This window comes from Symphalangus syndactylus, chromosome 1 (genome assembly GCF_028878055.3).
Source record: "Symphalangus syndactylus isolate Jambi chromosome 1, NHGRI_mSymSyn1-v2.1_pri, whole genome shotgun sequence".
NCBI classification, from domain to species: Eukaryota; Metazoa; Chordata; class Mammalia; order Primates; family Hylobatidae; genus Symphalangus; species Symphalangus syndactylus.
Window position 1 is genome coordinate 96,215,234 of NC_072423.2, and position 132,602 is coordinate 96,347,835.

Consider the following 132,602-nt stretch of genomic DNA (forward strand, 5'->3'; position numbering starts at 1 on the left):
ACAGGTAAAGATGCAATGCCGGAAAGGCATCCCGTCTGCCCTGCGTGCCCGGTGCTGGCCCCTGTTGTGTGGGGCCCATGTGTGCCAGAAGAACAGCCCTGGCACCTATCAGGTGAGGGAGTGGGCAGGGGCCCCAATTCCCCTACCCAGAAACCCTCACCACACCGAACCCTCACACCCACCTTCCCGGCTATCCACAGGAGCTGGCAGAGGCCCCTGGAGACCCACAGTGGATGGAGACCATTGGCAGGGACCTGCACCGCCAGTTCCCTCTGCATGAGATGTTTGTGTCACCTCAGGGCCATGGGTACGAGGCCGGTGATGCCCAGGGACCCCCAGCCCCACAAGCCCCAGGTGCTCCAGCCCACTTTCCCCAGCCCAGCTCTACAGTCTTGCATCTCAGGGGACCCAGCAAGGCCCAGGGAGGCTGAGGCCGGGGCAGAGGCCCCCAGAGGGTGGAGAAGGGGGTGCCTGCAGGACTGGCCCCTTATGGGGTCTTCCGGCACAGGCAGCAGGGGCTCCTGCAGGTGCTCAAGGCCTACACCCTGTATCGACCGGAGCAGGGCTACTGCCAGGCCCAGGGGCCCGTGGCTGCTGTGCTGCTCATGCACCTGCCCCCGGAGGTGAGTGACCTTGACCCTGCTCCAGGAACCCTAGTGACCTAGGCCCAGGGAACCCCATCCCCAGGAACTGTGGCCTCAGAAACCTGCGATCCTTGATTCCTGGACCCTGTCCTAGTGACCCAGGTCCTCATGACTGCCAGCCTCAGTGACCTTCAAGCCTAATGACCTTGACTCCAGGAACCTGGGACCCTTGACCCCAGCCTTGACCCCAGTCATCTAGGAATCTGGATGTTATCACCTTGACCCCATGACTCCTGATTCTGAACTTGGGGACTGTGACCCCAACCCCAAAGACCCCAGAAACCCAGGACTTGAACTTTGGGACACTCCCAACCCTTGGCCAGTGAACCCCAACCCTGTGACCTTCAAATCTAACACCATGAGCCCTGTGATTTCCAACACTCTAAACCCCTCAGCACACCCTGTCTTTGGCAGAGGAGGGGGTTTTTGGGAAGGGCTTCCAGGAACTGAGCAGGTTGGGAGTGGCCCTGAGTCCAGGCTCCTGTGGTGCCCAGGCCCTCCCCTTCACTCCGTTCCCCTGTCCTGCCTTCCCCTCTGCGGTCCCTTCCTTGGTGAGCACTTACAGACCTGTGCCCTGCCCCTTCCCCAGGAGGCCTTCTGGTGCCTGGTGCAGATCTGTGAGGTCTATCTCCCTGGGTACTACGGGCCCCACATGGTGAGAGGCTGACATGGGGGCTGGAGGAAGGAGGGGCAGGGGCCCGGTGAGTGGGTGGGGGTCTGGGGACTGAGGAAGGTTGAGCCTGGGCTCTGGGGGTGACGGTGCTGGCCTGCTGATGGACGTGGCCACAGGAGGCTGTGCGGCTGGACGCTGAGGTGTTCATGGCCCTGCTGCGGCGGCTGCTTCCGCACGTGCACAAGCACCTGCAGCAGGTGGGCGTCGGGCCCCTGCTGTACCTGCCCGAGTGGTTCCTGTGTCTCTTCGCCCGCTCCCTGCCCTTTCCCACAGTGCTGCGTGTCTGGGATGCCTTCCTCAGTGAGGGTGAGTGGGGCAGCCAGTGGCTGGGGCAGGAGCCTTGGGGCGTGGGTGGGGAGGCAGCTCACCAGCTCCAGGGTTCCCTTTTTGAGCCTCAAATCACAGGACTGGGTGTACCGAAGGTGGTGGCCTGGTGCCTGGCACTACATCACCCATCACCCATCACCCAGGCACCGCCTGGTGCAGAGCTGGGCCAGGGAGGCTTCCAGAGGAGGCAGATGGGGCAGGAGCTGGGTGATCACAGCACACAGAGGCCTGAGCTTCTCAGGGACAGTAGGAGGCGTTCCTCCCCAGAGCCCGCAGGCACCTGCTGGGTGCTCACTGGCTCCAGACGTGGATCTGCAGCTGGGAATCAAGTGATGGAGACCTTCATTCTGATGGGGGTGGGGATGGGTGGCGACAGTAACCAAATTCACAAGATATTTATAGATTGTCAGAAGTGTCACGAAGAAAATAAAACTAGGGATGTGACAGGGAGTGTCAGGGGAGTGCAGGGGCGATGGCTGCATTTAAGCTCATTCTGGCTGCTCTGTGCAGGAAGAGGACCCACAGGGGTGCCTGTGGAGGTCTGGGGCCAGAGAGGCCACTGTCCCCAGGGGCCAGGCTACAGTCTACGAAAGAGGGAGGGCTTGGAGCCATGAAGCCAGAGAGGTGGAGGCTGGGGGCCAGGCCAAGAACAGGAGGGGAGTCGGAGCAGAAGCAAGCTGCACTCCCTGTGTCTTTGGGACTCTGCCTTGATACTGCCATTGGTAACCCACCTGCATTCTGTTCTATATGTGAGGTCTGGAGGTTGCACCTTAAAACGTGGTAGAAATCAGTCAGCATATGCATACTCTGCATACTGAACACCTGTCGTGTGCTCAGCCGGCTTCCTGCCCTCCACACAGCGGAGGACCACTGGCTGGCTTAGAGTTCTGGCCACCGGTGTCCAAGTCACTATCCATGCGGTCACCTCCCAGCCAGCCTCAGACCGCGACAGCAGGGCTGGGCAGAGCTGGGCAGGGCCTGACCTGCCCACCTGAGGGCAAACACTACACAGGCTCCCTTTATCAGAAGGACAATAGTATGAGTAGTGATTGTTCCTTGACAGTCACTGTCATCACTCAACCTCGCTGGTCCCCTGGTGGCTCTTCTCAGATCAGAGGCTGCCAGGAAGGGATTTTGAGGCTCCAGGACTAGCCCAAGCTCACACTGTGGGGAGTGTACACCGAGTGCTATGCTCCTGGCTTAGGGAAGAGCAGTTCTGCCTAGGATCTTTCTAGGATCAGAGGGTCACAGATCCAAGTTGGAAAGGCCCTTAAAGGGCTCCACCTGACCTTTCCTCATGGAGATGAGCAAGCTGAGGCCCAGGGAGGGCTTGGTGTGAAGGCATCAGTAGCCCTGGGCTCCTGGCAGGAAGCTGGTGGCTTGGAGGGGACTGGAGCCTTGGGGTGTGGGCGGGGAGCTAGCTCACCAGCTTCGGGGTTCCCTTTTGGAGCCTCGAGTCATGTGACCAGGTGTGCTGAAGGTGATTGCCCTGTGCCTGGTGGCACATCACCTGTCACCCGGATGCCGCCTGGGGCAGGAGCTGGGTGATCATAGCACGTGAAGGCCTGACTGGCTCAGGGAGAGTAGGAGGTGCTCCTCCCCGGAGCCCACAGGCACCTGCTGGGTGCTTGCTGGCTCCAGATGTGGATGGCATCTGAGCATCAAGTGATCAAGACCTTCATTCTGGCAGGGGTGGGGATGGGAGGCGACAGTAACCAAATTCACAAGATATTAACTCTTCTCCAAAGCATCTGTGGCTCTTGAGGCTAACTTGGCCAGTGCAGTGGCCTGTGTTACCCGAAATGCAACTCCACCCTGTCACTGTTCCTGAACCAGGGAGGGCAGAGCGGCAGGAGAGTGGCAGGCATATGACTGAGGGCAGGTTTGGGTGCAGAACTGTGAAGGGGCAGGGCCAGCCTCCCAGTGAACGAGCCCCCGGCTTGCAGGTGCCAAAGTACTGTTCCGTGTGGGGCTGACACTGGTGCGCCTGGCGCTGGGCACTGCAGAGCAGCGAGGGGCCTGCCCTGGCCTCCTGGAGACACTGGGAGCCCTTCGAGCCATCCCTGCCGCGCAGCTGCAGGAGGAGGCCTTCATGTCACAGGTGGGTGCCCCCGCCTCTCCTCGGACTTGCCCAGCCCCTGCTGCATGGGGGAAACTGAGTCCCAGAGCAGGAAGCCAAAGTGAGAATGGGGACTTAGTTCCTGTCCCCTGAGCTTCAGAGAACACAAAAACCTGAGGTCTCCAGTGGCTTTCTGTGGCTCCCCAGTGAGGCTGTCAGCCCCTCAGTCCTCAGCCACTTCCTGGGCTGGGGACCTCACAGTTTCCTGTCCCTGCCTTGAGGCCGGGCAAACACAGCACCAACTGCTCCCCACAGGTGCACAGCGTGGTGCTGTCGGAGCGGGACCTGCAGCGGGAGATCAAGGCCCAGCTGGCCCAGCTGCCCGATTCCGTGCCGGGGCCCCCGCCCCGGCCACAGGTCCGCCTCGCTGGGGCCCAAGCCATCTTCGAGGCCCAGCAGCTGGCAGGGGCGCGACGAGGCGCCAAGCCTGAGGTGCCTCGGATCGTGGTGCAGCCCCCGGAGGAGCCCAGACCACCACGGCGGAAACCCCAGACCCGCGGCAAGACTTTCCATGGGCTCCTGACTCGGGCCCGGGGCCCCCCCATCGAGGGGCCCCCCAGGCCCCAACGAGGCTCCACCTCCTTCCTGGACACCCGCTTCTGAGAGGACCATGGACTCAGTGTCCCCCAGGCAAAATCGCCTGATGGCTGATGCCAGCCCGGCAAATGGGCACCGCACTTTACTCTGGGGACTCGGGGACTTGGCTTCCTTCCCGGCAAAGACCAGGCGGTGCGGGAGGAGGAGGTCCTCCGTGGCGCATACTGGGTCAGGCACTAGCATGGAGGAGGGTCACAGAGTGGGGCACGTGAGGACCCATGGAACCGTCCTGGTGCCCAGGCCCTCACAAGTACCAAAGCCAGCATCAAAGGAGTCAGGGAAGGGGTTGGCTGGGTCAAGAGACCCCAGAGGGCACCAGGAATAAAATCTTTTTGAACAGATGCCTTGGATGGCGCTGGATCAAATGCCCTCCTCCCAAACCCAGACAGGCAGCCCCTTCCCCTCCTCCCTCACCTGCCCTTCCTAGCCCCGCCCTCTCCTGGTCCTGCCCTGGGAACACACCCAGGCTGCCCGCTGGCCGCTAGGGAAGGTGTTTACAGTAATAAGAGCCAATTGAAAGTCGCCCTGCCCAGCCTCTGGGGACAGGAGTGGCTTCTGCACCTGCAGGAGGAGGGCGCCCCAGTGGAGGGTGAGTCCAGGGGCTCTACCCCCTCTTCTGTCCTCCTTCCCCTCCCTCCAGGGTGGTTCAGTACTCGCTGGGATGGGGGACTCTAACTCAAGTCCTCCCCGCACCCATGGTCCTGGTCACATCTGTCGAAAGGACCCAGGCAAGAACAAAGGCCTAGTGTGCCGCGGACAAAGGAGAAAGGTCCCGCCGGCCCTCACCCCTCCCTGAGCCCTGCATCTGCCCCCTCAGGACTGCCACCATGGAAACCCCCTCCCACACTTACTAATAGCCCCCTTGGGTGCCCAGGACCTGAGCCATCGCCAGGGCAACAGGGCTGGTTCCGACACAGGCGTGTGTCCCGCAGTGCCCATTCCCAGGTGCCCTCCCTTCAATGGGGAACACGGCAGGACTCCATATGGATGGGAGGCATCTGCAGGCCCAGGTTCCAGAGGTGGCCATTGGGTGGGGTGTCAGTGGAGTCACCCGTCAGACTCTGGGTTTGGAATGTTCTTGCGACACGGCCACAGGCTGCGTCTATGTGGCAAGCGCCAGGTCCTGGGTCCTGGGCAGACCTGTCCTTCTCCCAAGGAGCCTATCCCCTGGAAGAGGGACTCATGGTGGCCCAGACCCTTATCTGTCGTTTCTCTGGGGGAAACTGAGGCTCAGGAGGAGCAGGAACTTGCAGAAAGCCTTACTATCCATGGCAGACCCAAGGTTTACCCCTGCCCCGACCACTGGCAGCTCCCCCCTGGACAGCCCCCTGGGAGTGCTTTCTCCTGCTCCTTCCCCACTCTACCCCCAATCCTGTACCAGCCCCTCAGTGTGTGGATGAGGCAATAGCCGGACTCCTGTGAGTTAGAGAGCACTCCAGAGCCTCCTCTGCCCACTCCTCCTCAACCCGCTGGGGTACTTGCAACTTAATCATAGCCTCCTTACCTGTAGTTTACAAAACCCTTTCCCAGACCCCCCAGCCCCCAGGCCCTCTCTCTGCAGGTGGCCCCTGATATCCCTGTTAGAGACACAGAGGCTCAGTGACGACAAGGACCTCACCCAGGCCCACAGTGAAAGGCAGAGCCGGCTGGAATGCAGAGGCAAGGCTCTGTGCTGTGTAGACTATGCCTTAGCCTTAGACGAGGAGTGTCTTGGTGGAATCTCAGGCACTGTAGCAGACAGGGTGGCCGGGGTCAGGGGGCAGTTGTCCCTGAAATCCACTTGGGAGCTCCCCGCCCTCCACAGTTCAGCTCTTTGCCTGGGAGAATAGAGCAAGGTGCAGCAGCCTCAGCCCTGGGCCAAGGGTCTGTCATGAGCCTGTGGGGGTGCGGTGGCCGTGGTTCACCCTGGACACAGACCCTAGGAGTAGGTGGTCTCCAGCAGGGTCCCTCCAGCTGGGGCTCAGTCATTGCCTTTCCTACTCAGGAGACTGTTTCCTGGGCAGCTCTTCTGTAGGTCTCCTTATCAGTCATCTGCATGGGAGCCCTAACTCACAGGTTGCACAGAAGAGGACCAGTGCCCTCCCGATGTGAACCCTCGCACACATGCGTTCTCACAGGCTCTCCTCCACAGGGCTGCACCGGCCCCCACAGCACCTTTTTGCCAGCTAGGGAAAGATGTCTCTCCTCCAGGCAACATGCAGCCTCACCAGAGTGCACGGTGTAGCAGAGGGGGCGTGATCTCTCTCCCAGGTGCCTTTGTGCAGTGAGCAACCTACACAAACATGCTCAGTGAACCTAGAAAGTCTCTACAGATCTGCCTGGAAAGAGGCTCAGAGAAGGGAAGTGATGCATCTGAGAGGACTCAGTGTGTGGACACTGAAGCTGGGAGGGCCCCTGGGATGTCTGTCAGCCTGCCTCAGAATGCGGCATGCAGAGTGGACATGAGTGGGGGCATGCAAAGGAGTGGAGGGGGGCAAATGGGTGCCTGCCATGGATCGCGGGGGGGGACCCAAGGTCTCCATCTTGCACTGCCACCCACTTGAGGTTCCCTGAATTCCCACACTGTTCCAGGCTCCCAGAAAGGTCAGACTTGGACTCCCCTGCATGGGAAAGGCCCTTTCTCCTTCTCTGAGCCTCAGTATTCTCCTGCGGATACTGGGATTATAATAGCCCCCACCCAGCCTCAAGAGGGCTCTGCCAGCTCATGATGATGATGATGATGGTTCAGTCCAGCTGGGCAGCAGCCAGAGCACTGCCTCTCCTTACCCCAGCCCTACCTGACTTGGCTCCGCCTCAGGTGATGGCCAGCCTTTCCTGGCAGGGGCAGAGCAGAACCACCCCGCCCACCTGCCTGCCCCAAGTTCCAGGATCCTGAGCTTGGGCTGCAGCTGCCCAACTCTGATTTTCCTCCCTGTATCCACAAGACAAAAGCCAGAGCAGCCAGGGACCAGACAGGGTGGCCGAGGAGTGGGTACACCCGCAGCTCTCTGTGCATGCATGCACGAATTCTGGCAGATCCCGGCTCTGCCTCTCACCAGCTGTGTGACCTTGGGCAAGTCACATGACCTCTCTGAGTCTCATAATTGCTGCCTTGCATGTGAAGTGTTAAGCCTGGGCTGAGTGTGCACTGTATTCCCATTTGAAGATGAGAAAACTGAGTCCCCAGGACTGCAAAGCTTGTTGAATGTTGTTAAATGTCAAAGCTCATGCTGTTTGGATCACACCCAGGCCCCAGAGTGGGACCCCATGGGCTCTCAGGCCACCCAGGCTGCAAGCGATTGGGTCTCCTGGGGTGGCTGTGGGACCTGGGCCCCTCCCTTTGTGATCTGAAGCTCACTCTCCCCAGCCTAGAATGGGACTGGTTCCTCATTCCTGGAGCCTGGGCCAGCTGCAGGGAGGGCTGCACGTGGGCCTGGAAGTTGTGTGGGGAACGTGGGCTGGACTGGGCACCCTGGAGAAGCCATTTCCCCTCTCTGCCGACCCTCTCCAGTGGTAGACAGGGATGGGTCTGCACAGACTGCCCTGTATATAGTTGCAGAAAGGGTCCAACAGCTGTCATCTCTGTCCTTGACATGTGTGGGCCCCTCAGTACTCTCCCCCAGGCCAGGAGACTCTCAAGGACAGCCAGGGCTCAATATGTGTCCAGTTCTGAGACAGGCAGGGAGAGGGGCTGACTGGGGACTGTAAGAGCGAGGAGTTAGAGCCATAGGCTGCCCTGCCTAGGAGAGGGAAACCAGCCCCATTCTAGGCTGGGGAGAGTGAGCTTCAGATCACAAAGGGGAGGGGCCCAGGTTCCACAGCCAGAGCTAGGATTGAAACCCACTGGTGGGACACACTCTAGGAGAGGGTATGAATCTCTGGTTGTGCTTCTGTGGGTGAATTGTGGCTGCGACCCAGGTCTCCCGGGGTATGCTTCTGTGGTTGGGTGGGTGCACTTGGGTGTGAGTATGTGTGTCTTGGGGAGATTGTAGCTTCAACTCTGGGTGTGAAGTTGACCTGGGTGGGTGTTGAGGAGCAGAGCAGATTTCTTTTCTTTTCCTTTTTTTTTTTTTTAAAGAGGGGGGCCAGGTGCAGTGGCTCACACCTGTAATCCCAGCACTTTGGGAGATCAAGGTGAGCAGATCATGAGGTCAGGAGATTGAGACCATCCTGGCCAACATGATGAAACCCCGTCTCCACTAAAATACAAAAATTAGCTGGGTGGGCTGGGCGCGGTGGCTCACGCCTGTAATCCTAATACTTTGGGAGGCTGAGGCGGGCAGATCACCTGAGGTCGGGAGTTTGAGACCAGCCTGACCAACATGGAGAAACCCTGTCTCTACTAAAAATACAAAATTAGCCAGGCATGGTGGCACATGCCTATAATCCCAGCTACTCCAGCCTGGGCAACAAGAGCGAAACTCCCTCTCAAAAACAAAACAAAACAAAAGTAGCTGGGCATGGTGGCTTGCACCTGTAGTCCCAGCTACTTGGGAGGCTGAGGTAGAAGAATCACTGGACCCAGGGAGGTGGAGGTTGCAGTGAGCCAAGATTGTGCCACTGCACTCCAGCCTGGTGACAGAATGAGACGCTGTCTTAAAAAAAAAAAAAAAAAAAAAGGGATAGGGTCAAAAAAAAAAAGAGAGAGAGAGATAGGGTCTTAGCTGGGCACAGTGGCTTACACCTGTATTCTCAGGACATCGGGAGGCCGAGGCAGGAGGAGCACCTGAGGTCAGGAGTTCAAGACAAGCCTGGCCAACACGGCGAAACCCCGTCTCTACTAAACACACAAAAGTTAGCCAGGCGTGGTGGTGTGTGCCTGTAATCCCAGCTACTCAGGAGGCTGAGGCAGGAGAATCACTCGAGCCTGGGAGGTAGAGGTGGCAGTGAGCTGAGATCACACCACTGCACTCCAGCCTGGGCAACACAGTGAAACTCTGTCTCAAAAAAAAAAAAAAGAGAGCGAGAGAGAGAGAGGCTCTCACTGTATTGCCCGGGCTGGAGTGTAGTGGCACAACCAGGACTCACTGCAGTCTCGATCCCTGGGGCTCAGGTGATCTTCCCACCTCAGCCTCCCAAGTAGCTGGGATTACAGGCCCACACCACCTCAACCAGCCAGTTTTAAAATTCTTTTTTTGTAGAGACAGGGTCTTGCTATGTTGCCCAGGCTGGTCGCAAACTCCTGGGTTCAAGCAATCCTCCTGCCTCAGGCTCCCAAAGTGCTGGGATTATAGGCAGCCACCGCACCAGGAGAGGCTGGATCTTATAGACATCCTGGCCCCTGTGTGCAAGTCCACTGGGTCCAGAAGTGAGGAGGGGGCTGCACAGATGTGTGGAGACCCTGGCCCAGGAGGGCCTCTCTGGGAGAACGTGCAATAGGGCAGAGCGCTGGCAGCTGGCACAGAAAGCTGCAGGGCTGCGACCTCCGGCCTCCATCCAAAGGTAGGGCTCAGGGCCGTGTGCCCCAGGCTGCTCTCCCGGGCACCCCACCCCTAAGGGCGGGCCCTAGTACCAGTCTCTGCCCGCTCCGGCTCTCTCCACCCCTCCTTTCCATCTCTTCTACATGGTGGGCCTCCCTCTTTCTTCATGGCAGCCCTACGTCTGTGACCCTCGACGACAGTCCCTGTCCATCCGTACCTGGCCCTCTGTCAGGGCTTCCTCTGTGTCTCTGAAGATCCCCGTTTCTCCCTGCCTGCTCCATGCCCTCCTCCTGCTGGGTCCGTGTCCCGCCCCACGCCCCCAGGTCTGGGACGTTTTCGTGGCTGACGGGCGTGGGGGGGGGGGGGGGCGCGTCCCCGGCGGGTCCCTATCAGTCCCTGTCGGTCCGTCCGCCCCGCGCCGCCCCCGCTGGGCACTGGGCATGCCCCAGGCGTTTCTATATAAAGCGGCGCCGCTTGGGCCGGGCGCTGTGCCACTGCCACCGCCGCCGCCGCTGCATCCCGCCCGTTCTGAGTCCGCCCGCCACGCCCGCCGAGCCGCTGCCGCCGCCAGGTACCCCGGCTCCGGCCCCGCCCTGGGGAGAGCCAGGGAGGGGGGATGCGGGGGCAGGAGTCGCGGGGACGAGGGCCCCGGGCGCCCGCGCCCCGCGGCGGGACCCTCGACGCTACGCCCCCCACCCCCGGGACCCGGCGCCCCCCACTACCCCGCGCTGGAGGGGCAGAGCCGAGCTGGGACCCCAGGGCAGGAAGGACCTGTGAGCCGCGCTGGAGCAGGAGCCACTCGGTCTGGGCAGCAGAAATCCCTCCCCATCTTCCGGGTGGGGGTGGGGCGGCCTTGGCCTCTCTCTGCAGGGACAGGTGTCGGCCACCTCTCCACTCCCAAAGTCTAGGGGCTGGAAGGCCAGGCAGGGACTTGGCTGCCCTGACTCCTTCGTCTCTCTGTCCCTCTGTCTCTGCCATCAGTCTCTCAGCCACTCCACCCACGAGATGGTGAGTCTCCTGTGGTCCCTCCCCGACAAGGCCCAAGTCCCTGGGCAGAGAGTGGGCCCAGAGGACAGCAGACAGCACCCAGGACCTAAGCCTGGGAGTTGCCCCCTGCAGACAGCTCAGACCCACAACCAGCTCCCCCACCCCCACCCTGCTGCGGCTGCGTCCTGGGAGCAGGGCACTTAGTGCCCTATGACATTCATTCATTCCATGGCCCCTCAGGGAGCTCACCTTCTAGGAGACGGCACAGAGGCTCTGGCCCTGGCAAACTGGGATTCGAGCCCAGGAGTGAGGCCCAGTCCTTTGCCGTCTGGGCCACAGCACACCATCTCCCAACAACCAAGAGATTCTCTTCGTCCCAGCCTCATCAGCCCCCAGGGGATGGGATAGGGCAGACACCAGGCAACAAGGCCCAAAGAGCCCTCACGACTTGCTCAAGGTGGCTGAGCCTGTCCCCTGGAGGACAGACTCAGCTGCCAGGCCTGTCCAGGCCTGGGGACTGCAACGAACAAGAATTCCATTCACACGAAGCCTCCCAGCAGCCCCATATGGGGGGGGGTGCCAGCCTCAGAGAGGGGAGGGACGTTAGGTTTCATCCAAAGAAAGCATTTCCATGACTCAAAATATCTGCAGAGGGGATACTGTCTAGTCTCCTCATGTCTAGCCCAGGGCTGGGCACACAGTAGGGCTTCAAGACCTATGCGGGGATGACAGTGGAATCACATTTAGGTGTCAGCACACTCCATGCCGGGTCATAAGAGAGAAATAAGCCACCCCAGAGTGATGGCTGGGTTCGTTCATTCATCTACTCTTCAGTCAACAAACACTTACTGAAAAGTGGCTGTGTGCCAGGCACGCTTTAGGTGCTGGGGTTGCCTCTATGAACAAAACAAGCAGAAAACTCTGCTGCTGTGAAGCAAGCTAAGGCGGAGCCCAGCATGGTGGGAGCGGGAGGGGCTGGCCAGCAGGACACTGCTTCCTGCCATCCCCCCAGGGGCACCACACAGAACAGTTTACAAAGCACTCCCACGGTTGCGTTCCCATTAACAAGCCTTCACCCCCAACACAAGCCTTTCCTCTCCTAGTCCCCGGGATGGTGTCAGCCCTGAACATAGCCCAGGCTGGGAGAGTGGGGGGCTTACACCCTTGGGTGACTTAAATGTGCCCACTGGCCCACCCTGCCCAAGACCCACCACTTCTGCCCTCTCAGCTCTCCCTGGATCCATCGGGTCCCGAGTGGGATTGCCCACTGGGCTCCAAGGACCTGGAGGAAGAGGGCCCCTGGGGAGGGGGCTCTGGCCTGCCGCCCACAGGCTGCTTCCCTGGCTCCTGGCGCCAGGACGTGGGCCTGGACTGCAAGGGATCCCCCGAGGGGGCCGAGGCCCGGGCTTGGAGTGTCTACTACTACAGCCTCCTGCAGAGCTGTCTGCAGCAAGCTGGCCTTCCGGAGACCCAGGACCGCAGCCAGGTGCCCCGCACAGGTGCCCAAGGGCTCCCTGGAGGGGGGCACCTCTGGGGGCAGGGAGGGGCCCTCAGCCCAGTCTGCTTTCCCATCCCTGTCAAGGTCAGCCCCTTCCCCTAGGCTCTGGTTCCATCTGAAGGCAGGGAAGGCACAGCCAGTTGGCCTAGGGTAGGCAGACATTGTTTGCAAGGGCATCTGGCACCAGTGAGGTCAAGGATTGGGCTCCCTGCCCTCACCCCCTCCCCAAAAAGACCCAGCCCTGGGATTGGGAAACCACGTTGTGTGGCACTGAAGCTTCTAGAGAAAGGTCTTGGGAGCTGTGGTGGAGGCAGCTCAGCAGCTGAGACCCCCCAGACTCCTCCCCTTCTGCCCCTCCACACCTGTTGTATATACCAGATTTTCTGTGGACAGAGGGTTCACAGACAGAATACCTGAGAATCACAGACTTGGTCCCATTGTACAAACTGGGAAACTGAGGCTTGGAGGAACACTGACTCCTCCAAGGTTACACAGAAAGTCAGAGCTCGGGCTAGAACGCAGGTCTCTAGTCACCCAGCCTATGGCACCTCTGGAACAGCTGCAGAAAGGGGAAACCAGCTTCACAGGGCAGGACTGGCGGGCACCTCCACTCCCTGCCTGTCCCCTGTCTCGTCCAATTCCTGGGAAAACTCTGGGGGCCCAGGGTGGGGCCATGGGTGTGGAGGTGGTGGAAGGTGGGCAGAGAGACAGCAAGGGCGCCCCTGGTGAGCTGGGCCATGTTCTCTTTCCCGAGGCTGTCCTGGGGCGGAGGTGACCTTGTGCGTTCTGGGCTCCCCCAGCACCTTTCTGCCTGTGCTGCTGGAGGGTGGGGTCCAGAGCCCGGGTGAGTGTGTGCTCAAGTTTCCCCATCCCCTTCTATAGAAAGGGCAGTCCTGCCCTGGCCCAGCCACATCCCAAAATACCCGCCAACCCTGGCAACTGCCTGCATTCCACCAGAGCAGCTGCCATGCCGAGTGGGGATGGGTTCTGGGATCAGCTGCTTCCACTCCGCTATCCAGGGGCCCGGGCATGGGGCATCAAGCCTTCCCTGGCCAGCCACTTGCCTTCTCTGACCACAGGAAACATGCTCCTTTGCCTGTCCCCTGCTTGGCTGATGAAGGTGCCAGCACCCGGGCAGCCGGGTGAGGCAGCCCTGCTAGTCTCCAAGGCTGTGAGCTTCCACCCTGGGGGCCTGACATTCCTGGATGACTTTGTCCCCCCGCGTCGTGCCACCTACTTTCTGGCAGGCCTGGGCCTGGGGCCCGGCCGGGGCCGAGAGGCAGCAGAACTCGCCCGTGACCTGACCTGCCCCACAGGAGCTTCGGCTGAGCTGGCCCGGCTGCTGGAGGACCGGCTGCTGACAAGGCAGTTGCTGGCCCAGCAGGGTGGTGTGGCTGTGCCAGAGACCCTGGCTTTCACCTACAAGCCACCAGGGCTGCTGCGGGGAGGGGATGCCAGCCCAGGGCTACGGCTGGTAGAGCTGAGTGGCAAAGAGGGCCAGGAGACGCTGGTGAAAGAGGAAGTGGAAGCTTTTCTGCGCTCCGAGGCCCTGGGCGATATCCTGCAGGTAACAGACTCTCGCCCACCCCGAGGTCTGTACAGATGCCAGCAGGATGGGACCCAGGCAGTTACCAAGTCTGGCTGGGAAGGTGTCTCTACCTCTTAGCCCTGCCGCTGCCCTGCCCCATCTCTAGGGCAATCCCCTGCCCTTTTGCCTGTTTACTCACCGGCTCCTGTGGTGGAAGCGCCCCACCCTGCAGTACCTGGGGTGGTGTCCAGGAGGCCCCTTTCCCCTCCTTGCTGCAGGTGGCTGTGAAGCTCAGTGGCTGGCGCTGGCGGGGGCGGCAGGCATTGCGTCTGCACCCGCGGGTAGAGCTGGGTGCAGTGGTGGACACAGTGCTGGCGCTGCTGGAGAAGCTGGAGGAGGAGGAGAGTGTCCTGGTGGAGGCTGTGTACCCACCTGTCCAGCTGCCCTGCTCAGGTGAGAGCCACCTGGGCTGGCCAGGGATGGGAGTTTGGTGTGGCCTTCTGGCCACTCTGTGCTGGCCTTAGACCTCCCCGTCTTCCCCCAGATGGTCCTTCACCCGGCCCTGGCCTGGCTGTGCGAATCTGTGCTGTGGTGTGTCGGACACAGGGCGACAGGCCACTGCTGAGCAAGGTGAGCGTGGCCCAGGCCCAGGTTGTGACCCTGCCCGCCACACCCCAGCCCAGTCCCAGTAGTGGTTTGCCAAGGGCCCCTGAGCCATCTCTGGGCAGAGAGGACAAAATCCTTAGGGGGGTCGTAGTTGCCTCTGGGGAAACTACTGGGTCTGACCCGTCTTCCCTCTCCTGCAACCCTTCCAGAATCCCTCCCACACCAAGAGCCCCTGCCCCTGTGCTCAGCCCCACGCTGGGTAGTACCAGGGCCCAGGGGGCTGAATTGTCTTCCCAGAGAGCTCTTGCCCACGTAGAGGCTGACCCAGGGCTTCCTGATAACCCTCTAGTGCCTGGACCCCTTCAGGAGGGGCCTCTAAGCTGGGGAGTTCAGGAAGGTTTACGGACCCTCCTGAGTACCCAGCTCTAGGCTACACTGAGAGGGAGAGATTCGACCCTGCCCTCAGGGAGCTCCAGTGGGGTAGGGAGAGGTGCACCCCAGGGAGATGCTAGGGTGGGGCACACCAGGGTGGCCCAGGCCCCCAGGGCTGCAGGAGCCATCCTGGAGGGGGACCCCAGTTGGGCCTGGAAGCCTGGATAGAATCCCTGGAGAGGTCTGGGGACCAGATGGGGAGTGGCAGGAATAGCTCGTGTGCAATTTAAGACACGTTGGACGACGCGGCTTCTTGAATGTCCAGTGAGGGGTCTGGTCTGAATCTTGGCACAAGGCGGTGGGGGTGTGCGTGGGGGGCAGGAGTGTGTGGGCCTCCCACTGAGCCGCCCCCTGCCCAGGTGGTGTGCGGCGTGGGCCGCGGGGACCGCCCTCTACGGCACCACAACTCCCTGCCGAGGACGCTGGAGGTGGCACTGGCCCAGTGCGGCCTGGGCGAGGAGGCGCAGATGGCGGCCGTGCGGCAGCGCGTCAAGGCAGCGGCCGAGGCCGCGCTGGCCGCCGTGCTGGCTCTGGAGGCCGGCCTGAGTGCCGAGCAGCGCGGCGGGCGCCGGGCGCACACGGACTTCCTGGGTGAGTGAGGGCGGCCAGGGCCGGGACCGGGAGCCGAGGGCCAGGGGCTGGAGGGCGGGGGCTGCCGGCGCTGAGCTCGCGCCCCCCGCCCGGCGCAGGCGTGGATTTCGCGCTGACGGCGGCCGGCGGCGTGCTGACCCCAGTGGCCCTGGAGCTGAACTGCGGCCTGTGCCTGGAGGCGTGCGGCGCGCTCGAGGGGCTGTGGGCCGCGCCGCGGCTAGGGCCGGCGGCCGACGAGGCGGCGGCCGCGCCGCTGGTGGAGACCATGCTTCGGCGGTCGGCGCGCTGCCTCATGGAGGGAAAGCAGCTGCTGGTGGTCGGTGCTGGCGGCGTCAGCAAGAAGTTCGTGTGGGAGGCGGCGCGCGACTACGGGCTCCAGGTGGGCGGGGCGCGGGGGCGGGGCTGGGCCCCAGGTCCTGGCCCGAGTGGTGGAGTCGGGATCCCGGGGCGGGGCCTGGAGCAAAAGGGCGTCCTTGGGGCGGGACCACCCGCGCTAGGGGCGGTGCTTGGGCGGGGCATCCTGGCCAGGTACACGGAAGCCCAGGTGTAGGGGCTGAGTCCGCCGCCCTGCGAGGGTGAGGGGACTCCGCTAGTTCTGTCCCTGCCTGGAGTGAGAGGCCCTGGGGAGGGCAGGGAGTCCTCCACAGAAAGGAGGAGAGGAGCCCGGGTAGATGGGCTGGGCGAGGGACAGCGTTAGCGCCAGAGTGGGGGCCTTGAATGCCAGGCTAAGGAGCCTGGCTCTGTCTTGGGGAAAGGGCGGGCCCTTTGGGGTTGAATTCCTGACACTTGGCACCCAGGACCCGCATACAGATCCTGAATCAAGTTCATAGCAGGGCATCACTTTACAGAATCTGGAGCGAGCCAGGCAGGTAGAATTGTTTTTTTTTTTTTTGAGACAGGGTCTCAATCTGTTGACCAGACTGGAATGCGGTGGTGCGATCACAGCTCACTGCAGCCTCGACTTCCTGGGCTGAAGTGATCCTCCCACTTCAGCCTCCCTAGTAGCTGAGACTACAGGCACGTGCCACCATGCCCAGCTAATTTTTTTTTTTTTTTTTTTTTGAGACGGAGTCTTGCTCTGTCACCCAGGCTGGGTGCAGTGGCGTGATCTCGGCTCACTGCAACCTCCCGGGTTCACGCCATTCTCCTGCCTCAGCCTCCCGAGTAGCTGGGACTACAGGCGCCTGCCACCATGCCTGGCTAACTTTTTGTATTTCTAGTAGAGATGGGGTTTCATCATGTTAGCCAGGATGGTCTCGATTTCCTGACCTCGTGATCCAACCGCCTCGGCCTCCCAAAGTGCTGGGATTACAGGCGTGAGCCACCGCGCCCGGCCTTTTTTTTTTTTTTTTTAATACGGAGTCTCGCTCTGTCTCCCAGGCTGGAGTGGAATGGCGCAATCTCGGCCCATTGCAACCTCCACCTCCTGGGTTCAAGTGAATCTCGTGCCTCAGCCTCTGGAGTAACTAGGATTACAGGTGCGCGCCAACATGCCCGGCTAATTTTTGTATTTTTAGTAGAGACAGGGTTTCACCATGTTGGCCAGGCTGGTCTCGAACTCCTGACCTCAAGTGATCTGCCCGCTTTGGCCTCCCAAAGAACTGGGATTACAAGTGTGAGCCACCACGCCCCGCCTGCCCGGCTAATTTTTAAAATTTTTAGTAGAGACGGGATCTCACTCTGTTGCCCAGGATGGTCTTGAACTCCTGAGCTCAAGCAATCCTCCTGCTTCGGCCTCCCAAAGTGCTGGGATTACAGGCGTGAGCCACCTTGCACAGCCGAGTAGACATTCTTTTCTTTTTTTTTTTTTTTTGAGATGGAGTTTTCACTCTTGTCGCCCAGGCTGGAGTGCAATGGCATGATCTCGGCTCACCACAACCTCCGCCTCCTGGGTTCAAGCGATTCTCCTGCCTCAGCCTCCCGAGTAACTGGGATTACAGGCATGTGCCTCCATGCCTGGCTAATTTTTTTTGTATTTTTAGTAGAGATGGGGTTTCTCGATGTTGGTCAGGCTGGTCTCGAACTCCTGACCTCAGGTGATCCACCCGCCTCGGCCTCCCAAAGTGCTAGGATTACAGGCGTGAGCCACCGCGCCCGGCTTCGAGTAGACATTCTTATCCCCATTGAACAGATAAGAAAACTGAGGCCGTCTCAAACTGGCCCTAATCTAGCACACTGGCCTCCTCTCCCCTCTCCCACCATGCAGCACCCCCTGGGGACACCACCTCCGTGTCCCCTGCCTTGCTCAGTGTTTTCTCCACTTGGAATGTCACTCCACTGCTAAGGCTGTGTTACTTTGCAGAGAGCCACCCTCCCTCTCTCTTCAGAGGCTGCCCTGCCCTGGGTTCCCCCAGCAGGCAGTAAGCTTTAGGGGCACGGGGCCCTACTGGATTCCTCCGTGGGCACTTCCCAGTGTCAGAGCACATGGGGTGAATGATGACCAAACCACTTGTCCCAAGCCCCAGCCCTGGTAGTTTCTGTGCAGTCCCTGGCCAGTGAGGCTGCCGGTGGGAAAGAGTCTGCCGTGCTCTCTCACACCCTCTTATCTGTGCTGCAGCCCCTCCCACCCAGATCATGCCTTTTCCTCCTGCAGCCACCTGGCTGACTCTTATTCTTCAGCTCCCAGCTTAGGCATTGCCTCCTCTAGGATGCCTTCCCTCCCCTCCAGCCTGTATTAGGTGTCCCACTTCTGCCCCTTCCATTTATTCAGTCAATCCTCAACACATATTTATTGAGCACATAGTGTTTGTGCACTCGTATCCCCCGAAGGCCTGGGCCATCCTAGGCCCCATCCTATCCCTCTAGCGCCCAGTACTAGCTGACCTGGATATGCCCCGCCCTGTGGCTTCTGCAGCTGCACCTCGTGGAGTCAGACCCCAACCACTTTGCATCACAGTTGGTACAGACCTTCATCCACTTTGACATGACCGAGCACCGGAGGGATGAGGAGAACGCACGGCTGCTGGCAGAGTTGGTACGGGCTCGCGGCCTCAAGCTAGATGGCTGCTTCTCCTACTGGGATGACTGCCTGGTGCTCACAGCCCTGCTCTGCCAGGAGCTAGGTCTGCCCTGCAGCTCCCCAGCTGCCATGCGCCTGGCTAAGCAGAAGAGCCTCACCCAGCTGCACCTGTTGCGCCACCATGGCCCACCCTGGCCTGCACCCTCCCTCCATGCTGTGCCCTGCTGCCCACTGGCGAGCGAGGCTGATGTAGAGAGGGCCGTGCACCAGGTACCCCTTCCAGGTGTCATGAAGCTGGAGTTCGGGGCAGGTGCGGTGGGCGTGCGGCTGGTAGAGGATGCGCCACAGTGCCATGAGCACTTTTCCCGGATTACCCGAGACTTGCAGGGCGAGGCTGACCACCCAGGCATTGGGCTGGGCTGGGGCAATGCCATGCTGCTGATGGAGTTTGTGGAGGGCACCGAGCACGATGTAGACCTGGTGTTGTTTGGTGGGCGGCTGCTGGCTGCCTTTGTCTCCGACAATGGCCCTACGAGGCTGCCTGGCTTCACTGAGACGGCAGCCTGCATGCCTACCGGGCTGGCACCAGAGCAGGAGGCACAGATGGTTCAGGCAGCCTTTCGCTGTTGCCTGGGCTGTGGGCTGCTCGATGGAGTCTTCAACGTGGAGCTCAAGCTGACCGGGGCTGGGCCTCGGCTTATCGAGATCAACCCCCGCATGGGTGGCTTCTACCTGCGTGATTGGATCCTGGAGCTCTATGGCGTGGACCTGCTGCTGGCTGCTGTTATGGTGGCCTGCGGCCTGCGGCCTGCCCTGCCCACCCACCCACGTGCTCGTGGCCATCTGGTGGGCGTCATGTGCCTTGTGTCCCAGCACCTACAGGCCCTGAGTTCCACCGCCAGCCGTGAGACCCTGCAGGCCCTGCACGACCGTGGCCTGCTACGCCTCAATCTGCTGGAGGAGGCCCTGGTGCCTGGCGAGTACGAGGAGCCCTACTGCAGTGTGGCCTGTGCCGGGCCCAGCCCCACCGAGGCCCGCCTCCGCCTGCTGGGCCTCTGCCAGGGCCTGGGCATCGATGGGCCCAGCTACCCTGTTGCTCACTTCCTGTCTCACTTCAAATAGCACTGGGGCCAGGGGGCAGGGAAGCAGTGCTGGGAGGAGGCACTGTGGTGCCCTCTGCTCCCTGGAGCTCTTCTTGCTTCTCTCCCCATCGCCATGCCCCAGCCCCAGCCTGCCCGCTGCAATGCCTAGGTCTGTTCCAGAGCAGCAGGGCAATTTAGACACCAAGGCATCCTGGACTCAAGGGCCTCTTGCCCTCCCAAAGGCCCCAGTCCAGCCCACAGCTTCCCCAGCATTCTAGCCTTGGAGAAGTGACAATGGCCACACACACACACACACACACACACACACACACCTCTGTCACCAGCTCCCCAGGTGGGAGTGGGCCCAAACCCAGCCCCTCCTGTCCACCTCTCCAGGTCTCACTCTCTTCCTGCCACCTACAAGAGGAGAGGACCTGGCTGGGCCCCAAGTCTTGGACAAATCCTGGGAAAACCTGAGACTAGAACCCTTGTCTTCCTCTTACCCAAATTCTAGGATAGCTCTAGAGCCTGCTGGAAACTTGGCGGCATCCAACCTGCCTCATTTGGCCTGAGCGGTAGAGGCAGGTGGCCTATGGACAGAAGTAATCCTCTTTCCGCTCACCCCAGGCAGACACAACTGCCTATATTCCCCCGATGAGAAGAAACAGGCTGAGAGAGGAAAAATGACTGTTCCAGGGTTACACCACAGTGGAGGGTGGGTCACAGGACATGATGCAGGGTCCAGGTTTCTGTTTTGATCAAGTCTTACATGCCCATTCAGCTTCTAGGCCCCCCTCGCCTCCCTGCCCTCATTCACAAGTGGCCCTGAGACATGTGAACGCCTCCCTCCTATGCATCAGAAACCTTCTCCACCGAGCTTTGGCGCTTTGTCCTCTGGCACACCTAACTAGCATTGGCAGAGGAGAGTCTACACTCTTCCTCATTCAGGGAAAATGCTTTAAGAAATCCTGCCTCTGTGCAGCATAGGAGCTGGAGGCAGCTCCCCAAGCATCCCTCCCCAAATAAAGGCTTATGTACTAGTGAAGTGTCTAGATAGGTTCTCTTGACTGACAACTCCTCCCAGGATCAGCTAGATAGGGGATGGGGAAGGGGGATCAAGAGATGGGTAGGGGATACTTGTAGCATCTGGAGCTAAGGGAAAACCATCCCACTGGCCTGGTGTTTGGGTTGCCCTGGGTTGCTAGGGGCCTGCCCTACACCCACATCAAGACCCGAACCTGAGGATCTCCTTTGGTGGAATTACAACCAGAGGGCCACATCCAACCAGATAACCCTCTGCATGCCTGGAGACCCTGAATTCTGTCCACCTCAGTTCATACCCAACCTCCCCTATGCAAATGGAAGGCACACCTAGACAACCTCCAACAATCAGAACTCACATCCAAGGCCTGGTCTGGCTCAAATTCACACCCACACACCCACACATCCCCATCCAATAAGAATCCATACCCAATCTTTTTTTCTTTTTTTTTTTTTGAGACAGAGTTTCACTCTTGTTGCCCAGGCTGGAGTGCAATGGCACAGTCACGGCTCACTGAAACCTCTCCCAGGTTCAAGTGATTCTCCTGCCTCAGCCTCTCAAGTAGCTGGGATTACAGGTACCCACCACCACACCCGGCTAATTTTTTTTTTTTTTTTTTTTTTTTTGAGACGGAGTCTCGCTCTTTCACCCAGGCTGGAGTGCAGTGGCGCGATCTCGGCTCACTGCAGGCTCCGCCCCCCGGGGTTCACGCCATTCTCCTGCCTCAGCCTCCCTTGTAGCTGGGACTACAGGCGCCTGCCACCTCGCCCGGCTAATTTTTTGTATTTTTAGTAGAGACGGGGTTTCACCGTGTTAGCCAGGATGGTCTCGATCTCCTGACCTCGTGATCCGCCCGCCTCGGCCTCCCAGAGTGCTAGGATTACAGGCGTGAGCCACCGCGCCCGGCTAATTTTTGTATTTTTAGTAGAGACGGGGTTTCACCATGTTGGCCAGATTGGTCTCCAACTCCTGACCTCAAGTGATCCACCCGGCTCGACCTCCCAAAGTGCTGGGATTGCAGGTGTGAGCCACTGCGCCCCACCAAATCCATACCCAATCTAAAGTTGCAGACCACATGTCACAGACCAGATTTGCTGTGTTGAGTGTGTTCATTCTTTCTTTCTTTTTTTTTTTTGGAGACAGAGTCTCACTCTGTTGCCCAGGCTGTAGTGCAACGGCATGATCTTGACTCACTGCAACCTCTGCCTCCCAGGTTCAAGCGATTCTCCTGCCGCAGCCTCCCAAGTAGCTGGGACTATAGGCATGCACCACCACGCCCGGCTAATTTTTGTATTTTTAGTAGAGACAGGTTTTCACCATGTTGGTCAAGCTGGTCTTGAACTCCTGACCTCAAGTGATCCACCTGGCTCAACCTCTCAAAGTGCTGGGATTGCAGGCATGAGCGACCCTGCCTGGCCTAAGTTCATTCTGTCAACAGCGTTTTTGGTTTTTGCTGGGGTGCAGCGGCTCATGCCTATAATCACAGCATTTCGGAAGGCCAAGGCAGGAGGATCACTTGAGTCCAGGAGTTCAAGACCAGCCTCCTGGGCAACAAAACAAGACCTCCTCTCTAAAAAAAAAAAAAAAAAAGAAACAAAAGAAAAAAGATTATGTGATTATGTCATTCCAGTTACTTGGGATTTGAGGTGGGAGAATCACTGGAACCCAGGAAGTCAAGGCTGCAATGAGCTATGATCTTGCCGCTGTGCTCCAGCCTGGGTGACAGAGGAAGATCCTGTCTGAAAAACTAAACAAAGGAAAAAAAAATAAAGTTTTTGTTTTGTTTTGTTTGTTTGTTTGTTTTTAAGACGGAGTTTCGCTCTTGTTGCCCAGGCTGGAGTACAATGGCATGATCTTGGCTCACTGCAACCTCTGCTTCCCAGGTTCAAGTGATTCACCTGCCTCAGCCTTCCCGAGTAGCTGGGATTACAGGCATGCGCCACCATGCACAGCTAATTTTGTGTTTTTAGTAGAGACGGGGTTTCTCCATGTTGGTCAGGCTGGTCCCAAACTCTCAACCTCAGGTGATCCGCCCGGCTCAGCCTCCCAAAATGGTGGGATTACAGGCATGAGACACCGCGCCCAGCCAAGTTTTCGGGTTTTATTTGTTTGTTTTGAGACTTGGTCTCACTCTGTCGCCCAGGCTGGAGTGCAGTGGTGCGATCTTGGCTCACTGCAACCTCTGCCGCTCAGGTTCAAGCGATTCTTCTGCCTCAACCTCCCGAGTATCTAGGAGTACAGGTGCGCGCCACCACACCCGTCTAATTTTTGTATTTATAGTAGAGGCAGAGTTTCATCATGTTGGCCAGGCTGGTCTCCAACTTCTGGCCTCAAGTGATCCACCCACCTCGGCCTCCCAAAGTGTTGAGATTACAGGTGTGAGCTACCGCCTCCGGCCTGTTTGTTTTTTTGAGACAGGATCTCACTCTGTCACCCAGCCTGGAGTGCAGTGGCACCATCATAGCTCACTGTAACCTTGAACTCTTGGCCTCAAGTGAACCTCCCAACTTGGCTTCCCAAAGTGCTACGATTACAGGCATGAGGCATCGTGTCCGGCCTCAACAACGTTTTTTGAAGTGTCTATTCCGTACCAGGTGCCTAAATGTGCTTAAATTAACAAGGGAGTAAACGCCAACAAAATCCCATATTTACAGGTATATCACTGACCCCCAAGCCCTATTTAAGGCGGGAACCTGGCAACATAACCTGGAAGTGAGCTGGCCACTCAGTAAATGCTCCGATCTGCAGGGTCCTCGAGCCAGAGGCACTTTGAGGAGACCCTGATGCAGCCGCCTCCCTTTCTGGAGTGAACGGAAAGCAACGCGACCTGCCTTTCATCACGCAGCCGGCCTGGCAGTACCCGGCTCCAACAGGGCTGGGGATTGCATTTACATTCACACCTGCATACACTTCCGACCCCGCTCCATCCAAACTCAAAACTCTCCGTAGAACCGAAACGGGCTCCCAGAGAGCCTTGCTGGGAAGACCGAGGGTCCTGCGGAAAGGATTCTGCAGACTGAAGGCTAGGCGCCTCGCCACTCTAGGACTACAATTCCCGAGAGGCCTTGCGACGGACGCCATCTTTGTTCCCCACCAGGCTAAGCGATTTTCCAGAGGGGGAGTAAGACCCCTTGCGTCATCGGCGCGCGCAGCTGCCGTCGCGGAGAGATGATGTTTAGGTCTGGGACTGTCAGGCAGTGAGCGGCCAGGTACCCGCCGAGGGGCCCGCGGGGCCGGCGCCGCCATGGCGGCCGTGTTTGATTTGGATTTGGAGACGGAGGAAGGCAGCGAGGGCGAGGGCGAGCCAGAGCTCAGCCCCGCGGTGAGTGCCCTGCCCTGGCGCGACTGGATCCTGGAGCCGATCCTGTCACCTAGCCGAGGCCAGAGCGGCGGCTCCGCACGCCCAGAGCGGGCTCCGACCCTTTGCAGACCCAGATCCTTCTCAGATCCCGGTCTCTATTAAGCTCTGATCCCACCCTCACCCCGACCTCTCTTCCAGAACCCCAGCCTTTTCTCCCGATTCTCCCTTTCCTGCCTTCGGCTTCTTCCCAATTCTTGCCCATCCCCTACTAGCTGCCATCCCTGACACCCTTCTCTCCTGGGCCAAGCAGTCCAACCTGAACGGGAGCGGGGAGGTATCCTGGCACCTTCCTTGGCTCTTACCCCTCGGTTTCTCACAGGACGTGTGTCCCCTTGCTGAGTTGAGGGCAGCTGGCCTAGAGTGAGTGAGGGTCGTGTTGAGGGAGAGGGGAATGGAGTGGGGAAGGGGAACTGGGGAGCACTGGAGCCTTGTCCTCATTAATTCCTTGTGTCCGTAGGCCTGTGGGACACTACGAAGAGGTGGAGCTGACTGAGACCAACGTGAACCTTGGCCCAGAGCGCATCGGGCCCCACTGCTTTGAGCTGCTTCGTGTGCTGGGCAAGGGGGGCTATGGCAAGGTAGGGGCGGGCGCACCCTCCTCCTGGCCTCACAGCCTCCATCTGGAGGCAGCAAAGGGTTCTCAAAACAAATTAGACTTGTGAATCAGCAGGGCCTCTAATGGGATTCAGAGCCAGAAACATAAAGGAGGGAAGGCCAAATCTTCTCCAATCGGACTTGAAATCTTCACTGCCCCACCCTTGGCAGGGCCTAGGCCTCCTGGTCCCAAAGCCAGAGCTTTAGGGTGGGGCTTCTTGAAGATAGGGTGTGGAGAGGGAAGTTGATCCTGTCTCCCCTGCCCTACAGGTGTTCCAGGTGCGAAAGGTGCAAGGCACCAACTTGGGCAAAATATATGCCATGAAAGTCCTAAGGAAGGTGAGTCACTCGTTCAGCCAACGAATACTGTGTGGCTGCCATTCCCAACGTGCTGTACCAGGCTTTGGGAAGACAGCAGAGAACACAGTGGAGGAGGATCCCTGACTTTGGCATTTGCTGGTTTATTGTCTGCTGTGATGTGTATTGTCTTGCAGTAATTCTCAACGGGGGCAATTTTGACTCCCAGCAGACATTTGACAACAATGTCTGGACACTATTTTATTTTTTTTTTTTGAGACGGAGTCTTGCTCTGTCACCCAGGCTGGAGTGCCTGGGTTTCACCATGTGACGCGATCTTGGCTGACTGCCTCCTCTGTCTCCCAGGTTCAAGCGATTCTCGTGCCTTAGACTCTGGAATAGCTGGGATTACAGGCGCTTGCCACCACATCCAGCTAATTTTTGTTTTTTTTTTTTTTGTAGAGGCGGGGTTTCGCCAGGCTAGTCTCTAACACCTAATCTCAGGTGATCTGCCCGCCTTGGCTTCCAAAGTGCTGGGAGCTGGGATTACAGGCATGAGCCACCGTGCCTAGCCTTTTTTTTTTTTTTTTTTTTGGGATGGAGTCTTGCTTTGTCCCCCAGACTGGAGTGCAGTAGTGCACTCTCTGCTCACTGCAACCTCTGCCTCCCGGGTTCAAGTAATTCTCTCACCTCAGCCTCCTGAGTAGCTGGGACTACAGGCTTGTGCCACCACACCTGGCTAATCTTTGTATTTTTATTTATTTACTTACTTATTTTGAGATGGAGTCTCACTCTGTCACTCAGGCTGGAGTGCAGTGGTGCGATCTCGGCTCACTGCAACCTCCACCTCCCAGGTTGAAGTGATCTCCTGCCTCAGCCTCTCGAGTAGCTGGGATTACAGGCATGAACCACCACGCCTGGCTAAATTTTTTTGTATTTTTAGTAGAGATGGGTTTTTGTCATGTTGATCAGGCTGGTCTTGAACTCCTGACCTCAGGCGATCCGCCCACCTCGGCCTCCCAAAGTGCTGGGATTACAGCCATGAACCACCGTGCCTGGCCTAGTTTTTGTACTTTTTAGTGGAGGCAGGGTTTCACCATGTTGGTCAGGCTGGTCTCGAACTCCTGACCTCAGGTGGTTCGCCCGCCTCAGCCTCCCAAAGTGCTGGGATTACAGGTGTGATCCACTGCGCCTGGCATGGACACATTTTTGATTGTCAAGGGAAGAGGGGAGTGTTACTGGCACCTGGTGGGTGGAGACCAGGGATGCTGCTGAACATCCCACGATGCGCAGGGCAGCCTCCCACAGCAAAGAATGACCTGGTCCCAGGTGTCAGTAGTGTCGAGGTTGAGAAACCCTGTGTTAGAGGATAAACCCATCCCCGGAAATGATGGTGGCTGACAGCAGCAGAATTATGGAGAAATACAATGCAGTGACAGAGGATGGCAGCAGGTAACAGATGGATGGTCTGAGGCGCTCTGGATGCCCCCAGTGGTTTTTTTTTGTTTTTTTTTTTTGAGATAGTGTCTTGCTCTGTCATCCAGGCTGGAGTGCAGTGGCGTGATCTCAGCTCACTGCAACCTCTGCCCCTGGGTTCAAGCAATTCTCCTGCCTCAGCCTCCTGAGTAGCTGGGATTACAGGCGTGTACCATCATACCCAGCTAATTTTTCTATTTTTAGTAGAGACGGGGTTTGGCCAGGCTGGTCTCAAATTCCTGACCTCAGGTGATCCGCCTGCCTTGGCCTCCCAGAATGCTGGGATTACAGGTGTGAGCCACTGCGCCCAGCCTGGATGCCTCAGTTTCTAACCAATTCCTGTATCTCCAGGCCAAAATTGTGCGCAACGCCAAGGACACAGCACACACACGGGCTGAGCGGAACATTCTAGAGTCAGTGAAGCACCCCTTTATTGTGGAACTGGCCTATGCCTTCCAGACTGGTGGCAAACTCTACCTCATCCTTGAGTGTCTCAGTGGTATGAATGCGGGCCCAGGCAGGGATGTTGGGGGCAGTGGGGCAGGAAGCCAGCAAAGGAAACTCTAGGGGGAAGCTCTTGAGAGATGAGTCCGTGGGAGTTGGCTAGGGGGCCCCCACTCTGTCCTACCCATCCACCCATCCATCCGTGCATCCGTCCCATCATTCATTCATTCAGCAAATGTCTGTCCAGCACCTACTGTGTCCCTCATGTGTGTTGGGGGTGGATGGGCATGGTGGGAATTTGGATAGAATTCCAGAGGATGGTTGTGTCTCTTCCTACTCCCCTCCCTGTCTTGTTCTTCTCTCCTGTGTGCCCTGCATCCTGTCAGGTCCCCAGTCCAACTGGTTCATTCTCTGTAGCGTCCTCCTCCATCTGTCCACTCTCAGGGGCCTGGTGGGGTGGCCAGAGCACTTTTCTAACTGGGCCGAGGCCTCCCGCTCACCTGCTTTCTAGTGTCTCCTCTGCCGACTGCTGAAGTCATAGAGCCTGGGGCTGCTCCCAGCCCTTCTGTTCAGAGTCCTGCGGCTGGCCGCCCAGATCAAACCTTGCCCCTAGGCCGACTGTCCCCTGCTGGCTGTGAGCAGTCTTGGCCTGCCTTTCCCTCGTTTGGGCCAGATGAACCCTGCGAGCTTCTGCCTCCATGCTCTGCATTCACTCCGTCCATCTCAACCGCGCTTTCTCTGTTCTGTTGTGTTGGGATTCACTCTGTCTTCCCTGTTTCCTCTGCGAGATCTTTTGGGCTAAGCTCTTGGAGCTGTGGCCTGGGCCTGGCGTATTAGAGCCGTTGTGTACATGTCTGTCTCCCCAGTAGACTGAGCGTCCTGAGGGCAGTGGCTGGGTCTCTTCATCCTGTCCCCAGCTTCACCCAGCACAGGGCCAGGCACCGAGTAGGCGTCGGTAGATGTTTGCTGAATTGAATTGAATCCCCATGGCAGCTCTGTGAGGCAGGTAGGGCGGGAATTATGAGCCCCTCTTTCCCCAAGAAGAAATAAAGACTCAGAAAGCGCAAAGGGGCTTGGACCCAGCACGTGGCTGCTGACGTGTTTGTGTGGCAGGTGGCGAGCTCTTCACGCATCTGGAGCGAGAGGGCATCTTCCTGGAAGATACGGCTTGGTGAGTGTTACTCCTCTGCTTTCCTGAGGCCGCCAGGTCCCTGCCCTACTCCCGCCTTCACCCTGTCTTGTTTCTGCAGCTTCTACCTGGCGGAGATCACGCTGGCCCTGGGCCATCTCCACTCGCAGGGCATCATCTACCGGGACCTCAAGCCCGAGAACATCATGCTCAGCAGCCAGGGTGCGTGTGTGCGCGGGCAGCTGCAGGCGGGCTCTGCAATCTGTGGCGGGGGGGCGCTGAGGAGCTCTGTGGGTGGGGTGGGGCCCTGGTCACGCCTCTCCAACACTCTTCCTTAGGCCACATCAAACTGACCGACTTTGGACTCTGCAAGGAGTCGATCCATGAGGGTGCCGTCACTCACACCTTCTGCGGCACCATTGAGTACATGTAAGTGGCACCTGGCTGGCCCAGGGGTCGGGAGGATAGCCCGAAGGGACATGGCCTGACTGACAGTTCCACCTGGACCCCAGGGCCCCTGAGATTCTGGTGCGCAGTGGCCACAACCGGGCTGTGGACTGGTGGAGCCTGGGGGCCCTGATGTACGACATGCTCACTGGATCGGCAAGTCCAGCCCCCTGGGAGGAGGAGGAGCAGGGGCAGAGGTGGGAGTAGCCCCCTCCTGGGGCAAGGGCAGGGTGTGGTGGGAGGCCCACAAGGCTCCTCTCACCTTCCTCCTCCTCCAGCCGCCCTTCACTGCAGAGAACCGGAAGAAAACCATGGATAAGATCATCAAGGGCAAGCTGGCGCTGCCCCCCTACCTCACCCCAGATGCCCGGGACCTTGTCAAAAAGGTGCGGCTCCCTTCTCTCTTCTCTGGGGCCGTGCCAGCCATTCTGCACGTGTTCCTGAGTCTCTCTGGGCTGTGGGGAAGCCAGGGCCAGCCCGGCCTGTGCAGTTTGCCTCTGGGAGTGAAAGGAGCCCCTCCCTTGAAGTCCGGGATTGAGCCCAGGTCTCGGCCCTGTCACAGACCAGCGGCTGCCCTGGCCCAGTCCTTAGGCTGAGTCCTAACCAGTGACACGCTTGTGATGAGCTGGCCACACTTCCATCAAAGGCGAGCATCGGAGGTGTTAGGGGGAGGCCGGACAGCCACGTGGGGAGTTGGAGCCTCACCAAAGCGCCCTGGGGCAATGCCAGGGCCCAGGAGCCTCTGCAAAGCCTTTGTGGAGAAGGTGGCTCCATTGACCAAACCTTGAAAGTCCTGAGGGTATCCATAGGTGGGAACCACACCCAAAGGCATTCTCTCCCATGTCACCTGACCCCCACTCCAGCTAGCCCTGGGACCTGGGGACACATGAGCAGTACCCGCCCAGGCCCTTACCCTCTCTCCTGGTCCCGCAGTTTCTGAAACGGAATCCCAGCCAGCGGATTGGGGGTGGCCCAGGGGATGCTGCTGATGTGCAGGTGGGTTTGGAGCCACCACCAGGGGCAGGGCTGAGTCTCTAAGGGTGCTGGGAATGGGGGCAGGGCCCCAGGGCAGAGGGAGTGAGCAAGGGGGCAAGCAGGGTGAGCTGTGAGTGGGTTTGGGGCATTCTCTACCTACAGAGACATCCCTTTTTCCGGCACATGAATTGGGACGACCTTCTGGCCTGGCGTGTTGACCCCCCTTTCAGGCCCTGTCTGGTGAGCAGGAGGGCCAGTGGCTGGTGGCCGGTGGCGGGTGGCAAGTGGAGAACCCGCATCTTGGTGCCCTCTGACCCCTCCCCACTCTGGTCGGCCCACAGCAGTCAGAGGAGGACGTGAGCCAGTTTGATACCCGCTTCACACGGCAGACGCCGGTGGACAGTCCCGATGACACGGCCCTCAGCGAGAGTGCCAACCAGGCCTTCCTAGTGAGTGCGGGGGCCTGAGGCCTGTGGGACCAGGGCAGGGATTGTGACTAAGGATGGCAGGCACTGAGTGTCGCATGGCCCTGCCTCCGCCCCCCAGGGCTTCACGTACGTGGCGCCGTCTGTCCTGGACAGCATCAAGGAGGGCTTCTCCTTCCAGCCCAAGCTGCGCTCACCCAGGCGCCTCAACAGTAGCCCCCGGGCCCCCATCAGGTACTGAGGGACGTGGAGGTGTGTGGCTGGGGTAGGGACGCTAGCAGGCAGGACGCCAGCTCCAGCCTTGGGTGCCTTGGCCACGTCTGTCAGCCAGTGTTGGCTTCGGTTGCTGTGTCTACCATAGGGACCTCAGTCCCTACACCCCTTGAGGCCAGGCTGCCTGGATGGGAGTTTGTGGAGCCCACGGCCTGTGTGCCTGGGCAGGTGGGAAAGGCTGCCTTCCCTGATTGAGTGCTGGCAGGCCCTGGCAGGGCCTAGGAGGCTCTTATTCTGCCTTGGTTTCCCCTGCAGCCCCCTCAAGTTCTCCCCTTTTGAGGGGTTTCGGCCCAGTCCCAGCCTGCCAGAGCCCACGGAGCCACCTCTACCTCCACTCCTGCCACCGCCGCCACCACCTTCGATCACTGCCCCTCTCCCCATCCGTCCCCCGTCAGGGACCAAGAAGTCCAAGAGGGGCCGTGGGCATCCAGGGCGCTAGGAAGCTGGGTGGGGGTGAGGGTAGCCCTTGAGCCCTGTCCCTGCGGCTGTGAGGGCAGCAGGATCCTGGACCAGTTCCAGAGACCTGGGGGTGTGTCTGGGGGTGGGGTGTGAGTGCGTGTGAAAGTGTGTGTCTGCTGGGGCAGCTGTGCCCCTGAATCATGGGCACGGAGGGCCGCCCGCCATGCCCCGCGCTCAGCTGCTCCCGTGGAAGATTAAAGGGCTGAATCATGGTGCTGACCTGGCTCTTTGTGCTGCACAACCCTGGGGGCAGGGTTGGGTTGGATTGTGCCAGGAGAAGCCCCTGGTCCGGGAGAGAGGGGTCTCTGTAGGACCACAGGGCCACAGGCTGGAGGAGTTTTATTTCAAATGGTTGCCTGATGCCTGTGGGTTGGGGGGCCCTTCCCGTGGTGAGCGGGGTACACATGGACTTGGGAACTGGTTGGGGGGTGACAGTCTGAGGCATGGTCATGTGGTCTGGGGGTCTAATCCAGCCATGGCATTTTGGGAAGCAGAGGCACAGGGAATGAGCGGCTGTGACAGGGATGGGACACCAAGACCGGCCTCTATAGTGCGGTGACATGGAGGCCCTGGCCCCCAGCTGCCCTGGCGCTGTCGTCCCAGGCTGCGCTGCCAGCAAAGGCGTGCAGGTCACTCAGCAGGGCCTCAGCACTGCCCCCTGCGCTCGCTGGTCCTGGGGAGCCGAGGACCAGGTCGCCCTCCGTGTCACTGTCTCTGGCTTCCTCAGGCCGCATGGGGACCTGCTCTGGGCTGGATACCTCTCCACATCGCTGCTCGCCTTCCCCAGGGTCAGCCTGCAGGCCACCATCCGCGACGTTGTCATAGTCTGCATCCTGCTCATCCTCCTGTCGCTCAAGGTCATTGTCTGGGGACCCCAGCTCAGCTCGGGCCTGCAGCCAGCGACCTGGGGGGCTGGCCCAGAGCAGGCGCCGTGTGCGGCCCCACAGCGCGGCACCCAGGCGGGCCGGGTGGTAGTAGCCCCCTGAGTCACGGCTGAGGCGGCGCCAGGCCAGTGCCAGGCCAGTGGCCAGCAGTAGGAGCAGCAGCAGCAGCAGGACAACGGTGACAGAGCTGGAGCCCACACTGTCCTCTGCACTGCCACCCGAGCCCAAGGCCCCTGGCAGGGCCAGCAGCATCCCGAGCCCTAGGGTGCAGGGCAGAGCCTGTGGGAGACAGGGCGCAGAGGGCTCAGCACCTGGGGTGGGGCCTGGTGTGGGGCAGGCTGGGTGACCAAGACCACTTTCCTTTTTTTCTCTTCGGGATCCTCTTGGGACAGCCAAGCAGAAAAGGCCAAGGCCTTATTTGGTCAACCAGGCTCTGGCCCTGTGAGATCAGCCCCCGTCCCTCCAACCTCCTCCCTACCACTCACCTCCCCCAACGGCTGCATTAAGCCACCCGCCTGGGGCCTTCGCACTGGCTGTTCCCTCTGCCCGGAAAGCTCCACCTCCTCCCATCCTCCCCTCCCCCTGGCTGCATGGCCTGCTCACCATGCTCAAACGTCACCCCAGTGAAGCTGAACCTGACCTTAACCTCTACCCTGATGTCTATCTCTGCAGCCCACCCCAGCACCCCCCAGCACTCAACGCCTTTTTCCTTCCATGTCACCTAACACAGGAGATAATTGTACTCATTTTTTATGTCTATTGTCTTATCTACCCCCCACAATAAGCTGCTAGGAGACGGGGGCTTTTTGGGTCAAGCATGTTAGTAGGTGCTCAATAAGTATGGATTAAACGTGTCTAGGCTGCCTGGGTGGGTGGGGGAGGAGATGGGAGGGAGGGAAGGAGGTTGCTAGCTAGTGTCAGGGCTGGCTCTCCCTGAGGCCTGGGATGGGGGATGGAGGGGCCTGGACCCACCCAGAGGCAACTGCTCATCTTCTGCTTGTCCAGGTCCCCAAACGGGGGTCCGTGAGGCCCCTCTTCCTCCCTCCCCACCACAGGGCTGCCCCAGCTGCAGGGTTTCCGTTCCACTCCCAGTCCCTGAGGGCCACAGGCGTGCAGGGCTGGGGGCTGGGGGAGGCGGGCGCAGCTGCCAGAGGAAGTCTGCGGTTGGAACAGGCTAGGTGGGGGGTGTCGGGGGAGAGGTGCTGAGGTGCAGCTAGCCTCCCCCCACCACCCCAGGCTGTCCGCCCAGGTTCCAGGAATGCAAGTTCCCGCTCACAGGAAGACCAGGTAAGGGCCTTCCCAGGGCTCCTGACGGGGGCCTGGTCCGGTAAGGGGTGCTGGGGGCCATGCCCGGAGTCCCAGGGAGCCCAGCTCAGGTGAGAGAAAGGTCCAGCCTCTGCCATACTCCTCTTAGGTCTCACCTCTTCCTTGGGGCCAGTGTGGGGCCCTCCTCAGCTCCACAGGCCCAGACATTCTAGCCCCGACCGCCTGTGGCCCCCATCCCAAGAACCCAGGGGGCTCCGAGGCTCACCATTGGTCCGCAGGCCCCTCCGCGCCGGGCACCCACCTCCAGCTCTGGCTGTGTTGAGCGAGAAGTGAGCTCAGTGCTCGTCTGCAGTGAAGGGTGGCCCGGGCTTCCGCTTCCTGCCCACATACCCCACCTACCCCTCCCTGCTGCAGGACCCCTGGTCCACACCAGACCCTCCCCAGTCTCTCTGGAGGAGGCTAGGCTGCCGGGCCTGTCCTCCAAGGGAGAAGCAGCACCAACTTGAAGCTGGATGCAGCCTTGCATGTGTTCTCAGGTCTTCTGCCTCAGTTTCCCTGCCTGACAATCCAGGGGAACAATGTCTGTGGGGTTGCTCACTGCCCCGAGACCGTCTGCACATGTGTGACTCCTGTGACATCATCTGTCTCCAGGTTTCCAGACTTCTCAGCCCCACCCTTGCAGCGGCAGGTCAGCCTGACTTTTAGAAAGAGAATTTTATTTGGAATGAAAATATAGAGCCCACCCTCCTGCCTCCTCTGGGGAGGGAGCAGAGGGCTGGGCAGTGGCCGGGGAGATGGTCCCTCAGAGGTCGAGGAGCTCGCCTGGGCATAGACATCCTCCACAGGAACAGTGAGGAAAGCTGGGCGCTGGCTTTGGCCTGGGCCTGGGATGGGTCGGGGTGGGAACTGACCCCTGCGCTGCTCGGAGGCTCTGGGCAGCCAGCTAGCCCGGTGCAACCCGCTGGCAGAAGCTGAGTGGGAAGGGGGCGGAGGAGGACATGAAGGTGGCGCGTGGCTGTGGCCCTACGCATCCCCATTCTCCATGCGGCCCAGCTGCTCCTCCAGGCGGCAGATGCGCTCCCCCTGCTCCTTGACTAGCGCCCTCAGGGCCCGCAGCTCCTGCATCACCTCCTCCAGCTTCCCAGCCTCCTGTGGGGACATGAAGCAGGGGTAGGGGGTGGTGGTCAGGGGCTGCTAAGCCATAGCCCTCCCAAACCCACCACTACCCCAGAGAGGGAGAGCGAATGGCCCAGGCCCACACAGCAGGCCAGGACCACACGTTGGGCTCCCAGCACCACCCCTGCCTGCGCGTGCATACCCCAGCTCTGGCCAGGCTGCCGCTGGGGGTGGCATCAGCAGCAGTGGTAGTGGATGCAGGGGCCCCTAGGCGGGAGGAGCCCGGGGCCATGGCGGGCCGGCTGTCAGACAACACGTTGCGCCGGCTGATCTTCAGGTCCCGCTGCTTGCTGGGCACGTAGGCCTCCCTCAGTGAGATGAGGATCGGGTGGGCATCCCGCCCACTCACCCACTCCTCAGCCTCCAGGGCTGCCTCAGGCCCGGCTGTGTCGGGGTACAGATCATCCTGGAAGAGGTCCGACTGGGCAGGGGGCCGGGGAGATCAGGATCAATTAGGAGGCCCCATCAGGGTCCCCTCGTCCCTCCCCTGGCCTCCAGGCTTGCGCTCTGTTAACCCATTCTCCCACGGCCTGGCCCCGAGGGGCCTTTCGAAAGCTCAGATCTGGCCTTGCACTTCCCATCTGGACACCATCAACAGCTCCCTCAGAAGCTCTCCCACCCTTCTGAGCAAGGCCCCTGTCATTACCTTCCCCTGCAAACCACAGGGGCCACTATGTGGCTTTGTGGGATTCTGGGGCCCATGGACTGTGAGCTCCTGGAGCAGGCCCTATCAGCTCAGCTCCACTCCCCGAAATGTGCCTGGCATGTTGAAAGAGCAGTCGGCAAATGCTGGCCAGAGAATCATGGAAGTGTGTCCGAGGCTCTTGGCATCTGAAGCCAAGCCGCATGTGGCCTGGTCCCCTCTTCATGGGATTCCCCACTGCAGCCAGACTCCATGTTCCTCTCTCCATTCCCACCACTGTGCCCTTCGCCTGGCCTGCCCCCAGTGGATGGTGCCACCCCAGCTGTGCTTTGGGTCCTGCCTCCTTCAGGAAGATCTCCGTGGCTGCCACTCCCTCCCTGACTGCCTGGTGTCCTTCTCCTGTGGCTCATCCAGAGCAGGGTACCTGCTCACCCTGTGTCTCATCCCCACTTGCCCCCTGACTGGCACATCCCAACAGCTGGCTGGTACAAGGGCAAGCTGGCATCTGTCCAGCTCACTGCCCACAAACCATACTAGGTCATGTTCCATTCACAGGCCTCGTCCTGGTCACAACTGCATGGCGTGCTTGCTGGAGAAAGGGCCAAGTGAGCAGAGGGACGGGCGGCCTCACCTTTCTTGGCACAGTCATGACGATGGGCTCACACTTGCGCTCATGCAGTTTGTAGAACCTGGGGATGCGAGGAGGAGCCATGGGTGGAACCCTCACCGCCCCCCTACCCACCGCCAGCTCTCCTGGCATCCTCCACTTCCAGTCCTCACCTCAGGACCTCCGCAGGCTGACCCCTAAGGTGGCTAGACCCCCACCCAGGCTGCCTCGTGACAGTTCCCATGGCCTGCCGGGCCTCCCTGGCACAAGGTTTCCTGCTCCCAAGCAGCCTCCAATGACCTGACCTCTCACCTTAGATGCCCCTGTCCCCGAGTGGCCTCTGTAGCCCTCTTACCGGGCTATCTCGCACTTGCTGACCTCCAGGCCCCGCTTGGGCATGCTGCCCATACCCCGCTGCGGCTCCTTGCTGGTGAATGTGTTCAGGAAGTGGATGTAGGGGGGCTCCTCTGTGATCTCAAAGTACCGGATGCTGGAGTCACCCTGTGTGGGGAGGGGGCTCAGCACCCGGGCACGCCTCTTCCCTGCCCCTCACCAGCCCTGCCCAGCCCCACCTTGCCACAGACGTAGACCACACTTGTGTCGGGGTCGTAGAAGGGCAGCAGGGCCCCGTTGCTCGAGTCCAGTTCCTGCAGGGCCATGGGTTCCTCGAGGTTTTCCTGGCACATTGGGGGCAGTCAGGCCAAGCAGAACCTCCTCACCCCCTAATCCCAAACCAGGATGGGTCTTAGCTGGCCTCACTAAGGCCAGCCAGCACTGCCCCTAAATGCAGGTGGGCCCTCTGCCACCTCTATGCCTTTTCCCACACGACGACCCCCACCTGGCCCTCCTAGCTTCACTTTATTCCCAAGGTCCCTCTTTTCCAGCCTCCTCCAGGCCTTAAGACTATGCCCAGGCCACTGGGCAAGTGCTGAAACATACCCCACCATGGGGAGCTGGGGTGCCAGTGGCACCAGCCCCTGCTCAAGGGGCCCTGGAGGTCACTGCAGAAGCAGAGAGGGCTGGTGGAGAGGATGCTTCAGGGCAGGGCCAGGAGGCTCGCTGGAGGAGGAGGCTTTCTGGAGGAGCTGGGAGCCCTTCACAGGCAGTGGGTGGTACAGGCAAGCAAGGGAGAGAAGGGCCCTCCCACTGGCATGAACAACATGGGCAAAGACACGGAGGCAGTGGGAGGCCATGGGGGAGTGGCGGGGCAGTCGGGCGAGCAGGGGGCAAGAGAGGAAAGTCTGACAGAGTCCCAGGCCCTGAGAGACTCAAGTGCCAGGCAGAGAACCTAGGAACCACAGGCCTCCCCAGGGTGAACTCTGCCTGCCCGGCCCAGGGTGGGGCCCAAGTCTCAAGTTTGCCCCCTCAGGCTGGCCACTCACTGGGTCCCAGAGCGCCAGCTGTCGCTCGCTCATTCGGCTGAAGCCCGTGGTGAACACCTTGCCATCTGCCAGGAAGATGGCCCGCATGGGCCGGGCCCCCTCATGAGCCTTCTCCCGCTCCTGTCGGGGGGGACAGGCTGGTCAGTGCAGCGCCCTGTTCAAGGCCCTGGGCCTATCCACAGCCATCCTTGCCCTCCAGGGCCACGTACTGCCACCAGGGTGCCCCGACGGGGGTCGATGATGCGCACGCTCTTGTCCTTGCACGCTGAGCAAAACAGGCTGCCGTTGCGGTTCCAGCTGACGTTGTAGATGAGGTCAGGGTGCAGGCTGTCCAGGCGGTACAGCTCCTCCGCTGTGCCCACGTTCCAAATGAGTACCACGTTGTCGCAGCCTGGCAGGTGAGGGCTGTCAGCTCGGGCCGAGCGGGTGGCAGGAGGCCATTAGCTCACCAGGCTGAGGCCCATTCTGCCCACCACCCTGGGACAGACGGGTCTCTCTAACTCTGAGGGCCTCAGCTTTCCCATCTGTCATGTGGGCCCTGGAGAGGCTGCTGGGATGTATGGAGGGGTCCGTGGGGAGGGGGACAAAATGGGGGGTGGTGCAGACCTGCACTGAGCAGCACGTTTCGGGCCGTGGGGTGCCAGGCGATGATGCCCACTCGCTTGGTGTGCCCCTCCAGTACCACCACCGGCTCTGTCAGCGGGGAGGTCAGCCCGTTCTCTGGGATCTGCCACACCTGTGGTAGGGACAAGGCCACCGAGCTCAGTCCTCTGCTAGTCCTATGGCTGGCCCCCTTGGGCCATGCCCGTGACCCTGGCCCAGCCAGTCCTGTGCCTCACCATGACCGTGCAGTCCTCCGAGCCGCTGGCTATGACTTCGTCGTTGTGGGGACACCAATCGATGTCCAGGACAGGTCCCGTGTGCCCGCACACTGTCGGGTAGGCCTTGTCAATGCGGCCCGTCTGTGGGCACGAGGGGGCAGTCAGGGGGCTCCATCCCTCCCGGAGCCTTGGTTTTCCCCTCCATGGAGTGAGAATGACATGCAAGTCCCGGCTCACAGGTGGCCCAGATGTGACTGTGCCCCACTTGCCAGGTGAGCAGGAAATGTTTGCTGCCTCTAACCCTGACTCTATGGCAACAGGCCACTCTCCATTTGTGCTAACACTTGGGGCAATAAATCTGGGTTATAACGCCTGCCCACCAGTGTGAGAAATGGCAAGATGACGGTTTCAAGGTGCGCACAAAGGCCCAGCAGGGGTGGCCGAGGTGCCTCCTCTTCCCCCAACCCTGACAGGACCCACCTTGCTTAGGGGGAGCACCAGAAAGGCACCCCCTCCACTGGCCTCCACGATCACCGCCAGGAACTTGGGGTTGACGGCGCAGAAGGTGCTGTCCCAGGTAACACGGGACACGCGAATGTCCTCATAGCACTGGTCGTTCTTGACCGGCTGCCCGAACACATGCCGGAATTTGCTCTGCCGGACCACTTTGCGGAAGGACATGTCTGCGGGACAGAGAGGCCTGGGTCAGTCCAGCCCATCCCAACAACTCCAGCCCTCCCTAGGCTGCTGAAGGTGAGCCGGGAGGATGCAACCGGGGGCCTGGCCACCGTAACCCTCCTGGGTCTCAGTTTCCCCAGTTACAGAATGGGGTCACAGGTGCAGAGCCTGGCCGCCTGTCACCCCGCAGGCAGTGATCTGAGGGGTAAATGCTCTGGCCCTGACCACTGCTGAGTCCTGAGGGGCTTTGCAGGACGCAGGGCCCCTCCCTGGCTCTGGTGTGTGTCGGGGGCAGGAGGTGGGAGGCGCCGGGGTTGGAGAGCTCTCAGCTCTACTGCAGGTCCCAGCCAGTCGGGAGCAGCCTCCTTCCTGCCCAGAGATTTGGAAGCTGGGTAATGGGGAAGAAGGAGAGAGGAGGCAGAAAAGGTCTCTCTACTGTGGGGCCCAGTGAGGGCCCAGTTCTGAGTCCCAGGGAATGTCCAGGGAGCCCCGGCATGGCCCCCAGGAAGGGACGGGGGTCGAGACGCAGCTGCCGGCCGCGAAGCAACCCAGAGCGGCCTCGGATCGGGGTCCAGGGTAAACCAGGAGCCCAACTTCCAGGGACCCCCCCGCCCAGGAGAGGAGAGGCTGGGCGGCCAAGGGGAGTGGGGCTGAGAGGGGGGTACAGGGGAGGCGAAAGGCTTCTGGGAACCGCAATCCCCCCTCAGCCCTTGCAGCCCCGCCCAGCCCCCCCCGCCCGCGCCCCTAGCCCCGGCCCTGCCGCGCTCACCGGGGGCACCGGGGGCGCAGGGGGCTGCGGCACCGGCTTCGGGCGGCTCCGGATCCCGGCCTCTGGGAAGCAGGAAGCAGGATTCAGGAAGTGACAGAGGGACCCGGAGCGGGGGCGGGGCAGGGGCTCGCGGGGGCGGGGCCGAGGTCACGCGCGGAGGGGCGGGGCGGGAGGCTGAGCGGCGCCGGGGGGCCGGGAGCGGGGCCGCCGGGGACAGAGCCAGAAAGAGCCCCTTCCCTAGGACCAGGTGGAGCGACGCCCTCTGCAGCTCCTCCGGAAGAAGGGGGGCGGGGCAGGGCCGACGGCGGCCGCCGCAGAGGCGCAGCAGGTGCGGGTGCAGCCTTACCGTTGACCCGAGGCCCCTTCGCGGTCTTGCTCCTCACAGTGGCATCCGCAGGAGTCTTCAGGATTGGGTGAGGCCCCGCCTTCCCGTCCCCCGACCGAACGCACACCTCCAAGGGGCCCCATTACCGCCCCCAACAAATAAATGTGGAATCTACACAGACAGTGGATATGTTCACGTGATTCTTTTTAAGTTATAAAAGTTCATGCTCTTTTTTTTTTTTTTTTTTTTGAGGTGGAGTCTCTGTCACCCAGGCTGGAGTGCAGTGGCGCGATCTCGGCCCACTGCAACCTCCGCCCTCCCAGGTTCAAGAAATTCACCCCAGTAGCTGGGGCTACAGGCTCATACCACCACGACCGGCTAATTCTTTGTATGTTTAATAGAGACGGGGTTTCACCGTGTTAGCCGGGATGGTCTCCATCTCCTGACCTCGTGATCTGCCCGCCTTGGCCTCCCAAAGTGCTGGGATTACAGGCGTGAGCCACCATGCCGGGCCAAAATTTCATGCTCTTGGTTAACAATGTAAAGAAAACAACAGCAGGTGTTGGGGTGGTATTTTTTTTGAGACAAGGTCTGTCACTTGGGCTAGAATGCAGTGGCATGATCATGGCTCACTGCAGCCTCGACCTCCTAGGCTCAAGGGATCCTCCTGCCTCAGCCTCCCAAGTAGCTGGGACCACAGACACACAACACCACGCCTGGCTAATTTTCTTTTACTTTTTGTAGAGATGGGGTATCTTGCTCTGTCGCCCAGGCTGGTGTGTTTTTTGTTTTGTTTTGTTTTGAGATGGAGTCTCGCTCTGTCTCCCAGGCTGTAGTGCAATGGTGCGATCTCGGCTCACTGCAACTTCCGCCTCCTGCGTTCAAGCAATTCTCCTGCCTCAGCCTCCCAGTTCGCTGGGATTACAGGTGCCTGCTACCATGCCCTGCTGGGTTTTTTTGTATTTTTAGTAGAGATAGGGTTTCACCGTGTTGGCCAGGCTGGTCTTGAACTCCTGGGCTCAAGCAATCCTCCTGCCTCAGCCTCCCAAAGTGCTGGGAATACAGTTGTGAGCCACTGTGCCCATCCAGAAAATAGCAGTGTTTATGGAGCGAGTGGAAGACCCAGGAGTCCCATTTTTTGGGGTAAACACCCGTGCATTCTGCTGAGCCTTCTTATTACAATTCGAAAGGGGGCCATGGCCAGCGAGTCCCTTGCACCTTGCCTTCTTTTCTCCACCATCTCCCTTGAAGGCCTGGAGATCCATTCAGGGGCCTCTCTCTTTCTCTAGCCAGCTCCTGTGACAAGGAGCCCAGACTGGCCTCTCCAGATCCACCCCATCCCGTTCCACAGGTGGAATGTACCCCCGTTCCCTTAGGCCAGTGGCTCTGGGGCCCTGGCTACTTCCCTTATTCTTCCTTGAGCATCCACTGCCCTGGCTGACTGATGCCACCGTCCCTTTCCCAGAAAGAGACGGATGGAGGAGGAAGCCGGGGAAGAGCAGAGGCCACAGGAGCCTTGTCTCTGGCTAAAAGAGGCCTCCACTGTGTCTGAGGGTGGCCTCGGGCTTGTCTCCCATCTCATTCCCATTGCCACGCCCCATTGAGGAAACAGGCACAGAGAGGTGTGGTGCCTGCCTGAGGTCACCCAGCTGGATGCAATCCCCATCGGCTTGGGTCCAAAGCCCTTGCTTTTCCTAGGGCTCTGTAAACCCTGGGGCTGGAAGGATCATCTAGATCCCACCCACCTTCCTTCCCACCCCAAGGCCTGGGCACATCATGTTCTCTCCATCTGGAAGCTCTTTCCTCAGATCCCAAAAAGCCTTCTTTCCCCTCTCGATTCAGGTCTCTGGTCAGACATCACCTCCTCCTAGGGCTCTCCTGGACCACTCCTCACCCAGCCATTCTTTGGCCTTACTTATCCTGACTGCATTGTTCTTTTTTTTGGAGACAGAGTCTTGCTCAGTTGCCCAGGCTGGAGTGCAGTGGCACAGTCCTAGCTCACTACCACCTCACACTCTGGGGCTCAGTCCTCCCACCTCAGCCTCTCAAGTAGCTGGGACTACAGGCACACGCCACCATGCCTAGCTAATTTTTATTTTTGTAGAGATGGAGGTCCTCTATGTTGTCCAGGCTGGTTCCAAACTCCTGGCCTCAAAAAATCCTCCTGCCTCAGCCTCCCAAAACTCTGGGATTACAGGTGTGAGCCACCACCCGGCCTGTGTTCTTCTCCGGCGCCGCCTGATGTTGCATCAGTTGCTTATTGGTGTATTTGCTTTGTGTCAGCCTCCACCAGGATGTCAGCAAATCGAGGGGAAGGACTTTGCCTATCTTCCTACTGTATTCCCAGCACCCTGAACAAGACCCAACACTCAGTATGGGTTCAAGTAATGTATGAGGAATGAATGAATGAGCAGCAACCCTGAATGTAGAATTGAGCAATATTCATAATCACAACTCTCAGGATCAATGTCTGGCGCCTATGAAGGAGAGGGAAGGAAGGGCATTTCTCACGGGAGAAGGAGTGAGTCTTCCAGACGGCAGCAGGAGACTGGTCCCCTGGGATGTGGTAGGCAGGAGGTGTGTGGCTGGGCAGTGTCTTGGGGCTGAGCCCACCTTCATGCCCATTTTCTCTAACACAAAACCCTCCTCCATGGACCACTAAGAGAACTCTTTTTTTTTGTTTGTCTTTTTTGGAGATGGAGTCTCGCTCTGTTGTACAGGCTGGAGTGCAGTGACGCGATCTTGGCTCACTGCAATGGAAACCACCTTTGCAAAACTATGACTGAGTCAGTGAAAGAGATCTAACTTCAAGCCGGGCGCGGTGGCTCACGCCTGTAATCCCAGCACTTTGGGAGGCTGAGGCGGGTGGATCACGAGGTCAGGAGATCGAGACCACGGTGAAACCCCGTCTCTACTAAAAATACAAAAAAATTAGCCGGGCGTGGTGGCGGGCGCCTGTAGTCCCAGCTACTTGGAGAGGCTGAGGCAGGAGAATGGCGTGAACCCGGGAGGCGGAGCTTGCAGTGAGCCGAGATTGCGCCACTGCACTCCAGCCTGGGTGACAGAGAGAGACTCCGTCTCAAAAAAAAAAAAAAAAGAGATCTAACTTCACCGACTCCATCTTGCTTCTAATCTCTTTTTTTTTTTTTTTTTGAGACGGAGTCTCACTCTGTCGCTGAGGCTGGAGTGCAGTGGCGCGATCTCGGCTCACTGCAAGCTCCGCCTCCCGGATTCACGCCATTCTCCTGCCTCAGCCTCCAAAGTAGCTGGGACTACACCTCACCCGGCTAATTTTTTTTGTATTTTTAATAGAAACGGGGTTTCACCGTGTTAGCCAGGATGGTCTCGATTTCCTGACCTTGTGATCTGCCCACCTCGGCCTCCCAAAGTGTTGGGATTACAGGCGTGAGCCACCGCGCCTGGCCCTTGCTTCTAATCTCTAAGCTGTCCTTGTTCATTTCTGGGCGTAGGATGAACTAACTTTGGGAGAAACTTAGTTTATAAACAAAGACGGTAGCAGCCCTTTCCCAAAGCAGACTTCCTTGTTGCCTGGGGACTAGATTGCGTTTGTAGGACTAACATTAGCCACAAGATTAGAAATTATGGTTTAGGGCCGGGCATGGTGGCTCACGCCTGTAATCCCAGCACTTTGGGAGGCCGAGGCGGGCGGACCACCTGAGGTCAGGAGTGGTGGGAAGCCAGTGAGCTAGCAGTGCTGATTGGTCAGGAATGAAATCAGAGCGAATCAAAGCTGTCATCTTGCACTGAGTCAGTTCCTGGGTGGGGGCCACAAGATCAGATGAGCCAGTTTATTGATCTGGTGGTGCCAGCTGATCCATCAAGGGCAGGGTCTGCAAAATATCTCAAGTGCTGATCTTAGGAGCAGTTTAGGGAGGGTCCGAATCTCATAGCCTCCAGCTGCATAACTCCTAAACCATAATTTATTTATTTTTTTTTTTTTGAGACAGAGTTTTGCTCTTGTTGCCCCAGGCTGGAATGCAATGGCGTGATCTCAGCTCACCGCAACCTCTGCCTCCCGGGTTCAAGCAATTCTCCTACCTCAGCCTCCCGAGTAGCTAGGATTGCAGGCAGGTGCTACCACGCCCAGCTAATTTTGCATTTTTTAGTAGAGACGGTGTTTCACCACGTTGGCCAGGGTGGCCTTGAACTCCTGACCTCAGTTGATCCGCCTGCCTTGGCTTCCTAAAGTGCTGGGATCACAGGCGTGAGCCACCATGCCTGGCCTGAGAACTCCTCTTTATTCCGTAAAACCCTTCAGGCATTCTACCCCATCCTGTCCCACAGGTGGAGTCTGCCCTACCTCCCTCAGGCTGGCGGCCTTGGGGTACCAGCTACCTCACTTATTCCTTTATTGAGCATCCACTGCTCTGGCTGACCAAGGGTGATAGTCAGCACTGCTCTTTCTTCTGGATAGAAATCACCCATTATGGGTGGGATTCCCTTTGGGGTCCTTGGAAGTGGGACTGGCCCACTCTCCAAGAGGTAGGGTTTGGAGTGTGGACCAGAGCTGAAAGCAAGCGGCTGGTGCTGAGGTTTTATTTCCTGATCTGCCTGCCATGCTGAAAAGGTCCTGGGAGCCCTGCCCAGGAAAAGGGAGAAGGGCACTGCAGAGTGCCCTAAGGGGGACTGAAGTCCAGGCCCTTCGCTCAGAGTGTGGACTTCAATGGGATGGGGAGGGTGAGAGCTTCCCTTGTGGAACAGGAGGCAGTGCTGTGGTGGGGAGGCCTGGGGGGCAGGCGATCTGCCACTCAGGTGCTGGCCTGTGGCTCAGTATTGGTCCCAGGGCTGAGTGAGACCGGGGGGTGCCCACTGCTGTCATCAAATTAATGGCTAACAATCACGAATGCTTCATAGGGATTCACACTCCTGTGAGATGGGTACCATTATTATGATCCTCATTTTACAGATGAGGAAACTGAGTCCCAAAGAGGCTAAGAGCTTCGTGGAAGGTCACACAGCCTGTGAGTGGTGGAGCCAGGATTCAAACAACCAACCCTGATGGTCACCAGAGAGTGCACTCTTTTTTTTTGAGACAGAGTCTTGCTGTGTCGCCCAGGCTGGAGTGCAGTGGTGCGATCTCAGCTCACTGTAAGCTCCGCCTCCCAGGTTCACGCCATTCTCCTGCCTCAGCCTCCTGAGTAGCTGGGACTACAGGCGCCCGCCACCATGCCCAGCTAACTTTTTTTTTTTTTTTTTTGTATTTTTAGTAGAGACGGGGTTTCACCATGTTAGCCAGGATGGTCTCGATCTCCTGACCTTGTGATCCGCCTGCCTCAGGATCCCAAAGTGCTGGGATTACAGGCGTGAGCCACTGCGCCCAGCCAAGAGAGTGCACCCTTAACCTCACCCAAGTGGCTCCAGAATGGAAGGCTGTCCAGAAAGGCATCTAGCGAGTGCCCGAGAAATACTGGATGAATGAATTCAATAAATTCATGCCTGGCCAGAAATCTGTCTCCCATGGGCCTCAGTGCCCACAATTCCATCACTACGACTATGCTTCTGGTATCACCACCATCACCGCTCACGGCACTTCCCATCCTTGGGCTCAGTCAATGATCAGAACTGCCAAGCCTGCAAGGGGAATATGATCACTCCATTTTACAGAGGAGAAAACAGGCTGAGAGGAAGGAAGTTAGGAACCAGAACCCAGACCTGACTGTATCACTCTAGGCTGCCTGCACAGCCTGCTGCGTTTGGAAAATGCAGGTGTCTCTGGGAAGGGTTGCACATCAGACATCATTGTCATTTACACCTGCCGGGAAGGGCATCTCAGTTGCTGAAGGTCACGATACTGAGCTAATGGGATAAGGGGGCATGACTGGAACATTGAGGGGTCAGGAGAACGCCGGTGGGGTGGGTGCTAGGAGAGGACGATGGTTAGGAAAAGGGAAGTGGAGTGGGGGTCGGAAGATAGACCTTCAGCACTTCTAGTTTTTTCTGCAGCATCAGCAGCTTGAGAGGGAAGAGCTGGTTCTGCCCTAGAGAGGCTGTGTGACCTCTGGGAGCCTTTGCCCTTTCTAGACCCACTGGTGCCCTGAGCTCTGTGTGCTTGGACAACTTCCCATCCGTGCACTTGGGCTCAGCCTCCTCAGGGAGGCTGCTATTCAGGCAGGATCAGGGCCCTCCGTACCTGCAGCCCCCACATAGAATCTTGTGCAGCCCTCCACGGGAGGTGGGGAGCAGGTGGATGCTAATTGAACTTTTAAATAGAGTCAGACTTTGAAGTCCTCTGCAGGCCCCCAAGGCACAGAGGCGGCCTCCTGATCTTAGGCCACCGGGGTGTCTACAGCCCAGACTGGTCACAAGATCCCAGATGCCTGGGCCAGGTGGTGGCTTTCCCCACTGCCTCCTCCATCCATCCCCAGCCTCTAAAGGGACATCCTGTATGTGGATGAAGGAGAAGAAAGGCCAGTTCACCGGCCCCTCCGTGCGCCAGGCTCTTGTGATGCCTTACACACTTTCTCATTGCATCCTCTCAACAGCCAATGACATGGGAGTTCGGAAGGTGAAGTTGCTCCCCCAGAGTCGCTCAGCTGGGACATGGCAGGGCTCGATTTGAATCCAGGCTAGGCAGCTCCTGCCTCTTCTGGCATCTTGCTGAGGGAGGCCCTGCCCCAGCCTCAATGACTGTTGGGGGAAGGGGACTGGTGGACCAGGCTTGGCTATGCCAGGCCAGCTTGTGACTCACCAGGGCCTCAGGCTCCTGCTTGGGGCTGGTGGCTCCTGGAGGCCCCCTTCTCTGCAGGGACTTTTTTTTGTTTCACGTCCTTGTGTTCAGGCCCGGAGGAGGAGAGGTAGGGAAGGACCAAAGGGAGGTCAGGTCAAGCCTGGGGAAAGTGCCCCCTGTTGTCTTCCTCCAGCAGGAGGCCCAGGGGAGAATTGTCAGCGGGGTCTGGGGTGTTGAGGGACAGTACCCCGCAAGACGCCATTAGCTGCGGTTCGGGGGCTGTTGGGCAACTCTGTGTGTGTTGGGAGCAACCACAGAAAAGGCTGATGGCCGGGAGCAGGGGACACTGACATGGAACTGCCTGAGACTTTTGGCTGGATTGTTTCCCCTCCCTCAAGTCCTCCTTCCAGGCCTGACGGACTCGGCAGGGTTTTTAAGGACAACGGTGTCCGCGGCTCCTCACCTGTCTGACTGGCTGGTTCCTCTGTCTGCCCTGGGCTCTTTCACTGCTCTGGTGGGCCTGGGCGTTCCTGGACCCTCACGTGGGGCCTGCGCCCGGGGCTGCCTCTGGCGGGGTGCTGCTGGGGCTTTCTCCTTCAGAGGCAGGAGGTATGGCTGAGTCCTCAGGGGCCCCTGGGGTAGGATGCGAGGATGGGGTTGGGGAGGCTTCATCACAGGGACTGGGCACAGAACTGGCAGCGGGTCCAGGGGTCTGGACCTTAGTGTCTGACTGTGGCTGGGCTGTGGGGTTCAGCTGTGGCTGGGCTGTGGGATCCGAATGTGGCTGGGTTGTAGGGTTCAGCTGTGGCTGGGCTGTGGGATCCGATCGTGGCTGGAGTGTGGGGTTCACCTGAGGCTGGGCCAAGGGATCCATCTGTGGCTGGGCCTCTGCCATCGGCTCTGGCAGGGTTGGACCCTCAGAATCTAGCTGGGTCTGTGGCTCAGCTGGCGTGAAGCTGCCCGGCCGCTCCTCGCAGAGAACTGCCGCGAAGGACGAGAGCACGGAGCGCAGCAGGGCCCGGAGATCGGCACTGGCCATGAGGCAGAGGAAGGGGCTGAGGCAGCTGTTGAGCAGGATCAGGTAGTCGGAGTAGACCAGGGCCTCCCAGAGCAGGTAGCCGGAGTAGACATCCCACAGGAAGGCCAGGTAGAGCAGCTGGGCCAGCTGGTAGGGCAGCCTCAGGACCACGTAGGCCGATAGAATGGTCCTGGCCACACGGGCGAAGCCCCGGCAGGCTGCGGGCTGCTGTTGGCGGCAGCAGGTGCGACAGGCCGTGGCCTGGGTGAGCACATGGCAGATGAGCAGCAGGAGGAAAGGCAGGAAGCCCCCCAGGACCTCCAGCATCCGCAGTGACAGCTCCTCGCTGTCCCAGAAGTCCAGGCAGATGACCAGGTCGTACCACCAGACGGCAGCCTCGGGGAAGACCAGCCAGGGCACACTGAAGAGTGTGGCCAGCACCCAGACCCCAGCGCAGACCCAGAGGGGCAGGCGGGCTGGGCGGTGCCCAGGGTACCAGTGTGGGCACAGTGCCAGCAGGCAGCGGTCTAGGCTGAGGGCGGCCAGCAGGAAGAGGCCGGAGGAGTAGGACACGCCCCACAGGAAGTAGTAGAAGCGGCAGGCAGCTGTCCCCAGCGGCCAGTGTCCCCCATGCCGGATCTCTAGGATCTGGAAGGCTGCTGCTGCCAGGAACAAGAAGTCAGAGAGGGCCAGGCTGAGCAGAAGCAGCGCCAGACGCGTGCCAGCTCCATGCCGGGCCTGGCAGCCGGCCAGCCACGCCATCAACCCATTGGCTGGCAGCCCAAGGAGCAGCAGGGCCACCAGGAAGACCGTGTCCCAGCCACCCTGGGGGTAGGAGTCCTCCTCATCAAACTCTGTGCGGGGCCCGTGGCCGGTGGCACCCAGGTCGGCTTCCATAGTAGTGTCCATCTGGGGTCCCCAGAGTCCTGCTGGACACGGAGTGGGTGCCTGGCTGCTGGACACGGAGTGGGTGCCTGGTGAATCAATGATGGTGTGAATGACCGAGTATGGGAGAGACGGTGCTGTGCATCTCCAGGCAAGTCACCATCCCTCCCTGCACCATTGTCATCACCTTTTGAGTAGTTATCCTATGCCAAGGACTTGAAGTGGATGACCTCATGGAGTCCTCATACAATCTACTTTTTTTTTTTTTTTTTTTTTTTTGAGACGGAGTCTTGCTCTGTCACCCAGGCTGGAGTGCAGTGGCGCGATCTCGGCTCACTGCAAGCTCTGCCTCCCGGGTTCACGCCATTCTCCTGCCTCAGCCTCTCCGAGTAGCTGGGACTACAGGCGCCCGCCACCACGCCCGGCTAATTTTTTTGTATTTTTGGTAGAGACGGGGTTTCACCGTGGTCTCGATCTCCTGACCTCGTGATCCGCCCGCCTCGGCCTCCCAAAGTGCTGGGATTACAAGCGTGAGCCACCGCGCCCGGCCCGATATACAATCTACTTTACAGGCAAGGAGGGGAAGGTTCAGAGAATCAGTGAAGGTAGGAAGGGAGGTGCCAGGCCTCAACCCAGACTTTTCTTTTCTTTGATTTTTTTTGAGAGACAGGGCCTTGCTCTATTGCCCAGGATGAGTGCAGTGGCATAGTCCCTGCAGCCTCCACCTCCTGGGTTCCAGCAACCCTCCCATCTCAGCCTCCCTAGTAGCTGGGACTACAGGTTGCACCCACTACTTTTTAAATTTTTAGTAGAGACAAGGTCTCACTATGTTGCCTAGGTCGGTCTTGAACTGGTGAGCTCAAGTGATCCTCCTACCTTGGCCTCCTAAAGTGTTGAGATTACAGGCATGAGACACTGTGTCCAGACAGACTTAATCTTCTGCCATGTGGAGTCCCAGTGTGTCCGGGTAGACTAACCTGGAGGCTTTCAAACATTGTTAAAAGTAGGGAATTTTGTCTGTAAGTAAAGTATTCTAAGGCCGGGCACGGTGGCTCACACCTGTAATCCCAGCACTTTGGGAAGATCACCTGAGGTCGGGAGTTCGAGACCAGCCTGACCAACATGGAGAAACCCCATCTCTACTAAAAATACAAAATTGGCTGGCCGTGGTGGCACATGCCTCTAATCCCAGCTACTCAGGAGAATCGCTTGAACCCGGGAGGCAGAGGTTGCTGTGAGCCAAGATCGTGCCATCGCACTCCAGCCTGAGCAACAAGAGCAAAACTCCACCTCAAAAAAAAAAAAAAAGTATTCTAGTGGCACTCCTATATGAACTAAAACGGGGTGCTCAAATTAAGGGAGCGAAGAGTACCCTTACCCCCCAGGGTTCCAGGGAACACAGTTTGAAGACCATTTGGTCTGCTCATCACAAGGCCCCTTTATGCCTGCTCCCCTGGGGTTCGAGTGTTTAGGATTCCAAGAAGGGAGGGCTCTGGTTCCCATGGGCCCAGGGGACCCGAAGGTAGGGAGTCTGGGGCAGTGGGAACCCCCTCCCCTCCAGCAAGTGTCCCTCATGGGCTCAGGATGAGGTCTCTGAGCCTCAGGACCCTGCAGCCTGGGGTCAGGAGGGCCATCCTAGGAGCCCCTGGTGCCTCTCCAGCATCTTCCACCCCACCGCGGCCCTCTCCCACTTCCCACAGCTCAGGCAGGAGGTGACCGCTGTTTGTCTCCTGGAGCTGCTAAACAGAGAAGGGGAGGGGCTTTGTGGTGGGATGGTGGTGGGATGGTGAGGGTGAGAGGATTTGAGGGGCACCCAGACCTGGGATCCAAGAGGCCTGCAGCCCCACCTCGCCCTTCCCCACTGGCAGAGGGGAGGGAGTTTCCCTTTGGGGGCGATGAGAGCCCAGGTGGTGGTGTAGTCTGGGGAGGGAACGGACGCCCTGAAGGGCTGGCCCCTGCCCACGGCCCACGGCTCTAGCCACTTGGCCTTTAGTCTGGTGCCCTCCGTACCCCTAGGGTTCCTCCTCAGGCTGACCCCCTCTGCTGTCTCCATTCCCTATTGGATCAGAGCCCCAGGCACCCCCAGACTGAGGCCCTGACCAGTGGGACCTGGCTTACCTGGGAGGCAGAGGCCGATGGGTGGAAGGAGCAGGGCGTGCCTGCCTGACCAGTGCTCCAGCTGTCCCCCCGGCCCTCACTGGGGCCTGCTTTGTGGCGCCTGGCGGCGCTAAGGCGGGTGGGCAGGAAACTGAAGCTGAGAGGACATCAATCATTCATGGGGCTGCTTGCCGGGAAACCCTAACCCTGGCCCAGTAGGGCCAAGTGACCAGCTAGACCCCCTCCCCCAGCCCTGATGGGCCTGGACAGTCAGACCCTCCTCCCCAGGGCCTCTCTAGCCCAGGGAAGCCTCTAAGACCCCGAGGTCCACCTCCTCCCACATCACTCCCTGTGCTCCTCAAACCGGCATTCGAGGCATCTGTGATCTGGCCTCTTCCTCCATTTCACATGCCCCCTGCTCTGGCCAGGATGTCACCCATCGGGGGGGCCTCAGTAGGCCACTTGCTCATCCTTTCCCACCTCCCAGCCATTGTCCACATGCCTCCTCCCACCTGAGATGCCTTCCCTGGTCCTCTCTGCCTAACGAAGTCCTCCGCCCATGTCACACATGGGCTGAGTCTTCTGCGCCCTAGCATTATTCCCCGTGTTTTATAGATAGGGAAACTGAGGCTGGGAGGGGAATTTGCTGGATCCCCCGGCTACTAAGTGGCAGATCTGGCATCTGAGGCTCATGGCAGCCACCACGTCCTGGTGCCCCTTGCTTCTGACCAAGGACAGTTCTCTGGACGCATCTGGCTCTGCCCTGGCCAGCCCTGGGGCAGAGGACTGGGATTAGGGCCAGGGCTGCCTGGCTCACTTACCCTAATCCCCCTCAGAGCCCGATCCTAGGCTCTCAGCTCTAAGAGTGGGGGTGCATAAGCAGCTTTATGGGTCCTGAAAGCCAAGGGTGCCCAGGGGTGCAGTGTCTCTGAGCACTGTTATCCCTCCCCCATGGCCACAGAGCAGGCAAGGGGGCAGCACGGCCCAAACCTGGCCACTGGCCCTCAGAAGCCCCCTGCGGGGGTTGTGACTCCCAAGAGTGATGCAGAGGAGACCCCGCTGACCAGGAAGAGGAGCAAGAAGGAGAGGGGACTCCGAGGGTCTCGAAAGCGCACTGGCAGCTCTGGGGAGCAGACAGGCCCCGAGGCCCCGGGGAGCAGCAATAACCCTCCCAGCACTGGAGAGGGGCCGGCGGGCGCACCCCCTGCATCCCCTGGGCCGGCCTCTTCTTGCCAGTCCCACCGACATCGTCCTGACTCCCGGCACGACACTGCTCAGAGGACATACGGGCCCCTGCTCAATCGAGTCTTCGGGAAGGTTAGGTGGGACCTGGGTTGGGCTGGGGGTCCTGGGGGTGGGGCTGGAGAGACACCCCTTGGGCTCAGCTCACCCTGCCCCTGAGAGGCCCTCTGCCTCTTCTGCCCCAGACTGAGCCTGGGCTGTGGGGCAGAGTTGCTGCGGTTTGGGGAAGGGTGGGTCTCGGGCCAGCGTGGGCGGTGGGCAGAGCCAGAATTCACACCAGGGCTCTGTGGGAGCTCTAGGCCCCAGGAGCACAAAAGGGAGCTTGCTCCTCCTGGGTCCCACGAGGCTTCAGCATCCTTTTCCTACTCTGGTGGGGCTGGGCCCTGCCCAGGCCAACATGAGCAGGGGATGGAAGAGGAAGGATGACAGAGCTGTGGCTGGCCCTGGGGACATCCTGAACTCTCCCTCTGCAGGACCGCGAGCTGGGCCCTGAGGAGCTAGATGGTGAGTGGCTCTTGCTGCTGGCAGGGGGTGGGAGCTGTGCCTGAGCCTGGCCACCTGGGCTTGACCTCCCTCCTCCACAGAGCTTCAGGCCGCCTTCGAGGAGTTTGACACTGACCGTGACGGCTACATCAGCCACCGGGAGCTGGGTGACTGCATGCGGACCCTGGGCTACATGCCCACCGAGATGGAGCTCCTGGAGGTCTCGCAGCACATCAAGATGCGCAGTCAGTGCGGGAGCCCGCCCACCTGGGCAGCCTGCGTAGTTCAGGGGGTCACGAAGGGCTGGCGGGAGGTGGCCCTTGGGAGTCCATTGGGGTGCCGGTGGGAGTGAGGGAGGGTGGCGGTTTCCAGGCACGGGCACTGGGTTCAAGCTCCTGCCTCTCTGTGTGGGAAGGCAGCCCAGCAAGGCGGCCCGGAGACCCAGGAGAGCCCCTTCGGGCTTGGGTTGAGGACCCTGGCTCGGGATGTCTGTTGCCATGGCCGCTGTACACATTTGCTCCTTCCACCCGAGCCCTTCCTGCCTCGCTGGCCCAGAAGCCCCTGACTCAGTGATAAAGTGCTGTCCGCTGATACTAGTCACCTGGCACCCTCTCTCTTTCTCTCTCTTTCTGTGACCCTGCCTCAGCCCTGTGCCCTGGTGGCAGCTGCCTGAATCTCGGTCGCCCTGATGGGAGAGGACCCCACCCACGCCTTGCGACTCAGTGTCTGATGGCAGGAACTGTGTGGTTCCCCTTCACTGGTTTGTCCTCAGACAGATCTTGTATTCACTTCATTCCAGGACTCCTGCATTTTTTCCTTACAATTTCCAAAATGGGGATGTGATTTACAATTGAGATGGACATTTGGTGTCATGCTTCTTTTCTGTCCCCAGAGCTGTTGCGTGACCATGAGTGCTTTGTGTGACTGACGGCATCTTAGAACTGAGGCATGGACCACATGGGTGTGTTTGGAAGTGGCATTTATTGCTGCCCGCTGGTCTCCAGTACTTCATGGCCATGAACATGAGCCCCATGGAGTAGGCTCCTCGCCCTGCTCCTAGGATGAGGAAGGGAGGGTCAGTAAGTCAGCCAGTGCCACGCACATCAGCAGCAGGGACAAGATTTGAACAGGGCACTATCTGGCTCCAAAGCCTGGTCTCTTCCTCACACACTTGGGTTCTTCACTAAGCGCAGAAGCAGCCCCAGCACCCCAGCAGCCAAGGACGGGGGTTCCGGCCTCCTATCTGCTGCAGGCGTGGACACGGGTGTTTCTTCCTAGGTGCAGAGCCTGGGGGTGGGGGTGTCTGGCCTGTGGGATGTTCCTCCTTGGGCTTCAGCTTTTATGCCCTCACCATTGTGACACTCTTCCTGGGTCCGCAGTGGGTGGCCGTGTGGACTTTGAGGAGTTTGTAGAACTGATAGGCCCAAAGCTGAGGGAGGAGACGGCGCATATGCTGGGGGTGCGAGAGCTGCACATCGCCTTCCGAGAGGTGCGGAGTGTGGTGAGGTGGGCAGAGGAGGGCAGGGCTGGGTGGCATCCTTGCTGGCCTCTCACTCAGGTCTCAGCCTTGGGAAGGCCTAGAGCCCTGAAGGCGGTGGGACTGGGGCCCAGGGATGGGTCAGAGAGGGTTCAGCTCACTCTCAGCTAGAGGATCCATCCAGGGAGACTTCCTGGAGTAGGAGGCAAACCACCTTGGTGTGGGAGGGTGTGGAAGGTGTGCATGGGCAGAGATGGTGGGCAGGGGAGCATCTAGGTACAGGCAGTGGTTAAGAGTGGGACTGGCTGCCCGGGCGCGGTGGCTCACGCCTGTAATCCCAGCACTTTGGGAGGCCGAGGCAGATGAATCACGAGGTCAGGAATTCAAGACCAGCCTGGCCAACATGGCGAAACCCCATCTCTATTAAAAATACAAAAATTAGCGGAGGGTTGTGGTGGGCACCTGTAATCCCAGCTACTCAGGAGGCTGAGGCAGGAGAATCACTTGAACCCTGGAGGCGGAGGTTGCAGTGAGCCGAGATTGCACCACTGCACTCCAGCCTGGTGACAGAGCAAGACTCCGTCTCAAAAAATAAAATAAAATAAAATAAAAATAAATAAAATAAAATAAAAAATAAAAGGGTGGAGCTGACTGCAGGCTGAGGCAGCTTTGGGTGGGAGGAGCTGAGCCTTGCGGGGACCTTAGTTTGACAGGGACAGGGATGGACGGATTACGGTGGCGGAGCTGCGGGAGGCGGTGCCGGCTCTGCTCGGGGAGCCGCTGGCGGGTCCTGAGCTGGACGAGATGCTCCAAGAAGTGGACCTCAATGGGGATGGCACCGTAGACTTTGATGGTGAGTCTCCTTCCTGGAAAGCCCTCCCATCCTCCCAGGGCCTAGGCTGAGCCCAGCACCTCCTGGGATCCCTGACGTGGACTGACCCAAGCCCTGCCCTTCTCTCCCACAGAGTTTGTGATGATGCTCTCCCGCCCCTGAGGCTCCAGGAGGGAATATCTGTTGCCCCTGCAGTCCCAGACACCAGCCGGACCCAGGCTGCAGCCCTCCCCCAGGAACCTCCAGGATGGAGATGGAGACCCAGCAGCCCCCAGACTGCTTCTATCTCTGAAAACACCTGGCCTCGATGTCGGCTTGTTATATTACCCGCCCACCCTCATCCTTACCTCCCGCTACTCAAGCTGCCTGGAGAAGACCTGCTCTCAGCTGCCCACCGTTCCTCAGTGTGAGCAAGATTTGGGTCTCTCCAGACCTCTGGGAGGTAGGGAGTTCCCTGGCACTGGCAGCATTTAGTGGAGACCCCCCAGTGGCATGATTAATGGAGAGGATGGCTGGACCCCTTCCACTACTTATGTTTATAATTTTTTTTTTTTTAATGAACTTGAGCCGGGTGCGGTGGCTCACACCTGTAATCCCAGCTGTCAGTGGGGCAGGAGCGGGAGGATAGCTTGAGCCCAGCAGTTCGAGACCTGCCTGGGCAATGTATCGAGACCCCATTCTCCACCAAAAGGAAAAATGAAAGACAAAAAGCAAACAAACAAAAACCCAAAAAACCCCAGTGTAAAAAAAGTGAGCTTGAAAGAAAGAAAAGGATGGCTCCATGTATTAAAGACAAAGAAATCGAAGCTGGGGTTGTAGGAGGGAGCTGACCCTGTGGGGGTTTCAGATCTGGATAGAGGCTTGGGCGCCTGGACTCCTACACCCGTGAGTGACAGAAGAACCCTATGAGTCTGGGGAGCAAGAAACAACCCCCCTGGATATATTCCAGGATCTCCAAAGGCTAAGATATTAATCTGTCTGCACTGACCAGTGGTAGAAAGTGGCAAGGATACAGACGTTCAGGGCCCGGAGTGGAAAAAGCTGCCCTCAAGAGCCTGGAGCTCCAGGGCCTGCCCTTCAAGCAGGCGTGTAGTCTCTCTCCAGGGTGTGAAAAGCTGAAAAAAACTGGAAAAAACCCTGCCGCTCCCAAAGGGGAACTTGTGATAAAAACTACAGATTATTGGGCCAGGAGTGGTGGCTCATGCCTGTAATCCCAGCACTTTGGGAGGCCGAGGCGGGTGAATTACCTGAGGTCAGGAGTTTGAGGCCAGCCTGACCAACATGGTGAAACCCCATCTCTACTAAAAATACAAAAATTAACCGGGCGAGGTAGCGTGCACCTGTAATCTCAGCTACACGGAGGCTGAGGCAGGAGAATCGCTTGAGCCTGGGAGGTGGAGCTGCAGTGAGCTGAGATCACACCATTGCACCCCAGCCTGAGCAACAGATCGAGACTCCGTCTCAAAAACAAAACAAAAAAGCCTACCAATTATAAAAGTGAAGAAACCACCACGAAGGAGACGAGGCAGAGATAAAAGCAAGAGGACTGGCATCTCATGTACATAATACAGCCGCCTAAGAGACCACAAGATACATGCAAATAAAAGACGGCTAAAAGGGGAAAAGAGATCAACATGCAGTAACAGGATAGTATGAAGAGAGAACCGGAAGATTTAAAAAGTAACCCAACAGGCCAGGCACATGGCTCATGCCTGGAATCCCAGCACTTTGGGCGGGTTGCTTGAGCTCAGGAGTTCGAGACCAGCCTGGGCAACATGGTGAAACCCCGTCTCTACTAAAAATACAAAAATTAGCCGGGCGTGGTGGTGCTTGCATCTGTGGTCCCAGCTATTCTGCAGGCTGAAGTGGGAGGATCACTTGAGCCCAGGAGGCAGAGGTTGCAGTGAGTCGAGTAATAGAGTGAGAATCCGTCAAAAAAAAAAAAAAAAAAAAAAAAAAAAAATGGCTTCTGTTAAAAAAAAAGTATATTTTTTATATATACACACACACAGCCATTGGAATAAAAAATAATGGATAAGCTAAAAGGCAGATTAAACACAATTTAAAGAAGATTGACGAACTGGAAGCTATATCTAAGAAATCACTTATAATGTAACACTGAGAGACAAAAAGATGGAAAATATTAAAGGGTAGTTAAAAGTCACTGGAAGGCTGGGCATGGTGGCTCACGCCTGTAATCCCAGCACTTTGGGAGGCTGAGACGGGTGGATCATGAGGTCAGGAGATCGAGACCATCCTGGCTAACATGGTGAAACCCCATCTCTACTAAAAATACAAAAAAAAAAATTAGCTGGGCATGGTGGCGGGCACCTGTAGTGCCAGCTACTCGGGAGGCTGAGGCAAGAGAATGGCGTGAACCTGGGAGGCAGAGCTTGCAGTGAGCTGAGATGGCGCCACTGCACTCCAGCCTGGGCTACAGAGCGAGACTCCGTCTCTGAAAAAAAAAAAGGTCACTTGGAGACTGGGTGTGGTGGCTCATGCCTGTAATCCCAGCATTTTGGGAGGCGAAGGCAGGAGGATCACTTGAGGCCAGGAGTTTGAGACCAGCCTAATAGCAAGAACCTGCCTCTTTAAAAAATAATAAAAAAATAAGCTGAGTGTAGTGGCTCATGCTTGTAGTTCCAGCTATTCAGGAGGCTGAGGTGAGAGGATCATTTGAGCCCAGGAGTTGGAAGCTGCAGTGATCGTGCCACTGCACTCCAGCCGTGGTGACAGGGCAAGAGACCCTGTTTCAAAGAAAAAGACAGATAAGTCCTTGGGAGTCTCAGACAGAGGAAATACATAGAGAATGAGCAAGAAGCAATAACCAAAGAGATAATGGCTGAAAATTTTCCATAAAGACTTCCACAGACTTCAAGTCCCCAGACTGAAGGAACAAACTGAAGTCAGAGTAGGGTAAATAAAAATAAATGTATATCTGGATATATCCCACTGAAACTGCAGAATATAAACAGCAAATCTTATAAATAACTGGAGAGAAAAGTCAGATTCATGGTGTTCTGTCAAAGTGTTCATGTAGACTAAGGGTGGGGAAACTTTACTCTGTAAAGGGCTGGACAGTAATTATCTTCAGCTTTGAGGCTTCAGTCTCTGTTGCAGCCGCTCACGCAACTCTGCTGTTGAAGTTTGTAGTGCAAAGTCAAGTCAACAAATGTGTGGCTATGTCGGAAATTCAATCAATAACAGTAAAACTTCATTTATTGACATGGAAATTTGAAATTTATATAATTTTATGTCATAAAATCTTATTATTATTTGACTTTTCTCCAACCATTACAAAATATAAAAACCATTCTGTGGACTATACCTCGCTGATTCCTAATGCAGACTTCTAATGATGGGAGTCGCCACTTCTGAAATTACTTTCTGTTAAGATTGTAGAATGAAGTCGAGCGAGGTGGCTCAGGGGTTAGAGACCAGCCTGGCCAGAAACCCTGTCTCTACTAAAAATACAAAGATTAGCTGGGCATGGTGGCACGTGCCTGTAGTCGCAGCTACTGGGAAGGCTGAGGCATGAGAATCGCTTAAACCAGGAGGCAGAGGATGCAGTGAGCCGAGATCGCGCCACTGCACTCCAGCCTGGGAGACAGCGAGACTCGTCTCAAAAAAAAAAAAGAGGAATAAAAAGTTGTTAGTTGCGATTCTGTGTTGTGTTAATTGCCTGTTTGTTCATATTCAATGGTTTTTGTCATTTTTCCTTTTTCCTATGTTTTTTCTGATTATATTTATTGAAATGTAATTTTATGTCTAATTAATCTGATAAACTGTGGACTTCTGTATTTTTTTTTTTTTTTTTTGAGACAGTCTCGCTCTGTTGCTCAGGCTGCTGTGCAGTGGCGTGATCTCGGCTCACTGCAACCTCTGCCTCCCGGGTTCAAGCGATTCTCCTGCCTCAGCCTCCTGAGTAGCTGGGATTACAGGCACACGCCACCATGCCCGGCTAATTTTTTTGTATTTTTAATAGAGATGGGGTTTTGCCCTGTTGGTCAGGCTGGTCTTGAATTCCTGACCTCGTGATTCACCTGCCTCGGCCTCCCAAAGTGCTGGGATTGCAGGCATGAGCCACCGCACCCAGCCTCTGTATGTTTTTTATTTCATTTTTCTAGTTTTTAAAATTTTTATGTTACTGTATTTTTTTTTTTTTTTTTTTTTTTGAAATAGGTCTCAGTCTGTCTTCCAGGCTGGAGTGCAGTGGTGCAATCACGGCTCCACTGCAGCCTCCCAGGCTCAGTGATCCTCCCACCCCAGCCCAAGTAGGTGGGACTACAGGCGCCCCACCATGCCTGGCTAATTTTTTTTTTTTTTTTTTTGAGACGGAGTCTCGCTCTTTCACCCAGGCTGGAGTGCAGTGGCGCGATCTCGGCTCACTGCAGGCTCCGCCCCCCGGGGTTCACGCCATTCTCCTGCCTCAGCCTCCCTTGTAGCTGGGACTACAGGCGCCTGCCACCTCGCCCGGCCAATTTTTTGTATTTTTAGTAGAGACGGGGTTTCACCGTGTTAGCCAGGATGGTCTCGATCTCCTGACCTCGTGATCCACCCGCCTCGGCCTCCCAAAGTGCTGGGATTACAGGCATGAGCCACCGCGCCCGGCTGCCTGGCTAATTTTTGTATTTTTTGTATAGATGGGGTTTTGCCATGTTTCCCAGGTTGGTCTCGAACTCCTAGGCTCAAGTGATCCTCCCATCTTGGCCTCTCAAAGTGCTGGGATTACAGGCATGAGGCACGGCACCTGGCTAGTTCTTCTTATGAAAGTACTGGACCATGATGGATTAGAAATGAAAACTGGTCCTTTACCATAGCCAGTTGGGGGACCACTGGTTTAGGAGTTCCTGCATCTAATGGGTGCCCCCTAAGTGCATTGAATGGGGGATGAGGGTGGGAAGTCTGTGGGGCCTGGAAAGGTGGGAGCGAGAGCAGGAGTCTGGGTGTCCATTCCTCTAACTCAGAATCCTGAAGGCCCCGCTGTGTTGGGTGCTGCAGACAGTGGTTTGTGGGGCCCGTGTTTCAGTGGGGGAAATAGACTGTGTGGGCAGGTGCACCAGCAGGGCCTCCCAACCCTTGCTCACTCAGCCAGCCTCTTGGTTGGCTCATAGGAGAGACCAGCTCAGTGCCCGTTTCCTTCTCCCTCCCCCGCAGTGTCATGGGAAAAGCCCTGGGCTACGTTCCTAATTCTACCCACCACCTGCTGGCTGTTCTTGGGTGAGTCAGTCCTCATCTGCAAAATGGGACAGAGGTAGTGAAGATTACAAGATAGAACCCGTGTTCAGTGCTTAGTGCAGGGCCTAGTACCTTTTCTTTTCTTTTTTTTTAAATAGAGATGGGGTCTCGCCATGTTGTCCAGGTTGGTCTCGAACTCCTGGGCTCAAGCAATCCTCCCACCTTGGCCTCTCAAAGTGCTAGGATTACAGGCTTGAGCCACTGTGCCCGGCCATCCTGGGGCCTTTTAACAAATTGATAACTGGTAGCTACTATGATCTCAGATTTCAGGCTTCTCAAAGATTCTGTTTCTTGGTTCGTAAGATTCTGAAATGCGGATTTTCCAAAATTCTGAGATGGTTTGTTTCTAACATTCTGCATTTCTAAGTCTTTGATCACTGAGGGTGTCTGTCAGGCGCGGCTTCCCATGCCCTCTGCCCCCAGGTTCTCCCAACCTCTGGGACTGGGAAGGAGGGCAGTGGGTGGAGGGGGCTGGGTCGTTGCCTTGGCATGGCCCACATTCAGGGCTGGCTGTGGCAGCCCAGGGCCCCAGAGCCAGGCTGGAACTAGGATACCAGCCTCCAGGCCCCAGGCCTGCGTCATCTCTGAGTGCCCTCGGCCAGGGCCACTAGACAGAGACGGGCTGGTTGAGTCATCCAAGGGCTGGGGGTGGGGCAGGCTGTTTCAGCCGCCTCCTGGCTGGCAAGCCAGGAGTCCTACGCCCACCTCTGTCTCTAACATGCCCTGTGCCCTTGGGCAAGCCTCAGCATCAGGGCTGCCAGCGCGTTCGGTGGTGCTCGAAGCCCTTCAGCCTCAGGGTCAGTCCTTGGGAGGGGGGCTGTGGTCAGGCTGGTGGGCTGGGCTGGGCTAGCAGTGGCAGAACAGGAGGAGAGCAATTGCCTCTGGTGGAATTAATTACTCTTTTATTAGCACAAAATAACAGCAACCTAGCAGCCGCACGGCCCGAGAATAAGTTAAGGCACAGAGCAGGCGAGGGGCGGCTTTCCCAGGGCCAGGCCTGCATGCCCCAAACTTCCTGAGCAAACTCCCTAGGGGCTGGCGTTTCGAGGGTCCTGGAAGGCCTCTTCCCTTGAGATGAGGGGAACGGAACAGGGCGCGGGTCCGAGGGCGCCCCCGTGGACGCAAGGAGTCCACGCTGCGCCGCGGTCACTTCTCGAAGTAGGGCAGGTAGAAGAACTGGAAGCCCCGGTGGCCCTTGACCGCGCAGTAGATGAAGATCACGTGATAGACTGCAGGGCGGGGCCTATCAGCGCCGAGGCCCGCCCCTCCCCGCAACACCGCCCTCAGCCCCGCCCCACAGCCTCTCCTCTCCCCTCCCCGCGGCCCCGCCCCTTCCGCCCCGGTGCCCGCTCGCACCTCCAGGCACCAACAACAGGAAGCCCGGCACGAAGAAGATGGCGCTGGAGACACCTGCGGGAGGGACCAGAGCCCGGTCAGGGCGAGGGGGCGGAGGCTGCGAGGCCTTCCGGGCCGCCGCTGACTGCCCGGGCAAGCCTCACTCCCGGCTGAAAAGGGGCGGTGTACTGCTGGGAGGTGGGAGGGCTTGCCGTGGACCCGTGGACACAAGACAGGGGTGTCCGCTGCCTGTGGGGGCGGGAGGGTCGCTCACCTGGAGAGGGGGTCGCCTCCAGTCCCACGCCGACCAGGATCAGCACTGCACACAGACGGAGCCGCGGGGGTGGGGGCAGGAGCAGTGGTGAGGGCGGGGGCTCCCACCCCCAGCCCGGCTCAGCCCTAAGGAATGATGCCTCCCACCACCTGAGCTGAAGGTGCCCTAGGCAGAGACCCTCCCCAGGAAGCTCACCAAGCTCTGTTTCCAGAGCAAGGCACTGAGCAGGCCCTGGGAAGTGTGTGAAAGTAGAGATTTTTCTTTGCTCCTTGGGGTGGGCTTTTAGTCATTCAACAAACATTTATGGAACACCTACTGCGTGCCTGGTACTGGGAATTCCGCCCTGAAGGGCAGATAAGGTCCCTGCCCTTATGGCCCGTCCTTAGTGGAGGAACCAATAAGAACCTGAAAGCTAACAGTACAGGTGATTGGGGATACCGGGGGTAAGAACAGGGCAGTGCAGGAGTCCTGGGTCCCCAGTTAGAAGAGTGATGGGGGAATGAAGAGTTGGACTTTGGGCTCTGCAACAAGGTGGGTAGTAAGCCTGGGGGATTGGGGGGCCACCATGGACTGCTTTGTGCATTGCCCAGACTACTTCAAAAAGGGTGGGCCTGGCCGGGCGCGGTGGCTCAAGCCTGTAATCCCAGCACTTTGGGAGGCCGAGGCGGGCGGATCACGAGGTCAGGAGATCGAGACCATCCTGGCTAACACGGTGAAACCCTGTCTCTACTAAAAATACAAAAAAAAATTAGCCGGGCGTGTTGGCGGGCGCCTGTAGTCCCAGCTACTCAGGAGGCTGAGGCAGGAGAATGGCGTGAACCCGGGAGGCGGAGCTTGCAGTGAGCCGAGATCGCGCCACTGCACTCCAGCCTGGGGGACAAAGAAAGACTCCGTCTCAAAAAAAAAAAAAAAAAAAAAAAAGGGTGGGCCAGGTGTGGTGGCTCATGCCTGTAATCCCAGTGCTTCAGGGAGCCAAGGCAGGAAGATCGCTTGAGGCCAGGAGTTCGAAGCCAGCCTGGGCAACACAGCAAGATCCCCATCTTTATAAAAAGTTAAAAAAAAAAAAATTAGCCCAGCCCAGGCGTGGTGACTCATGGCTGTAATCATAGCACTTTGGGAGGCCGAGGCAGGAGGATCACTTGAGTTCAGGAGTTCAAGACCAGCCTGGGCAACATAGTGAGACCTTGTCTCTATTATTATTTAAAAAAATAATAATTAGCTGAGCATGGTGGTACATGCCTGTAGTCCCAGCTACTAGGGAGGCTCAGCTGGGAGGATGGCTTGAGTCCAAGAGTTTGAGGCTGCAGTGATCATACCACAGCTCTCCAGCTTGGGCAACAGAACAAGACCCTGTCTCTAAAAAAATAAAAAGGGCTGGGCGTGGTGGCTCACGCCTGTAATCCCAACACTTTGGGAAGCTGAGGTGGGTGGATCACCTGAGGCCAACGTGGTGAAACCCCATCTCTACTAAAAAAAATACAAAAAATTAGCCAGGTGTGGTGGCGGGCACCTGTAATCCCAGTTACTCCAGAGGCTGAGGCATGAAAATCCCTTGAACCCAAGAGGTGTAGGTTGCAGTGAGCCGAGACTGCACCACTACACTCCTGCCTGGGCAACAGAGCAAGACTCCTTCTCAAAAAAAAAAAAAAAAAGGGTATAGGGTATGATGGGGGCTGAAACACTCCCTGCACCCTACAAAGGCCCTCTAAGGCGCTCTGGTAGCCCCAGGCTTGCCTTGCTGGGTTGAGAGAGGAAAAATGAAAGAACTTGGCAGCACTACCGGGGCCGCTGTGCAGCGGTGCTGGGAAGTGGCAGCCCCCTCCCCTGCATTCAAACACCCAGAGCAGAGGCCAGAATGTGTGCCAGGGGCCTGGCTGGTTGGGGAGCCTTGGCCTTCCTGGAGAAGCAGAGAGATGGGCCAGGGTAGCAGCCACAGTTAGTCCCTCCTTATGGATCACTCGTGACCCCAACCCTGGATCCTTTCTGGGGACTCTGCCTCCTCTACCCGAAAGAACGAGGCACCTGGGAGCCAGAGAACACCTGGTATGAGATCTGCCTGCTCTGGACCAAAAGTTCCCCCATCTGAGCAATGGGTAGGAGAGGGGTGCTTGTCAGCGCTTAGATGCCAGACAAGGGGAAGTGCCAGGTGCCCTGCGGCTCTGCACTGGCTGGGCACTCAGCATCCCTGAGCCCCTACACATGGCTTCTGGGCACCACCTCACTTGTAGGACTTCTGTAAGGTGGGAAAATAAAACTGCCCTGCACCTTGCCCAAAGCAGACACAGAAAAAATGGTAGCTGCTACTCTTCTGTCCCCTAATGGATTAAACAGTTTAAATTTTTTAAAAAAGGAAAAGTCTTTGGAGTGATAAGCCAGGTTCCATTTTCAGCTATGTGTGATTTCCTGGCTGTGTGCCCAGGCCCCAAGGCCTCTGTCTCCTCACCTGTAAAATGGGAGTGTGATGATGGCAGCCAGCTGCCTCCTCAGGATGCTGGGAGGCTCAGTGTCAAGGGGGAGGCAGAGCCTGCACAAAAGGAGGGCAGAGCCTCCCACGGGGCCCCTCTTGACCCCAACCCTCAGGGCCACTCACCCAGCCCCAGCAGCAGGAGCAGGAAGGAGGCCAGCACCACTCGGCGGTTCTTCTGGATCAAAGGGTGTTGGGTCCAGCTGGGTGGCAGGAGAGCAGGGTAAATGTGAAGGAGGTGGAGGGAGGGGGTGCAGGAGGCTGTGGGGGCAGAGCCAGGGCTGCTTGGCTGGGTGCTCAGGCGGGCAGGCTCACCTGCAGCAGGTGTTGTAGGAGCGCTGGGTGCCACTGCTGATGGTGCTAAAGGACCACTGGGAGCTGCGGATGGAAGTTCGGCCGGAATCCCTGCAAGGACAGGCGCCCAGTGAGGGGCAGGGAGGCAAGGACGGGGTTGCTTTGGGACAGGAGTCCTGATGAAGTGCAGGGCATGGTGCAGGGACTGGGGCTGGCCCCTTGCAGGATAGTGGGCCCTGAGAGGCCTCGGTGGGTGAGGATGAATTCAGGGGCTGGGGATGAGCTAGGGGTTTCTGTAGGACAGACAGGTGACCTGTATGAAGGTGGGGGCCAGACCAGACTGGGTGTTTCTGAAAGAGGTGAGTACAGCTGGGCACTAGGGTAGGGTGACCCTACAGTGTAGGGGACCCTGTGAGGAAAGTGAGGGTCAGGCTAGGAATCAATAGGATGGGATGGAAGAGAGTGAGTGAAGTGGGGTGGGCGACTGAGCAGGGTCCCTGGGCATAGGAGCTGGGGCTGGGGTACAGGGGTGGGTCCCCACCTGGCCCTAACCTGATGCCGACTCCCCCATCTGGCTCCGGAGAGGCCTGGGCTCCATCCTCATCGTTCTCCAGGTTCTGTTGCAGAACACAGGTCTCAGGGGGGTTGCTGGGCTGGGGCCCTTCCTCACTCCCTTCCCGGGGAGAGAAAAGCAGGCCTACACAACCATATTTGCCTGGCCGCCTGGCAGCTGTTCACCTGGCCCTCTGCCCTCCCCGCAGAACGGGTTTGGTGATTCACAGAAACCAGGTAGGAGGTGGGTGGATGCCAGGGCTCTGGGGAGCAGGAGCCTGCACGGATTCCAGGGAAAGGAGCCCTCCCAACTTTGGGAGTCAGGGTGGAGCTCTCATTTAGTGGCCTAGAATGGGAGCTTGGGAATTGGGGTGCCAGGGAAGACCAGGCCCAGGGTTCCCAGGTTCAAGGCACAGGGATCTGGTCCAGGTCTCCAAGAAAAGCAGCCTAGGGTGGGTGGAGGTTTTCTGGGAAAATGGGTTTTTCTGGTTTAGTGGGAGCCAAAGGGTGGGCAAGGACTGGTCATGTGAGAGGAGCTCCAGCTCTTAGGGGTGGTGGTGGAATTAGGGTGAGGGCTTTCAGAATAGAGAAAGGCGTGCGGGTTCCCATCAGCTTAGCTGGCCTGGGGCACAGGGGATGCTCCTGCGTGTGGGGCAAGGTCTGGTTCAGATACAGAGGAGCTCCCCTAACTCAGCGGGGGCCAGGGGCGAGTAGCCACGATGAGTGGGGAATCCGGCTGGGTTCCCCAGCTGGAGCTGAGGGATGAGCTCCCGGGCCCGGGCTCTGGGCTCTTCCCGGCTGGCTGGGGCCCGGTATCGGAACCGGGAGGGCCTGGGCAGGGCTCTGGATCAAGAGTCACGTCCGCGGGGCGGGGGTGCGGTCTCGTGCTTCAGCTGGGGCCTCTAGGCAGATTCTCCCCCGAGTTGAAGTCTTTGGGGCCCGGCCTGAGGTCCCGTCCAGCCGGGGGCAGGGGGTTAGGTGGGCCGGGCGGTTCACCTGGTAGCGCAGCCGGGACTGCTTGTCCTCGTCAGCCACCTCGAACCGGGCCCGACGCTCGAAGTGCAGCGGCCCAAAGCGCGCGACCCCGCTGGACTCGGGCCCAGGGCCCGCGTCCTCCAGGGACAGCTCGAAGGCATCATCAATGCTGAACTGGGGCCGGGCGGCGCTCATGGCCCCGGCCCGCTCAGGCGCCGTGCGCCGCCGCCATCTGCGCCCACACACCCAGCGTCGCCGCGGCCCCGCCCCCGCATGCCCCGCCCCTCCGGCCCTGGCTCCGCCCCACGCGCCGGCCCCGCCCCCGCCCGCCCTTAGCAGGCCAGAGCTGCGGAGTCCCGAGCGGGCTGATGGGTGGGAGCCTCTTCCAGACGGAGCGTGCCCGGCCCGTGACGCCGCTTAGTGGCCGCCATGGCAAGCGACAGCCCGTGCCGGGTTCGGACACAGCCCCCAGGCCTGTATGTGGGGGGGCTTGGTGGGGCTTCCACGCCCCAACTTCCAGGTCCCTGACAGGGCCTTTTGCACCGCAGCCCGTTCCTCGAGTGCCAAGGAGACTCCTGGGAACTGTTTCCCCACCTTACTCCCAACAGCCCCGCACCAGAGGGGTGCTCTCCCCATTTTTGCAAATGTGGAAACCGAGGCTCAGAGAGCTTATGTGTCTTCCATTTCTCCAGTCCAGTCTCCACGCAGCAGCCGAAGTGATCTTTTAAAACAAATCTTTTTATCTGTGTGTATTATTCTTAAAACCCTTTTTAAAAATTATGCTGCTGGCCTGGCTCAGTGGCTCACTCCTGTAATCCCAGCACTTTGGGAGGCCGAGGCGGGTGGATCACTTGAGGTCAGGAGTTCGAGACCAGCCTGGCCCACAGGCGAAACCCCGTCTTTACTAAAAATACAAAAATTAGCCAGGCGTGGTAGCACATGCCTATAGTCCCAGCTACTTAGGAGGCTGAGGCAGAAGAATTGCTTGAACCCAGGAGGCAGATGTTGCAGTGAGCCGAGATTGAGCCACTGCACTCCAGCCTGGGCGACAGAACAAGACTCCATCTCAAAAAACAAAACAAAACAAACAAAAAACCTTCCCTTGGTTTTCCATTGCACTTGGAATAAAATCTGAACTCTTGGCAGGGCACAGTGGCTCACACTTTGGGAGGCCGAGGCGAGTGGATCACTTGAGGTCAGGAGTTCGAGACCAGCCTGGCCAACACGGTGAAACCCAGTCTGTACTAAAAATACAAAAATTAGCTGGGCACGGTGACCCGTGCCTGTAATCCCAGCTACTTGGGAGGCTGAGGCAGGAGAATCGCTTGTACCCTGGAGGCAGAGGTTGTAGTGAGTGGAGATCACACCACTGCACTCCAGCCTGGGCAACAGAGGAAGACTCCGTCTCAAAAAAAAAAAAAAAATGAACCATGCAGGGGGGTGGTGGGGGGTGGAAAAGCAGAAGTATTCTATGAATTAGGTGGACCTGGGTTCAAATCCCCATTCTACCACTTGGAAGTACTTGGGTCTTTGGCAAACCCCTCATTCATTTCTGCCACAAGTATTTATTAAGCATCTATTTAGGGCCAAACACTGTTTTGGGCACTATAGATACAGTGGTGAATAAAACAGGGCAAAATGAGACAATTTCAAGTGCTGTGTGATGCAAAACTGACTTTAGATTTCACAGTCAAAGATGACCTTTCCAAGAGGTGACATTTGAGCAGGAATGCAGATGATGAAGGAGCCAGCTGTGAGAAAAGCAAGGTTCAGTGTTTTCCTGGCACCAGGGAACAGCACGTTCAAAGGCCAGGAGGTGGGAAGGAGCTTGGCCTGTGGAGGAAGAATGTGAGAAACCCAGTGTGGCTGAGCAGCGAGGAAAGGGGCGGGGCGACTGGATGAGCCTGGGAGGAGTAGACGGGCCCCAGAGCCTTGAGAGCTTTATGGACCTTAGTCAAGAGAGTTCTTTTTTTTTTTTTTTTTTTTTTTTTTTTTTTTTTTTTTTTGAGACAGAGTCTCGCTCTGTTGCCCAAGCCGGAGTGCAGTGGCGCGATCTCAGCTCACTACAACCTCTGCCTCCTGGGTTCAAGTGATTCTCCTGCCTCAGCCTCCCGAAGAGGCTGGGATTACAGGCATGAGCCACAGTGCCCTGCCTATTTTTTTTTTTTTTTTTTTTTTTTTTTTTTTGAGACAGAGTCTCGCACTGTCAGCGGGGCTGGAGTGCAGTGGCAAGATCTCGGCTTGCTGCAACCTCCGCCCCCTGGGTTCAAGCGATTCTCCTGCCTCAGCCTCCCATGTAGCTAGGATTACAGGCGTGATCCGCCCACCTCGGCCTCCCAAGGTGCTGGGTATGAGCCACCACACCCGGCCTCCACGGTTCATTTTATGGCCTCATTTACAGAGCTGAGTCAAGTCTACTTCTCTGTTTGTTACACATCAACACTATGAACAAGGCCTCACTTGAGTTATGTTAATTCACTTTCCCTCTTTCACTACCCAGGTTCCTTCCTCTCCCCTGCCTTCTGTCAGACCCATGTCAGCATGCTCAGTTGGCGTCCTTGAAGCCTGCCTGGCTCTGTACCATGTATGGCACTGTCTCCTACGTGGATGTGTTTGCAATTTACAAACATGATGTCATGCAGAAAATTCAGTTCTGTTATTTACACGTTTACATTTTCGCTCTCGATGCTGTTTTCCACATGCATCTCGTTGTTTCTACAAGCTACATGCGGTTATACCATGTTGAGTGTCTAGCACCTTTATGATCCACCTCACCTCCACAGTGTTGCACACTCAAACTGGCCTCAACCCCGCCATCACAGGCATCACTGCAGTTAACATCTTCCTGCTGTCCCCTTATGGACTGTGGGAGAATTCCCCTTGGAGTAGGATTTCCAGGTTATAGGGCACACGCACTCATGACTTCACAGGGTACCACAGGTGCTCTCCTGAGTGACTGTGAGAGTTGACACTCCACCTGGAGGCTTCTGGTTCTCTCAGGACTTGGTACCATCCAACTTTTTTTTTTGAGACGGAGTCTCGCTCTGTCGCCCAGTCTGGAGTGCAGTGGCGCAATCTCGGCTCACTGCAAGCTCCGCCTCCCGGGTTCGCGCCATTCTCCTGCCTCAGCCTCTCCGAGTAGCTGGGACTACAGGCGCCCGCCACCACGCCCGGCTAATTTTTTTGTATTTTTAGTAGAGACAGGGTTTCACCGTGGTCTCGATCTCCTGACCTCGTGATCCGCCTGCCTCGGCCTCCCAAAGTGCTGGGATTACAAGCGTGAGCCACCGCGCCCGGCCGGTACCATCCAACTTTTTAATGGCTTGCCGATCTGATGAATTTAAAGTGGTACCTCATGTTCCTCTGGGTTCTCTGATGGCTGGAGAGTTTGAGCCGCTCTTTGTGCCCTTGTCAGCCATTGGGTGTCCCTTGTCTGTGAACTGGCTCTTCATATCTTTTGTCTTTCTTTTTGCTATTGGGTTTTCTAGCCTTTTTCTACTAATTTGCATATCTACATATCTAATCATTAATTCCTTGCTGGTTTATGACCTTGCACATATTTCCTATCTGTCTGTCTTTGACTCCTTGTCTAACATGCTCTTAGTTAAAGAATAATCACTCCTTTTCAGGCTGGGTGCAGTGGCTCATGTCTGTAATCCCAGCACTTTGGGAAGCTGAGGCAGGAGGATCACTTGAGGCCAGGAATTCAAGATCAGCCTCAGCATAGCAAGGCTGATGCAGGGCAGGTGATCCTCAAAATTGGGGCTTAGCCCAAGAGAGTCCTTGGCTTCACCTGGGAAAGAATTCAAGAGTGAGCTGGTGGTGTTAGACAGCAACTTAAACATTTTTTTAAATTTTAAATTTTTTTTATTTTTTTAAGACTGAGCCTTGCTCTGTTGCCCAGGCTGGAGTGCAGTGGTGTGATCTCGGCTCACCGCAACCTCTGCCTCTTGGGCTCAAGCGATTCTTCTGCCTTAGCCTCCCAAGTAGCTTGGATTACAGGCGTCTGCCACCACGCCCAGCTAATTTTTGTATTTTTAGTAGAGACAGGATTTCGCCATTTTGGTCAGGCTGGTCTCGATCTTCTGACATCAGTTGATCTGCCCACTTCAGCCTCCCAAAGTGCTGGGATTACAGGCACCCGGCCTTATTTTTTACTTTTTGGAAAGCAACTTTTATCGAAGCAGCAGCGCCCAGCAGCAGCACAGGCGTTGCTCCTTGTGGAGCAGGGCCATCCCACAGGCAGTGTGCCCCCAGCAGCTGCTCAGAGGCAGTTCCACAGCCGTATTTATGCCCACTTTTAATTACATGCAAATTGAGGGGTGAATTATCCAGAAATTTCTAGGGAAAGAGTGGTAACTTCTGGTCTGTCAGGTCATTGCCATGGAAGGGGGTGGTAACTTCTAGGTGTTGCCATGGCAATGGTAAACTGACATGCACTGGTCTTACTGGTCTTATGTCTTATGGAGAGGTGCTTTCGCCTCTTCCCTGTTTTATTTTATTTTTTTGAGACGGAGTCTCCCTCTGTCGCCCAGGCTGGAGTGCAGTGGCACGATCTAGGCTCACTGCAACCTCCACTTCCTGGGTTCAAGCAATTCTCTGCCTCAGCCTCTGGAGTAGCTGGGATTACAGGCGTCCGCCACTATGCCCAGCTAAGTTTTGTATTTTTAGTAGAGATGGTGTTTTACCATGTTGGCTAAACTGGTCTCAAATTCCTGGCCTCAAGTGATCCACCTGCCTTAGCCTCCCAAAGTGCTGGGATTACAGGCATGAGCCACCACGCCCAGCATTCCCTGTTTTAGCTAGTTCTCAGTCTGGTCTGGTGTCTGTGCCCCACCTCCAGAGTTGAGTCCTGCCACCTACCTCTTTCCCAGCTCAGAGATTAAATACTCCTTATTAATCTTAAGGGAACAGCTGAAGGGCAGAGATCCATCTTCTGTAACTGCTTTCTGTTGAGTTTATGGGCATAGCCCCTGCCTAGCACTGGAGAGGTAAAAATCTCTAGATACCCCGTCGGGTGTGGTGGCTCATGCCTGTAATCCCAGCACTTTGAGAGGCCGAGGCAGTTGGATCACGAGATCAGGAGGTCGAGACCATCCAGGCCAACATGGTGAAACTCTGTCTCTACCATCCTGGCTAACACAGTGAAACCCCGTCTCTACTAAAAATACAAAAAATTAGCCGGGCGTGGTGGCAGGCCCCTGTAGTCCCAGCTACTTGGGAGGCTGAGGCAGGAGAATGGCATGAACCCAGGAGGTGGAGCTTGCAGTGAGCTGAAATCCCGCCACTGCACTCCAGCTTGGGCGATAGAGCGAGACTCTGTCTCAAAAAACAAACAAACAAAAAGAAACTCTGTCTCTACTAAAAATACAAAAATTAGCTGGGCATGGTGGCAGATGCCTGTAATCCCAGCTACACGGGAGGCTGAGGCAGAGAATCTCTTGAACCTGGGAGGTGGAGGTTGCAACGAGTCGAGATCTCACCTCCGGACTCCAGCCTGGGCGACAGAGCGAGACTCTGTCCCCCCCCCCCCCAAAAAAAAACTCCAGATACCTGATCTAAGGGTCCAAAAGACAGGATACTTTCATTACCCAGGTCAGTAGATGAATGGGTTGGAAGCCTTGTGCCAGCATTTTGTTTACCTGAAACTGTTGCAATCTCGAAGACTTACTAACAGTTTAAACAACCAAAGCCAAAAATTAGGAATAACAAGATGGCTATCAAAGGTCCTAGCAGAGGTAAAAAACCAGGTGAGACTCGGGAAGGCATTTTTGATAGTTGACCAGATATAGCTGGGGTTGGTGGTGTGGTTCTATCTAGGTAGCCAAGTAGTTTGCTCATAGATCTTTTGAATGTTAGCCTCAACCTGTTTGGAGCTGGTAATATATGTGCAGCAGGTTTTATTAAAAACTGCACAAACTTCACCTTGTTCAGCTAGTAAACAATCTAATGCTAATCTATTACTGAGAACTATGTTTGCCAAAGAGTCTAGACATTCTTGAATTCCCTTTAAGGCCTGACCCGTGTTGGTGGCTAAGGATTCTAGGGTTTGAGTCAGTTCTTTACGGTTGACTTGTGGTAAGCAAGGCCACCCTAGGGTGCCACTAGTCCTATTGCTGCCCTGATTCCCGCCAAAATTAATCCTATTGTTCACTTACTTCTGCTGTTCTTGGGTCTTATGGGGTTACAGACTGTGACCTCCAGAGGGGCAAGGGTAGCTATTGTACATTCACCTCTGTTCCAAGTTTGTTTTTTTTTAGACAAAGTCTCAAAAAAATTAGCAGGACATGGTGGTGGGTGCCTGTGGTTCCCGCTACTTGGGAGGCTGAGGCAGGAGAATCGCTTGAACCAGAAGGCAGAGGTTACAGTGAGCTGAGATTGTGCCACTGCACTCCAGCCTGGACGACAGGGCAAGATTCCTTTTTTTTTTTTGGGATGGAGTCTTGCTCAGCCACACAGGCTGGAGGGCAGTGGCATGATCTCGGCTCACTGCAACCTCTGCCTCTTGAGTCCAAGTGATTCTCCCGTCTCAGCCTCCCGAGTAGCTGGGATTACAGGTGCTCACCACCATGCCCAGCTAATATATATATACTTTTTTTTTTTTTTGTGATGGAGTCTCACTCTGTCGCCCAGGCTGGAGTGCAGTGGCGCAATCTCGGCTCACTGCAAGCTCCGCCTCCCGGGTTCACGCCATTCTCCTGCCTCAGCCTCCCGAGTAGCTAGGACTACAGGCGCCTGCTACCACACCCGGCTAATTTTTTGTATTTTTAGTAGAGACGGGGTTTCACCGTGTTAGCCAGGATGGTCTGGATCTCCTGACCTTGTGATCCGCCCGCCTCTGCCTCCCAAAGTGTTGGGATTACAGGCGTGAGCCACCGTGCCCAGCCAATTTTTATATTTTTAGTACAGACGGGGTTTCACCATGTTGGCCAGGCCTGTCTTGCACTCCTGACCTCATGTGATCTGCCTGCCCCGGCCTCCCAAAGTACTGGGATTAGGTGTGAGCCACTACCACTGGCCAGTCCAAACAACCAGTTCTTTTTCCTTCTGGACTGTGGTGCCATCTTTATCATACAGCACTTGTAGAGCTGCCTACACATATGTATGTTCTAAGCTCTCTTTTTGGTTCCTTTTGAGAGGTGACAGCATGCTGGCAGCCCTCACAGCTCTCAGCACCTCCTCGGCCTTGGCGCCCACTCTGGCCACGCTTGAGGAGCCCTTCAGCCCGCCGCTGCACTGTAGGAGACCCTTTCTGGGCTGACCAAGGCCGGAGCCGGCTCCCTCAGCTTGCAGGGAGGTGTGGAGGGAGAGCGCGGGCGGGAACCTGGGCTGCGTGCGGTGCTTGTGGGCCAGCGCGAGTTCCGGGTGGGCGTGGGCTCGGCGGGCCCCGAGCTGGGAGCGGCCGGCCGGCCCCGCTGGCCCCGGGCAGTGAGGGGCTTAGCATCTGGGCCAGCAGCTGCTGTGCTCGACTTCTCGCCGGGCCTTAGCTGCCTCCCTCGGGACCTGCAGCCCACCATGCTTGAGCCTCCCCCCGGTCCCCCGGTGGGCTCCTGCGCGGCCCGAGCCTCCCCGACGAGCACCGCCCTCTGCTCCAGGGCGCCCGGTCCCATCGACCACCCAAGGGCTGAGGAGTGCGGGCACACGGCGCGGGACTGGCAGGCAGCTCCACCTGCGGCCCAGGTGCAGGATCCACTGGGTGAAGCCAACTGGGCTCCTGAGTCTGGTGCGGACGTGAAGAACCTTTATGTCTAGCTAAGGGATTGTAAATACACCAATCGGCACTCTGTACCTAGCTCAAGGTTTGTAAACACACCAGTCAGCACCCTGTGTCTAGCTCAGGGTTTGTGAATGCACCAGTGGACACTCTGTATCTAGCTACTCTGGTGGGGACTTGGAGAAACTTCGTGTGGACACTCTGTATCTAGCTAATCTAGTGGGGACGTGGAGAACTTCTGTGTCTAGCTCAGGGATTGTAAACGCACCAATCAGCACCCTGTCAAAATGGGCCAATCAGCTCTCTGTAAAGTGGACCAATCGGCTCTCTGTAAAGTGGACCAATCAGCAGGATGTGGGTGGGGCCAGATAAGAGAATAAAAGCAGGCTGCCTGAGCCGGCAGTGGCAATCTGTTCGGGTACCTTTGCATGCCGTGGAAGCTTTGTTCTTTTGCTCTTTGCAGTAAATCTTGCTGTTGCTGCTCACTCCTTGGGTCCACACCGCCTTTATGAGCTGTAACACTCACCGCGAAGGTCTCCATCTTCACTCCTGAAGCCAGCGAGACCACAAACCCACCAGAAGGAAGAAACTCCGAAGACATCGGAACACCAGAAGGAACAAACTCCGGACACGCCTCGTTTAAGAACCGTTAACACTCACCGCGAGGGTCCGCGGCTTCATTCTTGAAGTCAGTGAGACGAAGAACCCACCAATTCTGGGCACACTTTGGCCCACTTCACTGTTTCTCACCAATATCTTATCCTTGTCGTCTTTATGGGTTTTGGTGTGGTTTAATGCAAGAGACCAAGCCCCTTCTCCTTGGTTATCTTGTTCAAACTTGACCTAGCTTTTCATGGACCTTTATAGAAATGTTACAAAAATGTTTTCCAAGTTCTTTAAAAATCCTCCCGGTTTCTATTTGGACTTCATTGAATTTCTAGATTAATTTCAGAAGAAATCACATCTTTGTGTTAAGTTGTTCTATTTATTAACAAGATACGTCACTTCAGTTATTGAGATATTTTGTGTTACAAAATCTTGTTATTCAGCCTGGGCACAGTGGCTCATGCCTGTAATCCCAGCACTTTGAGAGGCCAAGGCAGGTGGATCACCTGAGGTCAGGAGTTCAAGACCACCATAGCCAACATGATGAAACCCCGTCTCTACTAAAAATACAAAAATTAGCTAGGAATGGTGGCGGGCGCCTGTAGTTCCAGCTACGTGGGAGGCTGAGGTAGGAGAATCGCTTGAACCCTGGAGGCGGAGGTTGCAATGAGCCGAGATCGCGCCACTGCATTCCAGCCTGGCGACAGAGCAAGACTCCGTCTCAAAAAGAAAAAAAATATATTGTTTTAATTCAAAAAGTTCTGAGTTGTGTTTGTATTTGCTACTTCATGGGTTTTATTGCTGTTGTAAATGATACTCTCTTTTTTTTTCTCTTTGAGATGGAGTCTCACTCTGTTGTCCAGGCTGGAGCGAAGTGGTGTGATTTTGGCTCGCTGCAGCCTCCACCTTCCAGGTTCAAGCTATTCTCCTACCTCAGCCTTCTGAGTAGCTGGGATTACAGGCATGTGCCACCATGCCTGGCTAATTTTTGTATTTTTAGTAGAGATGGGGTTTCACCATGTTGGCCAAGCTGGTCTTGAACTCATGACCTCAAGTGATCTGCCCGCCTCAGCCTCCTGAAGTGCTGGGATTACAGGTGTGAGCCACCATGCCTGGCCCCTTATATTCTATTATACTTTTCAGTTGCTTATTGCTGGTGTGAAGAGTACTATTAATTTTTGTTAACATTTTTTTTTGAGACAGAGTTAAGCTCTTTGTTGCCCAGGCTGGAGTGCAGTGGCACAACCTCGGCTTACTGCAACCTTTGTCTCCTGGGTTCAAGCAATTCTCCCGTCTCAGCCCCCCGAGTAGCTGGGATTACAGGCGCCCGCCACCACGCCCAGCTAATTTTCGTATTTTTAGTAGACACGGGGGTTTCACGATGTTCGCCAGGCTAGTCTTGAACTCCTGACCTCAGGTGACCCGCCTACCTCGGCCTCTTAAACTGCTGGGATTACAGGTGTGAGCCACTGTGCCTGGCCGCTTTTTTTAAATTTTATTTTATCCTTGTGACATTGCTGAACTCTGGGTTTTTTGTTCTGTTTCTGTTTTTGAGATAGGGTCTCACTCTGTCGTCCAGGGTGGAGTGCAGTGGTCTGATCATGGCTCACTGCAGCCTCAGCCTCATGGGCTCAAGGGATCCTCCTGCCTCCCAAGTAGCTAGAACCACAGGCGCGTGCTACCATGCCCAACTACATTTTTTGATTTATTTGTAGAGACAGGGTCTTGCTATGTTGCTCAGGCTGGTCTCGAACTCCTGGCCTTGAGTAATCCTCCTGCCTTGACTTCTAAAAGTGTTGGGATTATAGGCATGAGCCACCATGCCTGGCCTAATTTGTTAAAGCAGCCTGTAGATTATGTTGGATTTTTTATACCGATATGATCTGCCAACAATGACAGTTACTCTCGTTTCTTTTTCTTGGCTTATTGTTTTGGCCGGGACTTCTCTATTTAAAAAAAATTAAATTTCTTTTATTTTTTTGGATATAGGGTCTTGCTCTGTTGCCCAGGCTGGAGTGCAGTGGTGAGATCATAGCTCACTGCAGCCTCGATCTCCTCGGCTCAAGGGATCTTCCTGCCTCAGCCTCTTTAGTAGCTGGGACTACAGGCATGTGCCACTATGCCCAGCTAATTTTCTTTCTTTTTTTCTTTTTGGAAAGACTGGGTCTTGCTATCTTGCCCAAGCTGTTAATCCTGGGCTCAAGTGATCCTCCTGCCTCAGCCTCCCAAAGTGCTGCGATTCTAGGCAGGACTTCTAACACTTACTGAGCAGCATTATTGATAGAGAGCATCATTGCCTTGTTCCTGATCTTGAAGAAATTGTGGATACGTGTTCCATCATACTTAATTGGATGCAGCTTTTATCAACCTGAGAGAATTCCTTTTTGTTCCTGTGAGTTTTTATCATAAATAGCCACAGAAGTTCATAAAATGCTTTTTCTGCATATTTTGAGATAACCATATGCATTTTCTCCTTTAGTTCACCAACGTGGTGAGTTACAGTAATAGATGTTTATAATGTTGAACCATTCTTACATTCTTGGAATAAACTCCACTTGATCTTCATGCATTTTTTTTGGAAAAAAAATTCTTCTTTTTTTTTTTTTTTTTGAGACAGTCTCGATCTGTCATCAGGCTGGAGTGCAGTGGTGCGATCTCGGCTCACTGTAACCTCCACCTCCTGGGTTCAAGTGATTCTCCTGCCTCAGTCTCCCTGAGTAGCTAGGATTACAGGCGCCTGCCACCATGCCCAGTTAATTTTTATATTTTTAGTAGAGATGGGGTTTCACCATGTTGGTCAGGCTGGTCTTGATCTCTTGACCTCATGATCCGCCTGCTTCGGCCTCCCAAAGTGCTGGGATTACAGGCGTGAGCCACTGTGCCAGGCCGGAAAAAAAATTATTCTTTTTTTTTTTTTTGGAATGAAGTTTCGCTCTTGTTGCCCAGGCTGGAGCGCAATGGCGCAATCTCGGCTCACTGCAACCTCTGCCTCCCGGGTTCAAGCAATTCTCCTGCCTCAGCCTCCTGAGTAGCTGGGATTATAGGTGCCCGCCACCACGCCCAGCTAATTTTTGTATATTTGGTAGAGACAGGGTTTCACCATGTTGACCAGGCTGGTCTTGAACTTCTGACCTGAGGTGATCCACCTGCCTCAGCCTCCCAAAGTGCCGGGATTACAGGCGTGAGCCACCACGCCCGGCCAAAAAATTATTCTTAATTGTGGTAAAATACACATAACATAACAAAATTTACCATCTCAACCGCTTTGAAGTATATACTCAGTGGCGTTAAGTATATGCACACTGTTATGCAATCAAATTTCCAGAACAGTTTCTTTTTTTTTTTTTTTTTTTTTTTGAGACGGAGTCTCGCCCTTTCACCCAGGCTGGAGTGCAGTGGCGCGATCTCGGCTCACTGCAGGCTCCGCCCCCTGGGGTTCAGGCCATTCTCCTGCCTCAGCCTCCCGCGTAGCTGGGACTACAGGCGCCTGCCACCTCGCCCGGCTAATTTTTTTTTTTTGTATTTTTAGTAGAGACGGGGTTTCACCGTGTTAGCCAGGATGGTCTCCATCTCCTGACCTTGTGATCCACCCTCCTCGGCCTCCCAAAGTGCTGGGATTACAGGCGTGAGCCACCGCGCCCGGCCATCCAGAACAGTTTCGTCTTTCAAAACAGAAACTCTACGCTCGTCAAAGAACAAGTCTCCATTTCCCACCCCCCTTCCCCCAGCCCTTGGCAACCACCATTCTGCTGTCTTTTTTTTTTTTTTTTGAGATGGAGTCTCGCTCTGTCGCCCAGGCTGGAGTGCAGTGGCGCGATCTTGGTTCACTGCAACTTCTGCCTCTTGGGTTCAAGCGATTCTCCTGCCTTAGCCTCCCGAGTAGCTGGGATTGCAGGCATGTGCCACCATACCTGGCTAATTTTTGTATTTTTAGTAGAGATGGGGTTTCTCCATGTTGGCCAGGCTGGTCTCAAACTCCTGACCTCAGGTGATCCGCCTGCCTCGGCCTCCAAAAGTGCTGGGATTACAGGTGTGAGCCACCGCACCTGGCCCTGCTTTCTGACTTTATGAATCTGACTACTCTAGGTATCTTATATAAGTGGAATAATACAGTATTTTCCTGTATGTGACTGTTATTTCACTTAGCATATTGATGCTTTTTTTTTTTTTGAGATGGGGTCTCACTCTATCACCCAGGCTGGAGTGCAGTGGTGTGATCTTGGCTCACTACAACCTCCATCTCCTGGGCTCAAGCAATCCTCCAGCCCCAACCTGTTGAGTAGCTGGGACCACAGGCGTGCACCACCACACCACCTAATTTTTTGTATTTTTGGTAAAGATGGTATTTTGCCATGTTGTCCAGGCTGGTCTTGAACTTGTGAGCTCAAGGAGATCCAGGAGATCTACCTGCCTTGGCCTCCCAAAGTGCTGGGATTGAAGGCATGAGCCACCACACCTGGCCCATATTGATGCATTTTTACATGATATTAGTGAATTCAATTAGCCTAGTATTTTATTTAGAATGTTTCATATCAGCTGGGCGCTGTGGCTCACGCCTGTAATCCCAACACTTTGGGAGGCCGAGGTGGGTGGATCCCCTTGAGCTCACAAGTTCAAGACCAGCCTGGCTACCATGTCAAAACACCGTTTCTACTAAAAATACAAAAATTAGCTGGGCGTGGTGGTGCATGCCTGTAATCCCAGCTACTAGGGAGGCTGAGGCAGGATAATTGCTCAAACCCAGGGGGCGGAGGTTGCAGTGAGCCGAGATTGTGCCACTGCACTACAGCCTGGACGACAGAGCGAGACTCCATCTCAAAAAAAAAAAAAAAGTTTTATATCTATATTTATTAGTAAAATAGATGTGTGCTTGTCTTACCTTTTGATGTACTGACCTGTTTTATTTAAGAAGATTAAACTAGCCTAGTGTCTGTATAAGACTACTTGTTGCTTCAGCATTTGGTAGAACTTGGCCAGGTGCGGTGGCTCATGCCTGTAATCCCAGCACTTTGGGAGGCCGAGGCAGGTGGATCACGAGGTCAAGAGATCGAGATCGGCCGGGCGCGGTGGCTCACGCCTGTAATCCCAGGACTTTGGGAGGCTGAGGCGGGCGGATCACGAGGTCTGGCGATCGAGACCATCCTGGCTAACACGGTGAAACTCTGTCTGGACTAAAAATACAAAAAATTAGCCCGGCGTGGTGGTGGGCGCCTGTAGTCCCAGCTGCTCGGGAGGCTGAGGCAGGAGAATGGCGTGAACCCGGGAGGCAGAGCTTGCAGTGAGCCGAGATTGCGCCGCTGCACTCCAGCCTGGGCGACAGAGCAAGACTCCGTCTCAAAAAAGAAAAAAAAAAAAAAAAAAGGAGATCAAGACCATCCTGGCCAATATGGTGAAACCCCGTCTCTACTAAAAGTACAAAAATTATCTGGGCGTGGTGGCGCCCCTGTAGTCCCAGCTACTCTAGAGGCTGAGGCACGAGCATCACTTCAACCTGGGAGGTGGAGGTTGCAGTGAGCTGAGATTGTGTCACTGCACTCCAGCCTGGGCGACAGAGTGAGACTCCGTCTTAAAACAACAACAACATTTGGTAGAACTTACCGGTAAAGTTTCTGTGTTGGTAGAAACAAACACTTTTCCCTTTCACCACAGAGGTCCTGTCCTGCTCAGACGACTTCTTGTTGGGAAATTAACCAGTACAAATATGTGAAGTGGCTGGGCACTGTGGCTCACAGCTGTAATCCCAGTGCTTTGGGAGGGTGAGGTGGGAGGGTTGCTTGAGGCCAGGAGTTTGAGACCAGCATCATAGTGACTCTATCTCTAAAAAAAAAAAAAAATTTTTTTAAATTATCTGGGTGTGGTGGCACAGGCCTGTGGTCCCAGCTACTCTGGAGGCTAAGGTAGGAGGATCACTTGAACCCAAGAGATGGAGGCTACAGTGAACAGTGATCTTACCACTGCATTCCAGCCTGGGGGACAAAGTGAGACCCTGTCACTAAAGAAAAATAACTAAGTAAATACATATATAAATAAATAAACATGCATGTGAAGCCTTTAGCGCCTGGGTCGCATTGGAAAGACAACACTCCTTTACAGCGATGATGATGATGATGACGACGGGAGGAGGGCGTGCAGAAGGCCCATGCCCCGCCTGTACTGGGTTCACAAAACCTGGGAAGAGGTAAGACGCTTACTGCTGTCATTCACAGCTAGTTTCTAGAGGCGCACAGAAACGTTGTTTTAGGGCCGGGTGTGGTGGCTCACGCCTCTAATCCCAGCACTTCAGGAGGGCAAGGAGGGTGGATCACGAGGTCTAGGAGTTCAAGACCAGCCTGGCCAAGATGGTGAAACCCCGTCTCTACTAAAAATACAAAAATTAGCTGGGTGTGGCAGCGTGCCTGTAGTCCCAGCTATGCGGGAGGCTGAGGCAAGGAATTGCTTGAACCCAGGAGGCGGAGATTGCAGTGAGCTGAGATTGTGCCACTGCACTCCAGCGGGGGTGACAGAGCGAGACTCCGTCTCAAAAAAAGAAAAACAAAAGTTGTTGTAGCCCCAAAATACCTCATTTTTCTTTTTTCTTTTCTTTAGTTTAATTTAATTTAATTTTTTTGTTTTGTTTTGAGACAGCATCTCGCTCTGTCGGCTAGCCTGGAGTGCAGTGGCATGAACACGGCCCACTGCAGCCTCGAACTCCTGGGCTCAAGGGATCCTCTTGCCTCGGCCTCCCAAAGTGGTGGGGTTACAGGCATGAGCCACCGCGCCTGGCGTTAAAGTACCTCATTTCTATCATTCATCGATTATTCTCTAATATTAATTGGGCACAAGTATGACTCATTTCCGACCCCGCAATGGGCTCTCTTGGTCTCCTTCTCCACCTTTCTTTCCCTCTTCCTCTTTTTATTTTTTGAAAGAGGAAGATCCAGGATGCAAGAGTCCCGACAATCATACTAGATATGCGAAAGAGAAAAAGCCGGAAGAAAATACACAAAAATCATAACACTTTGAGGGTGTGGCTTACGGGTGGTTTTTTTTTTATTATTTTCCTAACTCTGCAATGCTGTTATATTCCGTCCACAACTTCAAACAAAGTGCCACACGGCCGCAGTCCCAATCAATTCAATGACAATTGTTAGGGACGTCCTCGTCCCGCCCGGCCCGCGGACTCCAGCCCTGCCTCTTTGACAGGCCGGGGTCCAGCCCCAAGACATTCCCAGGCTCCGCCCCCGAGCAGACGCGCGCTCAGCCGCAGCGCAGAGAACCAATCATCATCCGTTTCCACGCTCAGTCCCTTTTGGCTTCTGCCCTCAACCAAAATGGCGCTAGCTCGGAAGCTGCCGAGGTGCTAGGAGTTGCCGAAGCAAGTCCGGAAGCTACCGAGCGAGTCCGGAAGTTGCCGAAAGGGAGCAGCGGGGAAGGAGGATGGCGGATATCATCGCAAGACTCCGGGAGGACGGGATCCAAAAACGTGTGATACAGGAAGGCCGAGGAGAGCTCCCGAACTTTCAGGATGGGACCAAGGTTCGTGTCTACCCTACCCTTCTCCCTCTCTGCGGCGTGGTGCGCATGCGAGGCGGGAGGAGGCCTTAGGCGAGAGGTTGCGCATGCCCAGAGGGCAGCGTCCACTGACCCTACCGCTCACATGCAGAACTCGACGCTGATTGGGCTGAATTTAAGTAGGGGGTGAATTCGGGCCTGTGTGCCCCGCCCCCTGGCTCGGCCTTGTAACAGCATTGGTGGGGGAGGCCGTCAGTCATCACAAGCGGGTTGGGGTTGGGGATTGATCTCAGTGCTTGGGCAGACCCCACGCTGGAGGAAACCCAGGGTCGGGAGTGGTCCTAGGGTATCTGGGTTTCAAGGCTCAGGCTCATGATCCTTTGTAGATGGAAGGGCCTTCTGAAAACACTTAGACCAACTGCCACTGTTTAGAGTGGAAAACCGAGGCCCTGGGACGTGCAAAGCCGGAGAACGGGCCCAGAGGTCAGGTCTCCCAGACAGGGACTCTTTAGCAGTCTTCCTGCTGCACTAGTGGCTTGTTTGGGACAGATGAAGGCTGGGAAGTAAAGAACCTCCCACTTTTCTCCTTTTTGCCAGGCCCCCAGATCCAGCCCCTCTGCCCCCTTCTCCCCCAACCTACAACTCCAGGCCTCCCTGCTTCTCCTGCAGTTGCCTCCTCCCGGAGTGCTTTTCCCAGCTGCCACTTGTTTGCAGAGTAGGGAACCTCCCAGAGGCAGCCCCTGTGCCCAGCAGAGCAGTCGGGCAGGACATGCACATTGAGCAAATGAGCACATGCCCCCTGGCCAGCACCGTGCCGAATCGGGCAGCTAAGGATCCTAGCCCAGTGCAGTGTAAGTGCTCTGAGAGCAGAGGGGAGCTGCATGGCTGGAGTGATCCGCTGTATGAAAAGAGATCTTCTCTAAGAAGAGACAGGGTGTGTGGTGTGGGTTCATGCCCCCATGTGCTGGGGGGTTGGTGGCATTGGAAGAAGGGGCTGGCAAGGGAGATCCTGGATGGAACAGACACCAGAAGGAGAGATGTGAACAATGGCACCCAAGATCAGGAACAGGCGGTGTTAAATAACCAATCGCCAGCACTGATTGAGTGCTCACTATTCGAGCATTGTGCTACATGCTTCACACGTTTATTTCCTACAATGTGAGATAGGTACTGTTGTTGATTCCGTTTTACCGATGTGGAAACTGACTTCAGAGATGCAGCATGGTGTGGCAGTTAAGAGCGTGGGCTCCTCTAACCATATCCTGTCGAGGGTTCAATCTTCAAACCTCTTTTCTTTGCACCCACCCCCAGTGTTATCTCTAAGAACTCTCCCTGGCCGGATTACTCCCAGATGCAGCTCTCCAGTCATTACCTGTCTCTTAAACCTGATATACAGCTCCCTACTCACCATCTCCACCTGGAAGCCTGGTTGGCAACTCACACTTAACCTGCTCCACCCGAGGCTTCTCCGTGTCAGTTAGGGGAACCAACAAACTTCTCGTTGTTCAGGGCAAAAACTTTAGTGTCTCTGTGGTCCTCCTAGTCTCACATCCCACATCACATCCTCAATATCCAGCCAGGATCTTGAGTTCTCACCACTTCTGCCATCACTGCTTGGGTCCAGGCCATCCTCATCTCCGGCCTGGGTTACTGCAGCGACCTCTAACTCTCCTCCTGCCTTTTTTGTCCCTCTGTGGTCTGTTCTCGTCCCAGCAGCCGAACCCATGCCAGATTCAATTTCTTTTTTGGTTGGAGCCACTCAGTGGCTTCCATCACAGAGTAAAAAACAGAGGCCTCACCATAGCCTACAGGCCCTGTGAGGTCCACCCCTACTGACCTGGGTGAGCTCCCCTGCTGACCCCATGGTGTACCCCGCCCCCTCCTTCACTCTGCTCTGCCACACTGGCCTTGCTGCTCTTGAACACATCATGCGTTTGAAACGGGAAGTTCCCTTGTCTCCCTTGCAGGGCATGCAATGGGGGGGTGGCTCGATTCTTCAGTGCCCCGCTGCTCAAACCTCTGGGGAAGCATACAGATGGGCAGGATGTGGGGCCCCGACCTCATGGCAGTGTCTAGGGATGAATGTTTACAGCTCCGTGTGTTCTAGGGTGCTCTTTTAGTTTGTCTATAGGCGGCTCGTGTTAACCAGCTCAATTAGACCCTCTTCCTTATCACAAGGACAGAGGGCTTTCTGTAGCCTGGGGTTTCTTGCCTTGATGTACTGGAGTACTGGAGAATTAGATCACGCGTGGGCTTGGAGAATGATTGCAAATTTTTTTTTTTTTTCCGAGACGGAGTTTCGCTGTTGTTGCCCAGGCTGGAGTGCAATGGCGCAATCTCAGCTCACTGCAACCTCTGCCTCCCAGGTTCAAGCAATTCTCCTGCCTCAGCCTCCCAAGTAGCTGAGATTACATGTGCCCGACACCAGGCCCGGCTAATTTTTTAAAATGTTTTTAGTAGAGATGGGCTTTTACCATGTTGGCCAAGCTGGTTTCAGACATTTTCTTTTTTCTTTTCTTTTTTTTTTTTTGAGACAGAGTCTTGCGCTATTGCCCAAGCCAGAGTGCAGTGGCATGATCTTGGCTCACTGCAACCTCCACCTTCTGGGTTCAAGTGATTCTCCTGCCTCAGCCTCCCAAGTAGCTGGGATTACAGGCACCCGCCACCATGGCCAGCTAATTTTTGTATTTTTAGTAGAGACGAGGTTTTGCCATGTTGGCCAGGCTGGTCTCGAACTCCTGACCTCGGGTGATCCACCTGCCTTGGAGATGGTCTTCCCCTGGGGTTGGGCCACTTGGTGGCCCCAGCTCTCGTCTGACTGCCCCAGCCAAACTCCGCCTCTTCCTGCCAGTTGATGACCTGCCAGCGTGCAGGTGCCTGTCAGTGTGATCTTCTGCTGCTTGCTCCCCTGACAGCCTCTCAATGACCAGGAGCTCGTGTCGTCTTCTGCTGATGGGTTCCTCTGACATCTGGCTGCCTGTGTGTCTGCCCGCTAGGGTGTTGGGTTTTTATAGGCACAGGATAGGGGTGTGGCAGGCCAGGGTGGTCTTGGGAAATGCAACATTTGGGCAAGAAATGCCTGTTCTCACCTAGGTCCGTGGTTGTGGAGCCCTACCCAGGGACCATACTCTCCTTTACCCAGCACTTCCCTTCTCCCCTTCCATATTATTTAACAGGACCATGCTCCTCCCTTCCCAGCACTTCCACATCACATTGTCCCACTGCAAGGCATTTTACACGTGCTGTTCTTTTGGCCTAGAAAGTTCCTATCCCAGGGTCCACTTGGCTTGCTTTCTTCCCTACTCCCCCAACCCCCACTCTGTTTAATCCAGCCCCAACCCCCTTGCCCTGCTGTTTCCCAAGCACGTGGCTTCACCTGCCATGACATATTGTTTTGTTTGATGCCCATCTCCTCCCTCTAGAAGCGCCATGTGAGCTCCAGGGGGGGCAGGGACTTTTTTGTGTTTTGCTTGCTGCCATGTTCTGGTGTCTAGCACAGAGCTTGGGCACATAGTAGGTGCTTAGTAAATATGTGTTGAGGAATGACTGGAGTCAGACTGCTTGGACTCTTGTTCCCACTCAGCCACCCACTAGCCATGTGGCTTGGGCCTATTCCTCCCCTCCTTGTGACTTTGTTTTCTCACCAGCGTGGGAGGATAAAGCCAGGTGTAAGGTCAGGTGGTGTCCCCGGGGAAGCCCCGTCCCTTATGCTGTCTGCAGGCCGGGGACTGGACTTCTCCTTGGGGGTCAGGGTACGGGTTTGTGCCTTTGCCTGACCTCGCATGTGGCCCACAGGCCACGTTCCACTACCGGACGCTGCACAGTGACGACGAGGGCACCGTGCTGGACGACAGCCGGGCTCGTGGCAAGCCCATGGAGCTCATCATTGGCAAGAAGTTCAAGCTGCCCGTGTGGGAGACCATCGTGTGCACCATGCGAGAAGGGGAGATTGCCCAGTTCCTCTGTGACATCAAGGTGTCTGTCCTGTACCTGTCTGCAATGGCTGTCCAGCCAAGCCCTATTTCCTATCCCCAGGGCTCTTCCTCCCTCCACCCTCTGCTAGACTGCCACCCACTCTTTCGTTTTTTTTTTTTTTTTGAGATGGAGTCTTGCTCTGTCGCCCAGGCTGGAGTGCAGTGGTACGATCTCAGCTCACTGCACCCTCCACCTCCTGGGTTCAAGCGATTCTCCTGCCTCAGCCTCCTGAGTAGCTGGGATTACAAACACCCGCCATGATGCCCGGCTAATTTTTGTATTTTTAGTAGAGACAGGGTTTCACCATGTTGGCCAGGCTGGTCTTGAACTCCTGACCTCAGGTGATCCACCCGCCTTGGCCTCCCAAAGTGCTGAGATTACAGGTGTGTGCCACTGCACCCGGCCCACCCACTCTTTCCAGACCATCACACCAGCCTGCTGATGGCGTCCTGGCCTCCATTCCGCCTTCCCCTATTAGCCAGACTGAGGCCAGGGGACTCGTTCTCAAATGCAAACGACCTGTACATCCCTCGATGGCTTCTGGTCACTGTCAGGATAGAGCATGGTGGGTCCTCACTTTATGTTGCCGATACATTCTTGGAAACTGTGACCAAGAGAAAAAACATACATCAGGTGTTCAGCCACTGTCATGTCTCTCAGCAAAATTTTGTTAAAACTGATGAGAAGAAAAATTGGTTTCGTTATGTATTGTTTCACCTACAGTCACAGTTTCCAAGAACCTACTTAGGACATTAAGTGAGGACTTAAACTGTATGAGCTATAGCTGCTCACATAGCTTTTTGGGGGCTGGCCCCTGCCGTCTCACCCTCTTACTCAACCTCCCTGCTTTTCCTTTCCATTCTGCTTCTTAGCCAAGATCTTCCCTCTTCCTTCAAAGCTTATTCCTGGGTCACCACCTCTAGGAAGCCCTCCGTGACTGCTAGTGGCCCACGTTTGGGTCCTCCAGCCCTCATGCCCTGCATGGCCAGGATCTGCTCTTCTGCCTTGTCCTAGGCTATTGCAAAGCAGGGATCTGGCCTGTTTACTTCTAGCTTTGGGATGCCCAGCATGAGCCAGTCCAGAGCCAAGACTCAGGAAATGCCCGCTGATGGCAGCCCGGCAGTCAGCCCCTGTCCAGGGCAGTGGCAGGAGTGGGGAGGACTCGGGTAGGAGGAATCTGGTTATCTGGTTCCCACCAGCCTAGCAGCTTTGCCAAGCAAGAGATTAGAGGCTAGGTCCCCTATGCCTGTCTCCCTGCGGGTTTTTTTTTTTTTTTGGACTAAGTCTCACTCTGTTGCCTAGGCTGGAGTGCAGTGGCGCGATCTTGGCTCACTGCAACCACCATCTCCTGGGTTCAAGTGATTCTCTGCCTTAGCTGCCTGAGTAGTTGGGATTACAGGCGCCTGCCATCATGCCTGGCTAATTTTTGTATTTTAACAGAGATGGAGTTTCACCATGTTGGTCAGGCTAGTCTTGAACTCCTGACCTCAGGTGATCCTCCCGCCTTGGCCTCCCAAAGTGCTAGGATTACAGGCGTGAGCCACCACATCCGGCCTCCCTGAGGGTTTTGAAGTGGCTGGCCTGGGCCTGGCTCTGAGGTAGGCCCTCAGTGGGGTGTGGGTGGGACAGGAGAAGGAGGAGCTGCTGGGAGCAGAATGTAGGGGAGGCCCCAGTACTTTGCATAGTCCAGCTTGTGGGCCTTATCCTCCTGAGGGAGAGGAGGTAAGAATTCTACTGGGCCTGTAAGGACCAGGGAGATGGGGTAGGCATGTGTCTGTGGTGGGGGTGAGGATGGGAGTAGGTGCTCTATTTGGTGGCCAGAGAGTGTGGCAGAAGCTGGGGCTTCACCAGGAGAGAGGGCTGAGCCACTGGAGGAGTCCTGAGTTAAAAGCCTCCTGCGCTTAAATGGAGTAGGGGCCCAGATGTCACTCTCTGGGCCTTGGTGTTTGTTCTCAGATGGTGGTGGGGAAGGGGGCTGGGCCTTGTGGACCCGGTGACCAGCCAGCTCACAGTGACAGAGCCCCTGGTGCCCTTGCCTTCCTGCAGCATGTGGTCCTGTACCCACTGGTGGCCAAGAGTCTCCGCAACATCGCGGCGGGCAAGGACCCCCTGGAGGGCCAGCGGCACTGCTGCGGTGTTGCACAGATGCATGAACACAGCTCCCTGGGCCATGCCGACCTGGACGCCCTGCAGCAGAACCCCCAGCCCCTCATTTTCCACATGGAGATGCTGAAGGTGAGGGGCCGCCGAGCCTGGCCTCACCAGGCCCCCACTGCCCGGCCTCAGGGCGGCGCTGGCCTGTCCGCCCAGAGGTGGTGGGATCTGCAGGTGGACTGCTGGGGGAGCGGACAGGGACAAGAAAACCTGTGCAGGACCCTTGGCAGTACCCTGAGTCTCCTTTCCTCCTCCTTCACGTCTCAAATGTCACCTCTTCCAGGAAGCCGGCCCTGCCCACCCGGACTCCTCATTCTCTATCTCGGAGCAGCTCATTTCCTTTCTAGCCTCTGCCGCACCTTGAAGTCCCTGGAATTTATGTATTTCCTTGTCCATTTAGGGAACCTGCCATGGAGCATGATCTCTGCGAGGGCAGGGCTTTTCACCATCTTGTTCACTGTTCTGTTCTTAGCACTTGGCACAGTGCTGGGCACACAGGAGATGTGACATCGATGTTTGTTTAATGCTTTTTGAGTGACAAGCAGCTCTGCTGCTGGTGTGTGATGTCTGGGGGCCCAGCCAGCCCAGATGTGGGTCAGGTCTGCCGCTGATGCAGCTGTGGTGTCCCCGAGCCCCGCTGTGATATGCCCCATGCCCTGCAGGTGGAGAGCCCTGGCACGTACCAGCAGGACCCATGGGCCATGACGGATGAAGAGAAGGCAAAGGCAGTGCCACTTATCCACCAGGAGGGCAACCGGTTGTACCGCGAGGGGCATGTGAAGGAGGCTGCTGCCAAGTACTACGATGCCATTGCCTGCCTCAAGAACCTGCAGATGAAGGTGCTGCCCGGAGGCTGACGGGGAGGATGGAGGGGGGTGTGGAGCCAGGGGGCCCAGGTCTACAGCTTCTCCCCACTCCCTGCCCCCAATGCTCCCAGGAACAGCCTGGGTCCCCTGAATGGATCCAGCTGGACCAGCAGATCACGCCGCTGCTGCTCAACTACTGCCAGTGCAAGCTGGTGGCCGAGGAGTACTATGAGGTGCTGGACCACTGCTCTTCCATCCTCAACAAGTACGACGGTGAGCACCGGGCCCTGGGCTGCCGGGGGCTGCGAGTGGTCAGAGAGTGGCCTTTCTCCTGTCACTGCTGGGGTCAAGACCTAGCCTTTCACACCCCCCATTCTGAGCTCCCACGGGGGCCTGACTAAATGCCTCTACTTGGCAGGGCCGTGGGCCGCATTGTGCCAATGAAGCATGAATGGTGTATTGGGGGTGGGGTGGCATCCTCAGGTCAGGGAGGGCTCTCTCTCCCCTGTGGGCCCATGGTGCCAGGAGATGTGAGGGCAGGCAGCTGGCCAGGATCCCCCCTCATGCCCTTGCATGCCCACTACCCACTGCTCACTGGCCTCCCCTGCAGACAATGTCAAGGCCTACTTCAAGCGGGGCAAGGCCCACGCGGCCGTGTGGAATGCCCAGGAGGCCCAGGCTGACTTTGCCAAAGTGCTGGAGCTGGACCCAGCCCTGGCGCCCGTGGTGAGCCGAGAGCTGCGGGCCCTGGAGGCACGGATCCGGCAGAAGGATGAAGAGGACAAAGCCCGGTTCCGGGGAATCTTCTCCCATTGACAGGAGCACTTGGCCCTGCCTTAACTGCCAAGCCCACTGCTGCAGCTGCCAGCCCTCCTGCCCCTGCTACGTCATGCTTCTGTGTATATAAAGGCCTTTATTTATCTCTCTCTGAGTCTGCTGAGCTGGTCCACTGGGAGAGCCGGGTCATCACCTGGCATTCCTGGTACTTGGGTGGCTGTTGGGAGGCAAAGAATCAGGGTTCAAATCCTAGCCCCTCCGCCCGCCAGCTCTGAGGCTTCAGTGTCCCTGTTAGAGAAATTATGATGAGCTCTTTCCCCAAGGAAGTGTCTCTCGCTGGCCAGGGCTGGGGCGCCCCAGAAGCCCCCAGTCTTAAGGGGGAGATGAAGTGGGTACAAGCCAGGTAGCTGGGCGCCTGAGGGAGGTGGTCTCCTGGTGCTGCCCTCCCCCTCCAGCCTCGGATCCCATGGTCTTCTGGCCTCAGTGTCTGGGGGCAGGATTTCCATGAGAAGCTACGCTGGGGCTGAGGTGAGCCGGGTCGGGCTGGGGTGGGCTGACTGTCCAGAAAGAGGAGAGAGCCGAGTGCTTCGTGAGACCTTTTGAGGCCCAGGCCCCCATCCTGACCTGGCTGTGACATGGATGGCCCTGGGCACGGGTTTCTTGAGACCTTTTGAGGCCCAGGCCCCCATCCTGACCCTGCCTGTGACCTGGATGGCCCTGGGTGTGTGTTGGCCTCTCTGTGCACATCAGTGTCCCTTGTTGAACTGGAAACTGGGCTGGCCGCCCTGTGATGCCAGGCACGGGGCGAGTGGGTGGGAACTGGGCTGGCCGCCCTATGATGCCAGGCACGGGGTGAGTGGGTGGGGTGCAGGTGGCGTTTATTTTCATGGATTTATACACACTGGAAAAGCCTCTGCGCCCACACCCACAGCCTCCTCCCTCCCCCCGGCGCTGGGTCCCCTCATATGAAAGCGAAGTAACACCGAGGAGCACACGGAGATATAGGGTGTGGGGCTGGGGGGGCCAGCGCTAGGGCCAAAAGTCTGGGCCCCCAGCCTCCCACATGCAGCCCCTCGGGCCCCTCGGGTGTGTCAATAAATAACCCAGGTCCAGGCGTGGTGCGGGCCTCACTCCTCGCTGTCCAGCTTCAGGCTGATGCTCCGTGCTTTGCCCCGTGCCAGGGTGGTGGGTGGTGTTCCCGGGCCCTCACGCTCCGCCTGGCTGGGGCCCCTCGAGCGAAGCAGCTGGCTCTGTTTGCGCAGGAAGTCCACGGGGGCAGCCACACCATAGCTGCTCTTGCCCAAGGCAGCTCTCGGGGGTCCCGAGGAGGCATGCGAGTGTGAGCCTGCTTCCAGCTGGCCCAGGTGGGCCACATAGCCGTCTGACAGGAACTGTGGGCAGAGGTAGGCAGCGATGAGGGGGTGCTGGCCAAGGGCCCACACGCTGCCCTCCACGGTCCTCCAGAGGCACCTGAGGCAGGCTGGGGGACTGGTGGCAGGCTTGGCACAGCCTGAGCTGAAGCCTTCTCAATAGACAGGACCCCAGGCTGGGAGCCAGGGCACCTTGGCTGTGCTCCTAGCTCTGCCCTTCTCTGGGTCTCAGTCTCCTCATCTGGAAAATGGGGTCTTAGAGGAAAAATAACAGCAGCCAATGTTTAGCCAGCACTTGCTTTGTGCCCAGCCCTGTGCCTGTTGATGTGCAGTAAATGATGTGATCTTCATAAGCTGACATGGGCAGTGCCATGATCATTTCCATTTACAGACGGGAAGCTGAGGCTCAGAAAGGTCACAGTGGAAAGCCATGGCTGAGTGGAACCAGCGCCTAGGGTCTTGAGCACATTCCAGTGTGGGCTGTTCCCTCTGGCTTGCCTGGCAGCTGGCAGCTCAAGCTGCTCATGGCCCTTGTCCTCGGAGGATCCCAGGGTCCCTGGAGGCCGGTTAGGCCTTCTCACATCTTCCCCAGAGTCTGTGGTCCCTAAGGCCTGGGACTCAGGCACTTGCTCCCTGGTGGGGTTCTGTTCCTGGCCTTCACTTGGCCCTCACCTGGCACTGCGCCTGTAGCTTCCGCACGGCACGGCCCACGATGTAGGTCTGGCTTGGGGACAGGCCCAGTGCCGCGTATACAGCCACATCTTTGGGAGACCCATAACCGGCCACGATGTTCAGTTCTACCTGTGGCGGGAGATGCCAATCAGCCGCCCCAGGGGCGGAGCCGTGCAGCTGGGGGCGGGGTCTGTTGGGCTTCCCCAGATTGTTCTGGGGGTGGGTCCAGGCAGACGGAGGCGAGGACAGGTCCCAGTCCCACGGGGACAGGGGCGGGACCAGCTGCATCTCCCTAGTTGCCCCTAAGTACACGGGGCCTCTCAAACTAGGGGAGCAGGACCACAGCGGCCGCTGCAGTCAGGCAGGGCCCGGGCCGATCCGGTTGGGAACAGATGGGTCTCTGCTGATCCGGGGGTGGGGGGTAAGGGGGAGCGGGGGCGGGGTCAGGACCCGGAGCCTCCCCAGCCGCCGCACCTCCTGCACCAGGCTCTGCAGAAACATTGCCTTCTGGCGCAGCGGGTCGTGGGTGAGGCCGTCGCAGAAAGAGACGACGCCGTGGGGGAAGTTGTGCTGCGATAGCCAGGCCACCACGCGGTGCTTCTGCATATCCGGCCGGCCTGTGACATACACGATCAGGTAGCCGGAGTCCTGCCAGTGCCTGTGGGGCGGGGGCAGCGGTCAGCTCCGCTGGCCAGGGGTGGGGGGCCGGTCACCCCGGTGAGATGGGTGGTGGTGGTGGCGGTGGCAACTCCTACCTGACCACATCCACGGCGCCAGCTCGCACCTTGGGGTCGCTGCCCATGATGGAGACGCTGGCGGTGAAGGAGCCGTCGATGCTGAAGACCACAGCCTCCGTGCCGCGGGCCACCACAGTCAGGCAGCATTCGGCATAGGTGTGGTCGCCCCTGCGGCCCACGGGGCGGGGCGTGAGTGGCGCGGGGCGAGGCCTGGCGGAGCCCTCCCGCAGAGGCCTGGCCAGCCGCGCTCACCTGACCACCATGCGCACGGGGTAGACACCAATGCCCAGCGCGCGCTCTGGGGGAACTGGGAAGGTGAGGCGGCCCGAGCTATTGGTGACTTCCGTGCCAAAGTAGATCCACTTGCCCGACAGCGGCTGTGTCATGATGTAGACATCCACCTGGAGGGGAGAAAGGGCGGGAGGTCCATGGGGGCCCTGCATGGAGGAGGGCAGAGGCGGGGCTGTCGTCGGGGACGGGTGGGTCTAGGGGCACAACCACCAGGAACCAGGAGCTGTTCCGAGGACAGGAGGTGGGGCCATGGGCCAGGCGACAGGGCCTCTGGGTCCTGACCTTCTCTCCGGTTAGCGTGACGACGTCCAGGGGCCCGTACATGAAGCGCCCGCTTAGCACCTGGGGGCGGCCCTCGCACACCACCGTGTCGCTCGCCCGGTGGTTGGAAGTGACGTTCTAGAGGGAGCAGAGGGCGTGAGTCCGCGGCCAGGAAAGGATGGGGATGCTTGGGGAAGGCGAGCAGGTGAGGATCCACACGCAAACCCCCGGGGTGGGGGCCGAGAAGCGGCGGGGCGTTGAGGGAAAAAGGCAAGCCCGGGGGGCGCACTTTTGTGGACCCCGGCCTGACAGCCTGTGTGTGGGCCGCGGCTCCAGGAGCAGAGCTGTGACAGGACGGGATACAGAGGATGAGGCGAGGTGGGGACCAGCGCAGATCCAGACCCTAGACACAAACTTGCCGCAGAGGGCGGGGAGACCAGCGGTTCCCAGGGGCGGGGCTGGGGCAATGAGGTGGAGCCAGGACCCCAGGGGCGGGGCAGGACTGGGAGAGAGTTGGGTCGGCTAGGGCCCGAGGAGGCGGGGTGCTGGGGGAGGGGCGGGGCCTCTCTGGTGAGTGGGCGAGTGGGCGAGGGGCAGGGCACCTACCCGGATCTTGACCTGCGTGCGTTTTCGCTGCCACTTCTCCCTGGGGAAGGCCGGGCTGTAGATGGATGGCTCCTCGCATTCCGCCAGCTGTGGCCGCTCCTTCTCGATCACCTGCGCGGGACAGGGGGCGAGGCCTCTGTCTCTTAGGGGAGGGAGGGCTGTCCCTCCCCCGGCCACAGCAGCCCATCCCCGTCCCATTCTCATCTCCCATTCCATATTCCCAGGCCCACCTGGCGCAGGATGAACGCCACCACGTCGGCGGACTCCCAGTAGCTGGCGTGGAAGAGGTGGGGCAGCGTGACGGTGGGAAAGGCGGTGAGCGCCTCGGGGCAGTACAGCGAGTAGTCGATCCGCTTGGTCCCCCACCAGCGCTCCAGGACTGCGCGGCCATGGCAGCGAGTCAGGATGGCCTCCTGCCCCACACCCATCTGCCTGGGTGCTGGGTGCTCTTTCCTCCCTCCTTTCCACCCAGCCTGCTCTTTGCCAAGTCCAGGCTGGGTGCTGGGGGAAAGGGTTTCTCAGCTGGGCTTCGGAGGTGGAATACGGGCCTCCCCCACCCCCAGGCTGGACTGCCTAGGCTGGCTGGCTTACTCTTAACCACCTCGCTGGTGGTGCTGGGGGCGGCTGGCTGGGCTGGGGGCTCAGTGGCCAACTCACTGCCCTTCCAGAAGGCACCGCTAGTAGAGGTGGGTGTTGAGGGCACCAGCATCTCCAGCTCCTCCAGAAAGAGGCCGGAGTGCGTTTGCAGAGTGTCGGCTGGGGGAAGGAGGGCAAGGTCAGCAGGGGCCGCCAGGTGGCTCTCCTGTCTTCTCACCCAGGGCTCCCCGCACCTCTGCCATCTTCCCTGTGGCCCCTCTGGTCAGGTCCTGGCTGAGGCTGCACTGTGGCATTCTCTCCTCTCAGCTAGCCCAGTGGCCAGCTGCACTCCTGCCAGAATGCCTGTTGCCACTGCCCCAAACGCTGCACACCTGTGCCCAACACAGGCCAGCTTGGCCCATACATACCTGGGCACGCCCCCAATACATGCCTGCAGCACACCCCCCCACAGATGCAGCAGCGCACACATGCTGGCTGCTTGTATGGCAGCACACCAGCATCATGCTGCCAGGGGGCACCCTCTCGAGCTTGGCTAACCTCCCCCACCCAACTTCTGGGCCCAGGAGGTCAGAGGGTCCTGGGGATCCAGACCCCCGCAGGGGGAAGGAGCTCCTGGTCCCGGGAGTGGTGGCCTGAGCCTGAGAGGTTTCCCATCGTGTGGGAGCCTCCTCATGTCTTCTGCTACCTCCTCCCTTCCTGTGTGTGCCCTCCTCCTTCTCCCCTTTATCTTGTTTGGGGGCGTACCCAGCAGCAGGGATGAGCCGTCTCCCAGGGGGAACTTCTGGTAGCGGGGCACAGTCAGTGGGGCAATGGCCTGGAACTTTGGGGCCAGCAGGGGCTCGAGGCGTGAGGCGCAGGGGTCGGCCGCATGGAAGAGGTTGTAGATCTGCTCACAGGCTGGGCGCATCTGGGCCACTGGGTACCCAGAAGATAGAGAAAGATTGTGGGGTGGGGGCTTCAGCTGGGCACTCTGGGAGGTAGGGGGTGTGGGAGCAGTACCCTGATGTCTGGTGTGACCCTGAGCCAGCAGTTCCCAAACTGCACTCCCTGGGAAGTCAGTAGGGCCCTGCTTAAAGTGAGACAGGGGCCGGGCACAGTGGCTCACTCCTGGAATCCCAGTACTGGGGGAGGCAGAAGCAGATGGATCACTTGAGGTCAGAAGTTCGAGAACAGCCCGGCCAACATGGTGAAACCCCGTCTCCATTAAAAATACAAAAATTAGCTGGGTTCAGTGGCTCATTCCTGGAATCCCAGCACTGTGGGAGGCAGAGGCGGGTGGATTACCTGAGGTCAGGAGTTCGAGACCAGCCTGGCCAACATGGCAAAACATTGTCTCTACTAAAAAAATACAAAAATTAGCTGGGCATGGTGGCGGGTGCCCGTAATCCCAGCTACTTGGGATGCTGAGGCAGGAGAATCACTTGAACCCAGGAGGTTGCAGTGAGCAAGATCAGGCCACTGACACTCTAGTCTGGGTGACAGAGCGAGACTCCGTCTCAAAAAAAAAAAAAAAGGCTGAGAAGAGAGCAGCGGCTTTGATTTGCTGCCGTGGTGCCCACTGGACCCCTTCTAGTGCAGAACATCCCACAGGTGTGAAGCTCCTCCCAGTGGCTTTGGGAGACTCACCCTTGGCGAGTCCCTTCTTTCTGGGCCTCAGGTTCCCCTTCTGCAGCCAGGCCTTTGAATTAGTACAGTGGGGAAGTTGCTCGTGCCTCGGGCGAGAGGGAAGGCCAGAGGAGGTGGGGAAAGAAGGGGCAGACAGAGACTAGAGGCGCCCCTGCAGCCCCTAGGACTTACCCTCCAGGGTGGGCATCACAGTTTTGCGCAGAGCCAGTACCAGGCCCAGTGGAGAGCCGAAGAGAAAGAAGCCAGAGACCTTGAAGTCAAGGCGGGCAGCACTGCTGGGGCCCTCAGGTGCCTCGGAACTGGCAGCGGGTGGGCAGGAGGCCGTGCTTGCCCGCCGGGGCTCCCCGGAGGAGGTGGTTGCAGGGGCTGCCTGAAGGCTGTGGGGGAGGGGGGGTGCTCAGTGCTGCTGCCTCTGTAGTCCATCATGTGCCCAGGGCAGGAGCGATGGGGCAGGGACGTCACCTGTTCTGAGAGCCCTCGGGCTCAGGACTGGCCATGTCGCTGGGGATGCGCTGGGGAGGCAAGGCTGAGGGTTCTGGGCTGGCCCGACCCAGGCCTTCCACACCATCTGCCAGGGGGTCCCGCCCTGGGCCAAACTCCGGAGAGAGCAGCTCATTGTTCTGGATGGAACAAGGGACAGAAACATCCTCAGGCCTGGGGACCATTCGAATTCTACTTACTTAGAAGCAAGGAGTGAGGCTTGGGGGTTGGGCAGAGCAGAATTCCAGAGAAGACATGAACTGGCGGGGCAGCAGGGGGGCTGCCTGCTGGCAGAGGGGTCGCATTCCACCTGGGGCAGAGACCCAGAGCTGGAGAGGGCCTTTCCGCTCCTGAGGAGGCCGGGTTTGGCTATACTGACCATGCTCCCACGGCGGCTGCTGCCCCGACTCCCGGTGCCTGCGTTAGCACTGTGGCAAAGTGCATCAAAGCCCAGGATGCCACCAACACCATCTCCAATCAGCACGACCTGGGTGGGAGCAGGGGCACCATCATGAGAGGCCTTGTCTTCACCCAGGCCAGGCCACAGTGGGGGCTGCAGTGGAGGGCAGCAGATGGACTGTCCCTAACTGCTGACCTGCCCACAGAAGCCGGCACCCTCAGGTGAGCGCAGGAAGGCTGAGTAGGCCTGGTTGGTGCGGGCAATGACGGTGGCCACGGCGCCCTGGTAGCGGGAGGATGAGGTGGCCAGCAGTGGCAGGGCAGCCAGTGGAATGTGGTCTTGGGAGCGGGACAGGCTGTCACCATCGTGGCTGTAAGGGCTCAGGCTGTAGGAGGAGGAAATGTGGTGCGTGAGTGAGGGGCTTCCAGACCCACTCCTGCCATCCAAGTCCCCTGGGCCTGCTGGCAAGCCCTGGCTCTGTGGGTCCTCTGTGGGGAGCGTTAGCCCCAAGAGGCAACTGAAATGGAGCCATTCTCCAGAACAGGTCCAGCCATGCCAGTGACTGACCCAGGTGTCTAGCTTCCTGACCCCTTCCCCCTCCCTGCCCCAAGGCCTCCCTGATCCTACGAGTTCCCTGCCGTTCCACCCGTGGCTAGTACTTGGAGACAAGGGCATAGGCGGCGGCGCAGATGGGTGGACAGGGCACCAGTCGCAGCGCCACATGGCCCAAAGCCTCAGGGAAGTGGATGCGGGTGACCGCCTCGAAGGCAGAGCTCAGCGTCTGCACATCTGCCTGCTTGGAGTTGGCGTCTCCAGGGCCTGAGTCCAGGATGTTGCCGCTGTGCAGGATAAGGAAGAGGGCGTGGACTGTGCATGCCTCAGCCCCCAGCTCCCCGGCTCCATCCAGGCCCTGGGGGGAACAATGGAGTGCAGTGGGTGTCATAGCAGTGGCCAGGCCAGTGAGTAGGGGGAGCTTTGACAAGGGGTGGCTGACCATACTCGCCTCTGAGTCCCTGGGTGCTTGGGCCCCATCCTCAATGCCTTTAGCTGCCTCGGCTCCAGGCTCTGTAGGGCAAGGAAGCCAGTGAGAGGGATGGAGAGGACCACTGGGATCCCCTCATCTGGCACTTCAGGCACCCCAGTTCTGGCATCTGCTTGAAGCCCCCAGTCCCTACCTTCCTCCAAACTTCTCCTCCCACCAGCTCTCCCAGGTGAGTTTGCTTTTCCAGGCCTTTGCTCCCACTGGTCTTATTGCAGTCAGGGCTGCCTCTCCACACAATGCCTGTTTGCCTGGCAAACTTCTCTAACCCTGCCCTGTCCAATGTGGTAGCCATTAGCCACAAGTGGCCATTTAAATTTAAATGAATTAAAATATAATACATAAAAACCTCAGTTCCTCAGTCACACTAGCCCCATTTTCAGTGCCTGGGAGCCAGTGTGGCTGGTGGTTATTGCCTTGGGCAGCACAGACCTAGAAGTTCTGCTGGACAGTGCTGGCCCAAGTCTCCCAAAGCTAGCATAGACATCACCTCTCATGTGAAGCATTCAGGGAGTCCAAATTAATTCCTTCATTCTTAGTGCTATTTCTGAATCATGACTACATTCTAATCATCCATCCATCCACTCATCCATCCATCCATCCATCCATCCACCCACCCACCCATCCATCCATCGACCCACCCATCCGTCCATCCACCCACCCAACCATCCACCCACCCACCCACCCATCCATCCACCCACCCAACCATCCATCCATCCATCCATCCATCCATCCATCCATCCATCCATCAATCCACCCACCCACCCATCCATCCATCCACCCACCCAACCATTCATCCATCCATCCATCCATCCATCCATCCATCCATCCATCCACCATTCATTATTCGTCTATGTATTTAATGAGCACCTCTTCAGATTGCCTCTCATCTTAAGATGCCATTAAACTTATGACCTGCTGTACACGGGTGCTGAGGGCCGGTGTCCTAGGCGGGATCTTTACCTGGCGTTCCCTCCACCTCCATTGGGGAGGCAAAGGCGTCGATGAAGTCATTGGAGTTCCACTTGGTCATCTCCTTGGGGAAGACCTCCTCACTGTCCGAGAAGCCTTCTGAGGGGACAGGGGGCTGTGTCATGGGGTGGGAGGAGCTGCTCGGGGACATCCCCACTCCCAAAAAGGGCCTCAGTGCTGACCGTGGGCATCAAAGAACTCTTCCTCAGAGCTGTTCTCGGAGTCCCGGGCAATGTTCTGCATGCGCCACTCGGACAAGCTCTGGGGAGACACAGCCCCTGCCGGGCCGGCTCAGCCTCAGCCTCAGCCCAGTAGCCCAGCCTGGGGAGGGTCGTTCCTCCCATCCCTGTGCCCCAGCCTTACCTCCATGTTGGGATGAGTAGGAGGAACGGGAGGATGAGGACCACTGCTTCCCAAAGCTGGCATCGGGGGAGGCATCTGGGCCAGGGGGGGCCTCAGGCCCATCGGAGGTGCCAGTGTTGCTGGCCCCAGCCCGGGCCTCGGTGCTTGGTTTCCCGGGGGGCTGGGCTTCAGACCCCTCACTGCCTGTGTTGCACTTGGCCATGCGCTGGGCCAGCATGCGAGCAGTCTCCTCTTCCAGTGCCCGGATGTCAGCCATGCTCAGCTCTGTCCACTCATCCTGCCAGCACCAGGCCTGGCGGTGGGCCCGCAGCATCACCCGACGCAGACCTGCAGGTGCCCAGGCGTCGGAACTGCCCCCTCCCCCGCTTCCCTGCCACCGCAGCCACGTGCCCAGCCTTGAGGTTGGATAATGGCTCCCTTGGGGACACCACCCACCCAGAGCCACAAAGTAGGGCAGGGCCAGTGCAGTCCAGGAATGGGAGTGGAAAGTGGGGCATTTGTCTTCCTGCCTGACTCCCCCCCGCCCACTGCCTTTCCTGTCTCTCTGCACACCCTAACTCTCAGCACTGTCCCCACCCCATCACTCCAAAAGCAGGGACCAATGCTTGTTTTTGCTTTTGGCTGGCTTCCTGTGACTTCTGAGGAATTAACAGTTAATTAAGGGTTTAACAGTTAATGAAACTGTTGATGGTTAATGAAGGTGTTAATAGTTAATGGAAGTGTTGGCACTCAATGAAGGCTGTAGCGAAAGATGATACCCATTCTGGGATATTTTTATCTTAAGCAGAAGAATAAAGTTAGAAACTCTTAAATATCTAGGAAATAAAGTAATGATGGTTGAATGATAATTATAAACTTCTGTGAGGAGATATATCGGAATCTTAGTAGTGGCTATATGTGGGTGATTTTAATTTTCTTATTTGTGCTTTTTGGTATTTTTCCAAATGCAAGACAAGGAGTCCTCATTATTCTCTAAGCTGAATTTCCCCACCTGTAAAATGGGAATAATCATCGTCATTACCTGGTGGGCTGTTGTGGGTGTTAAGGGAGATCTTGCACAAAAAGTAATTAGCCATGGGTCTGTGTGTTGCAATCACTGTCAGTATTACCTCTTCATATCTGACTCAACCTCTTCCTCATTTACTGAAGAGAAATTTAAAGTGCAGAGATGGCCAGTGCCTTGCTGGAGGTACCATGGGGTGGGGGTCAGTAGGGGACAGAAGCCAGACTGCTGGCCTCTCCAACTAGGGACCATCCCTCTGTGTGCAGATGACCTGGGCACTGAGGCAGGGCTGAGCTGTAGGCGTGGTGGGGTCAGGTTGAGGGGAGGTGTGGGACTGGGGCTCCTGAACACCAGGGCCAAAGGCTGGAACACTAGAAACTTGGAGTGGAGGGGGGGAATCCCAGAGAGAATGACATGAGTCACAGCCTCAGCCTGCACTCCTTAGCATGCTGCCAGTTAGAGCCGGTGACCTTCCTGAGCATCTCTAAGTCTCATCCAACTCATAGGATGATGGAGAATCTTAGAATCTTAATGGAAGCAGTAGCATTTCTGAATGTCAGAGCCAGTATGGACCTTGTAGATCATATTACCAGCTTCCTGCTCTGTGGATGCCTGGCTAGGCTGTGCGGCCGCCTCTGCCCTAGTGCTCCCCACCTCAAATGGAAATGATGGCTTTCCACCTCTGTGTCCCCAGTGGATGGGAGCATCCCTGGCCCTAAACACGGGGTCTGGGGCATGCTGGGTAAGTGGGACCTCCCGCAGCTGGGTGCTCACCTACATCGTGGATGAACTGCTCGATCTTGGCTTGCATGCCCCAGTAGCGGAACTCAACCTTGCACAGCTTATAGGCACACATAAGGGGCCCCGTCTGTGCCGCCGTCCGCGCCCAGTCATCAGACAGTGGCCCTCGGCCCGTCTTGACCGAGCGGTACAGCCGGGGGTCCTCTTCTGCTTTGTACTCGCCTGGGGCCACTGCATCCCGCACGATGTCGATGGTGTCTGAGGGAGTTCGGCAAGCATTGAGCAGCGCCAGCCCCTTTGAGCCCCCGCTCCTGGCACCCTCTTGGGACTGGGTGACAGTTCCCGTCCTTTTGCAGATAGGACCATGAGGCCTGGAGAGGGCTGGGACTTCTCAGAGGCTGCCCAATGAGGCAGCCAGGAGCCTGAGAGGGGCGCCAGGGTCCCCCCATAGCTCCAGGCCTCACCCAGGATGCGCTGTCTCCTCTCGGCCCCGCTCAGGTTGAAGACGTTTGGCTGCTGCCCCCCATCAGGCAGGTAATAGGTCTCGATTTCAATGGAGAATTTCTCCACGAAAGGGCAGGTGTACCTGGGCAGAAGGCACGGATGAGGCTCACTGCTGTACCCACCAGGGCCGCTCCCCTGCTGGCCTCAGACCATGCCCACCTCACCCACTCACCGGGTTCGGGTGTAGGGGTAGGCATTCCAGGATTCCTCTTCTACCTGCAGGGCAGCCTTGGGCAGCAGTGCCCGGAACCAGCCTGGGATGTGGGATCCCACATGGTACACCTTGTGTGTGTACTGCCCACTGCCCCCGGGCCCATCTGTGTAGGGCCGGTTGGCCAGGATCTCCACGCCGCTGCCCTCACCACTAGACTCCTCCCGGCTCTTTTTCTGTGGCCCGAGGGAGAGCAGAACAGGGAGCTCAGCCCCAGCTTAGCATCTGGGATCCCCAGCTCAGCCTGGTGTTCTACACAGCTCTGGGGCCCTGGTCCCAGCCTTTTCAACTCCCTGAAACCAGACCCTGCCCCACCAAAGCTCCCTGGGATCAGAATCACAGATGCAGCCCAGCCCCGCATGGGGTCTGCAACCCAGCACTCAATTCAGTCATTCAAGTATTCATTGAGTGTCTGCTCCACTCCAAGCAGTGTTTGGGATTATATCAACTGAGATATATTGATGAATAGAACAAAGACCCCTGCCCTCGTGGAACTTACATTCTAGTGGAAGGAGACAGACAAAAGGAAAAAGCAAATTATATGGTGTGTTAGAAGGCACTAGGTGCTATAGGAAAAGCCTAGAGTAGGGTACGGGTGATCAGGGCTGGGGGCGGCAGTTCTGATCTGATAGTCAGGGAAGGCCTTGCTAATAACATAATGTGACCATGGCTTGAACATGACTTTAAGGCGGTGAGGTAGGAGGAGGTGCTCAAGGCAGGGGGAAGCCAGTGCAGCCCCAAGGTGGGAGCATACTGGATGTGCTGGCGGGTGGCAAGGAGGCTGGGGTGGCTGGCAAGGAAGAAGGGACAAGGAGGGGAAAAGGGGCCTCCAGCTCTCAGAGGCCCTAACCCTGGCCCCCTCCCTCTCTGGGAGGCCCTGGCCGCCTCCCAATCCCAGCTCCGCCACACCCCTCAGAGCTTGAGAGCCCCCAGATCCTGCCTTCTATCGCTCTGGGGCTCAGATGGCCCTTTCAAGCCCGAGGCGGGGTCCAGGCCCTCTTGCTTTATGAGATTCTGGTCCTGCTGTGCTGGGGATAGATCTGGAGCGGACTCCCCCAAGCTCTGCACCAACCCGGCCACTGCTGAGGGCCTGCCCTGGCCCACTCTTCTCACTGCCCTACCCCAGAGCCCCCTCGCCCTCCGATCCTTACTGCCCTGTCCCTGCTCCAGGTTTGGCACCTGGTCCTCACCCCATCTCCCTGACCTCCAGGGATGGCCAGGACCCTGCACTTCTCCAGACCCCCTCCCGCCCTCCTCTGCCACGGAGGCCCCCCTCCTCATTCTTGCCGCCTCCTGGGCGCTTTTTCTTTCCCCGATGGGATTATAGATCCTGAGGAGGATTACAGGAGATCAGAGGAGGGCTGGGCACTTAGCGGGTGGGAAGCACCACTCGGCCCTCCTGCTCCTCTTCCCACAGCCCTTCCCCATCCCCACATCTGAAGGGGGGCCTCTCTTGTCTCCTCCGGGCTCCCAGTCGGTCCCAGCCCCAGGGCAGGGCTGGCGGGGTCGGCGGGGCTCCACCTCTTGCCCGGGTGCCCTCTCCCCGCCGCCCTCACCTGGATCATGTAGAGCTGGGCCACCTGGTACTCGTCCAGGCTCATGGGCAGCAGAATGTGGTATTCCTTGATGAGCATCCTGAAGGCGCTCGGCGAGCCGCGCGCGGCCTCCGCTCCTCCTGGCGCAGGGCACGGCGCGACAGTCAGTGCGGGGAGGCTGCGCTCGGCCCCGAGCCCTGCGCGCCGGCCGAGGGGCTCAGGCCACGGGACCCCATGTCCGGGCCCGCGGCGGGAGAGGCAGAGGCGAGCCCAGCGCCGCCGCCCGCGCCGCCGGGGCCGGGAGCCGCAGCGAGGCTGAGCGCTGACCTCTTTTCCGCGCAGCCCCCGCCCCCCGCCCGCCCGTCGCCATGGCAACCGCGCGCTGACGCGGGCCCCCCGGAGCGCCAAGCTCCGGCCGGCGGGCGGGAGGGCCACCTCGCCTCTCCCGCTGCGACCGCGTCTTAACCCCAGGAAACGGCATCCCTCGGGGGCGCGCCCCCGAAGCCCCGGGGCCCCTCCTTCCGGGCCCGCCTTCCGCGACCGGCCCCTTGGGGACCCGCCCCCTGCATCTCCTTCCCGGAGTCGGCGGGGTCCCAGGTCCCCCACTCTCGGACGTTCACCTAGAGCTTTGTTCCCGACTGTCTCTGCGCGGAGTGGCCCCGTGCGCCCAGCATCTCTGCCAGGGTTCCCCACGACCTGCACCCGAACTTACCTTCCGGGACCAGTAATCCCCTCCGCCCTCCAGATCTGCCTTCTTCTACATAGAGGGCAGCCGGGTCCTCGACCTCCCGCTCCCAGCATCCTTCCTGGACCCCCGGCCCTCGCCGGCTCTCCACGCGCCTAGGCAGCCACCCCGTCCTCTTCCCGGGGGATGAGCCCTCTTCAGGCTGAGGCCAGAGTGGCTCCACTTGGTATCCCACAGGCCCTGGCCCTGGAGACCCGCTCCGCCCACCTGCGCCCCAGACTGGCACCGAGGTTCCGCTGCAGGCACCCTTCCATCCCCCACTCGCACCCCGCGAGCAAGCGAGAGGCCCCGTTGTCCCCACTTCCCTCTGCTCGCCGGCGTCCCGGTCCCCTGCCGCGCTCTTGGCCCGCCTGCCGACGTCCCGGCTCACCTCTAGCTTGAGGCGGGCTCCCCTCACCCAGCCCGGGCAGGGCCGGCCGGCCCGTGGGTCGGAGCCCGGAGCGCCCCCAGCCCCGGCCTCGGGTTGCAGCGGTGGCCGGACCCTCCCGAGGCGCAGTGCCGGCCCATGGCCCCGACCTTCCTCTCGATCCGCCCGCCGGCGCCCCTGCCGTCCCTCCCCGCCGCCCGCCGCGTCACTGCGGCCGCCCCGCCCCCTTCCTGGGCCCGGCTGGCCCTCCCCACCCCGGCGGGGTCCGGGCAGCCCCGCCTGCAGCGGAGGAGACAGGGAGGCAGGCCCCTGCCTTCCTTCCCCCCGGCAGTGGGAAAAAGGCCATTGCCTAAATTCTGGCTCTTCCTAGTCCCTCTGTGCTGACTGGGGTCCCCGAGGACTCTTAGTTCCTATCTCCACCCTAGCCCAGCCCTCCTGTGTGCAGTGACAGGATGGTTTGATATGGGGGGTCTCAGGCCCACTCTCCTCACCCTCTGCAGTCCTTAGATTTGGGACCCAGCGTAAAGCAAATGCTTCCCCACCAGTCTAGCCAGAAGCTGGTGGCTCTGACGTGCCTCCACCTAGGGCTGGGCTCGGCTCCAGGGCCCCAGGCCTCTACGGTCACTCAGCTACACGCCCAGGCAGAAGCGGGCTGTCACTCTGAGTGGCTGGGCTAGCCCCTGCATGGTGCCACAAAGCCTCCCCCACCTCTGCCTTCCGGGTCCACAAGTCTGGTCACCCAGCCACCCGGAGTCTGGGCAAAGGCCTCACGAGGCAACCCCAAGGCTGGGTTCATGGGATCCCACCCAGCCTGCTACAAGGTGCTGGGGCAGTGACGGCAGCACCCCGCCAGCCCCTCCCCTTGACACTGAGGCCAAGTGCTGGAAGCAGCAGTGCCCGTTCTCTCTGAGAAGTCAGAGACCTTCAGGGCTGATTCAGAGGCTGGGGTGTTGTCAGGGCATTAGGGCGTGTGAGGGAGTGGCTTACGTGAACTGGCATTTCCATGCTGCCAGGCATCACCGCCAATCCAGAGGAAGCACCCTCCAGGCCCAGGCTGCCCACAGCGCCAAGGGCTGTGGAAGCAACCAGGCCCTGTGCTGCCCCCTGGTGGCACCATAGGAAGGCCCAGGGCTCTCAGCGCCACGGCTGGGGCGGAGAGGGCCCGGGTCCCACCAGAGGCTGATGGCCCACAGAGGCAAGTCAAACCTCATTTAGTCACACCCTCCCCATCCATAGTCTCCTATTCCCCTTTCTCTGCCTGGCCCACCCAGGCTTAGCTGAAGAACCAGACCCAGAAAGGCTCAGAGCTGACAGCACAACTCCAAATCATCTTTTATTAATATAAAAAGGGTATATTTAGCAAAAGACACACAGATAAAAGAGTCACTATGGCTCAGGACACAAGACAGGGAGGTGCCAGGCCTGAGCCCCTGCTGGGGGAGAAGGAGGCTCGGGACAAAGTGGGAGAAGTGCTGGGAAGGGCTGAGCGGTAGGGGCCACAGAAAGTTCCGGTGGGCAACACTGTCGGCAGGTCATGGGTGGGACTCATGGGGACCTCGCTGCTAACTCTTGTTGTGGGGGGGTGTCCTTAGTGCTGCCACCTGGATGGCCACTCCTTGGTTCCTGGAGGGGACCCACCAAGGGACACAGGACAGGACGCCCAGGATGGTTAGTGCAACTCAGGATGAAGGCCAGGGAGAAGCGGGTGCTCTGCAGTGGCCGGAAAGGTCCAGACGCTGAGGCCGAGGCGCTTCCTGTTACGTGCGGGCGTTCCGCTCTGTCTCTGCCAGGCACTCTCTGACTAGGGCTCGCGCATGGATGATACCTGGGGGTGGGGTGGGGTCTCAGCAACCCTCCACAGCCCCACCCACTGCTCTCCAGAGGAGGACCCCTGCCTCCCCACTCCCTTTCCCCTTTCGGCAAGAGAAATTCAAATCTAATGACGGCTAGATGAGATTAGAGGTTTGGTTAATCCTCAAGGTTGCCCTGTTGAAATACAAATTCCCAGGCTCTTCCCTGGAAATGGACTCAATTTCAATTCGATTCAAAACACCTCTCTGGTAGTAATACTGGACCTCCTCTAGGCTTGGCTCTGGTGGCCTCCAGATGTCCTTCCTTCCCTAATGAAGGATAGTCAGTGTCGGTTTCCTGAGCAGGGCGGCCTGGCCTCACTTACCTCTCTTCAGGCGCTCCATGGCGCTCTTGCTGCCAGCATAGGTGGGCCGGATCTCTTTGCCCATCTCCTCTATGACTGACAGCAGGTCCGTGTAGGTGCTCTGGGAGCCCTGGGCGCCGGGTGGCTTCATCGCCTATGTTAAAAGAGAACAGGGCAGTTAGCTCAGGCACCTGGCGGGGAGGGGGACTCCAGTCCGCATCTATAAGCAAAGCTTTGGCCCCACTCACCTGCACGTAGCCCATGGAAGGCGGTCCAAAGTCGTTAAACAGCGGTCTAAAAGGAGCGCCGGCTCCTGGCACTGAGCCCGACGGCGACGGGACGCTTCCTGCAGCAACAGGCGCGAATAAGAGGTCAGCGCGGGGCAGGGACGCCGCCTCCCAGCTTTTCCAAGCCCAGGACCGGGTTCGCCCGATTCCCTCCAAAGGATGCTTCATTCCATGCTGATCAACTTCAGGGACAAATCCCTCCCACTGCGCTCCACCTACAAGCCCTTACGTGACCACGCCCACTTCACAGGCCAGCAAACTGAGGCTCAGCGAGGGTAGGCGGCAGGCCCAGTATTGCAGAACTCAGGCCGTCTTGTCTTCGAGACCTCGACCGCCCGGCAGGCGAGTAGGGGTGGAGCTGGATCCTCACCTGTAGGGACCGGGGTGCCCGGCCCAGGGGTGCTGGAGCCAGGGGTGCTGCTGGGAGCAGGGGCGATGGGTTTGTAGGACATCCCCAACTCCTGGGCGCGGCGGACGCCAGCCGGCCGCTCCTCGGGGGTTGGCTGCCGGGCCGCTCAGCCGCGCTCTGATTGGCAAGCGGGCTGCACGCCCCTGGTAAATAGAGGTCTGGCCGGAAGGGCGAGCGGGCACGAATGCTCCCTCACTCCCGATTGGTGCGCGAAGATGCCACTCGAGCCTCCTTATTGGCCGAGACCTGCCCCAGCAGGTCGCAACCGCCGCCGATTGGCCTCCGCCTTCCGGACCTCGCACCTGTCTGCTCCGGATTGGGCGGTGGCCACCGCCCTCCGCAATTGGCGAGTTCGCGGCCCGGGCCGGCGCGCTCTCAATCCGATTAGTCCCCAGGCCCTAGAGGCGGGGCCTCGGGAACCGGGACCCGGGACTAGGCTGCCGGTTCGCGCCGAGGGGTCTTCTCGGGCGCAGGCGCTACCCTCGCGCCTCACTCGTGCTGCTTCAGACGTCTGCTCCGCTCTGCCCAGTTTCGGCCCAGCAGGGGTTGCTGTCGCCGCTGCCGTCGCCGCTGTCACCGCTGCCTTGCGCGCTTCTCCGCTCTGGGGGCCGAAGGACGCAGAGCTTTGACGTCCCGAGCCCTGCGCCCCACCCCGTGCGCTTTTACGTCACCTTTCACCGGTTCAACACCCTCTCCCCGATCTGCGCATGCGCCCGCCCGAGGCCTGCGTTTGTTCCCATGGCAACAGGCCCCTCATGGATGCCGCCACGTACCGTTCTTCCTGCGGCTTGGCTCGTCCTCAGGTCTGAGGGCGACCTCAAAGACCCCTTTACCCGCACCCCCAAGGCCCCGCGCCGCTGCCTCAGTTAGTGACAATGGCCGTAGGGCAAACCTTCGGGATTATTTGTGTGCCGGTACCCGGACCAAACTGGTCAAGAGCACCGACTGGAGCCAACCACCTGGGTTCAAATCTCAGCACCACCCCCACTAGCGATTTCCCCCAGGCAAGTTTCTCACCTCAGTATGCCTCAGTTTCCCCATCCATAAAATGGGGAAAATGAGGATCTCATTGTGTTGTGTGGATTAAATGAATAGTCATAAAGTGCTTGTTGTTTCATTCTCCGCCTTCCTGTCCCACAGGGCCCCCATACCTTTTCACTCCACCACTCAGACCCCTCCCCTCAAGTCTCACTCCCCACAGGCTTAGACCTCAGACCCTCCTCCACTCCCTAACCCTTTCTCCCAGGCTCCTTCTCCAAACTCAAACTTCTCTGGCCTTGTGTATCTTCATGCTCCCAGCTTTGTAGATCTTCATCTCTAGGACAGTCATTCATTCATTCATCCAACAAGCATGTTCTGGCCGAGCGCGGTGGCTCACGCCTGTAATCCCAGCACTTTGGGAGGCCGAGGCGGGCGGATCACGAGGTCAGGAGTTCAAGACTAGCCTGGCCAACATGGTGAAACCCCCGTCTCTACTAAAAATACAAAAATTAGCTGGGTGTGGTGGCGGGTGCCTGTAATCCCAGCTACTTGGGAAGCTGAGGCAGGAGAATCGATTTGAAAAGAGGTTGCAGTGAGCCAAGATGGTGCCATTGCACTCCAGCCTGGGCGATAGGGCAAGACTCCACCTCAAAACCCCCCCCCCCCAAAAAACACACAAAAACCATGTTCTGACTCCCTCCTTCGTCCCATGCCTTGTGCTGAACACTGAGGTTACAGAAATGAACAGGCCATGGCCTCTGTACTCAAGGAGGCCTTATACTCTGAGATAGGGAAGCAACGTCTTCTTTACATTGCAGTAAGTCAGTGGCCACAAGGGGGAACGGGACAGGGTGCATTGGAACTTAGAGGAAGGGCCTGCTGGGTGGCATCACAGAAATCTCTACAGACCAGGTGGCATTTGAGTAGGAGGGGGTGGAAGCAGAGACCGAGGGGACACTCCCGGTAGAGGGACTGGCGTGTGCAAAATCTTGGGAAATGGGAGAGCACAACATGTGTTTGAGAACCAGCCTTTTTTTTTTCTGCTGGAGAGTTCACTGGGAAGTGGAGGTAGAGCCGTGGAAATAACCACAGGGGCAGGAAGGGGACCTTAGGTGACCTGGATGTAAGGAAGCTGAGTTGACCACGGAGTCCAGTGCTTCCCTAACTCCAGCCATTAGGAAAACTCCATCAGTTTTGCCATCTATTTAACATTTCCTTGTAATTAACTCACTTTTAAAAAATCTTAAATAGAAAGGAAAAGGAATAATGTCCATTTAATCATGTGCTCACTATTTATAGTTTTCTAATACATATTCAGACTCAACTACTGTTAAAAAGAAAAGATGTTGATCAGGTCACCCAAGGTCTTCTGCTCCTACCGGTGGCACTGAGGGTGCGCTTCAGAGAAATCTACTGTGGATAGTAGGTGAAGAGGAGCCACTGAGGGTTACACCTCCTTTGGAAACCACCAAGCCCCAACTCCTTCTGTTACAGGAAAGGGGTCTGGATCCGTATCCCACCAGAGGGTTCTTGGATCTTGCACAAGAAATAATTTAGGGTGAGTCCACAGAGTAAAGTGAAAGCAAGTTTATTAAGAAAGTAAAGGAATAAAAGAATGGCTACGGACAGAGCAGGCCCAAGTGCTACTGGTTGCCCATTTTTCTGGTTATTTCTTGATGATATGCTAAACAAGGGGTGGATTATTCATGCCTCCCCGTTTTAGACCATATAGGGTAACTGCCTGACATTGCCATGGCATCAGTTTACAGATGGGAGTGCAGCAGTGAGGATGACCAGAGGTCATTCTCATCACTATCTTGGTTTTAGTGGGTTTTGGCTGGCCTCTTTACTGCAACCTGTTTTATCAGCACGGTATTTATGACCTGTGTCTTGTGCTGACCTCCTGTCTCATCCTGTGACTTAGAATGCCTTAACCATCTGGGAATGCAGCCCAGTAGGTCTCAGCCTCATTTTACCGAGCTCCTATTCAAGATGGAGTTGCTCTGGTTCAAACGCCTCTGACACTTCCACACCTTAGACCTTCCTACTTTCTCCACTGCCCATTCTATTAGTTACTGCAGCCTTGACCTCCTGGGCTCAAACAATCCTCTTGCCTCAGCCTCTCAAAATGCTGGGATTACAGGCAATAGCCACTGGCCTAATTCCACAAACAAAACAAAATACCATAGACTGAGTGGCTTAAACAACTAAAATTTCTTTTCTTTTTTTTTTTTTTTTTTTTGAGACGGAGTCTCGCTTTGTCGCCCAGCCTGGAGTGCAGTGGCGCAATCTCGGCTCACTGCAAGCTCCGCCTCCTGGGTTCACGCCATTCTCCTGCCTCAGCTTCTCCGAGTAGCTGGGACTACAGGCGCCCGCCACCACGCCCAGCTAATTTTTTGTATTTTTTAGTAGAGACGGAGTTTCACCGTGGTCTCGATCTCCTGACCTCGTGATCCGCCCGCCTTGCCTCCCAAAGTGCTGGGATTACAAGCGTGAGCCACCGCGCCTGGCCTAAAATTTATTTTCTCATGGTTCTGGAGGCTCCAAGTTTGAGATCAGGATGCTAGCACAGTCGGTTTCTGGTGAGGGCTCCCTTCCTGGCTTGTAAATAGCCACCTCTGGCTATGTCTTCATATGTGCTCCTTGGTGCAGAGAGAAAGAACAAACTTCCTGGTGTCTCTTCTTATAAGTACATTAATCCTGGAAGCTGGGCAGGGAGGTGCAAGGCTGTAATCTCAGCTACTTGGGAGCTCACATGGAAGACTTGATTGAGCCCAGAAGTTTGAGTCCAGCCTGGGCAACACAGTGAGACCCCACATCTAAAAAACAAAAGAAGGACCAGGCTCGGTGGGTGACTCCTGTAATCCCAGCACACTGGTAAGCTAAGGCAGGAGCATTGCTTCAGCCTAGGAGTTCAAGACCAGCCTGGGCAACATAGTGAGACTCTGTCTCTACAAAAAATACAAAAATTAGCCTGGCATGGTGGCATGTGCCTGTAGTCCCAGCTACTTGGGAGGCTGAGGTGGGAGGATCACTTGAGCCCAGGAAGTTGAGGCTGCAGTGAGCCGTGATCATGCAACTGCACTCCAGCCTGGGCAACAGAGCAAGACCCTGTCTTAAAAAAATAAAAAAGTAAAAAAGCAAAAAAGGACACTAATCCTATCAAATCAGGGCCCTACCCTTATGGCCTCATTTAACCTTAATTACTTCCTTAGCAGTCCATCTCCAAACACAGCCACACTGGGAGTTAGGCTTCAGCATATGAATTTTGGAGAGACACAAACATTTAGTCCATAACACCTATGTTTGGGGGAAGGAGTTTGCTTGGGAGGTGCCTGAGGGGTTGAACCTTGAATTAATTCATTTATATTTATTTATTTATTTTTGAGACAGGGTCTTACCCTGTCACCCAGACTTGAGTGCAGTGGTGCAAACATGGCTCACTGCAGTCTTGACCTCCTGGGCTCAAGCAGTCCTCCTGCCTCAGCCTCCCAAAGTGCTGGGATTACAGGCAGGAGCCACTGGCTTGGCCCTACAGCAGGCTCAGATGTCCCTCCTCCTTGGAGCAGTGGGCTATGGCAGGAGGGGCACAGAGTTCCCTGAGGGAGGTGGGTGGTGACAACTGTGGCCTATCTTAGAGAGAGGACTCTGTCTACCTCGGGGGAAGATAGCACAGGTTCCTTGGTACAACGCTTCAGGGGCTCCCCTCTGGTCTCAGCCCTCAGACCCACAGCTCATCCCCTGGATTTTGGAGCCTTTAACCATTGCTAAATTCAGCCCATAGATGGGCTCTTGTTGGCTTTCCCAGTGAATTAAAACTTCATCTTAGTGACCAGCATTGTATTTCTGTACAATCCTTGCAACTTTGCGCAGTGGCTCACGCCTGTAATCCCAGCACTTTGGGAGGCCGAGGCGGATGGAGCACGAGGTCAGGAGATTGAGACCATCCTGGCTAACATGGTGAAATCCCATCTCTACTAAAAATACAAAAAATTAGCCAGGCGTGGTGACACGTGCCCATAGTCCCAGCTACTTGGGAGGCTGAGGCAGGAGAATCTCTTGAACCTGGGAGGCGGAGCTTGCAGTGAGCCGAGATTGTGCCATTGCACTCCAGCCTGGGTGACACAGTGAGACTCTGTCTCAAAAAAAAAAAAAAAAAAAAAAAAAAAAAAAAATGGATGAACAAGTTGATACTGCTACATTCTTGTTAGAATGGCTAAAATCCAAAACCTGACAATGTCAGTTGCTGGCAAGGGTGTGGAGCAGCAGGGACTCGCATTTACTGTTGGTAGGGATGCAGAATGGTACAGCCATTTTGGAAGATGGTTTGGTGGCTTCTTCCAAAACTAAACATAGACTTACTCTGTGATCCAGCAGTTGTGTTCCTGGGTGTTGACCCAACTGATTTGAAAATGTATGAGCACACAAAAACACGTGCATGTGAATGTTTATAGCAGTTTTATAATCTCCAAAACTGGAAGCAACGAGATGCCCTTTAATAGGTGAATGAGGCTAGGCACGGTGGCTCACGCCTGGAATCCCAGCACTTTGGGAGGTCGAAGCAGGTGGATCACCTAAGGTCAGGAGTTCAAGACCAGCCTGACCAACATGGAGAAACCCCTTCTCTACTAAAAATACAAAAATTAGCCAGCGATGATGGCGGTTGCCTGTAATCCCAGCTACTAGGGAGGCTGAGGCAGGAGAATCACTTGAACCTGGGAGGCAGAGGTTGCAGTCAGCCGAGATCGCGCCATTGCACTCCAGCCTGGGTGACAAAGTGAGACGTCGTCTCAAAAAAAAGAAAAAAAACATAGGTGAATGGATAAACAAACTGACATATCCATACAATGGAATATTATTGGGCAATGAAGGAAATCGACTATCTAGCCATGAAAAGACGTCAATAAACCTTAAATGCATATTGCTAAGTGAAAGAAGCCAGTCTGAAAAAGCCACATACTGTATGATTCCAATTCTGTGACATTCTGGAAAAGGGAAAACTATACAGAAGTTGAACCGTGATTGCTGGGGCCTAGGGTAGAAGGAGTGGAACTGAATAGGTGAGGCATAGGGTAGTGAAACTCTTCTGTATGAGGAAACTTTTTGTTTTTGTATTTTTTTGAGATGGAGTCTCGCTGTGTCACCCAGGCAGGAGTGCAGTGGCACAATCTCAGCTCACTGCAACTTCTGCCACTCAGGTTCAAGCGATTCTCCTGCCTCCGCCTCCCCAGTAGCTGGAACTACAGGCGCACACTACTACACCTGGCTAATTTTTAAAATTGTTTTGTAGAGATGGGGTCTCACTATGTTGCCCAGGCTGGTCTTGAACTCCTGGGCTCAAGTGATCCTCCCACCTTGGTGTCTCAAAGTATAGGAATTACAGGCATTACGCACCATGCCCCACCCCAGATCTTGGTGTCTAATACCATTCTCCAATAAAATGAACCAGGGCTCCTCGGAGAAATGACTGGGGCAGGGGCAGGGGCAGGAAATATACAAGATGATCCTGGAGCAGCTTGTAGTGCCAAAACATAAAAAGTGCTAAAAATAAACAAACATACACAATGATTGGGACACAAAGCCAATTGAAAGACTCCCTATGGATAGCTCTATCTATCTATCTATCTATCTATCTATCTATCTATCATGAATCATCTACTGAGGTATCCTATTGTTCTGTTTCTCTGGAGAACCCTGACTGATATATAGGGGAATCTGGGCATGGGGTATTGGGAAACCCTCTGTGCTATCTTCACAGTCATTCTGTAAGCCTACAGGTCTTTTGTTTGTTAGTTTGTTTATTTATTTTGAGATGGAGTCTCACTCTGTTGCCCAGGCTGGAGTTCAGTGACACAGTCTTGGCTGAAACCTCTTGAACTCTCCCAAGTTCAAGCAATTCTCCTGCCTCAGTCTCCCTAGTAGCTGGGATTACAGGCACCTGTCACCATGCCTGGCCAATTTTTGTATTTTTGGTGGAGTCGGGGTTTCACCATGTTGGCCAGGCTGATCTCGAAATCCTGACCTCAGGTGATCCACCCGCCTCGGCCTCCCAAAGTACTGGGATTACAGCCATGAGCCACTGCACCCGGCCTAAATCAGAAGATCTTATAACTTGGGGCTGCTCTGGCAAGACTCGGAGGAGTTGGGCAGCAGGTGCCCCCTGTAGCGGGGGCAGGGGTTCTGGACTCGCCGTAGTTTCAACCCTGCCCACTGTTCCTTCCCCAGCCCACTGCAGCCTCGATCTCACAGGCTTAACGGATCCCCTGCTCCAGCTGCTGTCTGTTGGGAGGTGTGTGTGAGATTTGGGGGAGCTGGGAGCACTTCTTTTGCCAGCAGACACAGTGCCCCGATTCAGACCACCCCACAGCCACTCCCAGTTCTTTAGCCGCAGAGCCTGCCAGGCTGAGGCCTGGGGAGGTGGTGGGAGGCTGACCCTGAGTGGGGTTCTGATTTCCCTCTTCCTCATGGCCATCACTACCCCTCAACCCCTGCAGCAGGGACAGGCATCTTCTCAGGCAGCAATACCATCTGTACCAGCCGTGAGGGTGGTGGAAGGAAGGGTGGAAGTGTGGATCCTGGCTCCCAGAGAAGCCACTGAGGCTGGGGCAACTTATCCTCATTCCTGGTCCTGCCAGATTGGCAGCGGCGATTACCTAATTGAGGCTTAAGGATTAATTGAGATCTGCCAGGAGAGTGGTGCTGAGGCCACTGCAGCCAGCTCCAGCACCTCGGCATCCAGTCTCCAGAATGCGCAGGGCACATCCCCAGGCCGCCTGCCTGCTTTGTCCCAGGGCCATCTTGTTGGCAGGTACCATGTGAGGACCAGGCACAGGCACTGGGCACTCTCACCCCTTCGTGACGAGGAAGGTCAGGGGTCGTTTGCTCCCAGCAGGCAGGAGCTGCAGATGAGGCTTGCGCCATAGCTAGAAGAGGCCAAGATCTGGCCTGGGCCGGTCCTGACTCTGAGGCACCCTCCCTAGTTGGCACTGTGGTTTCAGAGTCCCTGGGCCTGGGTGCAAGTCCTACCACCCTTCATCCTGATTGTGTGTGGCTTTATGCCAGTCCCGTGTTCTCCTGGAGCCTCTGTGCAGGCAAAGGCCCTGGATTAACCTGGGGGTAATGGAAAGTCATGGCGAGGTCCTGAACAGGGGTGTGACGAAATGCAAGTGGCATTTTAGGAAGAATAACCTAGCAGTGTGTGGGGATAGAGGGCGGTGAGGCCACGTAGTCTCTAGCAGGTCACTTAGACTTGGTGCTATTGTTTATGTTATTATTATTTTTAGTTAAAAGAGTGTTTTTTAGAGACAGGGTTTTGTTCTGTTGTCCAGGCTGGAGTGCAGTGGTGCAATCACATAGTTCACTGCAGCCTTGACCTCCTGGGTTCGAGTGATCCTCCCACCTCAGCCTCCCAAGTAGCTGGGATTACACGTATGCACCACCACACCTGGCTAATTTTTGCTTTATTTTTGTAGAGACAGGATCTCGCTATGTTGCCCAGGCTGGTCTCAAATTCCTGGCCTCAAAGTGCTGGGGTTGCATGCATGAGCCACTGCACCCGGCCCTCGTGCTATGGCCCTGATGTTTGTGTCCCCTCCAAAATGCATGTTGAAACTCAATCCCCAATGCAGCAACAGTAAGGGGTGGGGCCTTTAGAAGATGATTGGGCCATGAGGGCTCTGCCCTTATGGATGGGATTAGTGCTTTATAAAAGGGCTGGGGGTGGCAGTGGGGCGGGGGCAGTAGCCAGGCCCTCATGTGCTTCCTGCCTTTCCGCTACGTGAGGCACCCTCTGGAGGAAGCAGCTCAAGGCACCATCTTGGAAGCAGAGAACTGGCCCTCTCCAGATACCCAACTGCCTGCACCTTGACCCTGGACTTCCCAGCCTCCATAACTGTGAGCAATAAATTCACGCTGTTTATAAAATACCAGTCTAAGGTATTTTGTTATAGCAGCAGGAACGGACAAGGGCACTCAGCCTGTCAATTTCTTCAATCTGGAAAATGGGGCCCTGAAGACTGGGATATGCTTTGAGTGCCCGGGGTCCTCCAGGAGGAAGATGCTTAGATGGAGTTAGGGAGGAAGGTAAAGGGGGAGGAAGCAGGACTGGGCAGGCGAGCCTCTGATTCCACGCAGATCTGTCTGCCTTGGCTGCCCCAAAGGGGAGCTCGGAGCAAAGACTGCCCGTTAGAGGAGGCTCGCGTTAGGCAGCAATGTCCAGGTCCTGGTTCCCCATGCTGTGCTCAGTTAGTGGCTGGGGGCTCCCTGGAGGAGTGAGGTGTCAGCCCAAAAGCTGAGGTGTCTCCTGAAGGGGCCAGTGGCTGAGCCCTTCTGCTAACTCACCCACTCCTCTAAGTTGAACTGCATGTTCTTTTTTTTTTTTTTCTTTTTGAGACAGAGTCTTGCTGTCGCCCAGGCTGGAGTGCAGTGGTGCGATCTCGGCTCACTGCAGGCTCCGCCCCCCGGGGTTCACGCCATTCTCCTGCCTCAGCCTCCCGTGTAGCTGGGACTACAGGCGCCCACCACCTCGCCCGGCTAATTTTTTGTAATTTTTTTTTTTTTTAGTAGAGACGGGGTTTCACTGTGTTAGCCAGGATGGTCTTGATCTCCTGACATCGTGATCCGCCCGCCTTGGCCTCCCAAAGTGCTGGGATTACAGGCGTGAGCCACCGTGCCCGGCCGAACTGCATGTTCTTGAAGGGAGCTCTGAGCAGTGTGCCTCCAAGGCTACTGCCGGAAAAACGAGACCAAGCTTGGGAAAGGTCTTCCTGCAGTACTTTCTCCACGCTCGAATGGAATCATGCAGGTAGCAGGAGCTGTTCTCAGGATACACGGCAGGAACTGTGGAGGCCAACACGCACCTGAGCTCGGGACAGGAAGGCGCTGTTTACTCGCTAGGGATGTTTCCTCACACTTGCTCTGGGCTGGGTCCAGGATCCAGAGAGGAATAAGAGAGGGTCCCCATCTCCCTGGAGCTCACAATGGAAGGGGCTTGTGATCCAAGGGGACAGCCCCAGTATTTGATTTTGGGGGCCAAATACTGGAGCCTCCAGGATGAGCAAGTGAGAGGCAAAAGCCATCTGCCCAGGATTGGAAATATTTTATTGTCAGAGAGACAGAGACAAGGCCAGGTGGCTTTATTGGAGAAGCGGTGGTGGGGGTGAAGGCAGGCAAGGGCACTGCACACAGGGGGGATGGGGAGGAGAGGAGGGTCCCCGCTGGAGGCGATGGGCTTCAAGGAACATGCTGGTGGGCAGAGGCTGTGGTCCTTGAGTCCTTTCTGCTGCCTCCAGCTTCTGTACAGGCTCACCGAGACATCATTCGCACAAACTCTGCCAGGACGAAGCCAAGGTTTTGGGTCTGTTCTCTGGACTGCACTAGGAGTAAGGATCACCTGCAGGCCTTGGGGCAGGTGGGAGTGTGGTTGAGGGGAGGATCTTCAAGGGCATCCTCTGGATCTGATAGGCAATAGGCCTCAGGGCCAGGAAGAGGGGGCTTTGTCTTATGGGGGAAAAAACAAACAAACCCTTGTAATGGAACTTGTTTTCCTTTTTGCTTTGACAGCTAGGGAGCTCAGGAGCAACTTTAAGGCCTACTTATGGGAATACATTTCCACATAGTAATTTTCCTTGGCTTCTATTATTATTTAATCATTTTACCCCTTTATGGGAACGCAGCATAGAGGAAGAGCTGGGTTCTGGATCAGGCTGCCCAGATTCAAATCTTGGCTCCATCTACTTGCTTTTTTGCTAAGTGCCTAGGCTTTCCTGAGAATGGACTTTCTTCTCTTGCCTATGGGGATAACAATTCCTTCCTCTCGGGTTCTCCATGATGATTAACTAGGAGAGGACATGGGAGTGCATGGCACAGGGTCTGGTGCCCAGTGGTGACTCTTGCTGTGCGGTTTCTTATCTGCTAGAAGCCTTCCAGGGCGTGTGTTGCTACGTGCAGCAGGGGGGTACCTTCGAAGTCGACCAGGCCATCCCCATTGAGGTCCACGTCCTGGAGGATCTCGTCCACCTCCCGCTGGCTGAGGCGCTCCCCCAGCAGGGCCTTGAGGGCCGCCCGGAGCTCGCCCACGCTGATGCGGCCATCCCCATTGGTGTCGAACTGTGGCAGCGTTGGTTGTGGCGTCTGGTCACTGACAGTCATTCACACGCGCAGCCCCTCACTCACGGCAGACACACAGCCCCGCCTGCCCTCAGCCCCAGTGGCCGCACCTCCCGGAAGGCGTCCCGTAGCTCCCGGACACCGATCATGTCTGCCGTCTCTGCCAGCAGCTTGGGGCCCATCAGCTCCACGAAGTCTTCAAAGTCCACCTTTCCGCCACCTGGGGGTCCCGTCCATTACAGACCCAGGGCATCAGAGACCGCTGCCCTGCCCTGGCCCTCCCTCCTCTGCCCTCTGCCTTCCCTTCGTGAATGGATCCTTTCCTCCCTCTGTGCCCAAAGCCTGGGTCATCTGTATTTCCCAATGGGAATCGCCCTCCAAACAAGGCACAGATTTGGCCAAAAGTGAAAGGAAAACCACTCTCAAACTTCTTGGGCTGGGCACGGTGGTTCACACCTGTAATGCCAGCACTTTGGGAGGCTGAGGCGGGTGGATCGCCTGAGGTCAGGAGTTCGAGACCAGCCTGACTAACATGGTGAAACCCCGTCTCTACTAAAAATACAAAAATTAGCTGGGCGTGGTGGCGGGTGCCTGTAATCCCAGCTACTCAGGAGGCTGAGGCAGGAGAATTGCTTGAACCCAGGAGGCGGATGTTGCAGTGAGCCGAGATAGCGCCACTGTCACTCCTGAGTGACAGAAAAAGACCCCATCTCAAAAAAAAAAAAAAAAAAAAAAAAAAAAAACAACTTCTTGGAACTCTCCTTAATTTTCCTGAAGACTTCGGCTGGGTTCAAGTCCTGGCTCCAAGGAACTTGCTGTGTGACCTTAGAGAAGTCACTTAACCATTCAGTTGCCTCATTTGCAGAATGAGGATCACAGTCCTTGCTGTGCCCACCTCCTAGAGGCTGGTGAGGTTCTCCAGAGGCAGAGAGCTTGCCTTGAGAATGACCAAGGTCATGGGCTCTGGGGACAGCCTGTGCAGTCACCTCTGTACCTGGACTGCTTGGCTTCATGGGCCCAGCTGGGGCATCTGGAGGACTGGGGATGGGGACGGATCCGAGGCACATACTGATTTGTTGTGAGATCTCGATGAGCTCCATCTCGGTGGGCATGTAGCCCAGGGTCCGCATGCAGGCACCCAGCTCCCGGCAGCCAATGTAGCCGTCCCGGTCTCGGTCAAACTCCTGGAAGGCGACCTGCAGCTCTGCCAGGCAGGGTGGAGTCAGTCCTTCCCCCACATTCCCCTGATCCTGGCCTGGACCTGCCTACCCTTCTCCCTTGGTCCGATCATCCCTCCTTCTGAACATGAGATTCTCTTTGCTGTCTCGGGGCCTTTGCACGTGCTGTTCCTGTTATTTGTTCTTTGAGCAAATATTTGAGGAGCATCTACTATGTGCCAAGCTCTGCTCTAGGCACTGGGGATACAGCAGTGAAATTTTTCAAAAAGGAAGAAAGAAAGAAAGAAAGTGGGGGAAACAAATCCTGACCTCTTGGAGATTTCCTCACTCTTCCCCTTCCTCTTTGGTCCTATGTCACCTACTAAAGGAAGCCATCCCTCTACATGTGGCCTCCCCGGGCCCATTTCTTCCTTTCCTGGAGAGCACATGCACCATTTGTACTTGTAGCTGACTAATTGACGTTGGTCTCCAGAGGGCACGGGCCATATCTGTCTAGCTGGCCGTGTTTCCCAGTGCTCAGCCAGGGCCAGGCACACAGTGGGCACCCAGGAAGTGTCAGCTGAATGAACAAATAGAAAACGGGCCCTGTCATCTGCCTGGTGAGTGAGACCAAGGAATGACAGCTGGGTGGGGTCTGTCATCCCCTCCCTGCTCAGTCTGGTCCCCATTTCCCTTAACTGGTCCCCTGCAGCCTTCTTGCTCCTACTTCCTCCTGGAAACACTGAGGCCCCCACCCGATGCCCCCCCAACCCTGTGTCCCCACCCCATGCCCCCATGCCCACCTCCCCTCCAGGGAACCAGTTCCTTCTCCAACCCTTTACCTTCAATCTCCTCGGGCCGCAGCTCCCGGTCCTGAAGGGCACAGAGGGGTTAGGAATTCCCTGCTTCTCCTGATGGCTGTGCCCTTCCTTCTTGCTTCTCAGGGCTCCCCACCCAGCCCCACACCCCAACACGCACACGCAGGGCCTGTGTCTGTCTGACTGCTCAGCCCTGTTTCCCACCCCGTCCTGCTCACTGGCCTGGGTGACTGGGTGCCCCCTTCCCTGCTTCTGACCTAGGTCACTCCTCGGGCCGTCCCCACCTACTCCATCTCCCTCTTCTGGGGCAGGGGGCTCCCTTTGCTGGTGGTGGATCTGGGGTTTGGGCAGATCCTCAGACTTGGTCCCGCCAGCCTCAATGTCACTGTTGATCTCTCTTCCATTTCTAGAGTCATTGCTCTCTCCCCTCTCTGCACCCCCACCCCAGATCTGCGTGCCTTTGCTCTGATGTCCCCACTCAATCCTCTTCCCCCTAGCTCCAGGAGAGGCAAAGTGAGGGGCAAGGGCAGGTGGGCTGGTGTGCTAGGGGCAAGGGCAGGCGGGCTGGCGGGAGAGAGGCAAGGGCAGGCAGGCTGGCGGGCGGGTGGCCGTACATACGAGTTGGGTGGCGGCAATGCTGGGCCGCAGGAAGATGCAGGCAGGCCCCACCAGGCTGTTGAGCACCGAGTAGCCCTGGATGCCCGGCCCAGGGCCCCCCTGCTCCTTGGGGCTGGAGCTGGGGCTGGGGCAGGAGCCCCTTGGTGGGGAGCTGAGCCACTGCCAGGGGTCCTGCAGCAGAGCCGGCTGTGAGCTGGGGCAGTGACCGCTGAGCTCTGGGCCTGATGGCCCTCCCCACTCCTCTCACCAGCTGCTCCTGTCTTTGGAGCCCGGCACGGGACAGTAGGGAAGGGGCTGGGGGGTAGAGAGAGGACCCTCACCCGTGAACACGTGAGGCAGAAAGGGTCCATCCTCTAACTGTTCTGTTGGGCAAACTGAGGACCAGAAAAGGCAAGAGACTTGGCCAAGGCCACTGAGAAAGCCAGAGGCAGAGAGGAGAGGGACCTTGTGCCCAGCTCTGTCTATTAGAAGGAGGCTGGCTAGCAGAGAGCGGAGAGCTGCCGCCGGGATGGGGCAGCTGGATGGGCAGCTGGGGGACCTGGAGCCTGGCAGGGGAGACCCAGTGGTCTGTGGGAGCCAAGATCAGGATGGCCAGAGGCTGTGGCTTCCAGGAAAAAAATCTCCACCTGGGGCAGTGGGCAGCCCCCAACCCTGCCCGGCCCTCACAGGGCTCTGCCCATCCCATCTGACCCTCAGGGTCCATTCCAGCTTTCTGGCCTGGGCTTCTCCCCTGACCCCTCCTACCTTAGGGCCCCGGCGCCAGGGCCGCTTGGCACAGTTCCCCATGGGCCCTGAACCATGCCAGGCCTGGAACCCCGGGGATGGCCAGGGCTGGGCCTCGGCGGATGCTGCTGCCTGCGGACTCCTGCCAGCCCCCAGCTGCTCCCAATGAGAGCCTGGGAGTACTGCCGGGGATTTTCCTGGGGTTTTGTGGGGAAGATCGGGGGCGGGTGGGCAGGCGGGGGACTTGGGCCCGGGGCTTGGGTCCTAATCCGGGATTATCTTTGAGCATCTCCACTGCTGAGGGGGGCCACTTGGACCCAAGGCCCCCTGGAGAGCACAGCCTCCCCAGACTGCCTCCTGAGGGTCTTCCAGACACCCCTTCTCCAGCACCCTCCCCCAACCCCTGCCTCTAATCTCTCCCAATCAGGGAAGATTTAATGTCTTCAGAAGCAGGGCCTGGGTCCCAGGAGGAGGAAGGCAGGCACGCAGTGTGCCAGGGTGGGCTGGGCCCTCCTAATGGCACAGATTCCGGTTGGTATGGACACGCGGGCCTTCCCACACAGCCTCCCAGAAAGAGGCAGCCACTTGGCCCAGCCTAGGAAGCGCCTGCCTCTCCCCTGCCAGGACCCCAGCTGGGCCCTGGGCTCCTCACCTCGGGGGAGCCCCACTTGCTTGCACTTGGCACCCGCTGCCTGGACTGGTGCCCCGCCCTTGGATGAGGAGCAGAAGGGAACCGCCTATGTGCTGTGGGCAGTGGCAGGGCTCGGTGAGGGTGGAGATTGGGAAGGGAAGCCAGCCTGGCCCTGCCGACCTCAGAGACTCCCGCATTGGCCTCTGCCTCCGGGTCCCCTCCCTGGACTGAGTCCTGGGTCTGTCCTCTGGGGCCCCCAGTTGGGGTGTGGGGTCCCTGCTGTTCGCTCCTGGTCCCCTCACACCCCTGCCCGCATTACCTGCCCATAGGCTGCCTGCACCTGGGCCTCTAGCTCCTGGAGGAGCTCTCGTCGCCGGGTGGCTGCTGGGCTGCCAGGGGCCTGGCTGGTTCCTGGAGTGCCCTCAGAGGGGCTGGGGTCCCCCGTTGGGAGGCTGCCCTCTGCTGGGCCCTGGGGCTGGGCCATGGAGATGAGGGCTTGGTACCTCCTCCTGGCTGAGGGACGCTGCTCCCGCCTGGCCTCCGAAGTCCTGCGGGAGAGTGGTCTTGTGGGCAGCCGCAGGTGTGGCCCGGGTCCGGTGCTGCTCTTCTTTCTGTCCCTTCCTCCATAAACTGGGAGAGCCCCGTGTCCCCAGAGTCTTATATCCTCCCTAGCTCCCCGTGGCCTCTCGTGTGGCCCTGTCAGCCTGGTGAAGCCCCTCATGCTGGTCACAGACTGTGCCCGGGGCTCCACCTGATCGTCCTTGCGGCCCCAGTGGCTGGCCCTCCTGACTGTCTTTGGTCTCTTCCTTGCAGCGTTCTGCCTCCATCTGTCTGGCTCACGGCCCACCTGCTGCTCCACACACCCTCCTTGCTCAGTTTCCGTCTCACCCCCTACCCCTCTCTGCCCCCTCTGCCTTTGTGTCTGTTTTGCCTGCAGCCCCGTCTCCATCCCCTCTGACCCGCTGCCATCTCTCTCAGTCCAGATCCAGTGGTGTCTCTGCCATCTCTGACCCACTCAGCCCATCTCTCTGCTGGCTCCTTCCCTCTGTTGCTGCAAGGCCCTTTCTTGCATTGGTCTGTCTTTCTGTCTGTTCTTCCTTGCTCTTCCTATTCTCCCCACCATCCCGCTCCCAGGAGAACTCCAGAATTCTGGAAAGGCCTTCCCCATCTCCCCAGCCCAGAGCCCTAGGGTCCCTTTGTGCTGCCCACCTCCCTGCCTCCCTCCCTCCTCCCCAGGGTCCCTCTGTGCTAGCCCCCTCTACTCCCCAGGGTCTCTCTGCACTGCCCACCCTCCTCCCTCCTTCCCAGGGTCCCTCTGTGCTGCCCCCTCCTTCCCTCCCTCCTCTCCAGGGTCCCTCTGCATTGCCCACCTCCCTGCGTTCTGCCACGACCTCCACCTGGTCCTGCTGACCTTCAACCTCTTGCTTCTCAAGGAAAAGGGGTGGAGGTGGGCCGGGCAGCCCCTGCTGGCCTCTCAGGCTTCCTTGCCATGCCCCTAGCCCACTCCCCACCCAGCTACCCGCTCTTCAACTCCCAGAATGAGGTCATCTTCCTGCCTCAGCTACATTCCAGGCCCCTCATGATTTATTCACCTGTCCCCCACACTGGCCTTTGTCCAAGGGAACCAGATCCCACTAGGCGCTGCCACCTGAGCTGGTGGCTCTGGCCTCTCTCAGCCACACGCAGCCATCTATTCATGTATTCCCTCAGCAAACAGCTGAGGCTGGCTGGGCCAGCTGCTGGATCTGTGTGACAGACCCCATCGGTCCAGAGAAGCCCACTCTCAGGCACGTCTAACCAGGAAAAGAGCCACCAGACAGTCTCCAAGTGCTTGGGGTCATTGGCCCAGGCATCAGGGAGGCTTCATGGAGGAGGTGAGGGGATAAGGCAATGCTGCAGGCATTGCCTATTAATGTTTAACCTGTGCCTGGCCCTGGGAGACAGCCAGGGTCCCTGGCACGGATCAGCCTTGAACTTGGAGTGCCCCAGGAGCTGGAACCTGGTAGGTGTGTTGGATGGAGGCCCTTGGGAGGGAGGAAGGGGTTAGTGGCCTCTGGAGAGGGTATGGGTGGCAGGAGGTCTGAGAAAATTTTAGAGAGGCTGAATCTGCAGCAAACATTTGTCCAGCACCTGCTCTGTACCTTCCTGGGTGCTGGAACGAGTCCCTACATCCTGGAACCTTTCACCTGCTGGGAGGTGCACATTCAGCAAACCAGAATGACAGTGGCCAGGGAAGTGCAGGAAGTGCAAGGTTGTCAGGAGGGAGGCCTTGGCCGGGCGTGGTGGCTCACGCCTGTAATCCCAACACCATGGGAGGCCAAGGCAGGTGGACGATTTGAGGTCAGGAATTTGAGACCAGCCTGGCGAACATGGCAAAACCCCATCTCTACTGAAAATACAAAAAATTAGCTGGCGTGGTGGCACATGCCTGTAATCCCAGCTACTCGGGAGGCTGGGGCATGAGAATCACTTGAACCCGGGAAGTGGAGGTTGCAGTGAGCCGAGATCGCCCCACTGCACTCCAGCCTGGGTGACAGACTGAGACTCTGTCTTGAAAGAAAGAAAGAAAAAAAAAAAAGGGAGGGCCTTGCTTGATGGAGTTGAGGAACTGACATGCTAGCCAAGAGCAGAGGATGATGGGAATGGCTGAGCAAAGGGAGGGGGTGGCCTCACAGACAGAGGAAAGCCTCCACATCTGAGGACAGGCCAGGGTTGAGAGGTGAGTGGAAAGGCAGGTTGTGATCATTCCCATTGCTTCAGCCTTCAGTGTCCTTCAGTCCCACCTCTGCACATGGAGAGCAGGAGCAGCCTGGTGTCCCAGGCGGTAACATCTCTGAAAACATTCATCGGAGACAGAAATTCTCCTTTGCAAGACCATAGAAAGGGCTGGCAGTCCTGGGTTCCCCCATGCACATACTATGTCACCCTGGAAAATGTATGTCACCTCTTTAAGCCTCAGTTTTGTCATCTGAAAAGTGGAGGTTGACCTAGCATCTGCCTCCCAGTGCCATTGCAGAAATTAGATGACAGGACCTGGCATCTAATAGGCGCAGAACGTAGTGGGCACCGCACATGATGAATGATTCCATGTCTAAAGGCGCAGAACGTGGTGGGCACCACACGTGATGAATGATTCCATGTCTAAAGAACCATCTTTGAAAGTGGAAACTGGTGAGAAATGTATGTCCCAAAGTATAATCCAAAATAGTGGGGTCTGTAACCGCTCAGAGTATAGGGGGTAAAAGAGTTTTCAATCAGGGAGCTAAGGCCTTGTGTCTAAGTGGAGGAGAAAGCCTGGCTTGGAGACTCCCCCTGGCTTGTGTTTAATCAGCAGCATCCTGGAGCACTCATCTTGGTGCCCTCAACTTGCCCAGCCTGACTTAGCCAAGCTGGGGTCCTGGCTCCAGTGTCTAGGATGGGTGGATCAGGGGTTTGACTAATGGGTAGACAGAGGGAAGGATGGGTAGAAGGATGGTTGGTTGGGTAAAATGGGTGGTTGGATGGATGGGTGGATAATTTGATGAACCGGTGTTTAAATGGACAGATGGATGGAAAGATGAATGGATGGACAGGAGGATGGATAGTTGGGTTAGTAGATAAGAAGTTGGATGGATGGACAGGTGAGTGGCTGGCTGGCTGGAAGGATGGGTAGGTGATTTGATGGGCTGGTGGTGCAATGGTTGGTAAATGGATGGATGGATGATTGCGTAGATAGTTGGTTGGGTAGATGGTTGGATAGATGGATGAATGGAAGATGGATGGATAGATAGGTGGCCGATGATCATATGGGTAAATGGGTAGTTGAATGAATAGGTGGATAAATGGACAGATGAATGTCTTGATGGACTGGCTATTGAATATTTGATTGATGGATGGATGGATGATTGGGTAGATGAGGGTTTAAATGGATAGAGAGATAGATGGAAGTGGATAGATGTCTGGGAGGATGGACTGCTGGTGAAGGTCTTGTGTGTGTGTGTGTGTGCACGCGCGTGTGTGTATGTGTGTTTTGAGACAGGATCTCACTCTGTCACCCAGGCTGGAGTGCAGTGGCACAATCATGGCTCACGGCTTACTACGGCCTTGACCTCCTGGGCTCAAGCAATATTTCTCTCAGCATTGTGAGTAGCTGGCACTGTAGGCATGTGGCACCATGCCCAGCCATTTTATTTACTTATTGCAGAGATGACATCTTGTTATGCTTCCCAGGCTAGTCTTGAATTCTTGGCCTCAAGCAATCCTCCTGCCTTGGCTTCCCAAAGTGTTGAGATTATAGGCATGAGCAACGGCTCCTGACAAAGGTCCTAAATTAAAAGGTCCTATATTCATGAAAAGAGTTCGTTAGGGTACAGACTATATCTTGCCTATTTTGGTGTCTCCCATGGTGTCTAGCCCATTCATTGCCTGGTACATACTAATCAATGCATGAATGAAGACTTGTGTCTATCTATCTCCCTCCACACTTTACTGTGATTCCTCTAATGGCAAAGACGATGGCTCCTTCTCCCTTGTTTTCCCCAAAAGTTGAATCTAGAACTTGGTACCTGGTAAGCACCCCAAATAGAACCATGTTGAGAATCTACTTCGTAACCACCAGGATAAAGTAAAAAAGATGGACACTGACCACTGTGGGTAAGGATGTAAGAAGTTGGAACCCTCAGACTCTGCTGATGGGATTGTAAAATGGTGCAGCCACTTTGGAAAGGAATTTGGCAATTCCTCAAAATGAGTTATCACATGACCCAGCAATTCCACTCCTAGGTATATAGTCAAGGGAACCAAAAACATAAGTTTGGGGCCAGGCAAACATAACTTTGGCTCATGCCTGTGGTCCCAGCACTTTGGGAGGCCAAGGCAGGAGGATCACTTGAGGCCAGGAGTTCAATGCCAGCTTGGGCAATAAAGTGAGACCCTGTCTTTAGAATAAATATAAAAATTAGCCGGGCACAGTGATGATTGCTTATAGTCCCAGCTACTCAGGAGCTGTACTCCAGCCTGAGTGACAGAGCAAGACACCATCTCTAAAAAAACAAAACAAAAAAACTCCTATAAGTCCACACAAAAACTTCTACAGAAATGTTCCTAAAAGCATCATTCATAGTAGACCAAAAAGTGAAACAACTTAAATGTCCATCAACTATGAATGAGTAAAGGCCGGGCATGGTAGCTCACGCCTGTAATCCCAGCACTATGGGAGACCGAGGTGGGTGGATAGCCTGAGGTCAGCGGTTCCAGACCAGCCTGACAAATATTGTGAAACCCCATCTCTACTAAAAATACAAAAATTAGCCGGGCATGGTGGCGTGCACCTGTAGTCCCAGCTACTCGGGAGGCTGAGGCAGGAGAATAGCTTGAACCCAGAAGGCGGAGGTTGCAGTGAGCCGAGATCACGCCACTACACTTCCAGCCTAGGAGACAGAGTGAGACTCCGTCTCAAAAAAAAAAAAAAAAAAAACCAAAAAACAAACTATGAATGAGTAAACAAGGGTGGTCTATCACTGCAATGGGATATTACTTGGCCATAAAAAGAGATGAAGTGCTAACACATTCTACAGCATAGATGAACCTTGAAAATATTATGCTAAGTGACAAACAGACACAAAAAGACAAATACTGTATGATTCCACTTATGTGAAATGTCCAGCATAAGCAAACCCATAGTGACAGAAAGTAGATTAGTGGTTGCCAGGGGCTGGGGGGAGGAAGAAAGAGGAGTGACTGCTAATGGGCATGGGGTGTCTTTTCGGCATGATGAACGTGTTCTGGAATTAGATAGGGTAATGATTGCGCAACACTGAATATATGAAAAACCACAGAATGCAGGCTTTGCAAGGGTGAATCTTATATAACAATAAAGCTGTTTAGGCTGGACGCAGTGGTTTACGGTTGTAATCCCAGCAATTTGGAAGGCCAGGGTGGGCAGATGGTTTGAGCTCAGGAGTTCAAGACCATCCTGGGCAACATGGTGAAACTCCGTCTCTACTAAAAATACAAAAATTAGCTGGGCATGGTAGCATGTGCCTGTAGCCCCAGCTACTTGGGTGGGTGAGCTGGGAGGATCGCTTGAGCTCAGGAGATCAAGGCTGCAGTGAGCCAAGATCGTGCCACTGAACTCCAGCTTGGGTGACAGTGCAAGACCTGGTCTCAAAACAAAACAAACTGTTTATGTACACTTTAAAACCCACCAAAAAGGCGCTGATGTGCACACGCAATGGAGGTAGGGGATGGACCGGGAAAAGCTGTGCTTCTGGGAGGAAGAGGAGGCAGCCGCAGGGTAGCCACAGAGCTAGACCACAGGGAAGGCCCGTGGAGCCAGAGGGCTGTGGGTAAAAGCAGCCACCCGGAACATCACAGCACCCTGGCTGCAAGCCGTCTGGAGGTTCAGCCCGTCCGGTGGCGGGAGACAGGCAGTCTGCTGGACAACAAGGGGTCTTCTCACTTTCTCAGATCTGTGATGCTTCTGCACAAAGGAGGAGTGGGTGCTCCAGGCCAGAGCAGCTTCCTCTGAGCCTTGGTGTCCTCATCTGTATAATGGGAACAGGACTCCCTCCCTCCCAGGTTGCGTGGAGATGAAATGAGATCATTTCTATGAAAGCTCTTTGTAAGCTGCTACATGCTGGGCAGATGTTCCTCCAGCTGTGAGTCAGGGATGAGATCCCAGCCCTGGTGGCACCGCCTCCTCCCCCCAGGCCTAGGCAGCTGTGAGCTCAAATGAGGAGGAGGGGAAGTGCACCCAACCCTGAGCGCTCGGTGCCGGGGTTGCCCCTGATCAGTGCGATGTTTTTAATTTTTGCCCAGGCTTTGGGTGGGCGGTTCTGCACCTGGGAAGGACACCTTCCTCCCTCCTTATGGCTCTGAGCCTTCCGGGGGAGGGGCAGCCAGGAGGAGACCCGGACTGGGCCAGGTGAGCTTGCAAGGAGGCAGCACTGGGCTCCGCCTGGTGAGACGCAGCCCTCCCGGGTCCAGGAATCCCCGCCCATCCCAGCCCCTGGCCAGCCGCATTTGAAGGCTGCATTTGCCTTCACACTCAGTCAAGAAATAGTTTGCAGACTATATGGGGGAGAAAAAATAATCTTTTCCTCAACATTCATGAGTTGTTAGTTGGAATGGACCCCTGTAACAGAAGAACAAAAGAAAAACCTACAATCACGCAGGAGAAACCTCAATGAAAAGTAACTCCAAGCAGTGATGAGATTTCACTCATATGGTGTCTTCAACAAAGAGCAATACATTTTAGAGAAATGACAGGAAAAAAAAAGCAGCTTTAGGCTTACAAGAGCGACTACTGTGGGAAGGTAAATCTATGGCAAGAAACCAATGGAGGGAGGTTTATTTGCAGGTTCTGAAAGCAGACAAGGAGGGTCTCCAGGGATTATAGGAATTTTATCAACTTGCATAATTGCCTGTTTTATAGCTTCCTGTCCTGCAGCCTGTTTTTCCCCAAACCCTGTGTGGAAAGTGGTCACCTTGTTGGTAGGAACCAGCTTCTGACAGACCCCAGCAACTTATAGAAAGTGAACTTTCTTCATGACCATGCTAAAGTCTCCAGCCCAGAAGGAGCTATAGCTTCATGACCATAACACGTGGCCCATGTGCTGATGTTAGGGAGCCTAGGAAAGCCAGGGTGACACTATTTTTAAATCGTGTCCATCTGGGTATTTTTTTTGTTTATTTAGAGACGGAGTCTTGCTCTGTCGCCCAGGCTGGAGTGCAGTGGCTCACTGCAACCTCTAACTCTCAGGTTCAAGAGATTCTTCTGCCTCAGCCTCACAAGTAACTGGGATTACAGGTGCCCACCACCACGCCTGACTAATTTTTGTATTTTTAGTAGAGATGGGGTTTCACCATGGCAAGGCTGGTCTTGAACTCTTGACCTGAAGTGATCTGCCTGCCTCAGCCTCCCAAAGTGCTAGGATTACAGGCATGAGCGACCACACTGGCCGTTTTTGTTTTTAAATACAGACGGGGTCTCACTGTGTTGCCCAGGCTGGTCTCCAACTCCTGGGCTCAAGCAATTCTCCTGCCTTGGCCTCCCAAAGTGAAATCAAGACTATCAAGACATTGGCTGAGCACAGTGGCTCACACCTGTAATCCCAGCACTTTGGGATAAATGTGCTTTGATAAAATAACACTTTAATAAAATGTCAAGGATAGTTTTCTTTAAATCAATAAAATGATAATTTTTGTCATTCTGTCAGCCCATCTACACGTAGGGACAGCTTAGTTTAGTCTTTGCATAGACAAGACCTATGTGTGTGTGTGTGTGTGTATATATAGTATATTGTATATATATATAGTATATACAATATATACTTGAAAGTATATAGCTTTCAATAAACTCTCTCTTCTCACTGCACTCTTTGACTCATCTTGAATTCCTTCCTGTGTGAGATCCAAGAACCCTCTCTTGGGATCTGGATCGGGACCCCTTTTTCTGGTAGCATCTTCTGGTGACCACCACTAAGGGACTGATACGGTTTGGCTGTGTCCCCACCCAAATCTCATCTTGAATTGTAGTTCCCATAATCCCCATGTGTCATGGGAGGTTCCTGGTGGGAGGTAATTGAATCATGGGGGCAGTTATCTTCATATTGTTCTCATGATAGTGAGTGAGTTCTTACGAGTCTGATGGCTTTATAAGGGACTTTTCCCCTTTTTGCTTGGCACTTCTCCTTGCTGCCGCCACATGAAGAAGGACGTATTTGCCTCCCCTTCCACCATGATTGTAGGTTTCCTGAGGCCTCCCCAGCCATGCAGAGCTGTGAGTCAATTAAACCTCTTTCCTTTATTAATTACCCAGTCTCAGGTATGTCTTTATTAGCAGTGTGAGAACAGACAAGACCCTATGCCAAGGAAATTCGGTCTGTGCAGCACTAATTGCCCACCTCTGGAAAGTGGGACCAGTCTTTGTGTCATATTAGGCAAGGCTAATATTTGGGTTAGAGTCCTGGCCCATGGGGTGGGAGTCCCTGCCTAAGGGGTTAGAGTCCCCGGGGCATAATAAAAATAGAAGGAGCCCTGCAAGACATTTGCCAGTGTGTGCCGTGAACTAATCTACCTTGTCCCCTTTGCTGGGTGTGGGAAAGCTACAATTCTTGTCATTTCCCAACTTGTCGCCTTTACTTTACTGAGGCCTTATGGCAGCCCTGTATGGCTGGCCCACAGGTTCTCTCACTTCTGATTACCACTTCCAAAGCTGTTTCTCTCTTTTATTTTCTGCTTGCTTTGAATCTGCTATTATTAGGCTACTGGTGTTGAGATAAAACTTGCTGTTCAAGGTTACGTGAAGATTTTGTTCTGGCTAAAATGTAAACATGAGAAATGCCTTTGAATCTGAAGAAAAAAAAGGTGAAAAGGGCTTTTTGAAAAACAAACTTCCATGAAGTCTTCTTTACCCAAAACATTGGTCCACAGCTTTTTTTGGATGGCTTGTCAGATGTCTGGGTCATTCTCAGTTAAGAAAAGTGTATGATATGGGAAAATATGTTTCACAGTTGTGGAATGGTTTTCTCTGTAAAATGCTAACATATGACAAACAGTTCAGGGTTTCTTGCTTCCTAAGTTCTCGGAGTCATGGATGGGTGAGTGTCTTTGTTGTCTCTTCCCTTTCCCTTGTTGTCTTTTTTCATGCTCAGCCTGCTGAGCCCCAGGGGACATAGGGATGCTCATGTTCCTTTATATTCCCTGGGGGCTGGGGGTTACAGGCCCCCACTCAGAGCTGTTGGATCCTGTGGGCCATGCCTGCCAGGGAGCTGGGAGTTGTGGGGTCCTCTGGCTTGGGCGCCACCCTGTTGTGTGGGGCTTTTTGGCCTTTATGGGTCCAGGGCTGCCATGTCACCCTGTCAGATAAACTGAGGCTCAGAGGGATGTGTGCCAGCACCTACTGATTCTCCATCCCCCTTGTCCCCTTTTTTGGCCACATGTTTGCTGTCTGTGCCTCACTAGTGACACATGTTGCCCTGCACTTTCATGCCCTGAAGCTTACACCTAGCATTTCCCTTCTGGTCTTGATGATTTTCGTTCTTTGGGTTGTTTAATTTGGCATATCTCTGAGTGGCATTGGAGGGCAAAAGCCTCCCAGGAACTAGTCTTATTGAGAAAAAGAGTAATTTTGTCCAATTCAGAAGTTATCTAAAAGTCAATTATGGCCTTGAAAATTACTTGTTAAACAAGGTAGAAAGGAACAGTAAGTAGGGGAGAGAGAGGTGTGAAGAAAGTTATGGACATGCAGACATATTTTTCATAAGGAAGGTTATAAAGAAAAGAGAATAATTTTGTATGAAAAAGGATCTTGTGTGGTAAATTTTTGTCCTAAAATGACTGATTATTTAGGAGGTTTAGGACAAGGCAGAAAGTCCAAGCATGTTGTAGATGGTCTGTGTAAGTCGTGAAAAGCTTTGTGAAGGGGAATTTATTAAAGTGATTTTGGATGTAACTAAGTTGATTATAATTAAAAGGAAATCATTTATAATAGTCCTTCTAAGATTGGTCCCCTACGTTACAACAAGGCTTTTTTTAAAAAAACTATTGCTTAGCTCTTGATAAAATTGCAAGATATTTTACTTGTATTTTATAATCTATTTCTTTTGAAAACTTCTCAGAATCATATCTCAGAAGTTCAACTTTTGCTATGTCTCGTTTTTCTCTCCTTGAGAAGGATAACTTGATTCTGTACTCTTGGCTTTTCTTGATATGTCTAAGTTTCTAATGTAATCAGAAAACTTCTCACACTGTTTCTAAGAGTCAGGTATTCCCCTGCTATACACATAGCTTTGAACACACTCTTCCTGTGTTCGATTAAATTCAAACTTTTTTCATTGAGTTTGAATTCCAAGTTATGTAAATGGGCTTCTCAGAAGGAGAAGCAGTCACTGCAGAGGGGTTTTCTTTGCTTTTTTGTAGCTGGCTTAAGAAACAAGATTTTGGCTGGGCACGGTGGCTCACACCTGTAACCCAGCACTTTGGGAAGCTGAGATGGGTGGATCATGAGGTCAGGAGTTTGAGGCCAGCCTGGCCAATATGGTGAAACCCTGTCTCTACTAAAAATGTAAAAAATTAGTTGGGCATTGTGGTGCATACCTGTAGTCCCAGCTACTTGGGAGGCTGAGGCAGAAGAATCACTTGAACCTGGGAGGCAGAAGTTGCAGTGAGCTGAGATCGCACCACTGCACTCCAGCCTGGGTAACAGAGTGAGACTCCATCTCAAAAAAAAAAAAAGAAACAAGATTTTATAATTGCTATGCTGTCTTTATTAGGTTTTGGATTGCTATAAAAACCCCAAGATTTTTTTTTTTTTTTTTTAAGATGGAGTCTCACTGTGTAGCCCAGGCTGGAGTGCAACAGCGCCATCTTGGCTCACTGCAACCTCCGCCTCCTGGAAAAAACCCCGAGATTTAAAAGGTTTTAGGTTTTATCCACTCTGTAATGGAGTGGTTACATGGTGTTTTGTTTGTTTTGTTTTGTTTTTTTTTTTTTTTTTTTTTAAGACAGAGTTTTGCTCTTGTTGCCCAGGCTGGAGTGCAAGGGCATGATCTCGGCTCACCATGACCTCTGCCTCCCAGGTTCAAGCAATTCTCCTGCCTCAGCCTCCCAAGTAGCTGGGATTACAGGCATGCACCACCATGCCTGGTTAATTTTTTGTATTTTTAGTAGAGACAGGGTTTCTCCATGTTGGTCAGGCTGGTCTCAAACTCCTGATCTCAGGTGATATGCCCACCTTGGCCTCCCAAAGTGCTGGGATTACAGGCATGAGCCACCACGCCCAGCCAGTTACATGGTTTTTAATTACCACTTTGGTTAAATGAGTAACTATTTTGCAATGACCTGTGCTTCTGTTTTGATCAAATGTTTTAACCTTTTAACATCTTTAACAAACATCCTCAAAATCAAAATCCTGTTAAGTCT

The 132,602-nt window shown here is 56.5% G+C and overlaps 11 protein-coding genes across 45 annotated transcripts in view; 5 read left to right on the forward strand and 6 right to left on the reverse strand.

Moving 5' to 3' along the window:
- Positions 1-4,701, forward strand: part of TBC1D10C (TBC1 domain family member 10C) — a 6,324-nt gene extending 1,623 nt beyond the window's left edge. For 2 of the 6 annotated variants that reach the window (XM_063643784.1, XM_055270015.2), the window contains exons 4-10: positions 5-112; positions 201-307; positions 509-623; positions 1,234-1,299; positions 1,434-1,623; positions 3,591-3,745; positions 4,019-4,701. In XM_063643784.1, coding sequence (XP_063499854.1) covers positions 5-112; positions 201-307; positions 509-623; positions 1,234-1,299; positions 1,434-1,623; positions 3,591-3,745; positions 4,019-4,366 — 1,089 coding nt within the window. In that variant the 3' untranslated portion in view covers positions 4,367-4,701. The remainder of the gene's footprint in view (positions 1-4; positions 113-200; positions 308-508; positions 624-1,233; positions 1,300-1,433; positions 1,624-3,590; positions 3,746-4,018) is intronic. The other 4 variants (XM_063643785.1, XM_055270019.2, XM_055270024.2 and 1 more) reach the window with 3 other exon arrangements.
- Positions 4,702-10,193: 5,492 nt separating this feature from the next.
- On the forward strand, positions 10,194-20,487 carry CARNS1 (carnosine synthase 1). 11 transcript variants are annotated; one of them, XM_055269953.2, is made up of 10 exons: positions 10,194-10,330; positions 10,668-10,767; positions 11,975-12,245; positions 12,999-13,088; positions 13,324-13,811; positions 14,051-14,225; positions 14,317-14,402; positions 15,170-15,401; positions 15,500-15,780; positions 18,256-20,487. In XM_055269953.2, the coding sequence occupies exons 1-10, from the start codon at positions 10,200-10,202 to the stop codon at positions 19,480-19,482; spliced, it is 3,081 nt and encodes a 1,026-aa protein (XP_055125928.2). In that variant the 5' UTR covers positions 10,194-10,199; the 3' UTR covers positions 19,483-20,487. The 11 variants fall into 11 exon arrangements, with proteins under 11 accessions (XP_055125928.2, XP_063499504.1, XP_055125935.1 ...); XM_063643434.1 differs by having other exon boundaries at positions 10,197-10,330; positions 10,741-10,767; positions 11,952-12,245; XM_055269954.2 differs by having other exon boundaries at positions 10,271-10,330; positions 10,741-10,767.
- Positions 20,488-23,612: 3,125 nt separating this feature from the next.
- RPS6KB2 (ribosomal protein S6 kinase B2) lies at positions 23,613-44,161 on the forward strand. Of its 7 annotated transcripts, none has more exons than XR_010121983.1 (17): positions 23,623-23,806; positions 24,165-24,205; positions 24,303-24,423; positions 24,710-24,778; positions 26,564-26,711; positions 27,770-27,827; positions 27,907-28,007; positions 28,124-28,214; positions 28,298-28,388; positions 28,511-28,618; positions 29,166-29,228; positions 29,370-29,447; positions 29,549-29,656; positions 29,754-29,866; positions 31,092-31,221; positions 32,485-37,896; positions 38,976-39,097. XR_010121983.1 is itself a non-coding variant. In XM_063643732.1 (17 exons), exons 1-17 carry the CDS (start codon positions 23,729-23,731, stop codon positions 44,144-44,146), a joined length of 1,452 nt encoding a protein of 483 aa, XP_063499802.1. In that variant the 5' UTR covers positions 23,625-23,728; the 3' UTR covers positions 44,147-44,161. The 7 variants fall into 7 exon arrangements, 5 of the variants coding, with proteins under 5 accessions (XP_055125956.1, XP_063499802.1, XP_055125950.1 ...); XR_010121984.1 differs by having other exon boundaries at positions 32,485-33,202; XM_063643732.1 differs by lacking the exon at positions 38,976-39,097 and adding an exon at positions 44,144-44,161 and having other exon boundaries at positions 23,625-23,806; positions 32,485-32,535.
- CORO1B (coronin 1B) lies at positions 33,214-39,097 on the reverse strand. Of its 3 annotated transcripts, XM_055269992.2 has the most exons (12): positions 38,937-39,097; positions 38,591-38,652; positions 37,624-37,826; positions 37,162-37,284; positions 36,929-37,058; positions 36,532-36,713; positions 36,323-36,442; positions 35,513-35,617; positions 35,296-35,441; positions 34,965-35,022; positions 33,833-34,111; positions 33,214-33,663 (listed from the first exon to the last, which is right to left on the reverse strand). In XM_055269992.2, exons 1-12 carry the CDS (start codon positions 39,056-39,058, stop codon positions 33,538-33,540), a joined length of 1,656 nt encoding a protein of 551 aa, XP_055125967.2. In that variant the 5' UTR covers positions 39,059-39,097; the 3' UTR covers positions 33,214-33,537. The 3 variants fall into 3 exon arrangements, with proteins under 3 accessions (XP_055125967.2, XP_063499763.1, XP_063499758.1); XM_063643693.1 differs by lacking the exons at positions 37,162-37,284; positions 38,937-39,097 and having other exon boundaries at positions 38,591-38,694; XM_063643688.1 differs by lacking the exons at positions 35,513-35,617; positions 38,591-38,652; positions 38,937-39,097 and having other exon boundaries at positions 37,624-37,824.
- A 1,969-nt stretch (positions 44,162-46,130) lies between the features above and the next one.
- On the reverse strand, positions 46,131-47,535 carry GPR152 (G protein-coupled receptor 152). The gene has a single exon (XM_055294419.2). It carries the CDS (start codon positions 47,528-47,530, stop codon positions 46,142-46,144), a length of 1,389 nt encoding a protein of 462 aa, XP_055150394.2. The 5' UTR covers positions 47,531-47,535; the 3' UTR covers positions 46,131-46,141.
- A 261-nt stretch (positions 47,536-47,796) lies between these two features.
- Positions 47,797-57,299, forward strand: CABP4 (calcium binding protein 4). 2 transcript variants are annotated; one of them, XM_055270059.2, is made up of 6 exons: positions 47,797-50,920; positions 51,319-51,349; positions 51,430-51,573; positions 52,708-52,817; positions 53,511-53,658; positions 53,771-57,299. In XM_055270059.2, exons 1-6 carry the CDS (start codon positions 50,555-50,557, stop codon positions 53,797-53,799), a joined length of 828 nt encoding a protein of 275 aa, XP_055126034.1. In that variant the 5' UTR covers positions 47,797-50,554; the 3' UTR covers positions 53,800-57,299. The 2 variants fall into 2 exon arrangements, with proteins under 2 accessions (XP_055126034.1, XP_055126037.1); XM_055270062.2 differs by lacking the exon at positions 53,771-57,299 and having other exon boundaries at positions 52,708-52,834; positions 53,511-53,650.
- A 2,461-nt stretch (positions 57,300-59,760) lies between these two features.
- TMEM134 (transmembrane protein 134) lies at positions 59,761-65,042 on the reverse strand. Of its 4 annotated transcripts, none has more exons than XM_055270066.2 (7): positions 64,791-65,042; positions 63,795-63,859; positions 63,264-63,353; positions 63,075-63,151; positions 60,485-60,529; positions 60,232-60,285; positions 59,761-60,104 (listed from the first exon to the last, which is right to left on the reverse strand). In XM_055270066.2, the coding sequence occupies exons 1-7, from the start codon at positions 64,962-64,964 to the stop codon at positions 60,022-60,024; spliced, it is 588 nt and encodes a 195-aa protein (XP_055126041.1). In that variant the 5' UTR covers positions 64,965-65,042; the 3' UTR covers positions 59,761-60,021. The 4 variants fall into 4 exon arrangements, with proteins under 4 accessions (XP_055126041.1, XP_055126049.1, XP_063499999.1 ...); XM_055270074.2 differs by having other exon boundaries at positions 63,264-63,326; positions 64,791-65,028; XM_063643929.1 differs by having other exon boundaries at positions 60,485-60,715; positions 64,791-65,028.
- A 15,330-nt stretch (positions 65,043-80,372) lies between these two features.
- Positions 80,373-88,441, forward strand: AIP (aryl hydrocarbon receptor interacting protein). 3 transcript variants are annotated; one of them, XM_055270089.1, is made up of 6 exons: positions 80,373-80,604; positions 84,376-84,555; positions 86,602-86,790; positions 87,372-87,548; positions 87,647-87,788; positions 88,126-88,441. In XM_055270089.1, exons 1-6 carry the CDS (start codon positions 80,506-80,508, stop codon positions 88,329-88,331), a joined length of 993 nt encoding a protein of 330 aa, XP_055126064.1. In that variant the 5' UTR covers positions 80,373-80,505; the 3' UTR covers positions 88,332-88,441. The 3 variants fall into 3 exon arrangements, with proteins under 3 accessions (XP_055126064.1, XP_055126067.1, XP_063491768.1); XM_055270092.1 differs by having other exon boundaries at positions 87,647-87,780; XM_063635698.1 differs by lacking the exon at positions 86,602-86,790 and having other exon boundaries at positions 80,376-80,604.
- A 712-nt stretch (positions 88,442-89,153) lies between these two features.
- PITPNM1 (phosphatidylinositol transfer protein membrane associated 1) lies at positions 89,154-102,994 on the reverse strand. Of its 4 annotated transcripts, none has more exons than XM_055270079.2 (24): positions 102,816-102,994; positions 101,722-101,840; positions 100,127-100,341; positions 99,915-100,036; positions 99,484-99,708; positions 97,707-98,033; positions 97,526-97,621; positions 97,335-97,442; positions 96,336-96,397; positions 95,992-96,242; positions 95,528-95,717; positions 95,312-95,419; positions 94,915-95,072; positions 94,624-94,829; positions 93,571-93,741; positions 92,821-92,985; positions 92,460-92,608; positions 92,230-92,340; positions 91,645-91,761; positions 91,324-91,472; positions 91,090-91,239; positions 90,809-90,992; positions 90,335-90,463; positions 89,154-89,683 (listed from the first exon to the last, which is right to left on the reverse strand). In XM_055270079.2, exons 2-24 carry the CDS (start codon positions 101,797-101,799, stop codon positions 89,420-89,422), a joined length of 3,735 nt encoding a protein of 1,244 aa, XP_055126054.1. In that variant the 5' UTR covers positions 101,800-101,840; positions 102,816-102,994; the 3' UTR covers positions 89,154-89,419. The 4 variants fall into 4 exon arrangements, with proteins under 4 accessions (XP_055126054.1, XP_063491757.1, XP_063491760.1 ...); XM_063635687.1 differs by lacking the exon at positions 102,816-102,994 and adding an exon at positions 102,413-102,764; XM_063635690.1 differs by lacking the exon at positions 102,816-102,994 and having other exon boundaries at positions 90,809-90,951; positions 101,722-102,040.
- A 1,138-nt stretch (positions 102,995-104,132) lies between these two features.
- Positions 104,133-106,282, reverse strand: CDK2AP2 (cyclin dependent kinase 2 associated protein 2). Of its 2 annotated transcripts, none has more exons than XM_055270104.2 (4): positions 105,625-106,282; positions 105,216-105,313; positions 104,989-105,121; positions 104,133-104,637 (listed from the first exon to the last, which is right to left on the reverse strand). In XM_055270104.2, exons 1-4 carry the CDS (start codon positions 105,704-105,706, stop codon positions 104,570-104,572), a joined length of 381 nt encoding a protein of 126 aa, XP_055126079.1. In that variant the 5' UTR covers positions 105,707-106,282; the 3' UTR covers positions 104,133-104,569. The 2 variants fall into 2 exon arrangements, with proteins under 2 accessions (XP_055126079.1, XP_055126085.1); XM_055270110.2 differs by lacking the exon at positions 105,625-106,282 and adding an exon at positions 105,484-105,617.
- A 9,438-nt stretch (positions 106,283-115,720) lies between these two features.
- On the reverse strand, positions 115,721-120,251 carry CABP2 (calcium binding protein 2). Of its 2 annotated transcripts, none has more exons than XM_055270097.2 (7): positions 120,089-120,251; positions 119,345-119,515; positions 118,751-118,781; positions 117,821-117,955; positions 116,862-116,971; positions 116,604-116,751; positions 115,721-115,973 (listed from the first exon to the last, which is right to left on the reverse strand). In XM_055270097.2, exons 1-7 carry the CDS (start codon positions 120,128-120,130, stop codon positions 115,948-115,950), a joined length of 663 nt encoding a protein of 220 aa, XP_055126072.1. In that variant the 5' UTR covers positions 120,131-120,251; the 3' UTR covers positions 115,721-115,947. The 2 variants fall into 2 exon arrangements, with proteins under 2 accessions (XP_055126072.1, XP_055126070.1); XM_055270095.2 differs by having other exon boundaries at positions 119,341-119,515.
- Positions 120,252-132,602: the final 12,351 nt, after the last annotated feature.

Excerpts from the sequence above, each read along its gene's own strand:
- CARNS1 (XM_055269953.2), top strand. The coding sequence starts at position 10,200 with ATGCCCCAGGCGTTTCTATATAAAGCGGCGCCGCTTGGGCCGGGCGCT. Across the intron at positions 14,403-15,169 it reads ACAGGCCACTGCTGAGCAAG|GTGGTGTGCGGCGTGGGCCG; the intron begins GTGAGCGTGGCC and ends CCCCCTGCCCAG. Across the intron at positions 15,402-15,499 it reads GGCGCACACGGACTTCCTGG|GCGTGGATTTCGCGCTGACG; the intron begins GTGAGTGAGGGC and ends CGCCCGGCGCAG.
- RPS6KB2 (XM_055269970.2), top strand. The coding sequence starts at position 23,729 with ATGGCGGCCGTGTTTGATTTGGATTTGGAGACGGAGGAAGGCAGCGAG. Across the intron at positions 24,779-26,563 it reads CCATGAAAGTCCTAAGGAAG|GCCAAAATTGTGCGCAACGC; the intron begins GTGAGTCACTCG and ends CTGTATCTCCAG. Across the intron at positions 29,657-29,753 it reads GTGCCAACCAGGCCTTCCTA|GGCTTCACGTACGTGGCGCC; the intron begins GTGAGTGCGGGG and ends TCCGCCCCCCAG.
- CORO1B (XM_055269992.2), bottom strand. The coding sequence starts at position 39,058 with ATGGGGCCCCTTGGAGGTGTGCGTTCGGTCGGGGGACGGGAAGGCGGG. Across the intron at positions 36,443-36,531 it reads GTCGGGGCACCCTGGTGGCA|GAGCGGGAGAAGGCTCATGA; the intron begins GTACGTGGCCCT and ends CCCCCCCGACAG. Across the intron at positions 35,023-35,295 it reads AGCAAGTGCGAGATAGCCCG|GTTCTACAAACTGCATGAGC; the intron begins GTAAGAGGGCTA and ends TCGCATCCCCAG.
- GPR152 (XM_055294419.2), bottom strand. The coding sequence starts at position 47,530 with ATGGACACTACTATGGAAGCCGACCTGGGTGCCACCGGCCACGGGCCC.
- CABP4 (XM_055270059.2), top strand. The coding sequence starts at position 50,555 with ATGGCCACAGAGCAGGCAAGGGGGCAGCACGGCCCAAACCTGGCCACT. Across the intron at positions 51,574-52,707 it reads GCAGCACATCAAGATGCGCA|TGGGTGGCCGTGTGGACTTT; the intron begins GTCAGTGCGGGA and ends CTGGGTCCGCAG. Across the intron at positions 53,659-53,770 it reads TGGCACCGTAGACTTTGATG|AGTTTGTGATGATGCTCTCC; the intron begins GTGAGTCTCCTT and ends TCTCTCCCACAG.
- TMEM134 (XM_063643929.1), bottom strand. The coding sequence starts at position 64,964 with ATGAGCGCCGCCCGGCCCCAGTTCAGCATTGATGATGCCTTCGAGCTG. Across the intron at positions 60,716-63,074 it reads GCTCCTGCTGCTGGGGCTGG|GGCCTGCTCAGTGCCTTGCT; the intron begins GTGAGTGGCCCT and ends CACACTTCCCAG. Across the intron at positions 60,105-60,231 it reads CCTGTTGTTGGTGCCTGGAG|TCTATCACGTGATCTTCATC; the intron begins GTGCGAGCGGGC and ends CCCGCCCTGCAG.
- AIP (XM_055270089.1), top strand. The coding sequence starts at position 80,506 with ATGGCGGATATCATCGCAAGACTCCGGGAGGACGGGATCCAAAAACGT. Across the intron at positions 87,549-87,646 it reads TCAAGAACCTGCAGATGAAG|GAACAGCCTGGGTCCCCTGA; the intron begins GTGCTGCCCGGA and ends CAATGCTCCCAG. Across the intron at positions 87,789-88,125 it reads CATCCTCAACAAGTACGACG|ACAATGTCAAGGCCTACTTC; the intron begins GTGAGCACCGGG and ends CCTCCCCTGCAG.
- PITPNM1 (XM_055270079.2), bottom strand. The coding sequence starts at position 101,799 with ATGCTCATCAAGGAATACCACATTCTGCTGCCCATGAGCCTGGACGAG. Across the intron at positions 97,443-97,525 it reads AGAGTTCTTTGATGCCCACG|AAGGCTTCTCGGACAGTGAG; the intron begins GTCAGCACTGAG and ends CTGTCCCCTCAG. Across the intron at positions 96,243-96,335 it reads AAGCACCCAGGGACTCAGAG|GGCCTGGATGGAGCCGGGGA; the intron begins GCGAGTATGGTC and ends TGTTCCCCCCAG.
- CDK2AP2 (XM_055270104.2), bottom strand. The coding sequence starts at position 105,706 with ATGTCCTACAAACCCATCGCCCCTGCTCCCAGCAGCACCCCTGGCTCC. Across the intron at positions 105,314-105,624 it reads GGGCACCCCGGTCCCTACAG|GAAGCGTCCCGTCGCCGTCG; the intron begins GTGAGGATCCAG and ends CTGTTGCTGCAG. Across the intron at positions 104,638-104,988 it reads CATGGAGCGCCTGAAGAGAG|GTATCATCCATGCGCGAGCC; the intron begins GTAAGTGAGGCC and ends CCCCACCCCCAG.
- CABP2 (XM_055270095.2), bottom strand. The coding sequence starts at position 120,144 with ATGGTTCAGGGCCCATGGGGAACTGTGCCAAGCGGCCCTGGCGCCGGG. Across the intron at positions 119,516-120,088 it reads CCTGGCGCCGGGGCCCTAAG|GACCCCTGGCAGTGGCTCAG; the intron begins GTAGGAGGGGTC and ends GCTCTGCTGCAG. Across the intron at positions 118,782-119,340 it reads TGCCGCCACCCAACTCGTAT|GACCGGGAGCTGCGGCCCGA; the intron begins GTACGGCCACCC and ends TGTGCCCTTCAG.